Source organism: Protopterus annectens, chromosome 3.part0, assembly GCF_019279795.1.
Source record: "Protopterus annectens isolate FY-2018-M chromosome 3.part0, PAN1.0, whole genome shotgun sequence".
NCBI lineage: Eukaryota > Metazoa > Chordata > Ceratodontiformes > Protopteridae > Protopterus > Protopterus annectens.
In genome coordinates, this window is record NC_056731.1 from 802,638,766 (window position 1) to 802,782,944 (window position 144,179).

The following is a 144,179-nucleotide window of genomic DNA, read 5'->3' on the forward strand; positions in this document are numbered from 1 at the left end:
GGACTACATGAAAAGAGACATGGAGGAGCTGTCCGATCTTGTAGCCCAGGCAGGTATGACCCTAGCCCTGAGTAGCACCCTGCCATCATCCAGAATGATACCACAGTACAAGGACAAAATGATTGACGTCAACAATTGGCTAAGCTTCTGGTGTCATTCTAAGGGGATCCAGTATCTGTCTGCCTGGGATGACATGATTGACAGACCACGATGCTTTGCCAGAGATGGCCTGCACCTGTCGCCCTTGGGATTCCGGATACTGGCTAAGGCTTTTGCCACCCCTATAGTGCCTTTTTTAGGCAAGGTTCAAATGACAAAGTCACCACCTTAACAGATACAAGCAAGCAAAATCTGAGGGTAATGCTACTCAATGCTAGAAGTCTAAACCTCAGAATGCATTCACTCGAGGCACTCCTTAAAATGGAGAACATCGACATCTGTGCAGTGACAGAGATCTAGTTCAAGGCTCCAGAGAGTACCCTTGCATTACCAGGCTATAGTTCATACCACACATTTCGGCCACCTAACCTGGACCGAAACACTAAAGGCGAAGGCATGTCCATATTCATTAAGGATATCCACACCTCCAGGCTAGCTGCTCAGCATAATGCATCTGAGATTATCCAAGTGCACCTAACTCTGGACAAGACCGCAGTCCAAATTGTAACTTGCTACAGATACCCCACCATGCCCCAGGATTCCCACTCCTCATTTCTTGATACACTGGAAAATATTAGGGTACAAACAACACCCTAATAACGGGCGATTTCAACTACCCCACCATTAACTGGGAAAACTACTCATGTACCAACTCTTTTGCTCAACGTTTTCTGGAATTTATAAATTCCAATGCCTTGGATCAACCTATCCACACCCCCACCAGGGGCAGGAATATCCTAGACCTGGTCATTACCAACATGGACGACCGGTGTTTCACACCAGAGGTCAATTCCTCATTGGTCAGATCCGACCATAAGCTAATCAACCTAGACATCCACATCCCGCCCCCACCCTCCCATTAGGGAAGCCACCGTAAAAAATTTCTCCAAAGCCAACTTCACCCGTCTTAAGACAGAAGTGGCAAACTTCATGACACCCATGCAGACGGACAATAGAGGTACGACTGCTGAATCCTACACAAATGCACTTTATAAGCACTTACACGAGTGCATGGATCATGCTATCCCTAACAGAACCAAGATGCTATCCTCCAAAAAAGGAAGCCAATGTGGTGGTCCCCTGCGATAAACAAACTCTACAACAGAACAAAGAAACTGTTGCAAAAAAAAGAGTAAAATCCCATGATTGGAGGAACTCCCTGGTCAGCCTCAGTAAGAAGCTGAGATCCCTCATAAAATCCTGCAAAGCTAGTTACGAAAACAAAATCGCCACTGATTCTAAAGACAATCACAAAGCATTCTATAGCTATGCCAAGAATCTCAATGGCAACTCTCAGATCTGCTCTGAGTTACAGCACAATGGCACTAAATATACAGAACCAACTGATATTGCTAACATCCTGGCAGATAGGTTCAGTGCTAACTTTACCCCCCTCTCACCCTCTAAAGGGCCCATCTCTATACCGGAAGAATCCAAAGTTCCTGTAATCACGGCTGCACAGGTAAAAACCACACTCTCCAAAGACAAGAACACAGCATCCATTGGACCTGACAACATCTCAGGCTGCGTTCTACACGAACTGCAGAATTAACTGACACCCCACCTAAGCACCATGTTCATTCATAGCCTCACCTCAGGCTTTGTGCCCACTGAATGGCACACAGCAATGATTATCCCACTCCACAAAGGGGGAGTCACCAAGAACCCCGGGAACTAACACCCCATTAGCCTAATGAGCCTGGTCTGCAAGGCCATGGAATGTATCGTCATGGATCTTATACACAAAGACATTGGTAATCTCCAAACTCTGGACCCCACCCAGTTCGGGTTTGTAAAATGCAGATCATGTCTTCTAAACCTGATAGACTTCTTTGAAGCAGTCACCAAAGCCGTAGACGAGGGTAAGGTGGTTCACACAGCCTATCTAGATCTCGCCAACGCTTTTGACACCATCCCCCACTCTGGAATTATAGACAAACTCACTAAACTAGGTATAAATCCCTATGTCACAAGGTGGGTTGCCAACTGGCTCACTGACAGAACGCACACTGTGAAAATAGCAGACTCCAAATCTGACTTCAGACCAGTGACAAGTGGAGTACCACAGGGTTCAGTCCTGGGTCCTCTCCTGTTTGGTATCTACTTTTCTGAAGTACAGGCTAACACAAAGGGTCTATGGCTAAGAAGTTCGCAGATGACTGCAAACTAGGAGCCATAATCGAAACTCCTAACAATGTGGACATTCTACAAAAGGGCTTCACGGAGACAGATGCCTGGTGTCAAAGCCATGGCCTCAAGCGCAATGCCAAAAAGTGTATTGTCATCCCCTTTGGTAAAAACTCTGTACCCATGAGCTACCACATAGGTGGTAGTCTACTTAACACCAAAAGTCTGATAAGAGACCTTGGGACACAGGTGGACAGTAGTCTCTCCTTTGATAATCGCATCGCCACAGTAGTCAGGAAATCCTTCTACATGGCACACCTCATCACAAAAGGTTTCTCATCCAGGAAAAAAAGAGGTCATTGTTCCCCTCTACTCGTTACTCATTAGACCCATTATAGAGTACAATGCCCCTTTTGGTATGTACCTCACTGGACATCTACAACAACTGGAAAGCCCGCAGAAATACCTCACAAAGAGGATTACCAGCCTCAAACAGATGCCCTACGCGGACCGTCTGAAAAAACGCCAGCTTTACTCCATCGCATGTCGCCTACTCAGAGGCGATCTCTGCTTAACATACAAAGCTATGTCAAACCCAGTGCTGTTGGACATGCTCCACTTAAAGAAATCCCAATCCCTCCAAGTTACATGCTCTAGGGACCTAAACCTTGTCACTACAATAAACAGAACATGCTGGATGGATAGATTCCTGTCCCAGAGACTTCCCATAATCTGGAACAAACTACCTAGCTATATCAAACAAAGCTCCTCATTAGCGCTCTTCAAGAAAAATCTTGATGATTGGATGGGAAATAGGAAATTCACCCCAGGGATCACCTCTGTGGCTCTGCTTGACAGGAGCACAGGAAAATAATTTTCTTGGGTGGCGAAGGCCAGGGTACCTTTTTGGCTAGGCTTATATAGGCCTTAAGGCCAATAGCCTAGTACCTACCTATGATCCTATGAACTTCATATGAAAGAAAACACCAGTTTCAAAATTTCCTTTTCATATATTGCTGGGATCATATAAACATTTCACATATATACTATTTTCCCATTTCTACAGAATTGACCAGATAAACCTTTTTCCAGAACACTAATCTAAACATACTTTATAGAGGACATATTTCTTTTATTTCTTTTATCAAACGCTCCCATTCCATCATAATTGCATCATTTTTCCTCAAATTCTATCCTTAGCAAAGACAATTCATTCATTGAAAACTACACAACCCCCCAGTTTTAACCATCACCCAAATTCAAGGTAATCCCCATTTCCTTTAAACATCCATTCAGACAAACCAAAACTTCCCTCATCCATATTTTGTTCTTAGCAACTACCACTATATCATCTGCATATGTCAAAACTACTGGAATTGCCACCTCCTTTTGCATCACATGTCTAGTATATTTCATTTTGTAAGATACTTCACTGACTATCACATTCATGCCCAGTACAAACAATATTTTGCTCATGGGACATCCCTGTCTTATAGCAAACTTCATGCATATTTCTTTACTCAGCTGCCCATTCAATAACACTCTTATCCTATTATTTTGATATACTAGCATGCACACTTTCCCAATTCTGTTACCTATTCCATACTTCCCCATTGCATACCACAAAACATCACATACTACAGTATCAAATGCCTTGCTAATATTACCTCCCATAAATTTCACATCCTGCCTTTTACTGATATCATCCACAATGTCTCTAACAATTCTTGATATTCCTTCACTTTTATACCATATATACTTTCTTCTATAATATCCCTCATCCTTCCTTCCATTCTCCTCTGTATTATTCCCATAACAAAATTTATTTCATTCTTCTCATCTTTTTTCCATATAAATTTTAATATCCCTCTTCATAATTATTCATAAACAAACGCATTCTTCAATCATTCATTTGGTACATTTACAAAATACTTTGTTTGCCAAGCCATTAATTTTGTGTACATTTCATACCGTATACCGTCTGGGCCTGATACTGAATCAGCATTTACTTTCATCCATTTCATTAATAGTAATTTCTTTTCTTCCTTAACCTGTTCTGGATTTTTTTTTTACTTTCCATTCTCCCTTAATTTCCATCCTTTTACTCATACATATTTTAAACATGCTGTCATGATTTGCTTGCATTATTTTTACCTCTCCTTTTACAGTTTTCATTTCCCTCATTATGTTAATACCCTCCTTTACTATTTTACCCAAATATGCACATACAGCCTTCCTTCTCCCTTGTAAATAATATCTCTGCCTAAATGGTAATGCCTTTCTAAATTTCTTTTATATATGTATTTTTCCATATCATAATACTGTATTGTACTATTTTCTAAATTCTGTAATACATTTCTATACGTTTTCTCATACTTCACTTTATTTTTCTTTCTTTCTTACACCATCTTTCTATTTTAGTCTTCTATGTAAATTCAGTCCACTGTTCAGACTAGTTTTTATAGAAGTCCTTCATGGTTATATGATCATTCCATAACTGCCAAACTTCCCACTCACCAGTTTCATCCCATAATTTTTCATTTATTCTTTTTATTCCCTTTCGTATTTTAATATACTCCCTTTTTACCATCACTTCCATCCATGTTGCTAAAAAGACAGAAAAACCTCTCACAATGTTATCACCATCTGCTACCCTTGATTCTTCCAAAAATACAAAATAATCAGTTCCAGATTCAAGTGCCCCCTCCTTCTATAAGTCCATTGACTTAGATCCCTACAGCTAATTTACCATATTTTATCATGTCCTGTATTTTTTCCATCTTCCCTTTCTTTTTACAGTTTCCCCTTAAGTCATAATTAAAGTCCTCTCCAATTATAATTTTCATGTTAACTACCACATCATCTAATATCTGAAGAAACAGATTCTCTTTTTCCTTGTAAGTTATATATGCATATAATGCTATCATTCTATAAATATGTTTTCTCCACCTCACATCTACAACAGCTAACTTTCCCATCCTTACCAACATTACATCTAGTATTTTAACTATTTTTATATAGAACACGGCCACTCCAGAGCAACATTCATTTCCTAGGTTCCATATTATATCTCCAACCCACACATTTTCAGTTTGCAGACTTTTTTTTACTAGTCAGGAATCTAACTTACATCATCTAACAGAATAATATCCACATCAGATTTACTCACTTCATTTCAGTATCCCTATCCTTGTTATAGTGTTAATAATACTGTTCACTTTTACTGAAAGTACTCTAAAATTGTTGCTTTTCATTCTTTTTAAGTTTAGGGGAAATATTTTTAAATTTTCATTTTCTTATTTTTACTCTTGCTCCAATTGAATGTTTTTTCTGAATTTATGTACAAATAATCCTTGATCCTCAGAATCAGATTTTTCACTAGCTAGAACTTCAAAAAATGTATATACATATATATATATATATATATATATATATATATATATATATATATATATATATAAAATGTATGTATGCATGCATGCACTCTCAGACCTAACTTTTGACCAACATGTGTCTGTTGCTGAAAGAAAGTTCATATGTATTGCATAGCCTGTAAACAAAGGGATTATGTCTAGATGTATGGATGTCAGTCGCCCTTTAATCAGTCCAGTTATTGAATATCATGCCCCATTTGGCATGTATCTGTCCAGACACATGCAGCAACTGGAACATACACTGAAATACCTAAGGCTAAAACAACATGTTCTACATGGGCAGACTCAAATCTCTGTCAGTATATTTGTTATCCTACAGACTATTAAGAGGTGACCTGTGTCTGGCACACACAGCATTCTCAAACAATTACTGATAGATTTAATGCACATCAGCAAGTTAAATGGCATCAGAAATACTCTGTCTAGGGATATAAACCTCTTCTGCAACATCAACAGAACAGTTTGGAGGCACAGGATTATTTCACAGAGAATACTGCTGCTGTGGAACAGACTCCCCATCCACCTAAAACAAAGTTCATCCCTGTACATTTTCAGGTCCAACTTAGATCTGTGAATGGGGAACAGAAAATATACCCCAGACGTGCCCCCTGTACTACTAATGGACAGTTGCAGCTCCTAAATGCTTTATCCCATGCATACCCCCCTCAAATTATCTGTGGTATAATCCCAGTTATTCTCATTTGGGTTGATATATAATTATCAACCAAGTGATGGGTAACACAAATATATAACTAAATGGGACAGGTTATTTTGAACACAAAAAGGGAAACTGGCTAGGCTTAAAATGACTGGCAAGGACATCTAGCCTTGCACTTACCAATGAACCTACAATATAAGAAAATGCCACTGCTGGTGGTGGGTCTTGATTCAGAAAAAGCATTCAGTAGAGTAAACTGGGATTTTATGAGTAGGGTAATAGAACTATTTGGATTCCCTGATACAACAATAAGGCTAAATAGGAGAATATATGAAAAACTGGAGCCAAGAATTAAAGTGGGAGAGTTCCTCTTTGAACAGAGTAACCAGACAGGAATGTCCCCTTTCCCCTTTGTTACTTGCTTTATATTTAGGGTTACTGGCAAAGAAAATGAGGGACTCAGAAATTCAAGGACATAATTGGTCTGGCAATCAAGAAAAATTGGCCTTATTTGCAGATGATAACATTTTGTACTTCATAAATCCAGAAAAGGACATCTCAGTGTTGTGGAACATTTTGAGACATTTTCATGTCTCTTCAAGATATAAAATTAATAAAGATAAAACAAAGGCTATAGCCATACATTATGTACCCACACATGACTTGGTTCAGTAGTAGCTACATTTGTAGCGACACAATAAGATGAATTTAGGAGCATGTATTAAAAAGGCTTCTGTTATGGTAGCTAAGGATATGTGAGAAGAGACTAAAAAGAGAAACTAGAAGCTCTTGTTTATGGATATGGATAGTAAGATACAAGCAGTGAAAATGTTTTTAGTCCATTTAGTTTTATATACAGGTCAGGAATATTTTATCGATTAGAATAAATGTTGCGGGCAATTATTAATAAGAGTAGACGGAATTTACCTGGGAGGGAAATGACGGCAAGCGTTAAGTGGGATAAGTTGATCCTCCCAATAGAACAAGGTGCTTTAGAATTACCTAATTTGAAAAGATATTTTAGAACTACACAGTTAAGGCCTATTATGATTCAGTGTGGAAAGGGATGGTGATGAAGCAGGAGGGGAGTTCAAGAAATTATGAAAGAGTGGGACTTTGGATGTCAATCCTTAAGGAGAATAATAACAGGCATATAACATATATTCATAAAGTTGCAGAAAATATTCTAAGAAGTAAGCAAAGACATGAATGGAGAAAGGACATTTTACAGATAGGTATGACTGCAAATAGGGGTACAGAAAAAAGGCAAGATAGGAATTTACTGTGGAAAGCTGACAAATGAACCAATGTATTGGGAGAAAATAGCTAAAGCAATAAAGTTAATAGAGTGGAATGAGGCCAAGAAGAAGTTTGGACTGCAGGTTAAAGGCTGCCTTCTGTATCAGGGATTGATAATGGAGTATAAGCAAAGAGAAAGGGATAAGGGAGTCCCAAGTGAAAGATCTGCTCTAGTAAAGTTTAATCAAATTTAGAACAGAAGCCGCTATTAGAAAAGTGATAATTAAAATGGCATATAAAGTATTGCATGATAACTGTAAAAATCAATCAGAGGACTTTAGAAAAGATATGGAAGAGAGACTGGAAAAGCAATTTTAATGGAAGAATGGGATGACATATATATGGGCCCCAAGTATGTAACAGAGTCCAGAAGGTTTAGGATTTTAACTTGGCAGTTTTTGCACTACTAGTTCTACACCCCCAAGCAGATGTCAAAGAATTTTTGAACAGGTAGACAGCAAATGTTGGAGGTGAGATTGGGAAGAAAGAGACAACTGGGAGCATTTTTTTTTTTTTTTTTTGGGATTACAATGAGTTGGCAGATTCAAAAACACTTTCTGCTGAATACTCTGGCAGACGTAGTAGGGGAGCAAATGAATGTAACTAAGGAAATGATCCTTTTGAGCTGAGACACAGGACCTGAACTGCCTAGACATAGCTAAGTCCTTATTAACTTTAAATCTGTTCCCTGCAAAAAAAACAATTACTTGAAAATGGAAATCAAATTCTAAACCAATTATAGTTGAAGTATTGACTGTTAGAAAAGAGAGAAAAGAGGAATCTTTAGAAAAGGGAAGGACCAAATTACATAGACGTTAATGGAAATTGTGAGAATAATAGGTTCATAGGTTCATACTAGGCTATCTGCCCTAGGACATTTATAAGCCTAGCCAGAGTGTGTTTGGCTTTCGCCACCCATTTTAAATTAATTTTGCTATGCCCTTTTTCGAGGTTAATATACTGTGCCTCTGCCTAACAGTGACACAGAACTGATACCCGGGGTAAACCTACGATCTCCCATCCACTCATCAAGATTCCTCTTGAAGAGAGTCAATGAGGGACTCTGCCTAACCTGGACTGGGATTTTATTCCAGAGTGAAGGGAGCCTCTGGGTTATGAATCTGTCCCTCCAGCATGTCCTATTTATTTCAGTGCTGAGGTTCAAGTCTCTCGAGCACGTAGCTCGATGGGATTTGGATTTTCTGAGGTGCAGCATGTCCATTAATTCCGGGTTGGACATGGCTTTATATGTCAGGCACAGATCGCCTCTGAGCAGGCGGTATGCCACTGAGTAGAGCTGGAGTTTCTTTAACCGGGCAGCATATGGCATCTGTATGAGCCCTATGATCCTCTTGGTGAGGTACTTTTGGGGTCTTTCCAGTTGCTGCAGGTGTCTAGTAAGGTACATCCCAAAAGGGGCATTGTACTAAATTATGGGCCTGATGAGGGATGAGTAAAGAGGCACGATGACCTCCCCTGATCTAGATGTGAATCCCTTCATGATTAGGTGGGCTATATAAAATGTTTTTCTAACCACTTTGGCCACGTGGTTGTCAAATGAGAGATTGCTATCAACTTGGGTCCCCAGGTCCCTAATTACTTCTTCTGTACTTAATGGATTACCACCTATGTGGTAATTTGTGGGCACTTTGTTTTTGCCAGAGGGGATGACTATACACTTTTTGGCGTTTAGCTTGAGGCCATTGCTCTGGCACCAGTTGTCTGCTTCTATGAGGACCTTTTGGAGGATGCTTGTGTCGGCTGGAGAGTCGATTAGGGCGCCCAGTTTACAGTCATCTGCGAACTTAGTCAGCCATAGTCCTTCTGTGTTGGCCTGTACCTCCGAGAAATATATACCGAACAAGAGAGGTCCCAGGACTGAGCCTTGGGGGACGCCACTTGTAACTGGTTTGGAGTCTGACATGGCTCCAGCAATTCTAACCATGTGGGTTCTGTCCTTGAGCCAGTTTGCAACCCATCTAGTGACATAGGGGTTTATATTTAAGCTGGTGAGCTTATCTATAATGCCTGAGTGGGGTATTGTATCGAAGGCTTTTGCAAGGTCCAGGTAGGCTGTGTGGACCACCTTCCCCTCGTCAGTGGCCTTGGTGACTGTTTCAAAGAAATCAACCAGGTTTAAGAGGCAGGATCTGCCCTTAACAAAGCCGAACTGGGTAGGATCCAGTGTCTGTAGGTCCCCAATATCTTTATTTATGAAGTCCATGATGATCCTTTCCATAGCTTTGCAGACCAAGCTAGTCAGGCTTATGGGGCGATAGTTTCCAGGATCCGTTGAGGCACCACCTTTGTGGGGAGGGACCACTGTTGCTGTACGCCACTCTTTGGGTACATATCCTGTAGTAAGGCTGAGATTGAACAGTAGTTTTATGTTTGGGTTTAGCTCTTCTTGGAGTTCATGTAGGACGCAGCCTGGGACACCATCTGGTCCCATTGATGCTGTGTTTTTTGCTTTGGAGAGGGCAGCTCTTACCTGAGCATCTGAGATGTCAGGGGGGCAGCACTCTGCTGGGATAAATATTTGCCCTTTTGGTGGGGGGGGGAGAGAGGTTTGCGCTGAACCTGTCAGCTAGGATGTTGGCAATGTCTGTGGGTTCGGTGTATTTTTTGTCATTTTGGACTAATTCTGAGCATATCTGGGAATTCCCTCCCAGGTTCCTAACATAACAAAGAAAGCCTTGTGATTATCCTTAGTGTCCTGTGCAATTTTTCTCTTTAAGCTGGCCTTAGACGATTTTATGAGTGCCCGTAGTTTTTTGCTAATACTGATCAGAGATGCCTTCCCCTTTTGGGATTTTGCTCTATCATGTAGTAGCTTCCTCCTTCTCTTGTATAGTTTGTTTATGGCTGGGGTCCACCAGACAGGACATCTGCCTTTGGATGTTTGGATCTTGGTTTTATTTGGGATTGCATGATTCATGCATTCCTGAAGGTGTTCATAGAATGCGTTTATAAAGGATTCTGCGGTCTGGGCCATATTTGTCACAGGCCCGGGGGCTTTGAAGGATTCCACCTCGGTTTTGAGGAGTGTGAAATTTGCTTTAGAGAAGTTTTTCACTGTAGTTTTCAGGGCAAGGGGTGGAGTCAGGATGTGAATATCCATTGAGATTAGTTTATGGTCTGATCTTACCAGTGAGGGATACACTTCTGGTCTGGAGCATAGAGTCCCCATGTTGGTGATGATCAGGTCCAGTATGTTTTCCCCTCTTATGGGAGTGGTAACAAGTTGTTCCATAGCATCTGAGTTTATAAATTCTAGGAACCTTTAGGCTAGGGTGTTGGAGCTAGAATAATGCTCCCAGTCTATGTTTGGGTAATTGAAGTCGCCCAATATAATGGTGTTTGGAGAGATCTTCATATTTTCCAGTGTTCTCAGGAAGGCCGAGTGGGGTTCCTGGGTTTGGGAGGGTGGTCTGTAGCAGGCTATAAACTGGAAGGCAGTTTTACCCACTGTTAATTGCACATGGATAGTCTCTGATGCTTCGTGCTGTGCCACCAACCTGGAGGTGTGGGTATCTTTGACGAATATTGATACTCCCCCTCCTTTTGTAGCACGGTCCAAGTTTTGGGGCCGAAAAGCATGGTATGAGGTATAACCTGGTAGTGCTGGGGTGCTCTCGGGAGCCTTGAACTAGGTTTCTGTTACTGCACAGATATCAATGTTCTCCATGCTAAGGAGAGTTTCGAGTGCATGCATCTTGAGGTTTAGACTTCTGGCATTGAGTAGCATTAGTCTTAGTTTCTTATCCCTTGTGATACCTATGGAGGTGGGTTTGTCTTTTGAGCCTTGCCTAAAAATGGCACTATGGGGGTAGCAAGAGCCTTTGCCAATATCCGAAAGCCCAGGGGTGACAGGTGCAAGCCATCCCTAGCGAAGCATCGTGGCTTGTCGAGCATGTCATCCCAGGCTGACAGGCATTGGATCCCCTTTGAATAACACCAATACTTAAGCCAATTGTTGAAATTGATCATGTCTTCATATTGTGGCATCATTCTTGGTGAGGGTAAGATGCTACTCAAGGTCAGGGTCATACCGGCCTGGGCTACATGCTCAGAGAGCTCCTCTATGTCTCTTTTTATGTAGTCCAGGGAGGTACGTCTCAGGTCATTCACACCAGCATGGACAATGACTGAGTCTTATTTGTACTTGCCTTGGAGTGACCTGAGTGCTTGTGTTATGTGGCGGATCCTAGTGCCCGACAGGCAGCTCACCGTGACCTTCTCCTTGTTCAGCCTGGTGAGCGAGACGTTAGTGTGCCTGACGATAGAGTCACCTATTACAAGTGTATCAGGTGTGTTGTTTAGCCTTAAGGGCTGTGACTGTTCTGCACACTGGCTTTGTGAGCTATGTGTTGCACGAGTTTTGTTTTGGGGTAGCGGTTGCTTGGGTGTCTGCTTTGGAGGTCTCTGCTGCTTAGGCAGATTTTTATTTAGAGCCTCCAAGTATGTTTTTGTGTGTTTATGTGTTTGGTTTGCTGTCGTGGTAGGTCTGTGTGAGATTGGAATTGTAGTGAGTGTGGTTTCCTTCTCCTCCTGGCTGGTTTCGCCAGTAATGAGTTGAGAGAACTTAGCCTCCAGTATGGCTATATGGTTACATCTCTCACATGTGTTGGAATTTGTTGGGAGGAGGAGAGGGTTGTCTGTGTACATGAGGCAGTTGTAACATTGCCTCAAGATTCCGAGATTCACCAGCTGGACCGGAGAGGAGATTGACAACTGACCTTTGGACATGCTAGAGTAGTATTGGGAATTCCTTTATAATTAAAAAAAAAGGGCCAATGGGGAATGAGGTACTCAAGGGGAGTTTGTGAGGGTGTAGTGCTTTTAATATGTTAGTGCTGACTTATATAATTGCTTTAGTGAGCAAGTGCCAGGTAACTTAAACGCAATGTGTTTCAGGTAACTTAAATGCAGAAACGACAAACAGTAACTTTCTTTCAAGTGAAACAAAGAAGTAAGTACAGTAAGCAATGCAGATATCACTAGGGATCCACAGAAGCGCTGAAAAGCCGCGTTTAAGGTGGAATTAGTGTTTCAGGGAAATAACAAGCAAACAAACAAGCAGCATACAAATAAAGCCAGATTCAGCAGGCCTGGAGTAGTCTATGCTACAGCAAACAAGGTGTACCAATTTCAGTAAGAAACAGTTCAAATATGCAGGCACTATAAGCCCTTAACCAGAAATTCCCAGCTCAGAAGGGCAGAGTCCAGCCTGTCCTCCCACAAGAGTGCAGACCACGAACCTTCTTAATGTAAAATAACTGGCCTGAAGCCCAAGTGCTTAAACCAGAACTAATACACTTTTAGAATAACAGACACTGAGCCCTCAATCAGCAGTTCACAACTTAGAAGGATGTAAGCTATCTGTCCTGCCACCACAGTGCAGGCCACAAACCTTCCTAATGTAAAACAACTGGTCTGAAGCCGAAGTGCTTAATCCAAGAGACTTAGAATGATAGCTACACTTTAATCAAGTTACTTCTTCTTCTTCTTTTGGCTTTTTCCCAGTTAGGGGTCGCCACAGCGGATCACCTGTCCGCACATTGAATGGCAGTGGAGTTTTACGGTGTCGAGTTGCCAGCCCGGCGCCCAACCTTCCACAGAAGGCACACTCACACGCACACCTAGGGCCAATTTAGAGTGTCCAATCCACCTGCAGCATGTCTTTGGGATGTGGGAGGAAACCGGAGCACCCTGAGGAAACCCACGCGACCACAGGGAGGACATGCAGACTCCGCACAGAAGGCACCCCAGCCGAGGATCGAACCGGAGAACCTCTTGCTGTGAGGCGGCAATGCTAACCACTGCACCACCGTGGCCGCCCACTTTAATCAAGTTACTACCAAGCAGTAATAAATACAGTTGAATACTTTAAAGAATGCCTGGATTAGTGCTCAAGTTATACAAACAAAGCTAGATTCAGCAGGCCTGGATCTAGTCTATGCTACAGCAAACAAGGTGTACCAATTTCAGTAAGAAGCATTTCAAATATGCAGGCACTATAAGCCTTTAACCAGAAATTCCAAGCTCAGAAGGGCAGAGTCCAGCCTCTCCTCCCACAAGAGTGCAGACCACAAACCCTTTTAATGTAAAATAACTGGCCTGAAGCTCAAGTGCTTAAACCAGAATTAATACACTTTTAGAATAACAGACACTGAAACCTCAATCAGCAGTTCCCAACTTAGAAGGATGTAAGCTACCTGTTCTGCCACTACAGTGCAGACCACAAACCTTCTTAACGTAAAACAACTGGCGTGAAACCCAAGTGCTTAAACCAGAATTAATACACTTTTAGAATAACAGACACTGAGCCCTCAATCAGCAGTTCCCAACTTAGAAGGATGTAAGCTACCTGTCCTGCCACCACAGTGCAGGCCACAAACCTTCCTAATGTAAAACAACTGGTCTGAAGCCCAAGTGCTTAATCCAAAAGACTTAGAATGATAGCTACACTTTAATCAAGTTACTACCAAGCAGTAATAAATACAATTGAATATTTTAAAGAATGCCTGGAGTAGTGCTCAGGTTATACAAACAAAGCTAGATTCAGCAGGCCTGGATCTAGTCTATGCTACAGCAAACAAGGTGTACCAATTTCAGTAAGAAGCAGTTTAGATATGCAGGCACTATAAGCCTTTAACCAGAAATTCCCAGCTAGAAGGGCAGAGTCGAGCCTCTTTTCCCACAAGAGTGCAGACCATGAACCCTTTTAATGTAAAATAACTGGCCTGAAGCCCAAGTGCTTAAAACATAATTAATACACTTTTAGAATAACAGACACTGAGCCCTCAATAAGCAGTTCCCAACTTAGAAGGATGTAAGCTACCTGTCCTTCCACCACAGTGCAGACCACAAACCTTCCTAATGTAAAACAACTGGTCTGAAGCCCAAGTGCTTAAACTAAAAGGCTTAGAATGAGTTACACCAAGCATTAATAAATACAATTGAGTACTTCTAAGATGATGCAAAAGTAAAATAAAGTAGGAAGAAACACAAATACAGTAAAAGCAGATTTTTTTTTTTTTTTTTTGAGTGAGCAAATGAGATGGGCCCAGGAGTTACAGGACAGAAACAAGTGCAAATGCAGGCCTTCAAATCAGAAAGTTGAGAGAGATGGAAGACTGCCCAAACGGCCAATAACTACAAATTCTGGGCCAGAACCACTCCTTATGTGGTAGACAGGTTACCTAGTGCTTACCGCTCCCACTGATAGCTAGAAGGCTTCCTTCCAACACAGAAAGGCTTGGGGGCTCAGAAGCTTACAAATAGTCCTGGATACAGCAAATCTGTATCTGGAACACTAATTACAGGAAAGGTAGGAAACAGGCTTACAATTTTTTTTTTTTCAGAAAAGTAGCAAAAACAGTAGTAAAAACAATTCATATGCAGTGCAAGCTGGCACACTTGAGTATGTAGCAATATTAGTCCACACACAGTTTGAAAAATGTAATTAAATTAAAAAGGACTAAAAGCAAGTGCAGAAAGGGTTTATTAGGTAGAATGCGGTAAAGAGATGGGACTGGGGGAGTGTCCTAGATCAAATCTACAGTGGGGCGGGCACTGCAAAAGCCACCAAATTTAAACTACAACCAAGAACGGGGGGGGGGGGGGGGGCAGTTTCAACAGAGATGTGAGGAATCAGAGTGCAAATTGTAAAACGCAAAATATATATATACTGATCTCTGTATATTTGCAGAACACTAAGACAACAGATATCTAAGCAACAATTTAGCTCTATAATACAGAATAATGCAGAAAAATATACTCAGCTCTATATATCTGCAGAATGTCTTGTAAGGCTGTTCCACTTTAAATGCAGACTGCTGCTATTAATAGTTCAAATTAAGGGAACTACATGCAGAATAATGTTCAGGAGGAGCAGTGAGGTTTAAGGGAAGGCATTAATTGAATGATTTAGTGTAATATTGGACTGGAAGATAGTTGTTATAAAAAAGAGAATATGTAATGTATACTGTATATAATGTACAAATGAGAAAATGTTACTATAGTTTGTTTTCTTCTCTGTTAATGTATGTGACACTATATGTTAAGTGATATTTTAAAAATGTGTTTAAAAAGCTCAGATACTAAAGTGTTTCAATTGAAGTATGTTATAAGGGAAGTTGAATACTTTTTTCTATGTTAGAGTATATCTTGTTGGTGACAAGGTGCAGTGAGGTATAAATGTGTATAAATGCACATTGTTTGGGTGTTAAAATGTATCTCCTACTTAGGAATGAAATGTTTTTATATGATAGTGTTCCCACTAGTTTTTCAGTGGATGGTATGCTTGCAATAGGATTTTAGTGTTCTGGTGCAGTAGTGTTGGCTATTTTAGAGACTTTAATAATTGTGGAACTTTTCAACTTTTTGGAGGCAATGCCTGAAGTTAAGAAGATGTTAAATATATAGGTGCATTCATTAGTTCTGAAAGACTGAAAAGGGTAATAGATGCTTTTTACATATAAAATTGCTACATTTTAATAAATGTGGGGTGGAGGAAGCAGAATGTAGAGGAGTCTATTCATTTTGTAAGGAGTTCATAGACTGCATTTCTGGAGACATTGCTAAATTGAAATGGAGGGATCTGGGATTGGTTGGGTAGCATTTTATTGCTGGGTAGTTGTATAGAGAGAGTTTTGGAGAAGCTTTAGAGAAATGTAGCTTACTTAGGATGCATATGTGGTTTATTTTTAGCATCTCTGAGTTGGGGGGTGGGGGCATGTTATGATTTTGTTGACATAAATGTTTTTGACTTACGCCCAGTAATGTTTAGGGCTGCTTAAGAGCAATGTTGTTGAGATTAATGATGAGCTAATTTGGCTGCCTTTCTAACTATTCTAGACTGTTTTTTTTTTTTTTTTGAGATTTTAGAAAACAACATGAAGGCCAGTTTCTTAGGTAGATTTTCATTCAGACTAGGCAGTGTTGCTTTGACGCACTTGGTGTTTTAGTTCTGGGCTTAGCTGAGGATGGTGATTTCCTCAGGCTCCGAATGTTATTAGAGGACAGAGTTTTTGGTTAAGACGTAGTGAGAAGGCTTACTTCTATTATGAGTATTTATTCTAGAATAGAAGTATTGAAAGGCAGTATTAGGATTGCCTAAGCAATAAAGTTGGTCCCAGTTAGCAGAATGCAGAGAGTTTATGAGAGAGTTTTCTTTGGTATAGAGAACTGCTGACATTTGAGGATTATGGAGGAACTCTTAGGTTTCTTAAAAGACTGGTGAGAGATGAGACAGTATTGATCAGATAGAGAACTGGAAAGAACCATGGGGGGCTTGTGTGACTGGGTACATTCATTAGTTGGGAGGGAATGAAATGGGTAATAACCTGTTCAAGTTTAGGTTTTTGGAGTCTCAGACAGTTCAGATTGATGTCACCTATTGTATGTGTATCTAAGAGTTTGTGTTTTAATGGACTTAACTGTACTTTTAAATGGGAGAGTATTTTTTTTTCAGTTTAAAAGTTGTTTAAAATAGTTGAAAAACTTTTTTTCTGTGGAGAAATTATATTTATTTTACTTTTTGAGGCTGGCAAAGTGTAAAGTGCTTTTTTATGTTTTTCTGATAAAAAAGTGACTTTTAATATTTTTAAAATGTTGCCATCTTATATTGCCTGTTTTTCTTAGGGAAGAATCATGATTTTCAGCTTGACCATGGAACAAACTACTGGTCACAAGGTCGGTCCTTCTTCCAGCCACAAAAAGAAAAAGTTAAGCAAATAGCCTTTGTCACCATAGCAGGCTAGCAATATGCCTCAGTCACAGGTGTGTCTGTGCTGTGACCAGAGCTGGCTCCTCAAGCCACTCATCTTTTACCCCAGATCCCCCTGGTGTAGCACCTACAGCCATTATGGACTGGGGGTTAGTCACATCCCCTGGGGCAATTGGAGCCACTCAGTAGGCAGGGGAGATCCACACTTGTCAGTACTGGAAGTGGGAACAGGAAAGGCTTCCCTGTTTAGTCAGAATGTTGTGACCATCCCTGGGGAAGCTGATGCTGTCATTAACAACACTGCTGGACCCGTTTTTCCTGTCAAAAAGAAAGAGAAAACTAAACGTGCATCTACTTCTCAAATTTCTCTAGACAGAAGTGGTTTATTAGATTTGGCTCAGGGTTTAATTCATGTTATTGATCCTTCATATAAGGTGGCTTCTGGTAAAAGAAAGAGGGATGCCTCTTTTCCTAAGGAGATTCAAGAGTCTGAAAATGGACGGGAAGATCAAAATACAAATGCAGGGTTTTCTCTGTAGATTTCTGATTCAGACTCAGAGGAAAGCATAGCATCTGATTCTTCCTGTGGGAGTTTCTCTTTCACTGACTATTTCCAGAATATGCCAGTGTTTTCAGTTGGAGAACATTGAGGTTTCTGAGTCCCTCAGAAAATACAATGAACTGTTATAGATGGAATTTCTAGAACCTTCACTCATTTCTCAGACAGCCTGCTGCTGCTAAAAAAAGTTCCTCTGTCTTTTTTATACTCTCATCCCAAACCTGACCGAGCAGCTATAGCTTTAGTTAATCATACTGTAGTTAAACGTAGTTAATTCCAATTCTACACTTTTTGACAAGGATGGGAAAATTATTGAAAAGTATGGGGAAAAGTGTATACTTCTGCAACTTTGATTTTAAAAATTTGAATTGTCAGACTCACATGTTAAAGTTTTTTCAGTCTGATTGAAAGTATGAGGAACGTTTTGTCTACAGTTTCTGCTTGTGAGAAAAAAAATTGCGTTAAATTGTTTTATTTATTTATTTATTTTACATTAGTATACCGTGATACTCCGAATGGATACATGTCCATTTTCAGTGGAGGCCCGAGGAGAAAAGCTCCACATAGTCAAACATACAAACAAGAATTTAGAAAACAATTAGAAAATATAAAAAAGGTGGTAATATACCTTATGTACATTGGTTTAGAAGTGTTCCCTAGTAGGGACTCACAGTTCTCATGGACAGACATACAAAGGTTACACAAGAAGTTAGAAAACAATTAGAATATATAAAAACAAAAGTTGTAATATATCTTATGTACATTGGTTTAGTAATGTTCCCTAGTAGGGACTCACAGTTCTCATGAACAGACACAATTACAAGTAAGATTGTAACTCACAGTTAGTCCCTAGTAGGGACTCACAGTTCCATTTTGCAGGTTATAACTCATTATTTAAAGTTTGTGCATGACTCTTTGATACTTCTTCCAGGGCTATGGCCACTGGTACTGTTTTGAGGAGGTTTGCCTGGCGGCTTCCTCAGAATCTCCCAGATTATTTAAAAATGAGATTTTAAATTCTCTGTATAGACAGTTGTTTTTTGGTCCCTCTGCTACAGAGGCTATCAAAAAGTGTGTTGAGAGGGACAGACTAATTCAGGGAATCTTTAAGATTTTTCAGTCCTCCTTTTCCAAGCTTTCTAAGGAATTCTGTAACCTGTTGTCCAATTTTGGCAAATAACAAAATTAACTGTCTTAGCAAAATACTGGTAAACAGGATTCCAAAAAGAATTCAGGGACCCCCCCCCACCAAAAGCAAGAATAGTCCAACAAGTCAGGTTGACTAATTTAAGGGACCTGGTCCCCCACTCCCACCCTGGCAGTCCCTTTTCCCTTCCTGAAAGTCTGAATATCCACTTTCCTCTTTGGCAACAGATAATTTCAGACAAATGGATTCTGACGATCATTCATCAAGGTCAGATGGCAGTGGGAGGAATTTCCTCCTTTCCAGGAGGTAATTCCTCATTCATCAGATCAGATTTCAAGACAAGTTTTCTTGGGGAGTGCTAGAGCCATTTCCTCCTTCCCATGTTGGGAAATGTATTTATTCAAGGATAAGTGAAAGAAACACTGACTAGGAGTTATAAGATGGCAAGGCTCTCTTTGCAGTAGGGATCCACTTCTGCACCCCTCGGAGACCTTATTCTAGGAAACAGTGGGCTGGAAAGAGCTCTTATCAAGATACTCTTGGTGATAGATCTCCTGTTGCACAGGAGGAGGTAACAGCAAAGAAAATTGCCCTAGAGGCAGAGGTGAACTGCATAACCAATACTTTTACTGAAAAGCTCTTTCAGTGCTCCTGAATGGTTGCCTGACTGCTGCAATCTGGAAGCAGTCAGAGCAAATATCTCTGCACCCACAAGCCTGGCAAAACATAACTAGAGATTCTTGGGTGCTAAACATAATTACCAGAGACTTCTCCATACCATTTTTCCTTCCTCTGATCAAGAAAAAGAAAGTGCCCACTATTCCACTCAGTCAATGGGAACTTTCTGCAGCAGAAATTTCCAAGCTGCTAGAAAAAATATCATCCAGCCAGTCCCCAAAGACCAGTTAGAATCCGGAGTTTACTCAAGGGTTCTTTCTAGTACACAGGAAAATGGGGGACCTCAAACCAGTTCTAGGTATGAGCCATTTAAATAAGTATGTCAAACAGTTCCAGATGGTCACACTTCAGAACATTTTGCCATTGCTGAGGAAGGGCAATTGGATGTACTCCATAGATCTCAAGGATATTTACTATCATGTGAAGATAGAGAAGCATTCAGGGAGATGTCTCCATTTCCATTGGGAATGAATCATTATCAATTTAGAGACCATCTCACCACAGCTCGTAGGGTGTTCTCCAAGATGATGGCAGTGGTATTAGATTGTCTTCACCTGCTAGGAATCCATGTTTTCCAGTACCTCAATGATTCTCTCCTGACTGCTACCTCCAGCAACCTGCTGTCGAACCATCAGGACCTTTTGCTCCATCTGATGCAAGACATAGGGATCATGGTCAGTCTAACCAAAAGTAATCGTACCCCTACTCAACAGATAGAATTCAGTGGATGCCACCTGGATACAAGTTTGCATATTGCCTGGCTTTCCAACTCTAGTGTGCTGTCCCTGCATCTCACAGCCACTCAAGTTCTCCATCACCCCTCCCTGCCAGCAAGACTAATTCTTTGCATACTGGGTCTAATGGATTCCAAAATTCTCATAGTTTCATTAGCCAGATTTTACATGAGAGTGCTTCTGTGGACCCTAGTGATGTAATGGTCTCAATTTTATCATTCATTTCATACCAAGATTCGACTCACTGAAATTTACAGGAAACACATATCCTGGTGGATAATGACTCATTCAGTGACAGAAGGCTGTCCATTCCTTACAGACCCCCCTGTGGCAGTAGTGACAACAGATGCATCCTTCTAGTGTGGGGAGCGTTTAGAAGGGAATACAGTCCAAGGCACTGTAGGCTTTTCAGGATGTCCTCCCCAGGGGAGTGATATTGGTACAGACAAACAATATGTTAGCGGTTTGGCTCTTCAACAAACAGGGAGGAACACTTTCATATTCCTTGTGTTAAGAAGCCATGGAAGTCTGGCAATGGGCAATGTCTTCTCACCACTTTCTAATAGTAATGCATATCTCTGGGTCATCTAGGTACTGGCAGACAAACAAAACATATCTGTCTTAATGCATGGTCTCTCAATCCAACAGTGACAACTTTCATTTTTAGTCACCGGAGTCGACCTTGGTGCATCCTATTTGCATCCTACCTAAACAACAAATGCAACAGTTACTTTGTCCTGATCCCTTCACAGGAACAGTCACTGAGGGATGCTGTAGTCCAAAATTAGCCCCCAGATCTCCTCTATGCCTTTCTCCCATTGCCTTTGATAAACAGGTTCATACAGAAAGCAAGAATGTGCAAGGCCAAGGTGATCCACATTGCTCCTTTCTGACCTTGATAAATGTGGTTTCCCTTCCTTTGGCCTTTATGAAACTAATTTAAATCAGTCAATAAACATACCAGTCTTTTTTGTCAAGATTTTTAAACAAGGATGAATACATGCTGTATATGCTAAACATTCACTGCCAGCTTAGGTTCTATCTTCAGAGGGCCAAACCATTCAGGAAATCAGATCAATTGTTTGTGGCATTCTCAAAACCTAAATTGGGCAAAGCAGTATCTAAGGTTACTCTGTCTGTATGGTTATCTGAATGCATTTCCTTCATTTACAATAAAAAGGACTTGTCTTTACAATCTAAACCTAAGGCTAATTCCACAAGGGCAGTGGCCTCTTCAACAGCCTTCACATGTAGACTGCCTATTGATGATATTTGTGCAGCAGCTACTTGGTCAACCATTCATACAGTATCTCATTACAAGCTCGATGTGTTCATGTTCCTCCTTTGGTTCCATCATCCTCAGGAATGACCATCCTTGATACCACCCGAGTCTATATGGTTGTGAATTTGTCCCATAGTTGAATCATATGAAAACAGGCAACATTGGATTCAAAAGGTATGTACTTAGCAAAATGTTAGACCCAACTGTTTGATTTTCTTCCAATTCATTAGTCTAGATATGGATATACTATCTAATGGGGGGCAAATTCAATCTGAGGTACTAAGGTGGCGTTCAGGGAATTATGGATAGGGGAAGAGTCAGGGCTTTGGAATTAAAGAACTTCAGAATCAGTGCCAAGGTCAGATCTGACAACCCATAGTTGAACCAGATGAAAATCATGCAGCATGGATCTGTCATTATGGAAAGTATACAACTTTCATTTCTCTGTTTCAAGCTTTGGACTATTCAGTGCACCAAGATTGTTCACAAGATGTCTAGCTCCAATTATAGTTCAGTGCAGGCTACAGGGAATTCACATTTTTCCATATCTAGACAACTTGCTTATATTTGCAGAGACTTTTTCAAGGTGATTCTCTCTTTGGTGAGAGATCTCTTGTACAGACTGGAATTCAGTGAGAATCTTCAAAAGTTTTTTTTTACTCCCTCACACAGGACTGTGTTCCTGTCCTGAAATGTCAACTAGACACCTTAGGTCAAAGAGCTTTTCTTCCACAGGAAAAATAGATCTTTATCTAGATCTTTTTCTAAGGTTTTTCACTCATACTTCAGTCACTGCGAAGGAATACCTCAGCATATTGCATTGCATGGTATTGTGAGACTCCACATTAGAAAGATAAAGTGGTATCTGAAATCTTTTTGTCTCAGCATCAACACCCTTTATCTTTTCAGATCCCAGTGCTGGGACCTGTCAAAAGAGAAATCTTCTGGTGGAGACAACAGATATCCTTAAGTCCAGGTTTCCTGTTTTCCCTCCCTACTCCAAAGCAGTCAGCCACCACAGATACTTCAGACTTTGCTTGGAGACCAGTTTCTGGAGGAATAAAAATGCAAAGGGTGTGGGATATCAAGGACTGATGTAAGCTCATAAGTATCAAGGAAATGCTTGCCCTGATCAAGGTACTCAACTCTCTAACCATCTTTGGTCACCGGGACCTCATCAAGTGGTTACAGACAATACCATATCAATAAGCAAGGGGTATCCAGGTTGTATCTATTTGCAGACTAGCCATATTAGCTTGGGATATAGCTTTAAAGCACAATCTCACTCTACAAGCATCCTACATTCGGTCAGAGCAAAATTGTGTGGCAGACAAGCAGATCAGGACAAGGGAAGACCTTCACAAATGGAAACTATATCATGGGGTCTTCCAAGATTTGATCCGTCTGTGGGGAATTCCTCAAGCAGACCTCTTTGTTTCCTGTTAATCAACTGGCAAAATTCTGTTCTAAGACTCGATGCAAGAAGACCTGGAAGACAGATGCCTTTTCTTTTCTTTGGACAGGAATGTTCCTGTATGCCTTTAGATAATATACAGTGTACATCTGAAGATTCAGAAGGAATTTCCCAAGATCCTTGTGGTGACTCCATTATGGCCCAGGCATCTGTGGTTCTTCCTGCTTTTGAAAATGATCAGGGGTAACTACCAAAAGCTTCCTCACAGACTGGATCTACTCACACAAGACCAGGAAGGTTTGATACACCCCATCAATCATCTTCAACTGCCTGAGTGATAGGTTCTTCATTTGTTTTAGGTACCTGTTTTCTGAAGACGTGCAGTAGGTACTAATGGAGGCAAAAAAGTCTGCTACTAGAAAATCACATACTAGCAAATGTAGAAGGTTTTCTAGTTGGTGCCAACAACATAATGCGCACCCACTCAGGAATGATGTTCTCTGGTTTTACAATATCTATGTGAGTTACTATCCTATGGCATTTTTACTCCTCTATCCATTTCATTTTGGCATGTCTGCCCAAGGATCTTCCTCTTTTAATGTAGTCTCACATCAAAATGTTCTTGAAAGGGATTTTGCATAAGAAGCCTACTAGAAAATTGGCAGACCCAACCTTAGGATCTTAATTTTGTGTTTGAGAAGCTAAAACTTCCTCCATTTCAACCAGCTAATCTGGCTGACTTCAGGTTCTTAACATGGACAACAGTTTTACGGATTGCTCTAACTTCTGCCAGAAGGGTATCTGAGTTGCACACCCTTATTGTAAGTCAACCCTATCTCATTTTCCACAGGGGACAGTGTTTTTTGAGAACTAATCCTTCTTTATGCCAAAAGTGGTATCTCAGTTTACTCTGAGACACACTGTCTATCTCCCTGTTTTCTTTCCTAAATCTACAAATGAAGGAGAAAGGATACTCTGTACTTTCGATGTCCACAGACAACTCAGGTACTCTCTTGACAGAAATAAATCTTTCAGATGTTTGGATCACTTATTAATTTCTTGTGAAGTTAAGAAGGGACAACCTGTGTCAAGACAGTCTATTTCCAAATGGTTGTCTAAAGCTGTTACCTTTTGTTATACTCACCATAACAAATCTATTTCAGGTGGGGTCAAAGCCCATTCTACCAGGACCTTGGCTTCATCTGTGGCTTTTTGGAAAGGGTTGGATTCTAGAAGTATTCTGGAAGCTGCAACTTGGTCCTTTGTACATACTTTTACAAAGCACTATAAGCTTGATTCTTTCTCTAGGTCTTGATCAAACCTTGCTAAGACCACTCCTCAGGGGCTCCTGGACCCTTCTCTTTCCATCTCCCAAATATAGTTAGCTATAGAAGTCTACCCATTTAGTTAAGGCTACTAAAGTAGTTATCAATATGGAGAACATGTACAGTTGTGTAAGTTGAAATTAAGAACAGAATAAAAAACGAACCAAACCAAGAATAAACATAAAAATAAAATTGTCCAGCAGGAACAGGACCTGGAACTCACTCCACAGCCAAGAGTATGAATATGATGAACATTTTAATTGCAATCCACAAACATAAAAAACCAAGCGCTTTCACTCGGTCACTACCGAGCTTTTTCAAGATACAAAATCTCGGTAGTGACCGAGTGAAAGCGCTTGTTTTTTTATGTTTGTGGATTGCAATTAAAATTTTCATCATATTCATACTCTTGGCTGTGGAGTGAGTTCTGGGTCCTGTTCCTGCTGGACAATTTTATTTTTATTCAAAGTTGAAATTAACATCACGCTATATGTTTGAATGATCACTGCTTCAGTAGCCACTCCCCCTCCATCCCCTTGTTTCTTGGTTTGTTTTTTATGCCACGGTATAGACATTTATTTTTGTTGTTCCTAGCTTTTTCATTTCAGGGTTCAGCCTCCCTGTCTCTGCTGGCAGGAAATTCTGAAGGACTTTGTGCCCAAACTTGATTTTTAGTCATCTCAGCTCAAACTGCTTGACAGCTTTGGAAGCTGGCCAGCCATTATATCCTTGGTAGGATGTAACCTGCCAGCCATATAACAAATATAGCTAAGGCTACTGCAGCAGTGATCATTGGAACATCTTCTGTTACAGTAATTTCAACTTACACAACTTTACTTTTTAGCTCGTGTTATCACTTATATGTCTTACCCTTTAGTCAATTCACTGTGCCAAGGGTATTTACAAAGTAGCTGGATTCTCTGATTGCTTACTGCAAACTTCGAGGTAGACATGTTTACCAGTTGTCAGAATTCTTTCTCATGGGTCATAAAAGCTGTCTCAGTTTGAGGTTTCAAACAAACTTGCAGAAATCGTCTCTCATCCCTTCCCACTCAGTGGTTTTCTGAGATCCATCCATTCATCCACAACCCCTTTTTCCCATTTTTGCACATGGGGTTGGGATGTTCTATTTTCATCCCTAGAAAGAGCTTTTCTGCCATTAGACAATGTAGAACAGTACAAAGAAGTCTTTCTGGATTTCTCCAGACAGTTTTAGGCTTCTGACAGGGATTTTCTCAGTATTTTGGGATTCACGACCTCTGTGATTGTCAAGATTCCCTTTACAAGACTTCACATGCAAAGAATTTATTGAAACCTCAAATAAGTTTGTACAGAGCCCAGTTCTCAGGTTTGTCAGAATGGAGTTACTTTGGCGGGTAGGTCATTTATGCCCTTCTCCTTTAGCTTCTCTCACAGTCTGTCACAACAGATGCTTCAGACTTTGCTTGGGGAGTGGTACCAGAGTAAATCATTTACACCGAGAGCAAGTCTTTTGGAATGTGTTCCTGAATTGTCATTTTATGACTTACTTTCTATTCAATTAATGAGGTTAGATTGTTTTTCTCAGAGAAATGAAACTTTAAGATGTGAGACATTATAAAAACAGGCCATTTAGTTCTCAAGAACTGAGATCTAATGGCAGTGGTAGCCCTGTATTGTTTTTTTTTTGCAATGACCAGTGAAAGTGAAAAGGAAGAGCTTCATATAAGACATGATAGCATGTGTCCAAATTTCTGCTTATTTTTTTTTATTCTACTTTTTTAACACATAACTTATTCTTTTTGAAAATAAACTATACTATGAAAATGGATAAATGTGTGTGAATAAACATGGCCTGCGAGTGCCCTGACGAACCAGTCAATATGATTTTACTTGGTACTGCAATTTTACGGGTGTATTTGAAGAGAATTTATTGCATGTCAAACACAACCTTTCTTAAGCATATGCATTACTTTAGCTTTTGGTATCATGTAGAGAGACTGAGAGAGAGCGAGAGAGAGTGTGTGTGTGTGTGTGTGTGTGTGTGTGTGTGTGTGTGTGTGTGTGTGTGTGTGTGTGTGTGTGTGTGTGTGTGTGTGTGTGTGTGTGTCTGTAGTCTGTATCATCCATAACTATACCAGAAAAATAAATCAGAAAACCTACATTATTAACTCTTGAATATGAATAATTGTTGTTGTTCCTTATGTTCCTAGTTAGGTATGAGCGCTCATTTTTCATAGTGTAGTGTAGTGTAGTGAAACTGCAAAAATAAATAAGTAAATTTTAATTAATTTGATTTTTTGTTTATTGTGTAAGAAGAGAAAAAAACAATTGCTTATAGTCCAAAATAGTCACAGACTGTCAGTAAGGGTATGTTCAGCTAGAAAAATAATGATTTGCTTTAATCAATGGTTGTAAAAATTCCATGAGTATATTTTTATTTTTTATTTACTTATTTTGATGACTGGGTAGTCTGACTAGGCTAGTAGTCTCTGATCAGGGAAATCTGTGGTAGTGCTGATAATGCTTGTAGAAATCTGGCCTGGGCATCAGGCACAAGGAAATGTGACGTATAGAAGTCAGTCTCCCTGGTGCCGTCCCATGGCCCAAGTCCTTGTGATCGAGGCTCAGCCTGCAGATGGTATTTTCAGTAGGTACTGTGGGATCTCTTATCTACCTGAGCTGGCACCAATTCAAGCAGAAGCACTTCAGTTTAATTTCTCATCCAAAGGACGATGCACTCAGTAGTGCAGCACCCCCTTATGCATTCATGAGAAGCCAGTTTTGGTTGACAGATCATAAACACTTGCAGAGTATATTTACAAAATTCATGAAGATGCTGTACAAAGCACTGTGGCGACTGCAGAAAATGCTGTTTGGACTATAGAAGTATGACCTTGCTGAGAAGTATAAGCCAGGAAAAGGGCTGTATATAACATATATGCTGAGTTGTTCATGTTTGCCAGGGTAACACAAAAACTTGTTTGGCACAGAGCTACAAATAGATATGACTGAAAAGAAGCTTAAATAATTTCAGCTGTATACTGAGAATAACCTGAGAAAAGAATACTTTGAGATGTTGCAAAGACAGGATGGCCTGATCAAATATTTGCTGTAAGGAAAAAGAGATAGCTGTACCTTTCCTTTAAAGTAGAGACTGGCTATACATTTTTATTTTTTAAGTCAGATAACAATAAAACCTAATCCGTTAAATAAAGGAATGTTAGCAAAAGTAATTGGTTCAAACTTGGGAATGCTGAAGTGTGCTGAAAGAGCTCATGATGTGTTATGAGGATGTCCCCAGTACCTGCCCCCTTCCCCTAATATCTAGGGAACAGGTCATCACTGCTGTCTCAAAGGCAGAAAATACAGCCTCCATAGGACCCGATAACATCCCAGGCTGCATCCTATGTGAACTCAGGCAGGAACTTGCAGCACCATTAGGCACCCTATTCAACCAAAGCCTGAGTACTGGCTTTGTCCCAGCTGAGTGGAAGACAGCCACTGTCATCCTTTTACACAAAGGTCCACCAATATGGGAAATTATAGACGCATCAGCATAACTAGCCTGATCTGCAAGGCCATGGAATAGATTATCATGGACGTCATTAACAAGGACATTGGCAATCTCCAAACACTAGACCCCACACAGTGTGGCTTCATCAAGTGGAGGTCATGTCTGCTAAATTTGGTCAACTTCTTTGAGACAGTCACTAAAGCCATGGACGAGGGGAAGACTGTGCAGACTGCCTACCTTGACCTGGCCAAAGCCTTTGACACTATTTCCCACTCAGGCATAATAGATAAACTCTCTGAACTAAGCATCAATCCATATGTTACCAGATGGGTAGCAAACTGGCTCACTGATAGAACCCACCTAGTGAAAATAGGGGAAGCCACCTCTAGCAGTAGACTCGTAACAAGTGGCATACCCCAGGGTTCGATCTTGGGGTCTTTGTTATTTGGGATATACTTTTCTGAGGTGCAGGCCAAAATCAGTGGGCTGTGGCTGACCAAGTTTGCAGATGACTGAAAGCTGGGTGCAGTCATCAATTCCCCAAGTGATGTGGACATCCTCCCAGAGGGTCTCACTCAGACAAATGACTGGTATCAGAAACATGGCCTCAAGCTGAATACCAAAAAATGCATCATCATCCCCTTTGGGGAAAGTGACGATCCCACAAATTATCACATTAATAACAAGTTCCTAAGCACACAATCAGTCATGAGGGATTTGGGCACCCAGATTGATAGCAACCTGACCTTTGACCACAATGTTGCTTCCGTTGTATGGAAAGCCTTCTACATGGCCCACCTTATAAGTAAGGGTATCTGGTCCAGGGACAAGGAGGTCATAACATCCCTGTATTCTTCCATTATAAGGCCCATTATTGAGTACAGTGCCCCTTTTGGCATGTACCTGGCAAAGCATATGCAGCAGCTGGAGAGACCACAGAGGTTCCTCACCAGGAGAATGCAGGGCCTCAAACATCTACCATACACAGATAGGCGAAAAGCCCTATCCCTCTACTCAGTTTCATACAGACTCCTCAGAGGTGATCTCTGTCTGGCATACAAAGCAATCATGGACCCAACCTTGATGGGACTGCTGCATATCCAAAAGTCAAGTTTTACTCGAGTAACCCACATGTGTGGCCTCAACCTGGTCTGTGACATCAACAAGACTTGTTGGCAAGACAGATTTGTGTTCCAGAGACTCCCCCATCTATGGAATAGACTCCCTCTCCACATCAAGCAGAGTACGTCTTTACCCCTTTTTAAGTGCAACCTGGATAACTGGATGGAAAACAGAAAATATGCCCCTGGGATATCACCCATGTCCCTGCTGGACAGGGTCATCAGGTGCTGATTTGTCTAAACATGGGCTAAACTCTTGGCTAGGCTTATAAGGGCCTCAGGGCCAATAGCCTAGTATCCTACTATGATTCTATGATCTTATCTAATCTACGTCGGAGTTCAGGATGTACTTAATATGGTCTGTTGTCCTGTATGTATTGCACAACCTAAGTTAAATATTAAGGACTCAAGCCACTTGCAGTCTTTGTCTGTCTGCCTCATTTATTGTAAGCCATGCCTAATACGAAACATTCCAGAGCTAAATGTCAAATGGTCATTGTCAGAGAATGACTGATAAAGATGCATGGATATAAAAGATTCAGTTAATGTTTTCAAATGTAAATTTCCTTGCTTAAGGTGGAGGAAGATGTATTACATTCAGCTAAAACATAACATGGATAATGCGAAGACGTTTGTATAAGAGGTTTGCAAATAGATTTTATAGTCAGCTAATGTAACAACACAGTAGCAAGAATAAGCTGTGCTAGAAATAAACAGAAAGAGATTACTGAGTGCTCTAAACTTACATCATACCCCAAATGGCATTAAGTCATAGAGTTCAAAGATTGCAGATAGAAAAGTAGTCTAGAAACTGCGGCACAGCTGCAGAACCTGGTTAGTAGTGTATGCAAGAAGACATTTCATCATTCCTTGGCTGTCATAATGAGCAGAGTGGAATGGCAACCTTATGCTGCATAAATGCCCTCTTTCATTTCTTCAAAGCCTATAACCTCTGTCTTTCAAACAATCAGCAAAATTATTAGTAGCCCGTATACAATCTTCTTCCAAAGTATGCAACCTTGAAATCCTTACAAGTTGCCCTTTAATTAAATTATTGTGCATATATCCTGGGTGCATACCTGTTCTTTGTAAATATTTGTTCTTCCAACATTTTTTATGAAATATTTTAGTAGTAATGGCCCGTATAGCCAAACCAGATATGCACACATCTAAAAAATCAATACTGTTGGTAGACAAATGAGAAGGGAACTTCAAAAAGTCCACTGTCTGTTCTAAATACATATTAAATTGATAAAATTGCTCAACAGTGTTTCAGATGCTGATTGTTTGAAAGATAGAGGTTATAGGCCTAGAGATGTGGATGAGCCTTTGAATAGTAAGTTAGAGCTAAGGGTGAATAAGGGTGCACCATATTTTTCTGCATCCCACGGAATGAATCAAAGTAACAGGTCTTTGGCCAATAATAGACCCTGTCTTTATAAGCAAAGAGTGAAAGTCCCACTCACCTTTACTAGTGATGTTAATAGTATTTGTAATGTTATTAAGAACAACTGGAAGCTTCTCACTATAGATGACCATATTAAGAGACTTGTGGGTGATAAGCCTGCATTTCTTTTTAAGAACTCTAAGAATTTAAAACAAAGACTGTAATCTATCCTCAGCCACTAGGCAAATAGTAAATCAGAGAAAAGGCACTTTTTCATGTAAATCTCGTAAGGCATGTAAATATATTAAAAGGGATAATGTTTTCATCCATCCAGTTTTGGGGAATAAATATTCCCCAAGTTTATGTGCTGACTGCAGTACTCAACATTTAGTGTATTTAGCAGTTTGTAAATATTGTTCATGTTTTTATGTTGGTAAAACAGATAGGCACTTCAGAGACAGGATTTTGCAGCACAATTGAGATATTTTATTAAAAAGTAGTAATAATGCATTAGCAAAGCACATTGTATTGTTTCCTACACATACATTTGTTTTTATGGCTTTTCAGATCATTAATGCAAGTATTAGAGGTGGAGATGTTTTTAATGATACTGAATATGCTGAGCTTCACTGGATAGTTGAGCTACAAGCTGATAAACAGCCTGGGTAGAATGCTCAGCTTCCTATTAAACTTGCCTTAAAGAGATGTCATTTAGGATGTAAACTCTAACTGAAAAATCTTGATTGGTTGCTGCTAGTTTAAATGTACTTCAGAGACATAGTATATCTTTTTGCTTTTAATGTATGGTAATCCTTCATGAATTTGTTAATTTGTGTTGAACATGTACAATTGTAATGTTGCTGTATGTATGTTTGGAGCCTCCACTGAAAATGGACATGCATCCAGTCGGACTATCCCGGTCAACAAATGTAAAATAAAATAAAATAAAAATAAATACTGTTTGATGGAGTATTAAAACTTTCACTATGTTTGTATCTGATGAGGTCATCAGATAAGTATGCAGTCCCATAACTGCAGATCTATACATGTAATCAATTTCAAGGAGGTCCATACCACTTTCAGAACAAGAAATAAATATAATCTTGGTATACACTGATGTATATGTATCATTTGATAAGCATGAATCATTTCTCTTCATTTCCTGTCCAACTGATCCAACACTTTTTGGGGCCAGTCCGTCACATCAAAACTGTAAATTAGGACAGGAAGAGCAAATTTGTTTATAGCTTGGACTTCATTCCTAGATGTCAAGGCTGTTTCAATATTAGGTGCTGTCTTCTGAATTATTCCTTACTGTGTTTTATTCACATTTGTTCATATTTTATTGCTGATTCTTCATCAGTTCCCAGACATTTATACACTCCCTTCTGCTCAAGTTCCTTTATATCACATATACTGCAACTTTTCCTGCTTTAAACTTTGCTTTTGCACATTAAGACCAAATGACACTCATATCCTCTGAGAAAGTTTTAATCACCTGAAGTCGTGCTTTCAATTTCTTATCTGATGAACTGCACTGTTTTAAGTCATCCACAAAAAGTAGATGAGATGTCTTTAAACAAGTTTTTTTGGGGGGATTTTGGGAGACAAATTAACCATAGCCTCATCTTTTGGTGAAACAACTTAGTGAGATAAGGATAAGACAAAACAGCAGTGGTGATAAAGAACCACCCTTTGAATTTTTATTCATATGATAATTTGCCCTTTGTCATCTATCCATGCCATATTTAGATTATTCCCCTTTTTACAATTCTCTGTTATGTTTTTATTTTAACAATAAATGATCCTTTTGTTACCCTTTTATTCACTTACCATGATTTTTTTCCCAAATGACTATAAACGCTCTCTGCAGCATTTCCAGTATATCGTTTGTATTGTACATCATCGAAAGGCAGGTTATTGGTCTAGTTTTTAGAATGGCTTACAGGTTCACTCTTAAGGAGGAGTATCATTTTTCCTGTTGTTAACCAGGTTAGCGTCTGTTCTGGATGCACATATAAGTAATTCTTACCCAGGACTAAATCTTTGTATAATGATGTCAGTAGTTTTAGCCAGATGTTAGGCACTGCATCTGGGCTTGTGGATTTCCAGTTAGAGCTTTTCTTAATTTTGTTTTAATTTCTCTGGCAGTTACTTTGGCCCATTTTATATCCTCTGCATTTGGACTCTTCTTTTTCTTTTCATTTTTCTATTCATTCAGCATCTTTATGTTCCACATGTTCTCCAAGATGCACCTCTTTCTTCTTTCTTTAGTGGTGTTTCTATTCCTTTTGCTTTGTTTCCCAGTTATCTATAAAATTTTTTGGGGTCATCAATGAATTGCTTATTTTGTACTTTTATGTTTATCTGCATTTCAAGTTTTTTTTCTGCCTGTCTTATCTGTATTATTTGCAACAGTGTATGATAGAGCTTGGTCGGTTTTGATACTGTATGCTACTTTTACCATGTCTATCTTTCCTAGTATTTTAATTGATCTGTTCCATGTTTATTCTCCTGACTTTGATATCTTGTCTTAATTGCTTTATATTTTTTCTATTCAGTGCTTCCATGATGGCATTTTATGTCTTCCCTTCCTTTCCCTTATTGGTCCATGTTTTGTTGGAAGACTGTTATTAATTTAGCTGCACAGTAATAGTCTGTTATGTCACATGAAGTTTTCTTAGTAGTCTTGAGTACTGAGATGTGAAGATGTTCTATCTCGCCGTTCATTCTTACTGATGGGTTCGGAGCCGATCCTCGGCTCCGGCTTGGCCGACTGTAAATGCTCGAGGTCTTCAACCAGCTCGAGGCCAACTCCCTATCCCATGATGCACCCTGATCTTCCCTCAGATCTCATTTGCCGCTGCAACTAGATCGGACGTTCACCTGCTCTGGCCAGTGAATAACTTTATATTTTTGATAAATAACTGCTGAAAATAGCTTAGACTGTTAGTTTTTGATTTAGATAGTTAGTTTAGAATATATATTATATAGGTAGATACTAGTGACCATGTTTTTAGGCCTTTTTTCTCCCTATCTCTAGATTAGTTTGTTAAGTATTTAGTTAGATTAGTGAGATATTAGTGGCCGTATTTTTAGGCCTTTATTCTCTCTAAAATTATATTGAGTGTGTGCATCCTTTAACTTATCTTTCTTTTTCACAGGGTACATGGTTTAACTTAGTGTGAATTTATACTAATATTAATAGATAGATATTACTAGCCGTGTTTTTTAGGCCTTTTTTTCTCCCCCCATCTATATATAGCATTGTATTGTGTGTGTTTTATCTGTTAGAGTAGAGCCCTTCTTTGTTTTTTACAGGGCAGATAGTTTATATCTTAGGTTATAGTGATATTAATAACTAAATTTCCTCGGAGTTTTTTTTTTTACAAGGCTTTAATAGTTGGTTTGTGTCGGTATATTACTGTTAGAGCCCTCTTATTTACAGGGCAATACTTGCTGTGAAATATTACTGTTGTTATTCTTGTTGGTACCTCTGAATATGCATATATTGTTCATAGGTTCATAGGGAGGTACTAGGCTATCTGCCTGAAGGCATTTATAAGCCCAGCCAGAATGTGTTGGCTTTCGCCGCCCCCTTAGATTAGTTCCCTGTGCCTCTGTCCAGCAGAGCCACTGAAGTGATCCCTGAGGTAAACTTTCTGTTTCCCATCCACTCGTCAAGATTTCTTTAGAAGAGTGTTAGCGAGGAGCTCTGCCTAATGTAGATTGGGATATTGTTCCAAAGCATGGGAAGTCTCTGGGACAGGAATCTATCCATCCAGCACGTCCTATTTATTGTTGTGGTGAGGTTTAGATCCCTAGAGTGTGTGGCTCGTGGGGATAAGGTTTTCTTTAGGTGGAGCATGTCCATCAATTCTGGGTTGGACATGGCCTTGAATGTCAGGCAGAGATCACCTCTGAGTAGGCGGTATGCAACTGAGTACAGCTGTAATTTCTTCAGTCGAGCTGCATAGGGCATCTGTTTGAGGCCAGTGATCCTCTTGGTGAGGTACTTCTGTGGTCTTTCCAGCTGTTGCAGGTGTCTTGTAAGGTACATCCCAAATGGGGCATTGTACTCTATGATGGGTCTGATGAGTGATGAGTAGAGGAGCACAATAACCTGTTTTGATCTGGATGCGAACCCTTTTGTGATTAGGTGGGCCACGTAGAAGGATTTTCTAACCACTTTAGCAATGTGATTATCAGAGGTGAGATTACTATCTACTTGGGTCCCCATATCCCTTATTATGTCTTCCGTACTTAGGGGACTACCACCTATGTGGTAGTTTGTGGGTACTTTGTTTTTTCCAAAGGGGATGACTATGCACTTTTTGTCATTTAGCTTGAGGCCATGATTTTGACACCAGGTATCCGTCTCAGTGAGACCCTTTTGGAGGATGTCTGTGTCAGCCGGAGAGTCAGTTATAGCCCCTAGTTTGCAGTCGTCTGCGAACTTGGTCAGCCATAGTCCTCCTGTGCTTGCCTGTACCTCTGAGAAGTGTATGCCGAACAGGAGGGGTCCTAGGACTGAGCCCTGGGGAACTCCACTTTTAACCGATTTAGAGTCGGACCTAGCTCCCACAACTCTCACCATGTGGGTTCTGTCCATGAGCCAGTTGGCAACCCATCTTGTGACATAGGTGTTTATGTTTAGGCTGGTGAGCTTGTCTATAATACCAGAATGGGGAATGGTGTTGAAGGCCTTTGCGAGGTCTAGGTAGGCTGCGTGTACCACTTTTCCCTCATCTATAGCCTTGGTAACTGTCTCAAAGAAGTCCACCAGGTTTAGGAGGCATGATCTGCCCTTAACAAAGCCGAACTGGGTAGGGTCCAGTGTTTGGAGGTTCCCAATGTCTCTGTTAATGAGGTCCATGATGATGTGCTGCATAGCCTTGCAGACCAAGCTAGTCAGGCTTATAGGGCGATAATTCCCGGGGTCTGTTGTGGCTCCACCTTTGTGGAGCGGAATAACCGTTGCTGTGTGCCACTCTGTGGGTACGTAGCCTGTGGAGAGGCTGAGTCTGAACAGTGTGTTTAGGTGAGGGGTTAGTTCGTCTTTGAGCTGGTGTGGGATGCAGCCTGGGACACCATCTGGTCCTATTGATGCTGTGTTTTTCGCTTTGGAGAGGGCTGTTTTAACCTGCTTGTCTGTAATTTCAGGGACTCTACATTCTTCTGGTATGGTTATGGGCCCTTTTGGGGGTGAGAGGGTGGTGAAGTTTGCGCTGAACCTGTCTGCCAGGATGTTGGCGATATCGGTCGGTTCAGTGTATTTTGTGCCATTCTGCACTAACTCCGAGCAGATCTGAGCATTGCCACTTAGATTCTTGACATAGCTAAAGAATGCCTTGTGGTTATCTTTGGAGTCCTTGGCAATTTTTCTTTCAATGCTCGCCTTGGATGATTTTATGAGGGATCGTAGTTTCTTGCTGATACTGATCAGGGATGTCTTCCCTTCTTGTGATTTTACTCTTTTCTGTACTAGTTTCCTCCTTCTATTGTATAGCTTGTTTATGGCAGGAGTCCACCAGACTGGTTTCCTTTTCTTGGAGGAGTGAGACTTGGTTTTGCTTGGGATGGCATGATCCATGCATTCTTGTAGGTGCCAGTAGAATGCATTAGTAAAGGATTTTGCAGCTTGGACAGCATTATCCTTCAGCCTGAGGGCTTTGAAGCTTTCCACCTCGGTCTTAAGTAACGTGAGATTTGCTTTTGAAAAGTTTTTCATGGTGGATTTCTTGTCCGGGGGTGGGGGTGGAATGTGGATATCCAAAGTGATTTGTTTATGCTCAGACCTAACCAGCGAGGGGTTGATCTCCAGTGTGGAACACCAATCGCCCATGTTGGTGATGACCAGGTCCAATATGTTGTCACCTCTGGTAGGAGTGTTGACCAGTTGAACCAGGGCATTTGAGTTTATAAATTCTAGGAAATGTTGGGCAAGGGAGTTAGTACTTGAGTAGTTCTCCCAGTTAATGTTTGGGTAATTGAAATCACCCAATATTAGGGTATTTGGTAGGACCTTTATGTTTCCTAGTGTTTTCAGAAATGCGGAATGGGGGTCCTGGGACATGGTGGGTGATCTGTAGCAAGCTACAATTTGAATTGCAGTTTTGCTCATTGTTAGTTGCAAGTGGATGATCTCTGAAGCATCGTGCTGTGCCACTAACATGGAGGTGTCGGTATTCTTGCTGAATATGGATACACCCCCGCCCTTTGTATTTCGGTTTTGGTTCTGTGGCCGAAATGTATGGTATGAGTTGTAGCCTGGTAGTGCTAGGGTGCTCTCTGGAGCCTTAAACCAGGTTTCTGTTACTGCACATATATCGATTTTCTCCATACTGAGGAGTGCCTCGAGTGCATGCATTTTGAGGTTCAGACTTCTGGTATTGAGTAGCATTACCCTCAGCATTTTGTTACTTGTGCTATTTACGGCAGTGGGTTTGTCTTTTGAGCCTTGCCTAAAAAAGGCACTATGGGGGTGGCAAGAGCCTTGGCCAGTATTCGAATGCCTAAGGGTGATGGGTGCAGGCCGTCTCTAGCAAATCAGCGTGGTTTGTCGAGCATGTCATCCCAGGTGGACAGACACTGGATCCCCTTTGAATGACACCAGAAACCTAGCCAATTGTTAAAATTGAGAATTTTTATATACCGTGGTATCATTCTTGGTGAGGGCAGGATTCTACTCAGGGTCAGGGTCATACCGACCTGGGCTACATGATCAGAGAGCTCTTCCATGTCTCTTTTCATGTAGTCCAGAGAGGTATGGCTCAGGTCATTCACACCAACATGGACAATGACAGAAAAAGCTGGTTAACCTGTCCAACCAACCAACAATCATAGGTTCATAGATTAGTACTAGGCTAACTGCCTTTGTAGGCCATTTTAAGACTAGCCAATTACCCCATCTGAGAATCAAACCCTGCACTTTGTGTCTATAAGTGAATGCCTTTACCATTATACCAACCTGATTATGTCTTATCAGGAGAAGGAAAAAGCCAAGTCTGGCTTTAAAAAATGTCCAAGATGTGGGCAAAAGATGTCTATAAATGATGGAATATTGAATGTGTCTACTGTTTGGGTGAGGTACACCTTCAGGAAAGCTGTGCTATATGCCACTTCTTTAGCTCCAGATTGTTGCATGAAAGAAAAAGAAAACTCATGGATAAGGGTCTGTTAAAATCCTCTTTCCAAGAGTCACTGGATAAGTCTGACAAGCACTCCAAAAAGCCTTCAGAACCGATGAAGAGTCCATCGACTTCAAAATAAGCCTCTAGTAAAGTTTCGACATCTATTCCACAGCCATCGGAACTGACTGTTGTTATGGTTAGGAGCCGGTCTCCAACCTTGGAGCTGGTATCTCCTACACTAAAATCTCCCATTTTACAATCGGTGGCTTTGTCACATTCTTCACGGGCCTCAAGTAGACTGTCTGATTTTGATGTAGACCAGGTGGTGAAGAAGCTTGTACAGATACCGGTGCTGGCAAAAATTTTATCGGCACTGACCCTGGGGGCTTTGGAGCTGACTTTAGTACCCCCAACATTTACTGTTCCTCCTCTGATCTGCATGGAAGTTTTGGAGCCAGAGACTGCAGAACTGATGATTGTGGAACCTTCGGGGATTGACACCGACTGCCCTGATGTCTTCGGTGCCGACCAAAGGATCTCAGAGCTGACACTCATTGGTCAGGTCCGGGGAGGATTTTAGGACTGACTTGTCAGTGGCGACTTTACCTCTCGGGGCTTCGACTCTGGCTCGGAGCCCTCCATACCGGCAAAGACAGTTTCCATTGAATCTTCAGATCCGAGGGATTCCTCTTGTTGGGATCGAGGTGCCTTCAACACTATGAGGAGGGCCATGTCCACCCTGACGACCACTCCTTCAGTTCCGGCAGCTCCCTCCCTGAAAGCACTGGTGTCTCCCTCTTCATCACATTCTCCATTAAAGCGTAGACATCCTGAGCCTCAGGAAGCCCCATTGGGTGAGCCATGTTCTTCCGAGACCTCTCCAGAAGCTCCCACTGAAGAGGTGCCTAGGAAGAGACTTTGCAAGAGGAAGCATCTGGACTCCCCACAGGAGTCTGTCACTTCAGATACTGACTTGGATGAGTCAGAAGGGTCCCCACGGTCCCCCTTAGAAGATATCTCCTTTGCAGATATCTTAGAAATTCTTAAACAGAGGGGTGGCTGGAAATCCCTTAACCCTACTGATGATGAGTCAGTCCTCCTGAAGGCTTTTGGGTCTCAGCCCTCCACCTCTTGGGTGTCTCCACCCTTTGATGAGTTGCTCAAATTACTCACTTGAAGGGCATGGGAGTCCCCAGACACCATGGACCCTGTACCCAGGAGGCCTAATACATTTATATCTTGCCCTCAAGATAGAGCTTATCTTACTGAAAGAGTGCCTGTTGATGCTATGGTGGTGGCGTCAGCCACCAAGAAGGAATTATCAGAGACTTCTTCATCTGTTCATCCTCCTTATAGAGAATCCAGGATCATGGACCGATACGGGAAGCATATGTTTAGTTCAGCGGCCTTTGTCTTTCGATCGCTGAACTACCTCACACATTTCACTAGATTACAAAGGGATCTCCTGAAGGAGCTGGGAGACACCCTGCAGGGTTCAGTAGCTGTGGAGGTTTCGGACAAGGTAACTTCCCAGCTCTTCACTCTTAATTCAATTGTGAACTCTTCCATGCGTCTGTTATCATATGCAGCTGATGGTACGAGTAGAGCAGTGGGTACAGGAATCACTCTTAGGAGACATTCCTGGATGCGCTTATCTTCCTTTGCGGAACCCTTTAAGTCTTCCTTCATTAACTCATTAACCCCGAGTATCTTCTCATGGCACCTGTGTACTTAACACCGAGCGCGCCATGAGAAGATACTAATTTCAAGCTGTTACCCCAGAGTGCCTTCCTGAAGTGCGAGAAACTGTAGTGCACATTTGTAGTTGAAACTAATGTAAAACACACTGAAATCATAACTGAACATGTAAATTACACTATATAGTTATGATTCAGTGTGTTTTTACATTAATTTCACATTAAAGTTTTACTTCTAATTCCACTTAAAAAGTTGTTGATAAAGCAAGTGGTGGCAGCCAATCGGATTCTTGCAATCCGAGCAACCACTTGCGTACCAGCTCCACCACCAACCTAATTTTCTTTTGTTTTATCCAGATAAATAGAGGGTCCAGCAGCAGGTATTTCTTTTCTTTTTGATAATATTTGGAGACTTTACCTGCTACTGGATCCCTCTATTTTATTTGTGCTTTCACGGATTGCCAGAGATAGCCATTCATACTCACCGGCATTTGCTGCAAGGAGTTCCTGGTTTGACTGCCCAAAAGAACTGCTTTGGTTTCCCGTTCAGGTAAGCTGTGGTTTGAAGGTTAAACGTATTTATTTTTGTGTGTGTGTATATTCAGAGTCATAGCCCTTTACTGACCACTGGTGTATTTATTTAATTTATCTTGCTTCATACAGTGCTCCGTTTTGAAGTCCGGTGTTTTATCTTTTTTCTCCATGCTGGGCTGCTGCTGTGTATCATTCTGCTGCAATGTGTGTCCATTTGAGTGTGAGTCTTTGCTGGGCTGCTGCTCTGTATTTATTTCGGCTGCTCTGTTTAACAAACTAGGAAGTATGCGTGTTCTGGGGCTGTTGTGTGTGGTATATATTTTATTCTGTTAAGTGCACGTCTTTGCTGGGCATTTTAGTCTGTTGCAATGCTCCATTTGAAGTCCGTTTTTTGATGTTTTATCTTTCTGCTCCATGCTGGGCTGCTGCTGTGTATTATCCTGCTGCAATGCTCCATTTGACCAAACTAGGAACGAAGTATACTCCATTTCAACAAACTAGGAAGTGTGTGTGTGTCCGTTTGAGTTCTAGTCTTTGCCGGGCTGCTCCATTTGAGCGCTAGTCTTTGCTGCCATTGCTGGGCCATGTATTGTATTCTGCAAGTCTTTGCTGGGCTATGTATTGTATTCTACAAGTCTTTGCTGGGCTATGTATTGTATTCTGCAATTTTTGTTTGTAGGAACGAAGTAAGTATGCGCTGTTTGAACAAACTAGGAAGTGTCTGTTTCAGCGCGAGTCTTTGCTGGGCTATGTACAGTATTGTATTCTGCAAGGTGTGTGTGTGTGTGTGTGTGTGTGTGTGTGTGTGTGTGTGTGTGTGTGTGTGTGTGTGTGTGTGATGGGAATTTCTGCACAAAGTAATAGTTCTCAGATGAAACCTCCATTGCAACAGTGGCATTTAAGATTACGGCCAATAGTTTGTAGATGAAGCTCTGTGTGTGCATAGCACATTGACATATGCTGGACAGTCTAGGCTTTAAGGATTAAAGAATCTCTTATCACTAGTTCAGGCAGACAAAACCAGGAAAAGGGGTAGAACAAAACATTTCTTTCTGTTGTAGATGCAAACCACAGCATGATAGGCATTATACACAATCTATGCAACTGTGCACATTTGTTTTAGCAACTAAAGGTTTTTGAGATGATTCGATGATGTAATGACAATGCATTAATTAATTAATTATTTCCCTTTGAAGCTCTTGTATCTAAATATCTTTTCATCTATCTACAGCTGTATATTATGTAAGATATAAGCATAGCAGTAAATATTAACTAAAAAAAAAAAGACTGAAATACAGTATCAAACCTGTAAATGTGAGAAGGCAGGGCAAGGCCAGCTACTGATAAAATGGGAGGACTAGCTCTGAAGCTCTTATTTGAATTTTAGTTTTATAGTGTATATTCAGGCATGCCCCAAATAGAGATGGAGTCCAAAAACTTGCAGAAACTTGTTAAACAGTTTACACATTTGCACAGTCCTTTTTCATGTTCAGTTGTTTTAGTGGAAATGTATTTACAATGATGGGCTGATCTATGCAGGATGCATACAGTAGCTATTAATATAATAATAATTAATAAATATAATATGCCCCACGCTGACCACCTTAAAAAACTCCAGCTATACTCTGTCGCATGCCTTGTATGTTAAGCAAAGATCGCCTCTGAGTAGATGATATGCGACAGAGTATAGCTGGAGTTTTTTAAGGTGGTCAGCGTAGGGCATATTATATTTATTTATCCCTGGAGCGTGTGGCTCAAACCCAGAGCTGTTGGACATGCAACACTTAAAGAAATCCCAATCCCTCAGAGCCACACGCTCCAGGGATCTAAACCTTGTCATCACAATAAACAAAACATGCTGGAGGGATAGTTACCTGACCCAGAGACTCCCCAGACTCTGGAATAGATTGCCCATACATGTCAAGCAGAGTGCCTCTTTGGTCCTCTTCAAAAGGAACCTTGACAATTGGATGGGAGAAAGGAAATTCACCCCGGGGATCACGTCAGTCGCCCTGCTAGACAGGGGTCCAGGGAAGTAAATAGTGTGGGAAGAAATAGTCAGGGAATTGTTGTGGCTAGGCTTGTATAGGCCCTAGGGCTGATAGCCTAGTACCAAACTATGAACCTATGAACCTATATACATCTGAGTGTATGTCTAGAAACAATATGAAAAATAATGACAACTATTTTCATTTATATGTTATATTATAACTACCTTAGAAGTAGATAAATGAATGCAATTGATTTATGATACCAGCCATAATATCCACATCTGTATCTTGGATATTCAGCACAGCAGAGGTCAAAGGTAACTGCATGCAGCTGTATCAGTGGCATAGAATCATAAATACCTGATTACAGCCTATTCATCCCAAGTTCATGTAATGGTTTTGGGTGGGATAAGAGGCTTAGTGAGATGTATTTTATTGCTGATTTTAGGTGTTATTACTTGCAGACATGAATGTGGGAGGCAGCTGCTGATCCTGGGGGAGGAAATGTGTTTCTCAAATGGTATGAGCCATGTTCCAATGAGATGATTTTTATTTTTGCAGAGATTGTGGTTGGTGACTGATACTGGTGAATTGTAATGACAGATGTCAGAGTGGCCTTTTATGACTGAAATGTTCTGAAATGGATAGTTTTGTCATTATTGGTTCATAAGTTCGATTCATTGCTTACAGGGAATGTAATCTAATATAATCAGCAAGATATGTATAGTTTAGGTGACAGGAAGGGCTCAGGGGTATAAATATTATATACATTTTATTGCTGTTTTACAGTAGTTCTAGCATTTATCAACTCAGTATGTAGGGCAATATTTCTGACTTTTTGTATTTGTGTATTTACAGACATAACAGTATGCTACATTACAGTATTGAGCATGTAGTCAAAATATATTTGGGCGGGATAAGAGGCTTAGTGAGATGTATTTTATTGCTGATTTTAGGTGTTATGACTTGCAGACTAGTACCAGCATAGAGCTACTATATATTTTTGGCAATATTCCTGGCTCTGTCACTACTGTGTAAAATTTGGGTAGGAGGAATTGCTCAGTAATATGTGTTATACTATTTTTACTGAATTACTCCTGGTCTTCTCCTAACAAATGGTAATGAGTCTATCACACCTGCACCAGGTAATATAATGAATGCATACTCAGCAGGTTAGGTGCAGTAATTATCACCTATGTCTGAGCATGCAGAACTGTGCATCAATGACATGCAGGTAATTATCACATTAACAATAAGTGCAGTTACAGTACAACACTAACTCATTACCACTTTTCAGGTAAAACTCTCAGCAGCTGTCACTGTTATTCACACAAGTAGAATTCGTTATCACATTGATGAATGCCAAGCCAGATTTGGGTTTTTGTCTTCGTGCAGTCATTTCAAGCCACCACCCCCACCATGTTCTTTCTGTCATTTTTACAATTTATTTGATAGACAGTAAAGTCCCCATTGTGGTTATATGCTTCATATTTTTTGTGAACTACTGCAATTGAACATTGTATCACTGGGCTTCTTTCCTGGGTCAGTCTTGGTCTTTTCACATGTTGTCTTGGTCTGCTCTCCATTCAGTCTCCCTAGCTTCAGGTTTGTTTTGGACTTATGGTTATGGAAATTGATTTTGTTTCATAATTTGGTAAATAACTTTGCAAGGGAGCATCTGAATGTGCTATATAATACCTCATTTTGAAAAGATTATTTATAGTTCTAACATGGTAAAAGAATGGTGCCTGTATGTTGTACTCATAGGCATATATCAAAGTTTGTTTCGGACTTAGGTTATGGAAATTATGATTTTTTTCATATTTTGGTAAATAACTTTGCAAGGAAGCATCTCATTATGTGAAGTAATACCTCATTTTGAAGACAGTGTTACTCCTTACAACATGGTAAAAGAACTGTGTCTGTGCACTGTACACATGTACAGATATCACAGTTTATTTAGTCTTGTACGAATATGAAAATTATACATTTCCAATACTTATTATTATGCCCATATCTTTGCGAGGGAGCATGGTAATCACACAAATGATGCGTCATTTTGAAGCTGACATTCAGATGCACAACTTCTACACTGATATGTAGGCTCTGTCTGTTACAGGTGATGAGATATTATGCTTTGTTTATTTATCAATTATGAGAAATAATATATTAATCATATTTCTGTGAATATCTCATGAAAGGAGCGTCACACAGTAATGGTTAAGGTATCATTTTAAAGCTGACATTCATACTAATAAATTAAATTCAAATTGTATGTGTCTGCATGGTACATAGACCAAGATATTGTGCTTTGCTTTTCCAAAAAGGTAAAAAATTTGCACAATATCAGCATTCTTTGCCAAATATTTAATAATGACTTTGATATGCACTATCAACATTTACACTGTTGGAAAGGTCAGTGCCTGCTGAACAACTTTCGCGTTTACATTTTTAGTGTAGCTCTTACAGTTAAAGAGTTATGAATATTTGTTTTCTGTATAGTATTACAAATGGATTTTCTGAAAATGAGCTCAGGTTGCACTGTTGTTCCTATGGTGGAATTAAGCAGGCAGCTTTTTCTGAGCTGCTCCGGAGTGAATGAGTTAACACCCCATTTGACGCTTCGTCTCTTTTCAGACCAAAGATAAAGGAAACACTTACTAGGACTGAAAAAGACAGAAAGACCTTGTCTGTCATTGCAGTACATTTTTCTACCCCAAATAGACCTTATCCCAAAGGGGAGGGGGGGTGAAAAGATATGGTTCCGTAAATCTCAAAGATCTTTCCAGAACACTCGTGATGAAACTCCCTCTAGAGGCAGAGGAGGGGTAATAACAGAAGACATCGCCCACGAGGCAGAGGGGGGTCCGCAGAATCAGAGCGACAGAGATCAGTTCTTTTGCAAGCCCTATCAGCGCTCCTGAAAGAAGGCCCGACTGTTCATCTCTGAAGGCAGTCGGGGGATGCCTTTCTTTGTACCTAGATGCCTGGGTAAAAATAACAAAAGACAGCTGGGCACAAAGCATAATATCTAGAGGATATTCAATTCCCTTTGCCACTTCCCCACCTCTAGTAAACAAAATCCCAGATGTTCCACCCAGTCATAAGGGCCAAGCAGCCTTAGAGGTCCAAAGGTTGCTGGAGAAAAGAGTCATCTAGCCAGTCCCAGCAGACCAGAGAGGATCTGGAACTTACTCAAGGTTCTTTTTAGTTCCAAAGAAAACATGGGACTGGAGACCTATTCTGGACTTCAGCAGACTAAACAAGTCAGTAAAAAAGACGAAGTTCAGGATGGTCACGCTTCAGTCAATATCCCTTTTCTGGAGAAAGACAATTGGATGTGCTCTATAGATCTTCAGGATGGGTACTACCACATAAAGACAGACCATCCAGGGATCATCTACGCTTCTGGCTGGGAGCCAGCCATTATCAATTTTTGCACTCTGCCCTTTGGTCTCACTACAGCCCCCAGAGTGTTCACCAAATGCATGGCAATAGTCTCCACTCAGCTGAGATGTGTTTCCATATCTAGACAACTGGCTCCTCACTGCCACCACCAAGCATCAACTCATTCAGGCGAGGGACACAACCTTAAATCTCCGCAATCAAATGGGGATTACCATCAATTCAGAAAAATCTGCTTTATCGCCATCGCAACAGACCGTTTTTATAGGAGCAGAACTAGACACAGTTTCAATGACGTTAAGTCTGCCTCCAGAAAGAGTTTGTCTCTTACAAAAACAAATATTAGACTTGCTTTCAAGGACAAAAGACTCAGTCTCAATGGTACTCAAATTGCTAGGATCAATGGCGGCAGCGACCATAGCCATTCCCCTCACTCAAATGCACATGCGAGTTCTGCAATGGCTCCTATTCCCTCAATGGTCCTTTCAAGAACTCCCAATGTCACACCAAAGCATCATAATGAATACATGCAAGGAGGACCTTCTATGATGGCTGACATCTCAGCAGGTAACTTGGGGCCGTCCATTCATTCTACCCAATCCCATAGCCATGGTGACCACGGATGCTTCCTTGATAGGTTGGGGGGGCATTATTGGAAGAACAGCCCAAGGCATGTGGAAGACACACAAGGCTCATGTGCATATAAATGTTCTGGAGATGAGAATGGTACTTCTAGCGCTGCAGTCCTTTCAAGACTCTCTACCTCCGGGAACAATTGCAATTCAGATAGACAACATGTCAGCAGTCTAGTACATAAACAAACAAGGAGGAACCAAAACTTACCCCCTGTGTCGGGAGGCCCTAAGATTATGGCAGTGGGCAGTTTCCACACAGCGCTTTCTGATAGCAATGCACATCCCAGGGAGATCCAGTGTGACAGCAGACAAGCTAAGCAGGGCAATACTTTTGCCTCACGAGTGGTCCCTAAAGAAACAAATAGAGGATCTCTTTGCAACCCCAACAAACATGAAATGCAGCAGCTACTTTGCCCTGATTCCCCCACTGGGGGATGCCTCAAGGGATGCACTGGTGCACAATTGGCCACTGGGTCTCCTTTATGCCTTTCCCCCCTTCTCCCTGATACCCAAAGTATTACAGAAAGCAAAGTCTCTGGGAAGGACCATAATCTTAATAGCCCCTTACTGGCCTCTGCAATTTTGGTTTCCCTTCCTCCAGCCTCATCTATTGGAAGAACCCTGGATCCTGGACCCAGTTCTGGATCTGCTGACCCATTCATCGGGGGCTCTTCATCCTTCTCTTCATTCCCTCAAACTGACAGCTTGGTTGCTCTAATTCCAACAATAGCCAGGATTTACAACCTCTCAGCAGAGGCCCAACATATTATAACATCCTCTCATAAATCATCCACCAGAAAGTTATATCTTAGCAAATGGAAGAGATTTTCTCTACGGGCATCTCAGAGTGATGTTGATCCCTACCTAGCTCCAATCCCATCTATACTGGAATTTCTGACTAAACTTTTCAGAGAAGGAGCTGCTGCAGCTACCATCAGAGTTCAATTAGCAGCAATCTCAAACTTTCATATAGTCTTCCAGGGTTCTAATGTCATGTCACATTGACTCTCTAAAGCCTTTCTTAAAGATACCATTTATTTTAGACCACCAACCAGAAATCCAGCCATGCCATGGAATCCAAATTTTGTTCACTCCCAAATTATATTACTTCCCTTCGAACCAGCCTCGTCCTGTCAGTTGAAATTCCCCTCATGGAAGACTATATTTTTGATAGCTATTACTTCTGCTCGGAGGATTTCTGAGTTGCAGGCCTTGACCATCAAACCTCCTTATCTGATTTTCCATAATGACAGAGTTTCGCTCAGAACTAATCTATCCTTCTTACCAAATGTTTGTTCAGAGACAAATCTTAACCAATCAATTGAGTTGCCCATTTTCTTTCCAAAATATACAAATAATATGGAACACATGCTGCACAAACTTGATGTTTATAGACAACTCCGATTTTATCTAGATAGGACGAAACAATTCAGATCAACGGATCAGCTCTGTTTCCTTTTCGGAGTCAAAAAAAGGTGCCCCAGTGACAAAAGTAACCTTGTCAAGATGGCTATCAGATTGCATTTCCTGTATTTATAGTTCAGAGAATGCTCCCTTACAACAGAAAATAAAGGCCCATTCTTCTAGAGCTGTTTCATCCTCATTAGCCTTTTCTGCAAGTTTACCATGGGATTCTATTTGTGCAGCAACTACCTGGTCAACACCTCATACCTTTATCACTCATTACAAAGTAGACAAGGCCTCCAGGGACAGGACCTCCTTTGGTTTCACAGTTCTGAGGAAAATTCTTCCGTGAGCTGCCCGAGAAAGATGGTGCTTGGGGCACTACTCATCAGTAAGAATGAACAGCGAGATAGAACAACTTCACATAAAGAAGTTATGTACTCACCATAACATTCCATATGAGTTGTTCATCTCACCTTCATTCTTATGTCCCACCCTCCAACCCCCATCCAATCTACTTGAGGTCCGTCACCTTTGTTATATGGTGCATTGTCTGTTATCCATCTCTCGGAGTGGCATATTAATGGTAGTAGGTAGTCAGCTGGCAGCAAACAAGATCTGAGGGAGGATCAGGGTGCATCATGGGATAGGGAGTTGACCACGAGCTGGTTAAAGACTTCGAGCTTTTGCAGTCAGCCGAGTTAGAGCCAAGGATCGGCTCTGAACCCATCAGAAAGAATGAAGGCGAGATGAAAAACTCACATGGAACATTATGGTGAGTACATAACTTCTTTTTCATCTGTTTTATCAGACTTCTAACATTTTGGGTCTTATCTACTTTCTGTAATCTGTTTCTTTCCTCGATCTTAATGTCTGCCCATCTCTATTAAATCAAGCAGCTCTTCCCTTAGATCATTTTCTTCTAAATTAACAGCACATTCTTTGCTCTCCATTTCCTGTGGGCATTCTACAGAGAGTTCCAGAACATCTTCCTGTGACATGTCCTCTTCAGATGCATCATGTGTCATCTCCTGCATCTTCATTTGGGACCTCATTGACCCATCACTCCACAACATTGACTGTGTCAGAGTTGCCACCATTTTCTGCTCCTTCCCATGCTGTGCAGTTCCAACTGAACTTTTGTACCAGCTTCATACAGAAGGGTCCAGGGCATCATCATGTGGCAAGTCTTCAGATGCCTCCTGCTCCACCTGTTTGCTCTTAATTTGGGGAATCATTGTTCTATTGGACTGTGACACTATTTGTGGTGGATTTTCTACACCAAATCCCTCACTTTGCAGATAATCCATAACTTTAGTTCTATTTCTTTAACTTATTCATTACTAATCCTCTTTTCTACTTCCCTCCCTTTGTTTTCTTATTTTCTATATTGTGAAATTGTCCATATCCTGGTGCCTTTGCCTGTATTTCTCTTCAAATATATTTGATGCTCCTTTTTTTGTATTGATTTGCTTTGCTTTCTCCTTTGCATAAATATTGCACCATATCAGATCTCTTTTTCTTTCCCATGTTCATATTTCTTCAGATGCATCCTGCTCCAACTGTTTCTCCTTAAGTTGAGGACTTAAGGATCATGCTGTAGGTCCATCATGCTGTAACATTACCAGTTTTGAATTTTCTGCACTAAATCCTTCAATTCTCTGGTAATCTAGAACTTCAGATGTGAAGTTGTTAAATCTCGCCGTTTATTCTCACTGATGGGTTCGGAGCCGATCCTCGGCTCCGACACGGCTGATAGCAAAGCTCAAGGTTTGCCAGTAGCTCGAGACCAAGCCCCTTATCCCACGATGCACTGTTGGAATTACCTCAGATCTAGTTTGCCACGGCAAAAGTGATCGTGGTGATCCAGTTAGCTCAGACCATTTTGACAAATTGCATGTTTAAAAAACTCTTTTTGTAGTCTTTTTGTGATTGTTAGTGTTCAGTGTGTTTCTAGTTTATAATAATATAGTTAAGTAGGTTAGTTTTTGTAGAGAACTACCCTGTGTGTAGTTTTTGTTTTCTTGGTGTTAGGTCCTCTCATGGCCCTATTTAGTCTTACTATCTTTAATTGTTATTAGTGTTCTTAGTGTGGGCTTAGTTAGCCCTGTATTTAGCCTTTACAGGTATTTTTTGTGCTGTTCTGTTAAAAAAATGTCGGATGAGAGAGAGAAATCTCACCTCAAATCAGGGTTTAAAAAGTGTCCAGACTGTGGACAGAAAATGTCCGTTACAGACGGACATGTCTAATGTGTCTATTGTCTGGGGGCTAAACACCTCCAAGACTCCTACAGTATATGCCATTCCTTTTCATCTAGGGTTCTCTTAGAAAGGAGGAGAACACTAATAGATAGGGGGTTACTGCAGCATTTTTTTTCTGAAGTGTTGGGTAGCCAGGAAAGTGCCAGGACTTCGTCAAAATCTTCGAAGTCTTCTGATTCCAAACAGACCAAGAGGGCAAAGAGCTCAGAGGGTACAGGGTCATCGACTCCACAGCTCTCGGAACCGAGTGTCCCTTTGGTTCAGAGCCAGCTCCCAGTCTTGGAGCCGGTCTCCGAGGTCCCCTCATCTCCTCTGCTCCAGTCAGCACCTTCGGTGCATTCCTCTAAGTCTTCAGTCAGCCTCTCTGATTTGGATAGTGATCGGCTAGTGCAGAAGCTTTTAAGGGCACCAAGCTTTTAAGGGCACCAGGACTTGCTAAATTGTTGTTGGCACCGACCACTTCGTTGGAGCCGAAGACCATTGAACCAGATTTGACTACTCCTCCTCCGAGCTGTACTGGACCCTCGGAGCCGAAGGAGCCAGAACCGATGATTGTCGAACCCTTGGAACTGAGACCCACACCGGTGTTATTGGTTCCATCTACTCAGACGTCCTCGGCGCCGACCGAGGACACTAGGAGCTGACGCTCTCCTGTCGGGTCTGGGGAGGATAGTCGGACCGATATGTCGGTGCCGACTCTTCCTCTCGGGGCTTCAGCTTGGATGAGCTCGGCTCCTACCTCAGGCTCGGAGCGTATGGTTTCGGTGCGGGAGGATCAGACGGTACATTCGGGTCCATCTACTTCTTCTCGTCAGAGCCAATAGCACTTTCGATGCCATGAGGAGAGACATGTCTCCTAAGACATCGTCACCATCGGTTTGGCCTTCCCTCTCCCCTCAAGTTCCTGTGTCAGCTTCTTCTTCTACCGGTCCCCCTGCGAAGCGTAGAAACCCTGAGCCTCAAGTATCCCCACAGGGCATCCCCTGCTCTTCCGAGACCTCCCCAGATTCCCTCACTGAGGAAGTACCTAGGAAGAGATTGTGCAAGAGGAGGCACCTGGACTCCCCACATGAGTCTTTGACATCTGACACTGACCTGGATGAGTCAGAAGTGTCCCCTCGATCCCCCTCTGAGGATATCTCCTTTGCAGAGATATTAGAGATCCTGAGTCAGAGGGGCGGTTGGCAGTCCAAAACCCCTACTGAGGACAAGTCAGTGCTCTTAAAGGCTTTTGGATCTCAACCTTCCACTTCTTGGGTGTCTCTGCCTTATGATGAACTCATGGACCTGATCTCTTGTAAGGTGGGAGTCGCCGGAGACCATGGAACCTGTCCCTTGGCAGCCGAACAAGTTTATCTCTGCCCCAGTGGACAAAGCCTTTTTGACCAAGGGAGTGCCTGTTGATGCCATGGTGGTAGCTGCAGCCACCAAAAAGGAAGTGTCTGAAACATCCACATCTATCCATCCTCCTAATAGAGAGTCTAGGATCATGGATAGATATGGGAAATGCATGTTTAGTTCAGTGACCTTTTCTCTTCGATCGCTAAACTATTTAACCCATTTCACGAGACTCCAAAGAGATCTCCTGAAAGAGCTAGGAGATACTCTTCAGGGTATGGTAGCTGCAGGGGTGGCCAACAGAGTCAACACACAACTTGCTACCCTAAATTCGGTTGTGAACTCGTCCATGCGTCTCATATCATATGCAGCTGATGGTTCGAGTAGAGCCGCTAGTTCAGGCATTGCTCTGCGGAGACAAGCCTGGATGCATCTCTGTTCCTTTGCGGAACCCTTTAAGTCTTCCTTTATTAACACTCCGTTTGACGGCTCATCACTGTTTGGGCCTAAAGTAAAGGAAACATTAACCAGGTGTGAGCAGGAAGGCAAGACCCTATCTGCCGTTGGAGCCTGTTTTTCTACCCCCTACTTGGCCCTATCCCAAGGGCCCTAAGGAAGGAAAAATGTGGTTCTGAAAAGCACAGGGAACCTTCCATGACACATGTGGAGAAACCCCCTCTAGAGGCAGAGGAGGGGGTTATAATGGAAGATGCCATCCGCGTGGCAGAGGGGGTCCGCAGCAACAGGGTGACAGAAGACAGTTCTCTGGTCAGCCTTACCAGCGCCCCTGAAGGCAGGCCCGGCTGTCCGGCTCTGGAGGCAGTCAGTGGTCACTTATCTTTGTATCCAGAAGCCTGGCTAAAGATAACGTTGAATACTTGGGTACAAAGCATCATTTCCAGAGGATATTTCATACTGTTCTCTACCCCTTCCACTCCTGCATACAGAATCCCAGATGTTCCATCCAGTCTCAGGGAACAAGCAATCACAGAGGTCCACAAATTGCTAGAAAAAGAGTCATCCAACCAGTCCCAGCAGACCAAGTTGGATTCGGAACTTACTCAAGATTCTTTTTGGTACCAAAGAAAACAGGGGACTGGAGACCTATCTTGGACCTCAGCAGACTCAATCAGTTCATAAAGAAAGAGATGTTCTGAATGGTCACGCTTCAGTCCATTCTTCCCTTCCTAGAGAAAGGCGATTGGATGTGCTCCATAGATCTCAAGGATGCGTACTATCACATAAAGATGAACAGATGCTCCAGGGATCACCTGCATTTCCGGCTGGGAGACAATCATTACCAGTTTCGAGCCCTGGCCTTTGGTCTTACTACAGCCCCTAGAGTGTTCACCAAATGCATGGCAGTTGTCACGGCTCACCTGAGGCGTCTAGGATTCCAGGTGTTTCCATACCTAGACGATTGGCTCCTCACCGCTACCACCAGGCATCAATTGACTCAGGCAACACAATACACTCTGACACTCTGCCATCAATTAGGCATTACAGTCAACTTCGAAAAGTCTGCCTTATCGCCATTGCAGCATACTGTTTTTATATGAGCAGAGTTAGATACCTCAATCACCACTCTACGTCTTCCAATCGAAAGAGTCTCACTTCTCCGCCAACACATCAACTCACTGGTGTCAAAGAACAAAGCTACAGCAGCAGAGGTCTTGAAGGTGGTAGGTTTGATGGCAGCTGCAATCCTGGCCGTACCACTCGCAAGGATGCATATGCGAATCCTTCAATGGCTCCTCTTTGCTCAGTGGTCTTACCAGAAACTGCCAATGCACCACATAATTCTCATCACAGATACCTGCAAGAGAGACCTTCGGTGGTGGTTGACGTCTCTTCATGTCACAATCGGAAGGCCCTTTGTTCCCCCCCCCCATAGCCACTGAGACCATGGACGCTTCCCTGTTGGGTGGGGGTGGGGGGATTTTCAGGGAAAGACTGCCCAAGGCACATGGACGGATCAAGAGTCACATCTGCATATCAATGTTCTGAAGTTGAGAGCGGTACTTCTGGTGTTGCAGTACTTTCAGAACTCTCTTCCTCTAGGAACTATGGCAATTCAGACGAACAACATGTCAGCAGTCTGGTACTTGAACAAGCAAGGTGGAACCACGTCTTACCCCCTTTGTTGAGAAGCCCTCAGGATCTGGCAATGGGCTGTGTCATCCCAGCGTTTTCTGTTAGCAACGCACATCCTGGGGAAATCCAATGTGATAGCGGACAAGCTAAGCAGGGCGATATTGCTCCCTCATGAGTGGTCTCTCAAACAACAGGTTGCGGAGTTGATTTTCCACAAATGGGGCCAGCCTTGCTGTGACCTCTTTGCTAGCCACATCAGTTCAAAATGCAGAAGCTACTTTGCCCTAATACCACCTCCGGGACATCCCCCGAGAGATGCACTCGTACACGATTGGCCCCTGGGTCTCCATTATGCATTCCCACCCTTTCCATTGATACCCAGATTTTTACAGAAAGCAAAATCGCTGGGAAGGACTGTTATCCTCATAGTCCCCTACTGGCCTCGACAGATTTGGTTCCCATTTCTCCACCATCACCTGTTGGAAGATCCATGGATCCTGGACCCAGTTCCGAACCTTCTGACGCACCTGTCAGAGGACCTCCATCCTTCCCTGCAGTTCCTGAAACTGACTGCTTGGCTAATCCACTTCCCCTAATTGCCAGGCTTCATTCAATTTCAGAAGATACAAGACAAATTCTCTTGTCTTCTCACAAGCCATCCACCAGGAAATTATACTGCAGTAAGTGGAAAAGGTTCTCAATTTGGGCCAACACACAGAAAATTGACCCTTTCCGAGCTCCGCTATCGTCCATTTTAGAATTTTTGATAAAGATTTTTAAGGAAGGGGCAGCAGCTGCTACAGTTCGAGTCCAGTTAGCCGCCATCTCAAATTTCCACCTTGGATTCAATGGCTCAAACGTTATGGGCCATAAGTTATCTAAAACTTTTCTTAAAGGTGTTCTTCACATGAGACCTCCTGTCAAAATTCCTTATTCTCCCTGGAATTTGAACTTTATGGTGTCTCAAATTATTCTCCCCCCTTTTGAATCAGCATCTTCTTGTGATCTCAAATATTTATCCTGGAAAACTATTTTTCTAGTGGCCATTACTTCTGCCCACAGAGTATCAGAACTCCAGGCATTATCTGTCAGACCACCTTACATGATTTTCCATGCTGATAGAGTATCTCTCAGAACAAACCCCTCATTTTTGCCTAAAGTCTGTTCTGAATCCAATATCAATCAGGTCATTGAGCTGCTAGTCTTTTTTTCCCAACCACTCTAACAAATTGGAATACATGCTGCACAAACTTGATGTACACAGACAGCTCAGATTTTATCTTGACAGAACTAAGGATATTAAATCAGATCAACTTTTTGTATCCTTTTCAGAAGCCAGAAAAGGTAATCCAGTGGCTAAAACAACTTTATCTAAATGGTTATCAAATTGTATATCCTTTGTTTATGCGAATGCTAGCATGCCATTGACACACAAACCTAAGGCTCATTCTACCAGAGCAGTTTCTACGTCTTCTGCCTTTCAAGCTAAATTGCCCCTTGACAATATCTGTGCTGCAGCTACGTGGTCTAAGCCTCATACCTTTATCACACATTACAAAGTAGATAAGGCTTCCAGGGACAGGTCTTCCTTTGATTCCACTGTACTGAAAAACATACTTCCATGAGCCGCCCAAGATTAAGGGTGCTAGGGATGCTACCCATCAGTGAGAATAAATGGCGAGATTTAACAACTTCACATAAAGAAATTATGTACTTACCATAACATTCCATGTGAGTTGTTTATCTCACCTTTATTCTGACGTCCCTCCCTCCTTCCCCCTCCTGGCTGACTGTTGACTTAGAGGCTAGTACTATCCTGGCTCCTCAGTACTTCTTTCCTTTGGAAAGTGTTCCCCTTTTAGAGTAGGGTAAAGGTATAGGTATATATATATATATATATATATATATATATATATATATATATATATATATTTGACACAGTACACAACACCAAAACTTTAAAATGCAAATCAGGAACGCCAGGAAAAGGAAAACACAAGAGTCCAATATAAACTGATTTACGCATTTCGTTCAGTTTTAATCCACTTTGAACTTCATCAGAATGCCATTTAAGCCACATTCAGTTGCTTAAAAACCTTTTAGATGTAATCATGTGACTCTATACATCAAATCAGAATGTGTTCAATTAAATTATTGAATTCCATATTTAAAACAATATAGTGCCTATAAAAATAAAAATAAAAACAACAATAACGATATCTAATGACTCAATATCATTGTCAGGGTCTTTGTGCTTGTAGAAAACATTTTATATTAATCACGTCATTTAAACCAGGAGCCTCATCAGCTCTGAGCAAAATCTGCCACAGAGTTTCTCTACACTCCAACTTAATTTTGTAATTAAAAGAAAACAATTCATCATTAACTTTGTCCAAAACAGAAAATCTAAATTTCTTAAAATCAACACATGATGTAGCATGCCTAGCTAAAGCATTAGAAAGATCATTCTGAATGTGGTTTAAATGGCATTCTGATGAAGTTCAAAGTGGATTAAAACTGAACGAAACGCGTAAATCAATTTACATTGGTCTCTTGAGTTTTTCATTTCTTTTCCTGACGTTCCTGATTTGCATATATATATATATATATATATATATATATATATATATATATATATATATATATATATTTGCAGCAAACAAGATCTGAGGTAATTCCAGCAGTGCATTGTGGGATAAGGGGCTTGGTCTCGAGCTACTGGCAAACCTTGAGCTTTGCTATCGGCCGAGGCTCCGAACCCATCAGTGAGAATAAAGGCGAGATAACAACTCACATGGAACGTTATGGTAAGTACATAACTTCTTTTTTCTATTTGTTTAATTTCTACCCTACTAATCCTCTATTCTACTTTCCCCTTTTGTTTCTTTTGTTGTCTTGGTTTAATTTCTCCATGTCTTTTGGGTTTCTATTACCATGATGGAAATGGACCCCATTCCTATGTTAAAGTATGATTAAAGTTCATGAAATTAGTATTGTTTCATTTTTTGATGTTAGCCAGAACTGCTCTTTGTAGCACCCAAAATATGTCCACAACTAACTCCTTCTGCAGATTTACATGTATTGATATCATATCTAAATACGAATGTAAATTATTTTTTAAGAAACCCATTGCTTTTTCTACTATTGGAACTGTCTGGCTGTCATTTTTCCACATTGCCCTCATTTCTGACTGCAAATCCTGGTATTTTATGACTTTGTCTCTCTAAATGTAAGACACCATAATAACTGGGTGTAGCAATTTCAATGATCAGTGCTACTTTTTCGGTTTTTTTTTTTATTTCTCCAAGTCTTTTGGGTTTCTAATACCATGATGAAATGGACCCCATTCCTAAGTTCATGAAATTAGTATTGTTTCAGTCTTTGATGTTCGCCAGAAGTGGTCTTCGCAGCACCTGTAATGTGCCCAGTAATGACTCCTCCTGCAATTCATATGGCGTTACATGTACTGGTAACATATTTAATACGATTGTAGATTAATTTTTATAAGACCCGATGTTCTTCGTGTTCCACTGTTGCAGTCATCGCACTTGGGTTATCTGCCTGCAGGTAGCCCTCAGTTGGCCCGAATACCAGAGTCTTGGGATTTCTGCGTGGGATGCTGTCGCCTCATCCATGACGTCAGGTCTTCAGGGGTATAAAACATGCAGCCAATGCCATTACATCAGTTTTTCTTGCCCCAGATATCAGGAGTCCCCAAAATAGGAAGCAATCAAATGGTGTGGAACACCTCCAGTAAAATGTAAATACCATTTCCATAAGATATGACCAAAAAAGATGATAGGTAGAAAGTATGGAAAGACAGGGGGCTGAAGGGAGGGTAACCAGGACTGCAACAGTGAATACACTCGAACATCTACATTTATGGTAAGTGTACACAACTGTACTATGTTCTTCTTGTTTCACTGTTGCAGTCATCACACTTGGGTTGATTCCCAAAGCTGAGGAAGGGTGGAGGCAGTCAAGAAGTAGTAGGGATGGCTAGCAGGCCTTGTAAGACTGCTGAGGCAAATTCAGCTCTAGATTTGGAAAAGATAGCTAAGTGGTAATGCTTGGGGAAGGTGTGTACAGAACTCCAGGTTGCAGCATCCAGGATGTCCCTGGTAGGGATTTCCCTGAGAAAAGCTGTAGAGGTTGAGGTAGCACTAGTGGAATGAGGCTTGATCCCCTGTGGGGTAGGTTTTCCATGGTGTTTGTAGCAGAAATGAATGCAGTGTGCTATCCATTTAGAAATGGTTTGTTTCAAAATGAGTAGAATAAACAGTGCATGACTGAACTGTGGAATTGTCAAACCACTTATCTATTTATATGTGGATCCATGTGATGCAATCAGTTGTTGCATCTGTCAAGTGTCCCAAAGTGGGTAAATATGTCAAATGTGAGGACTGTCAAGTGCATTGTTGGTTGATCTGTGGATTTATCAAAGGGAGGAGTGTGCTGTTTTGCAGGTAAAGAGGTAACGAGTTGCTTGTTTTAATGTGCAACTTTTGGATTTATCGAAAGCTATGGCATTAGTGGTGAGTATATATGTAAATATGTGTGTGTGTGACTGTGTATGTGCATTCTGTTGTATGCAGGCTAGGGTAAGGATATTGAGTGTGTGTGTGTGTGTGTGTGTGTGTGTGTGTGTGTGTGTGTGTGTGTGTGTGTGTGTGCGTGTGTTTGGTGCGTGCAATGTTTCTGACCCCATCTTGTGTAATGATAGTGTGACAGAAACAGTTTTTCTAAGGAAAGGTGCTGAGTTAGAATTAAGATTAACAGGTATAGTAATACCTGCTAACTCTAACCCTAAATTTGCCCCTGTCCCCAACCTTAACCTTGCATGTTACCTTAGAAAAAAAACGTTCTGTACCATTATCACAATTCAGACAAATTTAGCCTGCCTGTAATGGACGGAAGTTTTCTGGTAAGATCACAAAAGAAAAGTTGGTAGTGGTGAATTGTCTGTCAGTGTTTTTGCAGTTACTGTAAACCCATGTATATTTAGAGAGAGTGTGTGTGTGTGTGTGTTTGTGGTTAGTTTTGAATAGCAAATGGGTTAAATATTTGAATGACTGTGAATGCATTACAAAATCTGGAGGTAAAAAGCATTAGAAAAATTAAAAGTTTTTTTAACAAAACTGGGAAGGTTGCTGTAATTCTTTAAAAGTTATATGTAGACTTCTTACAGTATAGCTGGTGCATCTTCCAATTCCCAGAGATAACTGATGGAAAGGGCAAAGAGAGCATTTAAACCTAAGATAAATAAAGAAATACCAAGTCCATTATTATTAGATGTCTGAAGTATTATTTGTACAAAAAGGAGCTTGAGAAACTGTGCAAAAGTAGAATTTTTGAATGAAGTGATTTAAATATTTAAAGCAACCTTGTTATTAATGCCATTAAAACAATACTTTCAGATCAATTAAGAGGAAGACAGGAGAAGTAAGTTTAAAATGGTTTACTTCATTTACTGTTAATCATAAAATATGGACAAAAATTCTAAAATATAAAAATTACTTAGCATTGTCAAAATAATTGCATAATTTGCTATTTGTTGCAATTATTTGTTTAAATCATGTAGTATCTGGATGGGAACCAAGTATTATTTTTAAGTAAGAGAATTCCTAAAATAGCTCTATATTGCTAAGCTCATTTCGGTTTACTATCATTTTGTCGAGGTCACTGTAGATGAATTATCGTTTCTACGAAACATAAAAATGAAATTCACTACAGCGAACGACAAAAATCTCGAACTCGGAAGTGGTGAATGTTCGAATTCGACATAATTCGAACATTCACCACACTTCCGGGAACAGCATTACTGTGCGTTCCATAGTAAAAAATGTGTTTGCAGGGGAGCAAGCCCCCCTGCAACCCCACACCCCCTGCTACTTAGTTATACAAACTCCGGGATCGCACTATAGTGAGGGAAAGGGTACATTTTCCGATTCCCACTATATATATGCGATCTGAATCAAAATGTAGAAATTCACAACAGTGAATGCTGTATTGCATTCGCTGTTGTAAATTTCTACATTCTGGCATTCATTTTTCCGATTCTACCAAATGGTAGTTTCACACTAATGTAAATCACACGAAGTATGATCAGAAACACAGTAGTAAACTGGTCATTTCATATATCCTGACATGTTTCATTTACCTTCTTCTTAATATGCATTAAAGTCAAGTACTAAGCTGTAACTGTTAATATTTATTGGAAATTTCAAGTATAGGATTGAGAACAAATCACTAACTAGATTGTTGTACAACACATTGCTGTCAGCTGATTATATCATTAAAATATTTAATGACTGAGGATATCTTCAGAATTATGCTATTGCACGTAGACCTGCTTCTAACTCTGAGAAAGAGAGAGGGAACGATAAATGCAATAATTGCTATTATTTTATAAGCTGTAAGCTTATGACATAATTTAGGCTTTATCTTTGCTCTAGTAGAATGGTGTTGCTGCCTATTTTTATTTCTACCTGAGAACTAAAATGTCTTTGAAGTATTTCCTTCAAATTATGATTGATTTGTAGTATGATGGATGGAAACATGACTACTCAACTTGAGAATGTAGTTACTGACTTTATAGATAGGGGATATAATAAGAACATAGTGGAAAAAATGTGAAGAAGGGAAGAGCCATTGAACAACTATGGGTAGACCAATTTTTTTCAGCAGAAAGGAATGATTCTCAGACTTCTACACATACCACAAATAAAATCAGATGTATGTTGACCTATAACAAAAACTCCAACAAGGTTAAAAATATAATCATTAAATACTGGCACATTTTACGGGATGTCCCAGAGTTGAATTTGTGTAACATAGATAGACCGGGTTCAGGCACCTAGGCAGCGAGACATTTCCCTGCAGTACATTTGACTGGGGACACATGGCTGAAGTGACATTCAGCTGCTGAGAAATATGGCTGTTTGCAAATTCCCTGTGGGCAAAGAGAAAAATATGTTGCCATGCCCACAACTTCAGTAACCAAATGCACAGGGGGAAAACAATGTCCATGGTCCCCAAGGGAACATGAGACAGCAGGCAGTATGGCAGGTATCAGCAGCAGGCTGGCCAGAGGGCATGTCAGTGGCAGTAAAATGCAGTGGACAATGGGCAGTGCCTTTACAGTTGGAGTGTGTGGACCACTACCCCCTTCACAGTGTCTAGGAAACATTACCTAAAACACATACTGGAGCATAAATGTGACTACAGTATCCTGCAGAATTTTCTTCATGCTGTAGCACACTTCTACATGTTGTAGTTACATAAGTATGTACTGTATACTGAGCAAAACACTCATTACTTCATCTGCTGCCATGCATTTGGTTAATAAAGCTGTGAGCATGGCAGTGTGTGCTTCTCTTTGCCCACAGGGAATTTGCAAACAGCCATATTTCTCTGCAGCTGGATGTCACTTCAGCCATATGTCCCCAGTCAAATGTACCACAGGGAAATGTCTCGCTGCCTAGGTGCCTGAACCCTTTTTATTGATTAGGCAGTATGAGGGAGACTTTAAAGTAATGTAAGGAGTATCTGGTTTGCAACTGTGGAAAGCAGTGCTTGTCACTGCAAACTAGCTGCCCTGTGTGCAAACAGGTGTTGGTGAAATTTCAAGGATGCTTTTACAGGGAAAATGCCAGCTTAAGGTGTCTGCATCTATACAGGGCACTGCCAAAAACTTAGGGGGAAACTAATAATTAGACCCTGATAATTTATGGATGAAGTATTTAGGGAGATAATCTGAAATAACTTAGGCAGCAGTAAATTAAGCACTGCTTACTGAAAAGAAACAATTAGTTTTGTCAAGAATGATGAAAAGAGGGGATTATCCTGAATAGCTACTGCCTTGCTGGTCTCACCACAGCTTCATGCTGCTGGGATACAATGCTCTTTTGCTTCTTCTCTCACTAGAAGCACCAATCCCAAGATGAGAAGCAGGTCAAAGGCTCTTTGGTGATCAACAGTCTTGTCCCAGATGATGCAAGGGCCTCTAGGCTTGTTGTAACCTTTTCCTGATAGCTGCTTTGAATAGCAATTAGACCAATCAGGAAGGTCAAACACAAATACTCCTTGACCAAACAGAAACAGTCAGAAATCAATGCTCTCTGCTCCTTCTCTCACCAGGAGCAAAATATGAGCACAAATTCCAAGCTGGCATGTATTAGGCTTTCCAGTGATAAGCAGTCTCCAGGAAATGATGTCCCTATGCTTCCTGTCTCACCAGGAGCAAAACAGAAGCAGTAATCCTACAGTGACTGAGAGGTACAATGTGGGCTCTCTAGTAATTGGTAGCCTTGGAGTAGATGTTGCAGATTTTAAAGGTAAGCTGAAAAATGGGATAATATCCTAAGAGTTGCAATGTGCACTAAGCAGTTAGCTATGAAAGAGAGAGTAACAAAATCTTTAGCCATCTAAGTTTAGAGCCGCTTATTTTATAAGAGCAAGATACATTGGAAAGGGTAAGCAATTTGTATTCTGGCTCTATGGAATACAGTGGGATGACCAATAAATTTAAACTGAAGAGGAGTGATTTCACAAAATGGTAATTTTGTGCTTACTCACAATTGCCAATGAAAAAGGAGAGGGAAAAATCATGTGGTCAGATTAGCATAAGGGGCAGGCAACTAGAAAGACCATTGAGTTTAAAAAAAAAGCAGACCAGTGTGGGAGGGTAGAGGAAAATTTAATTTCTGTGTGACTCGTCAGAGAAACAACTGTGGTCCTAGTTTAAATATCCAATTAAAAGAAGAATATAAGTAAAACAGTGTGAAGAAAATAAATTACAATATACAAAATAGAATAAGGCAGTGAAGCAATACAAAATATAACAAAAGAAAAACACACTAACCTTTCCCTCAGAGCAATGGTCCTAGTTTAAATATGCAATTAAAAAAAAGAATACAAGTAAAACAGTGTAAAGAAAATAAATCACAACATACAAAATAGAATAAAGCAATGACGCAATACGAAATTCAAGAAAGCAAAAACAAACTAACCTTTCCCTCAGAGCAAGATGGGACAGAGTCTGAGTGATCTTTTCCAGTAAAGCCTTGAATGTTTTATTTCACCCCTTTGATAGAAGGTTGAGTTCCTAGCTCCACCCTCATTTCACAGGTAATTAACCTTAATTGACATGTTCTAATTTCTGTGTGATTCACAAGAGACACAGCCGTGGTCTCTTTCCTAGTTTAATATGCAATTAAAAGCAGAATATAAGTAAAACACAGTGTAAAGAAAATAAATCACAATATATAAACAGAGGAAGGCAACAAAACAATACAAAGTACAAGAAAGAACATGTTGAGGAAAATCACAATCCTATTACATCTTTAAAGTTGTCTAAGGCTTTCTTAAAGAGAGCGTTTCTTCTCAGATCCCCTATCAAAGATCCCATTCCCCCTTAGGATATTGCACTTATGCTTCAGGCTTTGACCAAACCACCTTTGTTTTTGTCTTGAAAAACTATTTTTTGTGTGGTTATTACCCCTTCCAGAAGAATTTCTGAAATACAAGCCTTGTCATGCAAACCTCTCTTGATCTTTCAGAAGGATTGGGTGTCCTTTTGAACTAATCCTGATTTAATTCCCAAAGTGTCATCAGAAACTTTTCTGAATCAGACTATTAACTTACCGGTTTTATTTTCAAATTTTTCTAACAAAGGTGAATATATCTTGCACCTGATGGATGTGCACCATCAGTTGAGATTTTATTTACACCAGACCAAAGAATTCAAGAAAGATCAGCTTTTATTTCTTTTTCAAAGGAAAAATTGGGGCCCGGCAGGGTGTTTCTAAAATCACACTTTCCAGGTGGCTCTCTGCATTGTCTTTGTCATTGAAGAAAGAGGATTAGCACTTCCACATAAACCCAAGGCTCATTCAGCTACAGCAGTGGCAGCCTCTGCTGCCATCTTTGCTAGAGTCCCATAGACAAGATTTGTACTGCAGCTACTTGGTCTACTGTTCATACCTTTGTATCTCACTATAAGTTGAATATGCAATCGATATCCTGTGCATCTTTTGGCTCAACTATCCTTTGGAATATCCTTCCTTATGACCACCCTGGAGTTTGTAGTAGCTGAAGAATTTGTTCCAGTCATTGAGCTGGACAGATAAGACATCATTGGATACAAAAGTTATGCAGTTAACATGATGCTAGATCCATGTTGTCTTTATCCATCCATAGTCCAGTTCCACCCCCCCTTTGCCAAAATTGTCATGTACAGCTTTCAGCTGACTGATTGGACTTGTCCAGGGCCTTCTCATATTCTCAGCCCCTGAGCTGATTTCCCCATTATCACTATAGGCAGGATATAATATGGTATTCTTGGGTGGGCCTATATCACATGTTTGAACAGTCAGTTCAGCGAATGGCATTTTACATTGAAAATGCCATTCAGCGAACTGTTATAGTGAGATCGCCGTACAGTGAAGATCGGACAATTTGCCCTTTCCGCACTGTAGTGTGATCTCGGAGTTGGTATATATATATAATTATTTGGAAATGTGGGGGGAGCAGCCCCCCACAAGAGCAAGTTTGAATGGCATTTTTGATGTAAATGCCATTCGCTGAACTGACTTTTCAGGGTTATGATATAGTCACTTCTTGGGTATATTGACTGGCACATAGGTTCACAAGTTCATAGGTGTTTACTAGGCTAACAACCACAAGGGCCTTTTTAAGCGTAGACATGCATATCTCTGACAAGTTCTGGTACCCTTGATATGTGTATGCAGGGGCTTGGGAAATTAAACATTTACAAGCAGGGGCCTGGGAGATGAACCATTTGCAGATGAGATGTAATGGAGCAAACTTGATCTGAGATATTGCAGGAAACATGAGGGGATTACATAGAGGGGTGGAACCTGATGCCCAGATCCAAAAGCTTGGAAAATAATGCCAAGGTAGGATCTGGTAGGAGGCAATAATCCATTTGTTGAGCCAGAAGTACATAACTTATTTAATACCACATTCAAAGTTTTTTAAAAGTCAAAATGAATTGTTTAATAGTCTGAATATAGTATTTAACAGATTTTGTATACTTTTCTTTGATGCCTACTCTGTGTGGTAGCAGTATGGTGCAGCTTTTCAAGCTGCAAAATGTTTAGTGCTACTCCACTTTTTTTTCTCCAAGCTTTCTAGGACATGGAAGGAGGAAAACTCCATGCTCTGCAAGGAATTTTGACTGGGTCTATCCAATAATAACTAAGGTTATGTATTTTTGGCATGATAGAGATTCATTCTCAAGGTGAATTTCTTGACAGTCACGTTTCAAACATATTATACCCTGGTTATGATCAGAGACCTGATCATAATCCTCTGTATCTTCACAGATTATTTAGAAAAGATTACCAGTGATAGGAAGATAAAACATTTTAATAATGCATAATGGCACAAAGAAAGAGAGGGATAGTGAAGGTTAAAATGTTAAGCTGGTTGTGGAAGAAAAATACTTTAAAGAGAAAGCAGAGTTACTAAATGAATGGATTCTACATCCGTGGTCATGAAACAAGAAAAGGGCCATTTAGCAAAAACAGTGTTTGCTAACACCTGGGATGAGGGGTCTGACCCCACTTCTTTCACAGAAGAAAGGATCCATATTTATTTTTGTTGACTGGAAGGCCCCTTGGACAGAGCCTATTTGCATTGGAATCCCAGGTACAAAAGCTTCAGATATTCAAGATTTAATGACAAAAAAATGCATAGTATAAACATAATTCCTTCAAAGACAGAAATTGCTATGTACATAAACATAAACAGTGAGTACTATGAAAGTGATGAAGACCTATACTCATTAACTGCAATTATTCAAAAGTTGAAAAAGGTCATATATGCAGTATTTATGCAATCAACTGTTCTGTGACATTCATTGCACCATGTATGATAGTTGGTCTAAGAAAACGCAACAGCTGCAGTGCAATATCAATACTGTTACAAATTTGTCACAGCTACAAATCTATGACACATATATATATATATATATATATATATATATATATATATATATATATATATATATATATATATATATATATATATATATGTTGACTATTACATGTCAACAGTAAACATGGTGATCTGATGTTTTCATTTTCATTCATTCCTCAACAATTAGTTCAGATCCAATCCTCGGATGTGACTCAGCTGCTTCTTCCAGATTGTAGAACACTTGAACTCTCGAGCTCCTCCCTTTACCCACAATGCCTCAGGCACCTAACATACCTCAGGTCTTGTATGCCACCATAGAGTTCAGACATAGATTGAGAACTCTCGAGTTTTTGAATATATTTTCCCTTGATCTAATTATTGGAAGTCAGTGAGTTTCATTTTTTTTTTGTTATAGTTATTACACTTTCCTTCTGTTAAACATTTTCATACATTTAAGTTCCCTTTTCTCCTTGTGCTCTCTGAGTACTATTAATACTATTGCTGATATTTCCCTTTCTTTTTATTGTACTTCAGTAGTACTCCTAATTACCATAGCTGATAGTTCTTTCACCTTTCCTTTTCCTTCCTTCTTTATTTGTTAAAAAAAAAATAAAAAAATTGCTGTCCTTTTCTATTATAGTTTTTTTTTATCTTTTAAAATGTTTGATAAGCCCTCCGACTTTAAGAAACGTGTGGCATGTGGCCACAAAATATCTAATTCAGACGCATTCCCTGAGTGTGTTTATTGTTTAGGTCCTTGACATTTGTACATTGAATGTGACATTTGTAAGGGATTCAATTCCTGCGCCCTGATAGATAGGAAGAATAAGCTAATCCTTAGGGGTTTACTTCCCTCTAAATCTTCCTGAATGGGTGCTTGGGCTCAAACCCCCAAGAGACAAGAAAAAAGGGCAATTCTACTTTCAAAAGTCTCAAAAGAGATCCCCGGAATGCTCTTCAGCTTCGACATCAGCTCCATCCTTGGAGCCACCCATTAATGTAGCTAAAAGTTGGATCCAAATGTATCAGATTTGAAAAATCCTCTTGGATCCATTCTTCTCCTTTAATATCATAATCGATCACATCTAGGCTTCTGTCACCTTTTCTGGAGCAGTCTTCCCATCATCTCTCAACACCTTCTTCCTCTGCTTCCTCTCTTCAGTCTTCCAGAACCCTATCCAAAGCAGGTGTGGATAGGATGATCAGGAAGTTCCTCTTGATGCTAATTCAAATGGGAGTCCTTTTAGATCTGACCCCATTGGGTCCGAAGGCGCTCCTTAGAGCCACATCTCTGCTCGTAACTCCTTCTTCAATCTGTGCTTTGGTTTTGGAGCTGTTGGATTTTAAACCTTTTGAGTCATCTTCCTCGGATCCGAAGGTATTGGCTTCATTGACTCAGAGTGTCTCTGAGCTGTCCGACCCAGAGTACCCTGGAGTCGAATGACTCTCTGAGACAAAGCATCGGCACCAGCTGTAGGGTGTTGGATTGGATTCTGAAGTTGTTGGACCCGTCTCTTCCCTTCTGAGCATTAGTGTTAGATAGCCTGTATCTGACTCCTTCATCAGGTGGGTTGCCTGTGGGACAGTGGGAGCTGACGATCCACAAGCCTGCCTTATCTGATTCATCAGTTTCTGCTTCTCCCAGGCACTCTGCTTTTGAGGTAGTGGAGAGAGCATTCTCTATATCTAGAGTTCAGACAACTCTGTTCACTTCAGATCCGGCTTCCTTGTCGCATTCAATTTTGCGTCCATAGCCTTGTTCATCCTTTCCATGAGGACAGCCAGACTGATCTGGTCTCCGGCCACCCAGCAGAGTGTTGTTATCTCTTCCAATATCTCCCCTGAGCATCCCACCAAGGAGGTTCCTTGGAAGAGAAAGTGCAAAAGAAGGCACTTAGACTCTCTGCAAAAGTTTGTCACTGAGGACGCTGATTTTGATGAGGGGCATGGGTCCCCCAGATCACCCAGTGATGTCTCATTGGAGACATGTTAGACCTCCTGCAACAAAAGGATGGTTGGTCCCCTGATAACCCTTCCCAAGAAGGATCAGTGTTACTGGAGGCCTTCGAGTCTGGCCCATCTACCTCCTGAGTGACTCCACTGCCAATGAGCTTGTAGTGCATGGAGGGAACCAGACCCAGTTAAGCCTATACCCAAGAGATCAGACAGGATCCTTGTGCCACCTAAAGATTGACCACACTTGAGTAAAGGAGTTCCTGTTGATGCCATGATTGTAGCAGCGGCCACTAGAAAGGAGCTGGCAGAGCAGAGTTTTTCTGTCCATCCCCCTAACAGGGAGTCTAGGGTGCTGGACAGATTTGGGAAGTGTGTCTATCCTTCAGTGACCTTTGCTCTTAGGTCGCTGAATTATTTGGCACATTTCACAAGGCTTCAGACCAATTTGATCAAGGAGCTTAACAAATCTCTCTTTCTGGGACCATATCCTCTGAGGAATGGAATACCATTTCCTCACAGCTGGCTACCCTTCAGTCTATTTCTAATTTATTAAGAGGCTTATCTGTCATGCTGCTAAAAGTGCCTCACTGGCAGTGGGTTCAGGCATTTCCATTAGTACACATGCCTGGATGCACTTGTGTGATTTTGCAGAACCCTTTGACAGGACCTCATTGTTTGGCCCCATAGTGAAAGACAGACTCTCTAGGTGCAAACAGGAAGGGAAAACCCTGTATGCTGTGGGTGTACATTTTTCTACTCCTCAATGGTCCTTTTCTAGAAACCAACAAGGTGGTAGAAAAATGTGGTTCAAGAAATCCCAGGGTCTCGTTCAAGATACGCTTGGCGAAGGGGGAATTCACATGGATGATGCAGTCCCCACGGCAGAGGTGGTCCATATAATCAGGGATATAGAGATACCTTCTCAGACAGATCTGTCAGTGCTCCTGACAGGGAGCCTGAATGTCCATCTCTGGAGGCAGTTGGGGGTAATTTTTCCTTGCACCAGAGAGCCTGGCTAGATATGACAAAAGATTCATGGGTACAGAGGATTATATCCAGAGGTATTATCATACCATTTTCCCAACTCTCACCATCAATTTCAAAGAAAATCCCTGATGTTCCACCCAGTCAGAGGAAAGCAGCAGCACTAGCAATAAACAAGCTTCTAGAAAAGAGAGTCATCCAAGAGCCCCCCCCCCCCAAGACCAGAGAGAGTCCAGAACTTATTCAAGATTTTTTTTAGTGCCAAAATGACAGGTGACATGAGACCAATTTTGGATCTCAGCAAACTGCTGTTTCTGGATAAGGATGACTGGATATGCTCACTCGATCTTCAGGATGTGTACTATCATATCAAAATGAACAGGTGATCCAGAAGATATCTGCACTTCTGACTGGGAGACAGTCATTACCAATTCAGAGCACTGCTCTTTGGTATCACCAGAGCCCCCAGTGTGTTTACCAAGTGCATGGCAGTAGTAGCAGCGCACTTTAGACTGCTGGGATTCCGGGTGCTTCCATACTTAGATAACTGTCTCTTGACTGCTTCAACCAGGCATCAAGTAATTCAAGCAAGGGACTACTTCCTCCAGCTGTGCTCTCATTTGGAGACATCTGTCAGTTACAACAAATCTCAACTCAGTCTAACTCAAATTTTGGAATTCATTGGTGCTCATTTCAATACGGCCAATCAAATAGCTTCTCTCCCTCTATCTCATATTCAAGCCATTCAATTCAAGTCAAAAAGATTATTCAGAATTCTTCCCTATCAGCACATCTGACAATCCAAACCTTGGGATGCATGTTAATGGCAATTACTCTCGTATTGCTAGTGAGGTTCCAGATGAAAATCCTCTAATGCACACTTGCAACTCAATGGTCTATTCTCCAACACCCATTATCCAGCCCAGTCAAGATAACTCAAGCTTGCAAGAATGGCTTTCTCTGGTGATTCACTCCAGTCAAATTCAAGAAAGTCATCCCTTTGTTCTCGCTCAACCCATGGTCACAGTGACCACAGATGCATTTTATATCGGGTGGGGGAGCACTTCTTGAGAAAGACTGTCCAAGGCACATGGTCTGCCAAAGAGGCCAACATGCATATCAATGTTCAGGAAATGAGAGCTATCCTGCTAGCATTGCAGGCATTTCAAGATAATCTCCCAACTGGAATTATTTCAATTCAGATGGACAATATGTTGGTAGTCTGGGACATCAACAAACAAGGTGGAACCAGATCTTACCCTCCTTGTCAAGAAGCTATGAGAGTATGGCAATTGGGGATATCCTCCACTCACTTTCTGATAGCAACATACATCCCAGGGAAGTCCAGTATGATTTCAGACGAGTCAAGCAGGTCCATTTTAATGCTTCATGAGTAGTCTCTAAATATCAGTGTGGCAGAGATGATTTTCTGTCAATGGAGTCAACCATGCAGCAACCTATTTGCTTCTCCCCTCAACAACAAATGCAGCAGGTTCTTTGCCCTGATCCCCACAGTGTGGGAGTCCCTGAGGGATGCTGTACTTTAAGATTGGCCCTCCAGTCTCCTTTATACTTATCCCCCATTACCCCTCATGCCAAATTCTCTCCAGAAAGCATCTGGATTGAAGAGCACAGTTATTCTAATTGATTCTTAATGGCTTTGTTAGATCTTGTTTCCTTTCTTTGGTCTCATCTTCTACATCCTCCCTGGATTCTGAATCCAACCCCAGACCTCCTTTCTCAGCCGTCAGGCTTGACTCATTTGGGCATTTCAGGCTTCAGGTTGACACAGGCTCTCTTCTCTTGTCTGTCATATATTATCTTCCCATAAAGTTTCCACTAGGAACATGTATAAAAGTAAATGGGAAAGGTTTGTTTTTTTGGGCCCACCAACAGAATTTAGACCCTTTTATGGCACCAGTATCAAGGGTTCTCGACTTTCTAGCTATAATTTGCAGTGAAGGTGCCAGCTCCTTAGCTATCAGAGTACAATTGACAGCTATTTCCAATTTTCATATAGGAGTAAATAATTCTATTTTAACTTCCTCTAAGCTTTGTAAAACATTTCTCAGAGGAACTTACTTACCTAAGACCTCCTTTAAAAGATCCCACCCCTCCTCGAGATATAAATTTTGTTCTTCAGACCTTGACTCAACCCCACTTTGAATCATCAGCTTGGTTTGATCTGAAATTTTTGACCTAGAAAACTCTTTTCCTAGTTGCTATCACTTCTGCCAGAAGAGTGTTTAGCTTCAAGCACTGTCCTCTAAGCCCCCTTATTTAATTTTTCACAAAGACAGGGTTTCATTAAGGAAAAATCCTTCCTTTTTGCCAAAGGGGGTGTTGGAATCTAATATTAATCAGGTCATTGATTTCCCAGTCTTCTTTCCTAACTTTTCAAATGGGCCCATTCCACAAGGTCTGTGGTGACTTCCTCAGCCTTCTTTTCTAGAAATTCCTTAGATGATATTTCTGCAGCTGTAACATTGGCTAATCATCATATCTTTATTGCTCATTACAAGTTGGATCTGGTCTCCAGGGGAAGAGTAGGGTTCCTATTATGTAAGCGAACGCTATTTAATCAAATGTGTTTACCCGAAATGGCAAAATTCCGAAAGCACGGAACAGCGATTTTTTTTTTCCCAGGGGAAAAAATCACTGGGCCATTTTCAGGGCTTTGACATTTCCTCCACTGTGGGCGATCTCGGGTTGAAGCCCCCCACTTTTTTTTTTTTTTTTTTTTTTTTCTTAACGATCAGCTGATCTGTGTGTTCGGCATTTTGGATTTTCGAAGTGTTTGGGCCGATTATACAGCGTTCGCAATTTCAAGCGTTCGTTGATATAATATAGACCCGAAGAACAGCCTTTATTCAGCTGTGCTTTGAAATAGTCTTCCTTTTTGTCCTCCCGAGATTTAGGTAGCTGGAAACTCATTCCTAAATGTTGAGGAATCAATGAAAATGACAACATCAAATAAAAAAGTTATGCACTTGCCATAATGTTCCATCTGTGTTGTCCATTTTCATTCTTCCTCAACTTCCCACCCATCTACCCCCTCTTTGTAGAACTGCTGGATAGATCAAAGAATTTGTGGAGGAACCTATCTTCCTTGCTTGAGCTCCAGTTTCCATTCCTTTCTGAATTTCCACTGCTTTCTGTATCTCTCTCTCTCTCTCTCTCTATATATATATATATATATATATATATATATATATATATGTATGGGTCTGATTCATTTCGCCGAAAGCACATTTCGCCGAATTTCATGTCACCAAGACCAAATCTCCGAAAGCACATTTCACTGAAAACTCATTTTGCCAAAAGCACATTTCACTGAAAATAGTAGTGGCAGTGTAAATGCCCTTTTCCCCACTGTAGTGCGATCCTGGAGTTAGAATATATAGTAGGGGGGATGTGGAGGGCATAGCCCCCCATATACTTTGATTAAAAAGTACAAACTTACCCTTGTAACAGAAACTGCATAGTATAAAGCAAGTTAAATGGGAGGCTATGCCCACCACACCCCCATTGTGGGGGGCTGAACCCCCTACACCCCCTACTGTATATTCTAACTCCAGGATCGCACTACAGTTGGGAAAAGGGCATATACATTGCCGCTACTATTTTCGGTGAAATGTGCTTTCGGCGATTTGGTCTTGCTGAAATAACAGTTGGCAAAATGTGATTTCGGAGAAATTAACCAGATCCATCTATATATATATATATATATATATATATATATATACACATATATATATATATATATATATATATATATATATATATATTTATGGGCAGCAAACTAGACCTGAGATATGTTAGCTGGCTAAGGCATTATGGGTAAGGGGTGGACCTCAAGAGTTCAAGTATTCTAATCTGGAAGAAGCGGCCAAGTCAGATCTGAGGAGAACCAGCTGTTGAAGAAGAATGAAAATGGGCAACAAAGATGGAATGATATGGTGATTACATAACTTTTTTTTTAGTTGGAAAATCCAAGCAGATATGCAAAGCATACCAATGACAATCCAGCAAACATTTAAATCTACATTAAAGTAATATGCAATAGTTCAACTGTGGTACTTGTAATTTTTTTGCACAATTTTTATTTGAACTTTGTTGGCTGGATTAGTCTCACTAGGCCAATGGCCTCTTTTCAGGGGAAGGCCCAAAGTGTTATCATAATAATTAGAGGAAATTTGGCCAGGGGAACGAGGGGGCTTCCCCTACTGTTTTTGATAAATGATGTAGGGTCTTTGACATTCACCTGAGCTACCACCAACTCAGGCAAATGGGGCCTTGGTTTGACATTTCATCTGAAGGACAGACTCTTCCAAAATTATAGTCTTAGTAAGATGTTCTTCCTTAGATCACTGTTACTGTACTCCAATACTGATGGATTATCTTGCTGAGGTAAACTGACTTCCAGCTGGTGCACCAAAGGCAAAAACCTTCTATACGCTTGTATGCCCAATGCATGACCTAAGCCCATGGACATAAGGATACATAAGTGGAAGTAGGTGCATAAAATCTTCTAGATTGTTTTGCTGCCAGTGTGAATGCAGGATCTCTGCTCCTTTTAGTCTGTGAACCATGGTGTTGCTGTTTGTTGCTACCATTGCCTACACATATTCAGATAAGTGCACTATTGGGAAGCCTTTTTTCCTGTGGTTTTCTCAAAAATATTTGTTAATGTCAGCTAAGAGATGGAAGTGTGACTGTGATAGGCAGATGCATTTTAAGGACCTCCACTCCCATGTTTATTTTGTCTAGTGGCTGAACATGATTACAGAAACTGTCAGATCTGCCAGTTGTTCTTAAAACCCTCCCAATTTGACTTTCTTGTTTAAATATAAACTTTGTGGCTTAATTTCTGAAGTGCCTTGTGCAAACCAAAAAGGCAGAATCCTTAGACTCAGACATCTTACTTTTACCTAAAAAAAGATCCGATGTGGAGTTCATTTCTCTTCATGATAGAGTCTTGGATCTCAACTTCGGATCTAGCTCAGACACATTCTGCAGACTTGGATGCAACGCTTGAGCTCCTCCCTCTTACCCACAATGCACTACATCCACCTAAGCACCTCATATCTCGTTTACCGCTTCAGCATCTGGATGCAGATCTCTGCGCTATCGAGCAGTTCTTACCTTTCTCAGGAAAGTCAAGATAGTTTTCGATAGAGTTTGTTGTAAGTTCTCCCTCTTGTAGTTTTTCTTCTTAAATCCTTTGTGTGTGTGCATGTGAGTTTCTTTCTCCTTTCCTTCCTGTAACAAAAAAAAAAAAAAAGTTAAAGTTAGTTGCTGTAGTTAAAATTTATATGTAAAGTTAAGTTAAAAGTAGAATTAGTCTTAGTTGAAGTTTCTAGTCTAAGGTTACTTACCCTTCCATTTAGCCTTTTGTTTGCCGTCCATTGGTTTTTGGTGAGCTTTTTGTTATTGTCATGTCTGACAAACCTTCTCCCATCATCAAGTGTTGCACTTCTTGTGGGCATAAAATCCCTAATCAGGATGCCCACATGGAGTGCGTGTATTGCTTAGGTGCAGACCATTTGAAGGCAGTGTTCAGTTTGTGCATTGTTTAATCCTTGGGCTCTAGCTGACAGATGTAATAAGTTGATTTTGAGTGGCCTTCTACCTTCATTGGCTCCTGAGGCTCAGAGCCCCTCCTTGGCTTTCACTTTGTTGTCTTCTGCTAAAGAAGCAAAAACAAGGTCTCTCCCTGTCTTCCCAAGAGATCCTGTAGAGCTCAAAATCAAGTCTAGGAAAACTTTGGATATGACCCAAATAAAGTGTCTACCCCCTTGGATCCGTCAGCTTCCTCAGATCCAAGGGATATTATATCTTTATCACCTCCTCCACTGTCGGCTCCCATGTCGAATCCAGTCGGTCAGGATCTGAGAGTTTTGAACAAATCCCTCACTCATTCAATTAAATCCAAGCACTACCGATCCCCTCGTCGGCTTCATCCAGATCCTCTTGAAGCTCGTCCTAGGTGGACATGGACAGGTTGACGAGGAGATTCCTCAAGGCCCAGACCAGATGGAGGTAGTCTCGGCTACATCTCCTGTCGTCCATGAGATACCCAGGCCATACCATCAGAAATCCTTCTCCGATCCGACCTTTGGTTTTGATGTTGCAGGGTTCAGGACTCTCTTGTGTGTTGGGTTTGGTACAGGGGAAGCTCCCTTCCTTAACGCTGATGTTACCCTTGATTAGCCCTGTTCCGATTCTCTCTGAGCAGAGTGAATCTCAGAGCTGAGTTATCAGTGCTGGGTCTGGGGGACTGAGGATGGCTCCATCTTTGTTGGAACCATATCTTCCCTTAGGCGCCTCAGCACTTGACAGCTCAGGTCTGATCCTCACTGGAGGCCTTGGATCTGGTGTAGGTCCTAGTTGTATTGCCCTGTGGATTCGGCTTTGGGGGAGATGGGGAGGATCTTTCCCAGTCCGTTGGATTTTCAGGTAGTGGAGAGGGTTTTTTCCCAAGCTGGAGATCCATCACCACATGTCCTGCAATCCACCCCTGTATCCCCTTCAGGGTCTTGAGCCCATTCATCCTGCCCTGAGTCAGCCCATCCCAAGTGGCCTCCAGGATGTCTCTGCCCAGGAGGGATCACCTTCTTCTGACATTTTCCCAGAGTACCCCGCTAAGGATGCCCCCCAGAAGAAAACATGCAAAAGGAGGCACGTTGACTCCCCGTTTGAGTCCTTAACCGAAGACACTGACTTAGATGAGTGGGAAGGATCCCCCCTGAGGACATATTCTTTGGAGACATTCTAGAAATCATAAAGCAAAAAGGTGGGTGGCCTGACAAACCTCCTTCTTCTGAGGAGTCATTGCTGTTGGAGGAGTTTGGGGAGAGCCCATCTATGACCTGGGTGACCCCCCCCCCCAGCGAACAACCTCATTGATTTGGTTTCCTGCCTGGCATGGAAGGAACTAGACATACTGAGCCCATCTCCAGGTGCCCTGACAGGTTCCTGTTACCTCCAGCAGATAGAAAGCATTGGAGCAAAGGTCCCATAGTTGATGCCATTGTGGTTGTGGCAGCCACTAAGAAAGAACTGGCAGAAGAGACTGCCAATGTCCATCTGCCTAACAAGGAGTCTAGAGAGTTGGACAGGATTGGTAAGCATGTTTACTCCTCAGCCACCTTTGTGCTGCAGTCGTTAATTTACCTAAATCACTTTACCTTGTTGCAGATAGATCTGATAAAGGAGCTTTCCTCCTCTATCTCTAAGTCCATGCCTGCGGAGGAATTTAAGAAAGTTTTGCTAAGCTGACCACTCTGTCGTCCATTGCCAACTCCTTGATGAGGTTGCTCTTCCATACAACGGAAGGTACCTCACGAGTGGCTCGTTCAGGACTTTCCTTAAGGAGGCATGCCTGGATGAGGCTATGTGATTTTGTGGAGCCCTTTAAGGCATCTATTGTGAATGCCCCCTATGCTCTTCACTGTTTGGGCTGTTGGTTAGAGATACCCTCACCTGTAGAAAAAAGGATGAGAAGACCGTTTCTACTGTAGGAATCAAATTTTCAATGCCTCAGAGGTCCTTCTCCAGGAAACAACGTGGAGGCAAGAAAATGTGGTTTTGTAAATCCCAAGGGCCTTTCCAGGACCTGCCCAGGGAACCCTCCTTTAGAGGCATAGGAGGAGGGTTTAATGGTAGGCGCCGGCCTAGAGGCAGAGGCAGCCCACAAAACCAGGGCTTCAGAGACAATTTCTGGCAAGATCTATCAGCACTCCTGAAGCATTGCCTGACTGTACATCTCTGGAGACAGTCAGGGGTCGACTCACTTTGCACTCAGAAGCCTGGACCCATTTGACTCAAAACCCCTGGATGCTAAGCACAATATCCAGAGGCTACTACATTCCTTTTTCCTTTCTTCTTCCAAATTCCAAGAACCTCCCTCACACACCACCCAGTAAGAGGGAGCAGGCAGCACAGGAAATCCAACAATTTCTGCAAAACAGAGGCATCCAAGCGGTCCCAGCTGAACAAAGAGGATTCAGAATCTACTCTTGCTTCTTTTTGGTGCCAAAAAGGACTGGACTGAAGACCTATTTTCAATCAAAGCAAGTTAAATGGTTATGTAAAGAAGTCGTGGTACCAAATGGTTACGGTTCAGTCCATTCTTCCATTGTTGCACAAGGATGATTGGATGTACTCAACAGACCTCAAGGATGACCTACAACATCAAAATAGACCACTCCAGGAGATAGCTGCACTTTTGGCTGGGAGCCAATCATTTCCAGTTTAAAGCACTGCCCTTTGGGCTCACCGCAATGCCCGGCTGTTCACCAAATGCATGGCAGTGGTAGCAGCTCATATGAGACTCAAAGGATTCTGGGTGCTTCCATACCTAGACAATTGACTCCTTACCACACCCCTGAGGCATCAGCTTATCCAAGCCATAGATTACATAATCCTGCTTTCACACTCATTGGGCATTACTGTAAACCTAAATAAGTCCAGCCTGGCTCCTGTGCAGAACCTGAAATTCATAGGAATGCAGCTGAATATGAGAGATCTAATAGCTTCACTCCCTGCACCATGTGATAACATTGAGGAATCAATTCTGGGAGTTGTTATCTCACCAGTCCCCCTATTCACCTTGCCCGGAATGCTAGTCATGCAAGTTCTAGGATCCATGTCAGCAACAATTCTGTTAGTTCTTCTAGCAAGGTTCTTCATGCAGATTCTTCAGTGGGCATTGACAATATAGTGGTCCATTCTCTATTAGCCCCTGTCCAGTCTCATCAGCTTGACTCCAGTTTGCAGATGGCGCACCAGGTGGTGGCTTTTGTTGGACAATCTAATTCTAAGAAGACCGTTTTTTTTTTTACCCCCCTTCCAATAGAAACAGTGACCAGGGATGCTTCCCATTTTGGGTGGGGGGCATTACAATGGGAAGATGGTCCAAGGCACATTGTCCCCTATTGAGACCAGGTTGCAAATCAATATCTTAGAGATGAGAGCAGTTCTCCTAACATTGCAAACTTTTCAGGATGCTCTCCCCTTGGGAACTATAGAAGTTCACACCAACAACATGTCTGTTGTCTGGTACATCAGCAAGCAAGGAGGAACCCGTTCCTACCTCTTGTGCAGGGAAGGCATGATGGTGTGGGAATGGGCGATATCTTTAGACCACCTTCTAGTTGCAATGCACATCCTGGGAAAACCAATGACTTGGCAGATAGACTCAGCAGATCAATCCTAGTTCCGCACGAGTGGTCCCTCAATCAGTCAGTGGTGAGCATGATCTTCAGTCGCTGGGGTCAGCCTTCCTGCAACCTCTTTGCCTCTCCCCTCAACAACAAATGTAGCACATTCTTCGATCTTATCCCTCCTCAGGGGGAGTCCTGGTCCCTAATTGGCCCCGGGTCTCCTGTATGCTTACCCTCCTCTCCCTCTGATCCCGACGTTTCTTCAAAAGGCAAGCAGACTGAAAAGTTCATTCATCCTCATTGTCCCTTCTGGCCTTGACAGGTTTGGTTCTCCTTCTTCTGGTCTCATCAGAAATATCCTCCGTGGATACTGTAGCCAAGACTGGACCTCCTGTCTCACCCATCAGGGATGCAGCACCCGAACCTTCACCCCCTCAGGCTGACAGCTTGGTTTCTCCACTTCCAACCCTAGCAAGACAGTCGAGACTCGCTTCCCCAGTCTGTAAAATACTTCCAGCCGTGCAAAAGGCTCTCACTAAGAAAGTCTACACCAGTAAGTAGAAAAAGTTCATCATTTGGGCTACAAATAGGAATATTGATCCCTTTTCAGCACAAGTCTTGGATTTTCTGCTCTTTCTTAGTACTTTGTTTAAGACAGGAGCTAGCTTCTGTATCATCAAGCTTCAATTAGCTGCTATGTCTAATTTTCACATTGCAAGTCAATGACGTTCCCTGTTCATCTTTAGATTATGCAAATCCTTTAGGGATCTCACTGTCGTGTTGCAGGCTTTGACTCAGTGACCCTTCGATCTAGCTGCCAGTTGCGTTAAGAAGTTTTTGTCATAGAAGACAATCTTTTTGGTGTCTATAACTTCAGTTAAGAGAATTTCCAAACTACAAGCCTTATCCTCCAAACCTCCTTACATAATTGTTCATAAGGACAGGGTCTGTTTACATACCAGTCCCTTCTTTATGCCTAAAGTAGCCACAGAAAACAATATCAGTCAGTCCATCTACTTACCAGTGTTCCTTCTAAACTTCTCTAATAAAGGGGAGTATGTTCTACATGTTCTCATAGTTCATAGACAACTCCTTTTCTGTCTGCACAGGACTAAACAACACAGGAAGTCTGAACAACTGTTTTTAGCCTTCTTGGCTAATAAAGTAGGCCAAGCGGTTTCCAAAATTACCTTAGCAAAATGGATAACAGATTGAATTTCTTTCATTTACTCACAAAAGGGCCTAGAATTACCTCAAGCTCCTAGACGACATTCCATCAGAGCTATGGCTACTTCCTCTGCCTTTTCTTCTAGAACCTCCGTTGATGATATTTGTGCAGTAGCAACATGGTCTAACAGTCTCACCTTTGTGGGACACTACAACTTGATATCATTTCTAGGAGCAGGGCTTCCTTTGGCTCAATGGTGTCCGGCATATCCTTCCATGAGGGCCACCCAGGAATTACATATCTGGGGACTCTGACCCTATCGTGAGGAGGAAAGAAGAAGACAACATCAGATTAAAACGCTGTCTTACTGTAACTTGGCATCTGTGTTGTCTATCTTCATTCCTCCTCACTTTCCCACCCAGCCATCCCCCTGCCTCATTCTTCTAGAGGATCATGGAACATGACAGGGCACATAATAGGTCCCATGTTGGAGCCTCATCTGCTGTTCCTTTGCTGTCTGTGTGGGAATGTATGGAGTCAGCAAATTTGATCCGAGGTGCTTGAGTGGATGTAGTGCATTATGGGTAAGAGGAAGGAGCTCAAGAGTCGGATCCAGGTCTGGAGAATGTGGCCAAGCCGGATATGTAGGTTGGATCTGAGACCCTATTGTGAAGAAGAATGAAGATAGACAACACAGATGCCAAGTTATGGTAAGAAAAAAAAAAAAAAAACCTAGGCCTGAATGTTATGCTGTCCAGTCTAATTCAGATGCATCTGTTGAGATGCTGCAGGAATCTGTGGTATGCCTGACTGTTTATTGGGCACCCGCTACAGTGACTTTGCTGGATGCCAGTATGGTGTCTGACTCTCATACATCCAGCAAGATTTTTCATACTGATATGGTTAAGAAGAGGGAAGTGTAGGTGATCATTTCAGAGGGACTGGAGGGCATTCTTCAAATCCTTTGTGGGAAAGATTTGCCTGGCACCATCAGGGTTCCAACCTACTATGTTTCATGAGAACTGACATTATCCCTAAGAAGAAGAAACAAAATTCCCAGCATGTTTGTCCTTCAGACGTCTCAAGTAAAGGAATGCCCTGAATTTTCATATGACCTATACAAGGCCATTTTGTCTCTGAAACCTATTTCATTCCTTTCTACTCCTTTACTTCCCTAGCCCCTCCTCAGAAGAGTTAACATGAATTTTCATCTGAGGAGGAGGAAGAGGAAACTGATTCAGATGGAGATTGCTTTGCATACTCACCCCAAATCTATTCTCCTGGACAGCTTTCTTTTCACGATGAGGACACCTTGTCCTCTGACTCCCATATTGAGGAAATTTCTTTTGGAGAAACTATAACTAAACTGATTACTCTTGATTGGGAATCCAACCAGGTGACTTCAATGCAAAAGAGATACTTTGCTTGTCGAGTCTTGGAGGGCTTCCTAGATGCTTTTGCATACACCCCTAAGTCTCCAGATTTTCATTCTCCAGATCCCAACAAGTCTGATAGATTTTATAAGGTACCTGAGGTTTTAAAGTTTATAAAAACTCTATAGAAGATTTTACTGTTTTTTTTCCTAGGTCTGTTGATAAACCTACTAAGCTTCTAACAGTGGCTATTGTTTTTCCATATGACAGAGGAAGTAGGGTCATGGGCAGTTAAGAGGATTTATATCTCTGCCACGTTTACCTTTGGGGCCTTAAATTACCAAACACTAAGCAACAAGTGGTTTATATTCTTAGACAAGCTACACAAATTGCAAGGCATTTCATTAAATGTAGCTATGATGCTGCAGAGGCTCCTTGCAGGGCTGCTGCAACTGGATCTTTTATTAGAATATTTGCTTAGCTTTGCCTACATTCTCTCCTTGAAGATGTTAAGGCTATGCTTTTGGATTCTCCTCATCACAGGGAAGTCTTGTTTGGACCTTCTGTATCAGAACTTTTTTAGACTTTGCAAGAGAAAGGTAAAATTATGTTGGACTTCAAACAGATTTTTCAGTGCCTAGATATATAAAAACAATTACTCCACTAAGCCAACTTCTTTGGTACACAGGGATCAGAAGCCCTCTCAGAAGAGCAGGAAACAGCCCAGGAAAACATTTCACAACAAACATACTCTTCTTCTTTTTTCAGCTGCTCCCATTAAGGGTTGCCACAGCGGATCAACTGTTTCCATTTCTTCCTTTCCTCTGCATCTTGCTCTGTCACACCAACCACCTGCATGTCCTCTCTCACCACATCCATAAACCTTATCTTAGGCCTTCCTCTTTTCCTGTTACCTGGCAGCTTCATCCTTAGCATCTTTTTCCCAATATACTCTCCATTCCTCCTCAGCAAATGTCCAAACCAACGTAATCTTGCCTCTCTGACTTTGTCTCCAAACCTTCCAACCTGGGTTGACCCTCTAATATACTTATTCCTAATCCTGGCCATCCTCATCACACCCAGTGCAAATCTTAACATCTTCAACTCTGCCACGTCAAGCTCTGACTCCTGCCTTTTGTCAATGCCACTGTCTCCAACCCATATAACATAGCTGATGTCACTACCCTCTTGTAGACCTTCCCTTTCACTCATACTGGTACTCATCTGTCACAAATCACTCCTGACACTCTTCTCCACCCACTCCATCCTGCCTGTACTCTCTTCCACACTCACCATTACTCTGAAATGTTGATCCCAAGTATTTAAACTCATCCACCTTCGCCACCTCTACTCCCTGCATCCTCACCATTCCTCTATCCTCCCTCTCATTCACACATATATTCTGTCTTAGTCCTGCTGACCTTCATTCCTCTTCTCTCTAGAGCTTATCTCCACTTCTCTAAGGTCTCCTCCACCTGTTCCCTACTCTCACTACAGATCACAATGTCATCTGCAAACATCATAGTCCACGAGGATTCCTGTCTGATCTCGTCTGTCAACATGTCCATCACCATTGCAAATAAGAAAGGGCTCAGAGCTGATCCTTGATGTAATCCCACCTCCACCTTAAACGCATTCATCACTCCCACCGCAGACCTCACCTCTGTCACACTACCCTCGTACATATCCTGTACCACTCTTATATACTTCTCTGACACTCCTGACTTCCTCATACAATACCACAACTCCTCTCTAGGCACCCTGTCATATGCTTTCTCTAAGTCCACAAAGACACAATGCACCTTCTGACCTTCTCTGTACTTCTACATCAATACAACAAACATACTAAAGATTCCAAATCTGGAAAACAACCTTTTCCAGATAATTCAGCTTCAACCTGACTATCTGCTGCCCCCACCCTCCCTCCTCAGTCCAGGAAGTCCCATGTCAAAAATCCTAACTCTGTCCCCTTCCAGTCTGAAAATTTCCTCAGGTTCTCTGCTTTTTCATCACACTTTCAGTTATCTGCTTTACCCTTCAGTTTATCTACTACTTCCAGGGTTTTCACAAAGTGCCTTGCCCAGATCGTTGCCTTTTTCAGTCTCAAGTAATACAAATTTTCCCATAACTAGACAACCTTCTTATCCAGGCTCTCTCTTTGGACACCCTACAGTTGAATCTCAGCTTCACGGTCTCACTTCTGTAAAGACTGGGGTTCACCCTGAAACTCCACAGATTTTCTCAGACATCCTCTCAGGATCTGGTGTTCTTGGGTTGCAGACTACATACCCATCTGTGACAACCTTTCTTCCCCAGGAGAAAGTTTAGTCCCTCTCCACCTTCCTCCAGTCCCGATTCCCTCTTCATTCTACTCCTGCAAGGAAAATTCTAAGAACCCTGGGGTACATGGCAGCAACCATTCCTATGGTACCATTTGCCAGGTTACTCATGAGAAAGATCCAGTAGTATCTGAAAAATCTTCGGCCTCAGCAATGTCACCCACTGGACTTCCACATCCCCTCTTGTCCTTTCTAAAGAAAGAGTTAACAATGGTGGATGTTTCATATCTAACCAAATCCCGGCCTTCTCTTCCACCCACCCACACCTAACTAGGAACTGCACACAGGTGCATCAGATCTGGCTTGTTCAGGCTCTTCAACAGTTAAGGGTCAGTGGTCCCCCGAACACATGGGGAAGAGTATCATTGTCAAAGAAATGAAAGTTCTTATTCAAGTCTTCAGGTGTTTACTTACGTATGGTACTCTTTTAGCATTTTCGCAGACAATGCCACAGTAATGTAGTACATTAACAAATGGGAGGGAGACCAAGACCTACAAGCTGTGTTAGCTGGTCCTTCTGGCATGGGATCAAGATATAAAAACAAATCTACTCCTGCAGGTAGTTTACATTCTATCTGCAGACACTGTATTCATGTATTCTGTAAGCAGATCCATGGAAGACACTAACAAAAGGATGCTAAACAGAGATTTCTTCTTGGACATAGACCACAGTTTGGGAATTCCTCAAATAGATTTGTTTGCCTCCAATTGGAACATACAGTTGAAGATGTTTTGTTCCAGGATTCCTTGACCCCAGGCCTAGAGGATGGATGCCATGCCTTTGTGCTGGGAGGGGAAGTACAGTTATGCTTCTTCCTCCTCTCTCTAATTCCAAGGATTCTACTAAAGTTCCAGTGCGTCACACCAAAAATCTTGCAGGTGACTCCCTTTTTGCCCAGGCAGCACTGCTTCTCCATCTTATTTACCTTGCCAGCAGCCATCAGTACAAGTTACCACACAAAGTAGACTTACTCAGACAGAAAAAGAACTCTCTGCTCTATCCCAATTTATAGGCTGTCAACTTGACACTGTAGATGATAGAATTTGAATTCCTTTCAGGCACCAGTTTCATGAGGACTTGCTTCAAGAGACATTAAAACCTACATAAAGTCTTACATATCCGCATGGAAATGATTTTCTATCTGGTGTCTTAGTATAAAAAGAATATTAATATAATATATTTATATAAATATAAAATTAGGATGGGATCTTTACAATTTTTCCTTCTTGTGAGAGCTACTCAAAACAGAACTAGCCTATTCCTCCAACAAGGCACACTTGTCTGTCATTTCTGCCTGCATGTCACTTATAATTTCCAATGGGTGGAGCTTAGCTTTTTGATAGAATCAAATTATGTCCCCATATTTCAAACAAATGTTCAAATCTCTGAAACTATAGGGGTTACTAAACAAGTATAAATGGCAAACTCTTCATCACAAACTATTTTTATAGTAGCAGTATTCTTTAGGTTCTAGGTCTTAAAATGGATTTTATAGATCACAGTAAACAGTCACTATTAAGTTTGTAATATTGTGTAAACAATTTACAATTTTTTCAGCAACCACTCAGATTACTCACATACTATCATCAGCTTTCTATTCACCCAGCTGAGAGCTTTCATATTAGGCTGAGCAGTTCTGTCTGTACTACTTGGTTGCTGAAATATTTAGAAAAATGTGACATTTATGACAATAAAAATAAATATTATGTGAACAGCAATTAATTTATCTTTACCTGCACTAGACAGAGATCAAATATCAGTACAGTTGTGCTTGCCGTTGCTTAAGCTTTAAGATGAAATCTGTTAATACTTTGTAACATGGTTTTGGAACTGTTAGCGCAAATATGAACAAGAAATATTTGATGCCTAGAGGTGTCAGAAGAATGTAAATGCAGAAACACCTGAAGACTTCAGTCAGCTGTAAAGAGTTGCTCCTGCTCTCAGGAATTGAAGTTGGTTTCTAAATGGTGTCCTTCACTTGAATCCACCTAGCAGGGTATCCCCACCCCTTCCTGGATCTCAGCTTTATTTTGGAAAAAAATTACCTTGCCACCTTTTGAATGAGCAGCCTCTGTCTCCCTAAAATTTTGTACTTGGAAAATTGTTTTACTAGTGTCATATACTTCTGTCAGAAGGATCTTCATACCCTTATGGCCACCTCTCCTTTCCTTTTCTTCCATAAGGATAGGGACTTCCTTAGGGCTAACCCTTTCATGCTCAAGGTGATTGTCTGTCAATCAGGCTATTCATTTGCCTACTGTCTTTCCAAACCCATAGAACAGGGGTGAGAAGCTTCTTCACTCCCCAGATGTGCATAGACAATTCATATTCTACTTTGATAAGTTTAAAGACGTCAGGAAAATGGACTAGCTTGTTATTTCCTTCTAGGAAGACAAGTTGAGCAGCATGGTCAATAAACAGACAACCTTCAAGTGAATCCAAAAGTCCATTTCCTTTTGTTATTCCTACCATGGTGAGTCTGTGTCTTTACCTGTGAAAGCACACTCCACCAGAGCAGTATCCTCTTCTTGTGCCTTTTTCAAGGGTATTGACTGCAGAGCCATTCTGAAGCAGCAACCCGGTCCGTTGTACACACCTTCACAAAACACTATAGAGTGGATGCCTTTTCTAGATCAAGGACTTATTTTGCCAGATCCATACTCCTGAGATTAGTAGGCAGCTTCCCTATCTCCGGTCCATCCATCCTATCCAACTTCTTAGCTTTGGGGATTGCCCATCAGTATTGGAAATCTGGAACAGTGATCTAAGGCAGGATATAGTACAGTTGTCTAAGAACTTACCATAACAATAGATGTCCTAGTGATTAGAACTTTTCCCACCTTTAATGTGGCGTATAACCTGTGCAATTCAATTGAAAAACAAACAAACCTGTTAGGGGGAAAAAATATAAAAAAATAAAAAATGTACAATAAGCTGGTTGCATAAGTGTGCACACCCTTAACTTAATACTTTGTTGAAGCAACTTTTGATTTAATTAGGGATAGGGATGTCATGGGGCATGTGTGGTGGGAACAGGGGAGTGGAGCAGTGTCCACAGGCTCAGCATATGTGGTATCATTAACTACTAGTTCAGCACAAATCTGAGCCTTTACATTTACGTTATGGATATAACTAAAGAATGCCTTATGGTTGTCTTTAGTCGAGGAAGCTAATCTTGATTCATAGTTAGCTTTGGAGGACTTCACAAGAAGTCTTATTTGCTTGTTTAAGCTGAGGAATGAGTGTTTCCAATTTAGGGCTTGCTCTGTTAGTCTTAGACAGCAATTTCTTCCTCTTATTGTAAAGCCTGTTAATGGCAGTTATCCACCAGGCAGGTTTGCTCTTTATCCTATGAAAGTAAGAGGAAAGGGCAACCAGTATCAGCTTTACCTATTTCTTCATGGTTGTCTTGTAAAAAGAAGTTATGTCTTACCATAACGTTCCATCTGAGTTGTTGATCTTCTTCCAGTCATCACTGATGGGTTCGGTTCCGAGCCCTCGGAACCGAGTCGGCCTTATACCAAGCTTGCGTGCACCAAAAACTCTCAAGCTAAGCTGCTACCCACAATCCTCTTTTCTCAGTTCCCTCAGATCGAGTTTGCATGCAACATATAGAAGAAGAAATAAGTCAGAGGCCATCTCTTTGCAGAAACCCTAATATGGTGGAAGCTGAGGCCCCATTGTTGAACAGTTCAGCCAGATAATGAAGAATAGTGGTTAAGAGGGCTGAGAATGGGTCTAGCTTCTGATTACGTGACCAAATAGAGAATCTTTTCCATTTGTCCCTGTAAAGTTTTCTGGTGGATGGTTTATGAGAGGCCAAGATAATATCACGGACGGGTGAGGAGAGGGTTTTCTGCCTGACAACTAATGTAAGTGGAGAAACCAAGCTGTCAGCTTGAGAGTGGACAGATTCGGGGGAGTCAGCCCTTGTGGGTGAGATATGAGGTCCTGATGAGTGTCTAGGATCCAAGGAGGTTGTAACAGATGAGGTAGAAGGAAGGGAAACCACAATTGACACGGCTAGAATGGGGCAATGAGGATCACTATGCTTCTCAACCGAATAGCTTTCCTTGGAACAAGGGGAATTAGAGGAATCGGAGGATAAGCATAAAGGAGACCCGTGGGCCAATCATGGATCAAATAGTCTCTCGGTGACTCCCCAAGAGGGGGAAAGAAGGCAAAGTAGCTGCTGCACTTTGTGTTTGAGGGAGAGGTGAAAAGGTCGCAGCATGGCTGGCCCCAACGGCTGAAAATTTCCGCAGCCACACTCGGGTTGAGAGACCACTCATGAGGATGAAGAATGCATCTGCTCAGCCTGTCCACAATCAAGTTGGAGCTCCCCGGGATATGCGTTGTGATCAGAAGGCGGTTGGAAGCTATCGCCCACTGCAGATTCTCATGGCTTTGCGACATAGGGGGTAAGATTTGGTGCCTCCCTGTTTGTTTATGTACCAGACCATGGACATGTTGTCCAACTGGACAGCAATTATTCCAGACAGAAGGAGCAGATGAAAAGCTTGCAATGCCAATAGCACCGTAGCACCGGTCTTAACTCCAGAACATTGATATGCAAGTTGACCTCTACATCGGACCACGTGCCTTGGACTGACTTTCCCTGGAAGTGGCCTCCCCACCCCATCAGGGAAGCATCTGTGGTCACAGTGGCGCTGGGCTGGGGAGACTGAAAGGGGGGACACCAAAGATTTACGTCCCGTACTCATCCACCAGAGGAGATCTAGTTTGCAAGTGTTGGTGATGAGAATCTGTGAACTCAGGGGGTGAAGATTGGGTATCCACTGGGCCTGAAGGAGCCATTGTAGTAATCTCATGTGTAGTCTGGCTAAGGGAACTATAGGGATGGCTGCAGCCATACATCCCAAGGCTTGGAGGGCTTCCCTTGCAGACACCTTTGTTCGACAGAGTATCACTTGAACTTGTGCCCTTAGTCTCTGAAGCCTGTGGAGAGGAAATGAGATCAGGCTTGACTGGGTGTTGAATATTGCCCCTATGAATTCCAGTTGTTGTGAGGGTTGACGGTTGGATTTCTCCCAGTGTATACTGATGCCTAGTGACTCCACTAGAACCAGGGTGTAGAGGAGGGCCCTGACCAGAAGATGCTTTCTGGGGGCAGAGAGGAGCCAATCGTCTAGGTACGGAAACACTTGGAATGCCTGAAGTCTCAGATGAGCTGTTACCACTGCAAGGCATTTCGTGAACACTCTGGGGCTGTCGAGAGACCGAAAGGCAGGGCTCTGAATTGGTAGTGATTAGCTCCCAACCGGAAGCAAAGGAGGCTCCTGGAGCACTTGTCCATCTTGATATGGTAATATGAATCCTGGAGATCTAATGAGCACATCCACACACCCTCCCGCAGAAAGGGGAGGATGGTTTGACTCGTGACCATCCAGAATTTGTCTGAACTACCGATTTGTTTAGTTGGCTGAGATGCAGAATGGGCCTCCAGTCCCCTGTTTTCTTTGGCACCAAAAAGAATCTTGAGTAGAACCCTGATCCGCACTGATCTGGGGGGACCTGTTGGATGGCTCGTTTTTGACATAACTTTCGTATTTCAGAAGCTGTCTCCTCCCTTTGACTGGGTGGAACATCAGGAAGGGATTTCTGAGGTCTTGGATAAGCTATTAGAGGAATATGGTAGCCTCTGGTAATGATTTTCTGCACTCACTGATCATTTGTAATGGAGAGCAAGGCAGCTTGGTGCAGAGAAAAACGTGCCCTGACTGCTTCCAGAGGAAAGCAATCGGGCAGCACCTCAGGAGCACTGATACGGTCTACCCGAGAAAGAATCTCTTGAGCCCTGGTTCTGGGGACCCCCTCTGCCCCGATAAGGACGTCTTCCATTATTGGAACCCCCTCTGCCTCTGGAGGAGTCCTCACCACGTGCGTCTCAGAAAGGACCTTGAGACTTCTTGTGCCACATCTTCCCGCTCCTCTGATTTCTGGAGAAGGAACACTGAGGTTTGGAAAAGCATAAGCCAATGGCAGCCAAGGTCTTCCCATCTTGCTCGCACCTGGCTAATGTATCCTTGACCTTGGCACCGAACAGAGCTGATGGCTCGATAGGGACATTTAGAAAGTAAGACTTGAAGGAGTCCGCGAGGTCACAAATGCCATCCAGGCTTGGCATCTCATGACTATGCCTGCACCCGCAGTTCTAGTTGCTCCTTTGGTTGCGTGTGACAGCAACCTCATGGATGAATTAGATATTGATTCTAGGGTTGCAAGTTGGGAAGCAACTTTATCTCCATCCAATACTTGGCCCGCGAGGTTTCCGGAGAGTTCGGAGATAAGATCTCTCTGGAGCCACATAAAATGTGCCAAAAAGTTCAGAGACCTAACTGCAAAGGTCGCTGACACAAAAACTCGCTTCCCTAACCTGTCCACTGCCCGGGACTCTCAGTTGGGTGGGTGAACAGCAGGACTCTCTTCTGCAAGGTCCTTTTTCGTGGCTGCCACCACCACCATAGCTTCCACTGGCAAACCTCTAGACCAATGGTGTTGATCCTCTGGAAGGGAGAGTACCTTGTCTGATCTCCTGGGAATGGCCTCAATGGACAACGAAAAAGTTGAGGTAAAAAACACACACCTTTATCAAACACAAAGCTTTCAGGTACAAGACCCTTTCTCAATGATAGACACAGGTACATTAAAATCAGACATTAAATGCACGCCCAACACATCACGTGACCCGCAGCCATGGTCATGTGACTAATGCATTAAAATAATTACATTGCTTATAATTTCAAAACATAAACAAGTAAAATTAGATAAAATTCATACATACATATATTTGCTTACTTTTGTGTACTTATGTTTACATACACACATATATACGCAAATATATTACCTATGTTACTTTAACTTAGTGTGTTGTATTTTTATTAGAACAGGTTTTAAGGAAACATCAAAATTTAATCCAGGGGATGTATTAGCTGCTAGCTTTACTATCCACTCATATTCTTTATTATCTAAATGATTACATAAGTCCCCTCCCCTGATAGAGCTAACAACACATTCTATTACTCTAAACTTGAAACTGTGTGTAGAACCACAATTTAAAATATGCTTAGATAGAGCATTAGTCTCCACTCCCCTCCTTATACTTGATTTATGCTCTATGATGCGTTCCTTAAGTTTTCTAGTCGTCTTGCCGACATAGAAACAAGCGCATGCCTCACACGTTGCCAAATAGACAATGTTGCTTGTCATACAAGTTGCATGGCACCGAAAAGTAAATATCTTCTTAGTGACAGGATGAACAAAACTACTACCACATTCTGAAGAATCAGCTTTCTGTTTGTATATATCACTACAGCAACTACAATTATAACAACTAAAGGTACCATTACCTAGTCCATTAAGGGAAGTAGCATTCACATATTCAAAATCTTTGTAAGCTAGGACATTCTTAATAGTCCTCATATTTCTGTATGTAAACAAAGGAATTTCACCTACAACTAATCTAATATCTTCCTGAGCTAATAGCACCTTCCAGTATTTCCTTATTATAGTTCTGACTGCATATGAAAGAGAATTGTAAGACATAATAAATCTTACATTAACCCTTTTATTTAATTTGTCCATTGGGGCAACAACATCTGTACTTGTATTCAAAAATACAGATGAATACATGGTATACCTATTAGATACTACATGTTCTCTAGCTTCTACCAGCATACCTTCTGGATAGCCACTTCTTCTAAAGTCTCCACATGCCTCATCAATTTGTTGTAAACACTTGACATTGTCAGTGTTTAACCTACTAACTCTTGCCAGTTGCCCCCTTACTATACCCCTAAAATATGGGGTGCATGCATACTAGACGCATGCAAGTATCTTCCTGATGCAACTTCCTTCTTAAAAACAGAAGTGTTAATAGCATTGTTCTCCTTAGTTAAAGAAATATCCAGAAAATTAACGAATGTCTTAGAATAATCAGCCTTAAAGTGTAGAAAGGAAGTAGTATTATTCAAATATATAATATAGTCTTGTAACTCACTGGATGTTCCTTTCCATAAAAGAAAGCAATCATCTACGAATCTCTGATATAAAACTATATTTTCATTCAAAAAGGTAGTTCCATTACCAACATAAGATTTCTCCCATTCATAGAGAACAATATTTGCATATGTATTTGCTACCGGGGTTCCCATAGCCACCCCCGTTTGCTGCAAATAATATTCCTTATTGAATATAAAGATATTAGTTTTTAAAACTATATCCAACAACATGCAAATGTTCTCTGTGTGCCTAACAGTAAAAGTGGAAGAGTGACTTAAAAATTCCCTTATTGAATTGATGCCATATTCATTTGGTATGACAGTAAATAATGAAGTAATATCTAACACAACCATGTATATATTCTGACAATCCATGTTAGATTGCTTAACTTTTAAATACCATGTTCTAAGTTTAATAAGAAAATCAGTGCTGTCTTTAAGGACAGTTTCACATTTACCCAAAAGTGGTTGTAACTGCCTTTGTAAATACAGAGAGATAGGTTCTGTTATCCAACCATTTCCTGAGACAATGGGTCTCATAGGGGGATTTTCACATGATTTATGCACTTTCGGAATGCCATATAGTTGGGGAATGATAGGACTAGAAACAGTAAAAAAATGAAGAAGATCCAAAGAGATGTCACCTGACAACTGTAAGTCATATATACACATGTTAACATAACAAATACACTTTTTTGCATCAGCATATTGTATCAATTTGTATGCAGTAGCATCCCCAATCAAAGATAATACTGAGCTTATATACTTGTTCCTATCCATTAGAACTATGGAGCCCCCTTTATCAGCCTGCTTTATTACCACATTAGGTTCACTTTTTAATTCAGACAATGCTTTGTATTCATCATAAGAGAGATTGTAACATCCATTAGCTTTTCTATTACTATATACATGTCTTATTTCAGTTTCACATAAGTCATTAAATGCCAGTAAAACTGGAGCATACACTGGTACAAACGTACTACGTCTTTTACAAGCAGTGGAGTCAAAAGTATCACTTTTAAACATCACTTTTAGTGCTACAGATCTAATAAACAATTTTAAATCAGTTATAACTTTTACCATGTCTTCCACACTTGTAGGTATAAAATTCATACCTACCTAGCTACTGAATCTGCTTCTACATCCACTGTTTCAACAGCTACTAATGAAGGTGGGCCTGGGTTGTCTTTACGATCTTCACAACAAACTTTAAATAATTTTTTTAAACCTTTTCAACTGCAGCAAGCGGAACGTATCAAAGAATGCTCAAACAGCTCGAGGTCAACGTCGAGGGGAAGAAGTAAACATAGGAACAATATGGTAGGGCAGGACAATAAACGGAAGAATGAGAGCCCCCCAAAGCAACTGAAATTAGCCAGAAGGCAGTAGCAGGCATAGTAAATCTATCTTCCTTTGTTGTGAATGACCATCATCATTCTCTTTTGAGCAAAGCTATGAATTTTATACCTGGATAAATGAGCCTTGGAACTGAGGGATCCAAGGGAGGAGAATAAGTAGGGGTTGTTGGAGTAATAGACCCAAAGCCTGGAGTGGGATAGGGTCTAGGCAGATTTGAAATTCCCCTGGCGGTTAGCAGCTGGTCAAAAAAGGCGCACCACCTCCAATTCATAAAGGCTCTTGGTGGATATCACCGATGCCCCTGAGGAGGAATCAGGCTGGTCCAAAAAGGGGCTGCAGGCTTGTCTGGCAAACGGGTCCACAATCAATGAATATCAGGTCTGTGGTGTATCATAGAATGGCACCGATGATTCCAATTTTGAAACCGGCAACAACAGTATGGTTGGAGCCGTGAACGGGCTCAAAGCCGAGGTTACAACAGGGGTGAATGACAAAAACAGTTCCGAGGTAGTTGTCGGAACCGATATCAGAGCAGTGACATGGGCGATGTCGGTGCCAAGACAGAAACAGATAAGCTGATCAGAAACAAGGCAGTAGACAGGGCCGTAGTTGTCGGTGCCGGGGTGGGCGCCGACGAGGCGACCTCGGTAAGCTTTGCTGGAACTGACTTCGGAGCCGATGTAGTAGTCGGCACTGAGGAGGCAGAACGGTGCTCTGAGGAGGACTTATGGGCCTTGTGTTTATGACTTTTACCTCTGCCACCGGCCGGTGAAGAGGGGTCTGAGCGAGGACATTTCCTGTCCACAGAAGGAGGGGATGAGACCTCCGTCACAGAAATAGCCTCCGAAAAAGGCGAAGCAAGCAGGCCCTTCAAAATCAGTTTGTTACGACTTTCATTCAGCATCTGCTGACTGAAGCTAGCACAAATATCACACGGGGGTTTCGCCGACAAATGCGGAACCCACAAACAGTACACACACTCTTCATGGAGGTCACTGTTTGGCAGTTTACCAATGCAAGAAGAGCAGTGTTTAAACCCCGTAGTTCCCTTCTTTTCAGACATCCCAGAACACACTCTCATGCAAAAGGGAAAGAGTGAGGAAAGTGGAGGAAATGAAGAAGAAAGAGAGGAACTACCAACAATGGTAACAAGATACCACAAGGGTAGAAAGTTAGAAAATACCAACAATGGTAAGAAAGAGATACCTGTAGGTAGAGCTGAAACTATACAGATATCAATAACAGACTATAAACAAGAAAAAACTTTTACAAAATCTTGTAAATGTATCAGAAAAAAATCACTTAGTTGGAGAGCTCGATGAAATGCTGCTATATGGCTGTGCGGCAAACGAGATCTGAGGTAACTGAGCAAAGGGCATTGTGGGTAGAAGCTTAGCTCGAGAGTTTTTGGTGCACTCAAGCTTGGTATAAGGCCAACTCAGTTCCGAGGGTTCAGAACCGAACCCATCAGTGATGAATAGGAAGAAGATTAACAACTTCAGATTATTACTTTCTGTTATATTCACCACAACAAGCCACTTCCAGACAGGGTTACAGCCCATTCAACAAGAGCACTAGCCTCTTCTGTGGCTTTTTGGAAAGGGGTGGACTCTAGAAGCATTTTACAGGCAGCAATGTGGTCCTCAGTACATACCTTTACAAACCATTACAAATTGGATTCCTTTTCCAGATCTAGAACTGGCTCCTGGAGTCTTTGGTATTGGCCTGTTCCCTCTTTTACTAAGCTGGACTAAGTTATGGCATTCTACCTACATAGCTTAGGCTACTGCAGTGGTGATCTTTGTGAACATAGTGCAGTTATACAAGTAAACTTACCATGTCAGTATAAGTTCTGATGCATCACCATTACAGTATCTGTCCTTCCCTCCAACCCTCTTTTCCTTGCTTTCCCTGATTTGTTGCCAGGGTGTGGTACCTTTAACCCTTTTGTAAATAGTTATAAATACAATTTTATTTGTTTTGTAGCACATGTATTACCAGCTTTTGCCTTCTTTCTAGACAAAAAATACTCTGAAGCTTTTTGCCACTCATTCTGCCATTTATACAAGCACTTCATGCCCTTCTGGCAGGGAAAACACCCGGAAGGCACCCATAGCTTTCAGAAGATGGCCACTGCAGGTGGGTAGACCCACATAGCTTAGGCTGCTGCAGTAGTGATAGATTAGGTTATCTACTGTTATGATAAGTTTACTTGCACAACTGTAGTTTATAGTCATGTACATTTCTTTTGTTTTTCTCTGCAGATGCTATTACATATTTGAACACCCATATGGTAAGGATTTTTCGAGTTATTTATTTTTGTCATGTTATAGTGAAAGAGAGCAGTGGTGCTCTCATCTGATCAAAACTGATGAGTTGGTCAGATGACGAGTGCAATAATTGGAAACTGAAAAAAATGAACAAACATGCAGTTTGGGTGTTCTGGGAATATCCAGCAGATGCTTCTTTGTGGAAAGAATTCAGCTTTCACCCCCAGAAGAGCTTCATCCATATATAGGTGAAGGTTATGGAATAAAGTTTTGATTAGGACATCTGTTATGATAAGTTTACTTACAGAACTGCAGTCTATGATAAGTGAATTTCTTCTGTTTTTGCTTTTTTTTAATTTCTCCAGATCTTTTGGGTTTCTAATGCAATGATGGGAAATGGACCACATTCTTAAGTCAAAATATGATTAAAGTTCATGAAATTAGTATTGTTTCAATCTTTGATGTTAGCCAGAAGTGTTGTTCGCATCACACACAATGTGCCCAGTTCTGACGCCTTCTCGAATTCATATGGCATTACATGTATCGGTAACACATCTAAGTATGATTGTAAATTCTTTTTTATAAGATCTGTTGCTCCTACTACTATCGGAACTGCCTGGGTATCCTTCCACATTGCCCTCATTTCTGCCTATAAATCCAGGTATTTTTTTTATATTTTGTTGTTTTTTGGGAACCAAATTTTAGCCATGACCTAATCTGTTAAGTAGACAGCTTAATGGGTTAAGGGTTAGACAAAAGAGCAGCAGTGACAGAGTCACCCTGAAACATCCCCCTTTGAATTTGTATCCCTGGAATAATAATTTATCCTTTATCATGGCTTAACTGTAAAGTGGTTTGTCACTGTTCCATGGCTGCTGTAATGTAATCGATCAGTGTAGGTTGTATCTTATACATTTTAAGTACTGTTTTATCCATGAATTTGGGATAATGTCAAATGCTTTTTTGTAGTCTGTCCATGCTATACTTAGATTCTTCCCCTTTTTACAGTTCTCCATTATGACTTTAACAACAAAGGATCCTTTGTTCCATATGACTTTCATTTTTTATCCTTTTGTTCTTTTGCCATGATTGAGTTTTTTAACACATGGGTTCGGTTCTCATCCTTGGATCCAACGTGGCTGCATACTACAGACTTTGGATCCAAATCTCGAGCTCCTCCCTATACCCATAATGCACCATTCCATCTTGATTACCTCAGATCTCGTTTACCACCATCACTAGTAGATGCAGGTTCCTCTCTTGAGTTTTTCATCGTGATTATTTGTTGAGTTATTTGAAATTTTTTTCTCAGAAGATATTTCTCTTACTTTAGCCACCATTTCTCTTTGTTTTTTGAAAGTCAGTATGAATTTCTCAGTTCCCCTGTTTTCCTTACTATTCTATGTAGTATTTCTGCATACCATTGTTGGTATTTTCTTTTATCCGTTATTTACCCTTTTTAGCTTATAGAGTATTTTCTTTATTCAACCACTGTTGGTAGTAAACGTTTTACTGTTCTTTTTCTCTAAAAAAAAGAGAACTTTCTTTGTCTTAATTTCTTGCTGTATTTAACCATGTTGGATAATCCGATCAGGTTTAAAAAATGCACTTCTTGTGGGCACAAAATCCCTAATTCGGATGCCCACAAGGAGTCCATGTTATTACTTTGGTGATGGGCACTTGGACAATACATGTACAGGTTGCTCTTCTTTTAATCCAAGGGCCTTGGCAGATCAGCATAACAAATTTATTTTAAAGGGTTTGCTACCTGCTACTACTACTTCTTCTGGGGCTCAAACCCCCTCAAAACCTAGTAAATCAGCTTTATTGGAGCATAAGAAACGCTCTCCTCCGAAGTCCCCAAGGTCTTCGTTGGAGCCTCTGACCAAAACAAGAAAAATTTTGGATCCAGCATTGCCTGATCCAAAGATCCGACCCTCAGATCCCAACTCCTCAGATCTGAAGGCTTCAGCTCCCATTGTTATTTCAGCATCTCCTACTACACCACCTTCAGATCATAGATCTTTGGATCTGAAGACTGGTACATTTCACAGGAGTCGTGTGACAGAATTTCATATTAAACCCATATCGTCCACCATGCCTACTCAGTGGATTCAAACACTTTAGGCCCCCATCCACAACTTCTTCTAGGTCCTCCAGAAGTTTATTGAAAGCATATGTGGATAGGATGGTGAAAACATTTCTCAAAGCTCAGATCCAGATGGGGGTCTTACCAGCTCTATCCCCTGTTGGATCTGTGAGTATGCCTACTACATTCAGGACCATTTAATCTCCTTCTCTGATCCATCCAGTGGTTTTGGAGCCCTAGGATGTGAAATCCCTAAGAGGAAACTTGGGAACACATACACAAACTCACAAAGTTCTCCAATTCAGAATGGTGCTGGTAAGTTGACGCACACTGGTGAAAAATGGTAAATCCCGCTATGCAGCTCTGGAATAAATCAATCCTTTCTTATTCAAAGGTTATCCAAACAGTTGCCATGTTCAAGCATCCAAATGTAAATAGTGGACAAAAGGTAGAACTAAAACCAAACTGGACCAAACAGGGCCAGAAGTTTATTAAAACATTAAGTCAACAGAAAGCAGAGTTACTCATCATTATGTTGCAAATATGTTTCCCCTCCCCTCCCTCCCCCCCTTCCCCCCTCCCCCCCTCCTTATAACATAATGACATAATGTTCAAATGTTTTAATGTGTATGTTTGGACTTGTTATTCTCATAGTCCATATTACCCATACTTGTTTAGTGAGTTTATACTTGAAATGGGGATTTACTTTTGTGTATTTTTACCCATTGCACTTTCACTCATTTTAATATTTTAATGTTTTAACCTTATTTTTGTTCTTGCAAGTGAATTGTGTATACTACTGAATGGGTGTATAACTAGGAAGAGGAAATGACAAATGCTTTGTGATCAGGAAATGAGGTCATTCGGATTGTACCAGGGGAGGGGCACAATTTGAATTTGAAATTGCCTTTATAACACAGGCTGGTTTCTTGTGTAGAACCATTTGTCTGAAGAAGTCTTTGTATGGTGAAAGGACGAAAAGCAGTATTTTTGTACCGTGTTGCTTAATGTTTTAATAAACTTCTGGCCCTGTTTGGTCCAGTTTGGTTTTAGTTCTACCTTTTGTCCACTATTTACATTTGGATGCTTGAACATGGCAACTGTTTGGATAACCTTTGAATAAGAAAGGATTGATTTATTCCAGAGCTGCATAGCGGGATTTACCATTTTTCACCAGTGTGCGTCAACTTACCAGCACCATTCTGAATTGGAGAACTTTGTAAATCCCTAAGAGGTCCAGTGTTGATCTTCTTCGACTCTGACAGTATCCTTGACTATTTCTGCTCTGATACCCTCGGATCCAAATGGGTCCCAGAGCCAAAGTGTCAGTGTTGGATCTGATGGGATATGTTCGGCTACAATTTTGTGGGATCCAACACTTAAACTTGCAGCCTCAGCCCTGGATAGTTCAGATCTGGTTCCATCCTCGAGGCATGAATCCCAGAGTTCCAGAAGTACCTTCATTGGGAGTTTCGGCTCCAAGCATCAGTTAATTAGTGGGGTGAGCTGAGAAACAGCATTGCTGTTTTATTTAGAAATATCTATTTTTAGCTGAAGTGTGTGTGGTCTGCACACTGAATATCAGTCATCACTGACTGCATTCTTCCCTCTCCCACCCAGCCAGTCCTTGCTGTGTTCTTAAATTTGGTGGCTTTTGATTTGCCCATCCCTACTATAAATCTTACTTTGGACACTCCCCCCAGTCCCATCTCATCAGCTGATTCTACTGAGGAGAGAGGGATCATTTGGGAAGGCCCATCCCCTTAGTTTTTCAACCTTGAATTATCTTGTTTCATCCCTTCCCACTTAACCTAAAAAAAAATTGCACTTTATTCATCTGCTTTTACTGTATTTGTGTTTCTTCCTGCTTTATTACTTTATATTGTTTTTGCTGCTTGTTCTTAAAAGTACTGAATTGCATTTATTCTGCTGCATTTATTACTGCTTGTTAGTAGCCTGATTAAATTGTAACTGTTATTCTAAGACTTTTGGTTTAAGCATTGGACTTCAGGACACTTGTTTTACATTAAGAAGGTTTGTGGTCTACACTCTTGTGGCAGGAGAGGTAGCTTCCATCCGTCTATGTTGGGAATTGCTGGTTGAAGGCTTAGTGGCTGTTATTCTGAAAGTGTCTTAGTTCTGGTTTAAGCACTTGGGCTTCAAGCCAGTTATTTTACATTAAGAAAGCTTGTGGTGTACACTCTTGTGGGAGGAGAGGGCAGATTCTGCCCTTCTGATTTGGGAATTGCTCGTTGATGGCTTATTGTGCCTGCTTATTTGAACTGTTTCTTTCTGAAATCAGTGCACCTTGTTTGCTGTAGCATAGACTAGATTCAGACCTACAGAATCTAGCTTTGTATAACTTGAGCACTAATCCAGGCAATCTTTTTTTGGAGAGCGATCCCCTGTACCCTAGTGACAGGAGTGGGCAGTTAGAACTAGTCTAATTGAAGACTGCTGGAACGGGGCTCAGTTTTGAGCTTTTTTATTGGTTAATTTGGTTAATTTATTTAAATCAGTTTGCTCTTGTTTGCTACTGTTATATTTAAGTGTGTATCTGTTCTCCTGTGTTAAATCAACCTAAACAGAGTTTAAATATCTTTAGCATAGTCTGATTACAGGTTTTGCTGTATCCAGATCTATTTATGTGATGTCTGTGTTTCCTGCTATGCCATCTTGTGTTGACTGGGGCCTGCCTGCACTTAGTGGGAGCAAGTGAACTGGTTGGAACTGGTCTGGCATAGTGTGTTGAGCTAAGAGCTCAGGGACAAGGGTTGATTGGTCAATTCCAGTGTTTCTATTTTCCTTTCGTTTTTGTGGAATTTAAACCCAGCATTTGCATGGGTTTGTATTTGTTTGCCTGTTGCACACCACCTCTGTGCTGTTTTAACCCTTTGCAAGGTAATCCCAGTTGCATTTTTTCCCTTACCAGGACTCCTGTGTAAGTGAGCCCCATCGCCTGCAGCTACTGTATTGATTTTATCCAGCCCTAATCACACGTATAGGTACTCTCCTCTCCTCAGATTGTACCCACTCTACTACCCCTGACCTCTCTCCCACAGATTCTGATAATCTTGGACGGACACTTTCGTATGGTTTCTCCTGCTAGTCTGGTTGATATGCGCATCCTGAGACAGTGTAGCAATTGCCTTATGTACACGGACAACCCTCAACTACTACCACCTAGGAACACAATATGTGAGAGATGCAATTACATTAAGAACCTAGAATCCTTGCCATCTCAGTCACAAGCCAGTACATCTGGCACTGAGAAGGTTATCTGCACAAACACTACAAATACCATACCTCTAACACCACCCACATCTGTACAACACACTCCTACATATGCATGGGTTTTCAACAAAAACATACCTAAACAAAAGAGACCTCCGAAGCAAAAACACACACGCACATCACAACCCACAGCACCAAGCATCACACATAGTACACACTTCTGTGTCTCACAGCCTCTAAGGCAAAGCCACAAACCCAACATACTAGTCATAGGAGACTATTGTGAGAGACACAGATGTGCCCCTCACCAGGATAGACAAGGAGAAAGTCACAGTAAGTTGCTTGTCAGGTGTTAGAACCCTCCATATCTCACACGCACTCAAGTCTCTTAACAACAGGTACTGTTATGACTCTGTCATAGTCCATGTTGGTGTGAATGACTTGAAACGTCCCTCTCTGGACTATATGAAGAGAGACATGATTGAGCTTGCTGAATATGTGTCGTAATCAGGTATGTGCCTAGCCTTAAGTAGCATTCTACTATCACCCAGCGTGATGCCTCAATACAAACAGAAAGTGATTGACTTTAAAAATTGGCTTAGTTTCTTGTGTCATTCCAAGGGGATCCAGTACTTGACAGCCTGGGAGGACATGATTGACAGACCATGATGCTTTGCCAGAGATGGCCTTCATCTGTCTTCACTGGGCGTCAGGCTTCTGGCAATGGCTCTTGCCTCCCCCATAGTGTCTTTTTTAGGCAAAGTCATGAGGACAAAATTACCAACATGAAAAATTCTTCTGAACGAAATTTAAAGGTCATGCTGCTAAATGCTAGGAGTCTTAGCATGAAACTGCACTCATTGCAAGCATTCCTGGCCCTGGTGGATGCTGACATTTATACAGTCACTGAAACATGGTTCAAAGCTGTAGAGAGCACCCCAGCCTTACCAGGTTACCCATCCTACCATACTTTCAGATCCCAAACTGAGGGCTACAAAGCCAAAGGAGGTGGAGTTTCAATATTTATCAATGACATACACACCTCCAGGCTGGTCAAACGGTATGATGCACAGGAGACACTCCAAGTTCAGTTAACTGTTGACAAAACACCTATTCAAATCATAGCCAACTACAGACCATCGACCATGACTCAAGACGCCCACTCCACCTATCTGGACTTACTTAAATTCATCAAGATTCAACCCTCTACTGTGATCCTGGGTGACTTTAACTACCCAACCATAAAGCGGAAGACCTATTCTAGCCCAAACATGAACACCCAGAGATTCCTCGACTTCATCAATGCCAATGCATTGGATCAGCTGGTCAACACCCCTACTAGAGGTGAAAATATCCTGGACCCTGTTCAAACCAATATGAGTAGCCACTGTAGACCCCTACAATGTCATCCTCCTTGGTAAGATCCTTGTCAGGGTCAAACAAAACATTTTTTCTAAAGCTGACTACAGTCTCCTCAGAGCAGGTATAAGCAGCTTCACAGCCACCGTCCTTTCAGTTGGAACTAGCACTAATGTCCAAGCCTACACCAAAAAACTATATTAGCACCTACATAGCTGTATGGACTCAGCAATACCTGTCAGGACCAAATCATCTTCCTCAAGGAAGAATAAACCTGTCTGGTGGACATCAGCAATAAACAAATTCTAATAAAAGGAAAAAAATTGTTGTCCAGGACTAAGAAGGAGCAGGTGCCAAGTTGGAAGCAATCTCTTCTTTGTCTGAATAAGCAAATAGGGTCACTGGTGAAATTCTCTAAGGCTAACTTTGAGTCCAAATTAGCCACATCCACTAAGGACAATCACAAGGCCTTCTTCACATATGTCCACAATCTCAAAGGTAACACCCAAATCTGCTCTGAACTGGTGGTCAATAACACCACATACACAAATGCCATAGATATAGCCAACCTGCTGGCAGACAGGTTCAGTGAAAACTTCACCCTCATGCCCCCCCCCATCAGTAAACCAGGACATCCCCAGCACCTGCCCCCCTCCCCTCATCACCAGGGAGCAGGTCTTTAATGCCCTCTCAAAGGCAAAAACTACAGTCTCCATAGGACCTGATAACATCCCTGGCCGTATCCTACATGAACTCAGGCATGAGCCCTCAGCTCCATTAGGCACCCTATTCAACCAAAGCCTGAGCACCGGCTTCATCCCAACTGAATGGAGGACAGCCACTGTCATTCCTCTACACAAAGGTGGTGCGTCCACTGACTCAGGCAATTATAGGCTCATCAGCCTAACTAGCCTGATCTGCAAGGCCATGGAATGCATTATCATGGACCTTATAAACAAAGATATTGGCAACCTCCAAATGCTTGACCCACCACAGTTTGGTTTTGTCAAAGGGAGATCATGCTTGTTAAACCTGGTCGACTTCTTCAAAACAGTCACCAAAGCCATGGATGAGGGGAAGATTGCGCACACCACCTACCTTGACCTAGCCAAAACCTTCTACAATATTCCCCACTCAAGCATAATAGATAAACTCTCCCAGCTAGGCATCAACCCATATGTTACCAGATGGGTAGCTAACTGGCTCACTGATAGAACCCACTCAGCCAAAAATTGGGTAAGTCACCTCTAGTAGTAGACCTGTAATGAGTGGTGTACCCCAAGGATCGGTCTTGGGGCCTCTCCTGTTGGAGATATACTTTTCTAGGGTGGAAACCAAAACCAGTGGTCTGTGGACTGTCTCACTGAAAACATCACGTCAGTTGTGCTGCATCCTGATCTGAATCCGAACTGCTCATTTCCCATCTTGCATTCTACTACTCTGCATATTCGTTTATCAGTCACCTGCCCTTTGGACTCACTACAGCCCCCAGGGTGCTTACCAAATGTATGGCAGTGGTGACAGCTCACTTGAAACTATAAGGATTCCAAGTGTTTCCATACCTAGATGACTAGCTCCTCACTGCCCCCTCCAAGCATCTCCTTATGCATGCCAGGGACTGTTTGCTCCAGATTTGCAAGTCATTGGGTATAAGAGTAACCTATACCAAATCAAACTTAATGCCAGTCCAGAGCCTGGAGTTCAGTGGTACCTTCTAGATACAACACAGGTAGCATCATTACCTCCTCACTGCATTTCCATTTCCACTATCAGAAGTCAGGTTTATTACTTTCTTTGGCATGTTTCTGTATATGTGTAGTGGACTCTAGCTGTTTAGTGGTCAGTTGTGCATCAATCCCTATCTTTTCCAGTCAAGCTTACTCCAATTTGCAAACAAAATACCCAGTGGTGGATACAACTGGAGGATATTCATCTAGGTTCACCCTTTGTCCTACCACTCCCAATGGCCACAGTGACCACGAGAGGTGGAGCCAAAGTCTGTAGTATGTGGCCAAGTTGGATCCAAGGATAGGATCCGAACTCATGGGTTGAGAAAGAATGAAAATGGACAACACAAATGCCTAGTTATGGTGAGTACATAACTTTCAAATTTGAACTTCTTATTTAGTATCTTTGTTATGTTCCACAGGATCTTCATAAACAGTTTTCCAAAATGTATATATTTCTTCTTTTTTTGGTTGTATTTCAATTTCTTTTGCCTCATTTCCCAGTTCTCTATAAAACTTTTTTGGATTATGAATGAATTGCTTATTTTGTACTTTTCCTTTATATTTAGCTGCATATCTTCTAAGTTTTTCAAATTGTGCTAATATTTTTAGTTTATTATTTGTGATAGATCCTGATCTTTTCTGATACAGTGCAGTGCTTTTATCACGTCTATCTTTCTGAGTATTATTGTTCATCTGTTCCCCCTTCTATACTTTTCTAACAATGACACTTCTTGTCTTAATTGTTTTGTAGTTTTCTCTATTCAATACTTCTGTGATGGCATTTGATTTCTCTGCTTCCTTTACCATACTGCCCTGTGTTTTTGTGGTAAGACTTTATCTGTTATTAATTTAGCTGCACAGTAATGTGTCCTGTTTACTTCTGTTATATCACATGAATCTCTATGAACAGTCCTATTTACTGTGTTCATTTGTTTCATCAAAAGTCTAACTTTTTGGGTTTTATTGACTTTCTGTAGTCTATTTATTTCATTGATCTTAATATGTCTGTCCATCTCTATTAAATCAAGCAACACTTCTCTTTGATCGTTTTCTTCTAAACTGAGGGCACATTCTTTTTTTGTCCATTTCCTGTGGGCATTCTACAGAAAGTTCCAGAGCATCTTCTTGTGCCACATTCTCTTCAGTTTTATCCTGTGTCATCCATTGCTCTTTCACATGTGAACTTACTGGGCTATCACTCCACAACACTGACTGAATCAGTGTTACCACTGTTTCCTGTTCCTTCTCTTGCTGTGCAACTCCAACTGAACTTTTGTACTGGTTTTCTATGGAAGGCTCCAGAGTATTTTCATATGGCAACTGATCAGATGTTTCCCTCTCCACTTGCTTCTCCTTAATTTTGGGATCCATTGCTCTATCCTGCTGTGATGTTATCAGAGATTTTCTGTACTAAATCTTTAACTTCACAGGTTATCCATAACCTCGGTTTCTATTTCTTTAACTTCTCCATTACTTATCCTCTTTTCTAGTTTTCCTCTTTGTTTTCTTATTTTTTGTATTGTAAACTTTTCCATGTCAGGATGCTTTTGCCTGTACTTCTCTTCAAATATCTTTGGTGCTGCTCTTTTTGTATTGATTAGTTTTACTTTCTCCTTCGCATAAATATTGCACCATATTAGATCTTTTTCTTTCCCATGTCCATATTTCTTCTTCAGATGTCTCCTGCTTCCCCTTATTTGCAGGACTCGTTGTTCCATCATGCTGTGATATAACCTGTGTTAGACTTTCTATACTAAATCCTTCACTCCTCAGGTGTTCCATAACTTAAGCTTCCATTTTTTTTTAACGTCTACTTTGCCAATTTTCTGTTAAACGTTCCCTCTTTGTGTTCTTATTTTTTGTATTTTGAAATTTTCCACATCTGGATGCTTTTGCCTGTATTTCTCTTTGAAAATCTTTGGGACTGCTTTTTTGTATTGATTAATTTGGCTTTCTCCTTTGCATAAATCTTGCACCATATCAGATCTCTTTCCCATGTCCATATTTATTTTTGTACTTTTCAAAAATCTCAGGATTTGGTTCTTTATATTTTCACACTTCAGTTGCTTCTTGTTGCTCTGTCTATATAATGCTTTTCATAAATCTGTTGTATTAATGAACACACATTTTTATTTGAAGCTTCTGACCTTTTTTTGTGCAAGTATTTTTCTTTCCTCCAATTTCTCCCTTAATCTTTTGTATATTTTCTGTCTAGAAATTCTGGACTTCTTGCATAATAGTGACAATATATAATTTCTTTCTTATCCTCAATAGTCCACTCTGATCTCTTTTTGACTCTTTTTTATCAGTTTTTGTGATTTTTGTGGCCTACTACTTATTTCTACAACAGGGGGCTATCCTCCCAAGGGCCTGGCCTAGCACCATTGTAGGAATGTTTCTGTGTCTTGAGGAATCTACACTGTCATTTTTTTCCAGTTCTGGCACCAGTGCACCTGCCAGGATTGGGCACTTTTTTAATCCTGGGTCTTGTGTACCCAGCTATCTTTTTTTTTTACTTTTTAACCGACTTCTGTCTGTGATATATGCTTTGTAAAATACAGTCTATATATCAGTGTTGTCTTGGTGAGATTTTGTGAAAAACAGGGTCCACCTCATGAAGGTACTCACCAAGACTTGAGTATGAATTCATTTCCAGCAATACTGCTGTCCTTTGCTTGCTGACTTATCATCTCTCCATTTGGACCCATCTGTTTTCTATGCAGATGCTATTATGAGTATTTAGACTTGTTAGGGACAGTGGAATCAGTGTGCATTAGGGTAACACCCAATGACTCATCAGTTTTACTGGGAGATGTCATCACTCACATAAGTGAATGAAAGTATCTGGAAGAGCACATTTGGGAGGAACAGCTTACCTAATCTAAACCTAAATAGAGAATTTTTGGGGACTTTTTGCAAGTCATTGACTGTCCAATATGGACATTATAATGTTTGTTATTATGTGCTTATAAGTTTACTTAGTAAGAGAGCACTTTAGGGCAAAGGTCATTAAATGATTTTTGGAGTTGTGTGATAAGGTGTGAGAAAATATGCCCTTGGAGTTGTGTGATGAGGTATGCGAATATATGTTCTTGGCACTTTGATAAAGGGAGGACTGTTTCCTCAAAAATGCATTTGTTGTGCCAAAGTGCTATGGGTGATAAAATACACATTTGAATTTCCATATGGTGCGGATTTTTGATTTATTTATTTCTGTCATGCTATAGTGAAAGAGAGAGGTAGTGCTGTCAACTGACCACAATTTGGTGATGAGTTGCTTCAGATGACCAGTGGAACATTTAGAAACACCTGAAAAAAGTGAACTAACATGTAGTTTCGGTGTTCTGGGAATATCTGGCAGCTGCTTCTTTATGGAAAAAATTCAGTTCTCACCTCCAGTATAGCTTCATCCATATACAAGTGAAGATTAGGAAATAAAGTTTGAGTGGATTGTGTTCAGGACTTAGTAGTTGAGACTACAAAGGAACAGTGGCCAAATGTTGTTTTTTATTATAGCAGTAGCCCTAGGAAGCACTATTATGCAGCAGCTTTGAGGAAAACCGTCTGATTAATGAATGAGGCTTTCTGTGCAATGTTAGCAGGAGAGTTTCCAGACCTGACTAATGAGAATTGATAGGCCAGTGATGTGTAATAGCTGCAAAAATAGCCAAAGTGTAGGTTTATGTGTGAAGAAGTTTGGTAAGAACATATAGAATGATTTTAGATGGCCTTACAGGGATTCTGACAAACCTTGTGGTGACATGGGGTAGTTGGAAGGGAGAATTTTACCAGCAGAGGTGAAGAAATGCTGATCTCATCTGAGGTCAGTGATCTAAGGTGGAAGGCACACTTTTACAGGTGCCCTCCTTTGAGGAGATAGTGCCAGAAACATCTTTTGAGAAGATGTTGATTTCTGTGTATGCTGCATAGTGGCAAGGTTACAGAAGTAGGTGGCATCTGGCTGGAAATGCTAAAAGTGCTTGTTATTTTTGGAATGTGATGGTTGATATGCTTTTCAGTATTGTGTGGAATGTCAGTTATTTCTTCTACATTGGCAGTCTGGGTGGTGATCCCCATTTCAGAGAGAAACAGTAAAAAGGTAGCTAAAATCACTTTAGCTAGCAGTTCTAGGAGACACTCTCTCTTTGGTTCCCTCCCTGTGGGAGGAATAAATATGCCTTGTTGAAGTTTCTAGTAGCTTATCCAGTTACATAGGTAGATGAATGGGTGTTCTGAGTGTTCTTTTCCTAAATTAGAACAGGAAGAAGTAAATTATATTGAGTAGGCGGGGGGACTACCCCAAGTGGTGAATTTAACTATCTTTAGTCTTTACAAGAGAGATGGAGGGAATCAGAAGGTTAACCAGCAGGTGGGTGCATTGGTTGCACTGGACTTTGGTGGTGAAGCATGAAAAGATTAATATAATAAAACACAATTTACTTTGACAGTCTGTGTCCCCTCCTAACCTCTGGTCACAAAGTTTGGTAAGTGGCTGATGGGATGAACTCTTGGATACAAGATGCGGAAATAAAATTTCCTTGCATTAGTTTCTGGGCTTGTTGTCCATTGTGGAAGGAGCAGCTTAGTAGTCTGAGAGGATGGGGGAGTGTTCCCTTTGCTTCTCTCTGTTGAGAACAGTCAGTTAAGGGGGAGTGGAAGGTGTACCAGTCACAACCTACTTGGTCTAGAGCCCAAGGCTGAGTACTGTCAAGAAATGCTCAACCTATACGTTTTAAAATTAGTGTTGCTGCACGCAGTGACTTGGTTGGTCCATGTAACAACATCAGTGCATATGCTGTGGTCTAGCTTCATAAATCATCCTTGGATTTGATTACATGGGTAAAAAAACAGAGCCTTCATCTGTTTCTTTACTATGCATAGCTAGATAACAGAATTTGGTGAGCTTATGTCTTAAAATGAGGGTCTGTGCAGACTGTGCCTATATTTCTCTGAAAGTCGCACCTTCTATGTTCCATACAGCTGCAGTATTTCATTTTTAGTTTTATTTTGACTGTAGTAGGATTTCAGTACCAAATCTACAAATACAGATATGCCAGAAATTATTAAAGTCTAATTTTGATAAAATCAGACAAGTGATAGTCAAGCAGGCCATAAACCCACACCTTTCAGCATGTTGTAAAGATCAGAAATAAGACTTTCTCAAACTACTTTTGCTGAATTTACAAAAACACTGTTCTGAAACATCACAAGACACAGCTGTAAACACATTTTTGGATAAACCTGTACTACAAAATTCATACATGAGTGTAATTCAAATGTTACCACTCGCAGAGTTATCCAAAGAAGTCTGGTGATACATCCCATAATGCACTGTGGCATCTGAGAAAGCTGCTTTATGTGCAGTACTTTATGCATCAGAACTGTGTACTGCAGTTATTCCATACTGATGTGTCAAAATGTTATATGTCTGACGAGACTTCATCACTAAAGGATGAAACACAAGGAGGATACTATATGATGTGTTGTTGTCCTATACCTTTTTATGCAAGCTCGAGGTCTTCCACTAGTTTGTGGCTAAACCCTATCCCAGCATGCACTAGGTAAACTTCCTAGATCTTGTTTGCAGTTATAATAACAGTAAGAAAAATAAATACAGTTTAATAATTCAGAGTGCAATAAAGAAGGCCAGGGAATATTGATATCCAATTGTACCAACTCAGTCTTCCAGGAGTAAAAATGGCTGGGGGAAAGGAGAGTGGTATGTAAGAACAAAGGCAAAGATGGGCAACACACATGGAACATTATGGTGAGTACATAACTTCTTTATGTGTTGTTGTCCTATCTCGCCTTTATTCTTACCAGGTTGGGACAGCATCCCTAGCACCATCTTTCTTGGGTGGCCCAAGGGAGAATATTCTTCAGAATCATGGAACCAAAAGAGGCCCTGTTCCTGGAGGCCAATTCGACTTTGTAATGAGTGATAAATGTTTGTGGTCTTTCCCACGTTGCAGCAGCACAAATGGTATCAATTGGTAATTTAGCCAGAAAAGTGAAGAGGTTGCAATGGTTCTTGTAGAGTGGGCTTTAACTCTATGGGGAAGATCTCTGTTCTGGGACTTATAGATGAAGGTTATGCAATCTGAAAGCCATTTTGAAAGTGTCACCTTAGAGACTGAAGTACCTTTCTTTGAAGCTGAAAAAGATATAAAAAGCTGGTCAGATTTTCTGAAGTTCTTTGTCCTGTGTAAATAGAAATGTAATTGTCTATGCACATCCAATTGATATAACATGTAGTCTGCCTTAGTCCCATAATTTGGGTAAAAGACTGGTGGCTGTATAGATTGGTTCACATTAGACTCTGAACATACTTTTGGCAAAAAGAAAGGGTTTGTTCATAAGGATACCCTGTCTCTGTGGAAAAGCAAGTAGGGGGGCTTTATTGACAAGGCTTGCAGCTCTAACACCCTCCTAGCAGAGGCAATTGCTATCAAGAGAATAGTTTTCTATGTTAAAAACTTCGGTTCGCAAGATGATGCTAGCTCAAAAGGGGAAAAAAATTAAACGAGATGGGATAAAATTTAAGTCCCATGGTGCTAGGGGGGTCTCTGATAGGTGGTTGTAGTAATAAAGTACCTTTAAAAAATCCCTTGCATAGCCTATGAGACATAACGTTGAGGCCAGACTCACCTATATGAAAACTAGATATCACTGCTAGTTGAACTCTAATGGTAGTCGCAGCTGCACCCTCGTTGGATAATTTTGCTAAGAATTCTAGAATGGAATTGACTGGGGCAGTAAAGGGATCAATGTGGTTACAAGGAGCCCATAATGAGAATCTTTTCCATTTGCTTCTATATATTTTTCTTGCTTGAAGCCTTATGAGAAGAAATTAGGATGTGTTTAACTGATGAAGAGAGGTTAGGAAACCAGGCTATGGTTGGAATTGGAGCAGCCAAGCTGTCAAGTTGATGGTCTGAAGGGAAGGATGGAGCGTTCCTGATGCATGAGTCAACAGGTCTGGAACTGGGTCCAGAATCCAAGGCTCCTCCCAAAGATGAGGTCACAGGAAGAAGAACCAGATTTGACAAGGCCAGTATGGGGTGATGAGTATCAAGTCCCTTCCCAATGAATTGGCTCACTGAAGAACTATGGGTATTAATGGAAAGGGAGGAAAAGCACAGAGGAGACCCAAGGTCCAATCATGAACAAGTGCATCCCTTGGTGACTCCCCCAGGGGGGAGATAAGGGCAAAATAGCTGCTGCATTTGGCATTCATAGATGTCACAAAAAGGTCGCAGCAATGCTGGCCCCATTTGTGGAAAATATTTTCCGCTACATCCTGTTTTAGAGACCAGTCATGAGGCATCAGAATTGCTCTGCTGAGTCTGTCTGCTATCACGCTGGATTTCCGCAGGATGTGCATTGCTATCAGAAAGCATTGGGTGGAGGTCGCCCACTGCCATACTCTCAGGGCCTCTCGACAAAGGGGTAAGATCTGGTTCCTCCTTGTTTATGTACCATACAACTGACATGTTAGGCCTCTCAACAAAGGGGGTAAGATCTGGTTCCTCCTTGTTTGTTTATGTACCATACAACTGACGTTGTCTGTCTGTATTGCTATAGTTCCCAGCAGAAGAATGTCCTGGAATGCTTGCAGTGCTAGAAGCATTGCTCTTATCTCTAGGACACTGATGTGCAAATGGGCCTCATGATCCTGCCAGGTGCCTTCAACTGTCTTTCCCAGATAATGCCCCCCCCCCCCTCCCACACACACACACACACACATCTGAGAGGCTTCCGTGGTCACTGTGTACAATGATTGGGGAAGTACAAATGGTCATCCTAGCATCACATGAGTGGAGAAAAACCACCAATGAAAGTCTTTTTTGCAAGTTTCTGTTATCGTTATTTTGTGGGACATCAGCAATTCCTGCATTGACCACTGAGTGGACAGTAGCCACTGGAAAATTCTCATGTGTAGACGTGCTAAGGGGATCAGGGGTATTCCTGCTGCCATGATCCCCAAGACTTTTAGGACTATCCTTGCTTGAGCTTTTTTCTTTGTAAGAAGATTTAAAACCTGACATTGTAGAACTTGAACTCTTTCTGGAGGAAGTCTGGCCATCATGTTTGTTGAATCCAATTCGGCTCCTATAAATATGATATGCTGAGAAGGCAGCAAGACAGATTTCTCGTAGTTTATTATAATTCCTAGGTGAGAGCAGAGCTGCAAGGTGTTGTCTCTTGCTTTTATTAATAGATGCTTGGTGGCAGCGGCTAGGAACAGTCATCTATATATGGAGACACCTGGAATCCTAGGCATCTCAAGTGAGCCATGACTACTGCCATACATTTGGTGAAAACTCTGGGGGCTGTAGTGAGGCCAAAGGATAGAGCTCAAAACTGGTAGTGACTGGCTCCTAGTCAAATGCACTGTTGTCTCCTGGATCACCTGTCCATTTTATGTGGTGGTATGCATTCTGAATGTCTATTGAGTACATCCAATCATCTTTTCCCAGAAAAGGGAGTATTGACTGCAGTGTTACCATCCGGAACTTGGACTTTCTTACTGATTTGTTTAGATTGCTGAGATCCAGAATTGGTCTCCAGTCCCCTGTTTTCTTTGGAACTAAAAAGAATCTTGAGTAAGTTCCAGATCCTATTTGGTCTGTGGGGACTGTTTGGATGACTCTTTTTTTCTAGCAACTTTTGAATTTCTAACATTGCCTGTTCCCTTTGACTGGGTGGAATGTCTGGGATCTTTTTTACATTTGGGACAGGGAATGAAAAGTATATGGAGTAACCTCCGGATATGATGCTTTGTACCCATTTGTCTTTGGTTATTTGTTGCCAGGCCTCTGGGTACAAAGATAAGCGGTTCTGACTGCCTCCAGAGATGGACAGGCGGGCCTCCTTTCAGGAGCTTTGAAAGGGCTTACCAAAGAAAGATTCTCTGTTGCCTTGATTCTGTGGACCCCCTTTGCCATGTGGCCAGTGCCTTCCATTGCTACTTCCGCCTCTGCCCCTGGGGGAAGATTCACCACATGTGTCCTGGAAAGCTCTCAGAGATTTTCTGAACCACATTTTTCCACTTCATTTCTGACCTTTGGGATAAGGCCTGGTAGGTAGGGATAAATGGACTCCTATGGCAGACATAGTCTTTCCTTCTTGCTCACACCTGGTTAGTGTGTCCTCGATTTGGCCCCGAACAGTGATGACCCATCAAATGGGGCATTCACAAAGGAAGATTTAAAGGGCTCCGTGAAGTTACACAAGCACATTCAAGAATGTCTCCTTAAGGAAATTCCTGAACCCATGGCTCTATTTGCTCCATCCGCTGCATAAGAAAGCCTCATGGAGGAGTTGACAGCTGAGTTTAAGGTAGAAAGCTGAGAGGAAACTTTATCTGAAACCCCTTCAGCTACTGAACCTTGGAGAGTATATTCTAGCTGTTTCAGAAGGTCTATCTGTAATCTAGTAAAATGGGTAAGGTAATTCAGCGATCTGAGGGCAAAAGTTGCTGAAGAAAAAATGTGGTTTCCATATCTGTCCATTGTGCGAGACTCCTTGCTCAGTGGATGAACAGAAGAAGATGTCACTGAGAGTCCCTTCTTGGTGGCTGCTGCCACCACCACAGCATCTACTGAGACACCCTTAGTTAAAAAGGTTTTGTCTGGTGGGGATGTTATAAACTTGTTTGGCCTCTTAGAAACAGGTTCTACTGAATCTGGAAACTCCTACACCTTCTGAGAAACTAGGTCCATAAGTTCGTCAAAAGGTGGAGACACACAAGTGGAGGAAGGGTGAGATCCGAAGGCCTTCATGTATACGGACTCCTGTGATGAAGGATTAGTGAACATCCAACCACCTCTCTGTTTCAGGATTTCTAAGATGCCTCTGAAGGAGACATCATCAGGAGATGACCGTGGGGACCCTTCAGCTTCATCGAGGTTGATATCAGAAGTGATGGACTCCTCCAGGGAGTCTAAATGCTTCCTCTTGCATAATCTCTTCCGAGGGACCTCTTCAGAGGGGTACTCTGGAGAGGTTACAGAAGAGTGGGGTGATACTCTGTGGAACATTCTGAGACCTAGGATCTCCGCATCCCTGTGGATGCAAAGATACAGAGGCAGACACCAGTGCGTTTGAGGGTAGAATGTCTGGCAATGACAGCAGAACTGTCTCTGGAGACAGTACTGTCCTCATCACCTCAAAAGCACCCCCGTCCCTGATCCAAGGATATCCCTGGATCCAAAGAAGTCGAGGGAAACCCTGGAATCAAGGACGATGGGCCCGAGACTGAGGTAGAAGCTGAGTTCACCCAAGCCGATGCCCCAAGAAGCAAGGTCAGATTCAACAACTGTCCGATCCGACTTGCTTCCCCGGACCCAACTAGAGAGCATTGGATCCTAGACTCCTCGAGCTCTGATGGAGCTGAGGACATCGGAGCAATGGTTGGATCCAACGATCCCATTATTGGTCTCAGGTTTGATGGTTTCCACTAATATCAGCTCAGGACATTCCAACTCCAAAGTCCGTGGTTGGATCAGAGGAGGAATCGGGGCAGAAGGGGAGGATGAGCTCAAATCCAAAGCCCTTGGGGTTGGATCCGATAACAGCTTGGCCAGCACCAGTGTCCTTAATAGCCTCTGTACCACTCAATCCACATTGTTGTCAGATAGGGTCCTGGAGGACTGAGTGGAGGGGGCTGGAGTCTTGGAATGTTGAAGTATTGGTGATCTTAGAGTAGGGGAGAACAGCTCCAAGACAGGGGACCGGCTCCACAACTCAAACTCTACCTGCACCAAGACCAGTGGTGTCAGAGCTGTATATTTTTTCAGATGCTACAGACTTAGGATCCAGTGTCGAAATTTTGGCAACTTTTTTGAAGGCTCAGATAGAGCACTAGAAGAGGAAGATCTCTTCCCAGACTTGTCTAATTTTGAAGTTGGAGATTGGTCAGTTTTTGATAAACCCAGACCTTCTTGTATTGCTTCTGAGAAGGGGGTTTTCAAGGATCCTCTCAGCATCAATTTGTTTTTCCTCTCGAGGAGAGCCCTGGGATTAAAAGAATGACAAATGGAGCAAGACTCCTGGAGATGGACAGCTCCTAGGCAATAGACACAGTTGTCTGTCTATCAGTTAAGGACATTTTCTGTCCACATCTTTCACATTTTTTTGAACCCCGATGGTTTTGAATCTTTAGAAGACATCCTGAAAAAGGGATAGTAACAAAGGAAATTGGCTAGAGCCAGTAGAATGAGCACCCAATCTTGTTTAGTGACAAATGAGATCGGGGGGGGGGGTTTATCTAGTGCATGCTGAGATAGGGTTTAGCCATGAGCTAGTGGAAGAAATTGAACTTGCATATAAAGGCTGCGTCGGATCAGAGGATTGGATCCGAACCCAACCTGGTAAGAATGAAGGCGAAGATGGAGAAAACACATGGAACATTATGGTGAGTACATAACTTATTTTTTTATTGATTTAATTATTTATTTGAATTTGGTAACTGAGGTAGGGCATTAATCAACTGCTGTCTCAGTCTGGGATCTATAAAGAAAATTAGTTACAATGGTTAACAAGCCAGCAATGGTACAATTACATAATACAGTAAGTAAACACAAAATGTACATTATCTATATGGATTATAACAAGAAAGCTGATCTTCTGGTTTATATTGAACTTCAAAGGGTATAGAGGAGACAGGTTGACAGGAAAAATTAAGTGGTGCATTCCCTTCAACATCTTTAGTGCAAAAAACCTGAACAAAGTCTGACAAAATGTGGGGGAAAGGCCCAAAAATATGGGCAGATTTTAAATATTGCTCTTATAAACTTAAAATGTTGCTAGAGTAACAGAGTTTGTGTTAACATACATATTCTGAAGGCTATGAATCCTGAAACTGAAATGTATTTCATTATTTAGTGGCTTCAGTCCTCAGATCGTCACAGTGATTTGCCAGAAAACGACATATTTTATGAAAAATAACCCAAAAATATGAGGCAAAAATCTGGACAGCTGAGAGGTAGTGTAGTTAGGTTATATGATTGCTTTGGATGCATGTACACTTGGCTTGGATTTTAACATGGTATTTTAACAATGCATAGAATTTGGGGTAAGAAGAGGTGTTTCTAAGATTGGAAGGAGAGATTCTCAGAGGTTGGGGCCTAGTATTGAGAACGAGAGGTCAGAAATATGTTGTTTGGATTGAAGGATATGTGAAAGAGGATCTGAATGATTTTGTTTTTTGAAGTTATAGGGGGGGTTGTCTTATTAGTTTTTAAGTTAGAGGAGGGAGAGAGAGACTGTTCAAGTTGAAGTCTGAACAACCACGAGCCAAGAAACAGGTCTCTTTGTTTAGCAGGAAGCCGTTTGGCTTTTTTCAACGTTAAACTGTAGTGCTCATATCTAGGAGAGTGGGTGATAAAGCAGCAAATTTTGTTGAGATAGATTGTATGATTGTATTGTTTTTTAGAGGTAATAATGACAAGTGAGTAGCTATATTCAAGCTGAGGTAGTAGAATACCTGTATATATGGCTGATCTGGAGAAGCAGGAGAGAAAAGGGAAAATGAGATTTTTTTTGGCCCAAAACAGGAGAAGATTAATCGTTTTATATGTGCTGTCAAGATATATATTGAAACTGAGTGAGGGGAGGTCTAAACATAGTCCAAAATATTCGAAAAAGGGAACACATTCTAGCAGAATGTTGCTGTGATCATGAATTATAAGGGAGTTATGAATTCTAAGGAATTTTCATTTGGTGCCAAATAGCATAGGATTTGTTTCTGAAGAGTTAAATATGAGGCTTTTAGTCTCAGTCCAGTGGATAAGGGAGTGAAAGTGTGATTGAAGGTCACGCTGTGGTAAAGGACACTATTATGTGCATATAATAGGAGAGGAAGGTAAGGAAGATCAAGAGGAAATTTGCTAATGTAGAAAGAGAATGGGGGGGGCAGGAATGGATCCTTGTTGGACACCTTAATTTTAAGGGGAAGTGTCAGAGGTGGAGGAGTTAATGCTGACAGCGAAGTGATTGCTAAAACAGATGAGGAACCAGGGGATGGTATCCAAACCGATATCTATTAACGTTTTTTTTTTCACACATTCATCGGAGTAGGAGAAATTTAATTCAGTACAGTGTAACCATGCAAAATTTTTGTGCGGTACCAGAAAATTAGCAGCATCAGGATGACAGCTACCTTTTTTTTAAATTGTGAATATTTTGTAAAAAAACATAAAGCAAAAACATTGGTTTAGTCCTGTATGAAGACTGCAGATGGGATTCATGAAAACATGCAGAATTTCTGTATATTTGATAACAGAAGTTTTGAAGCAACAGAATATATGACATGTAAGGCACTTGAAAATCAGCAGCCTCAGGATGACACCTACCCTTACCCTTACTCAAAATTGTGAATATTCTATAAAAAAGTCCCATATAAGGACTGTAGATGGGATTTATGAAAAAACATTTATGTAAAGTAAATTAACATGAAATTCCTTATGCCACACTACACTATGAAATATTATTGGCTGTCTGAAAGTACATTTCATAGAAATGACATCAACATTAGTGCTGCATAGTAAAAATTCAGCACAAATGTCTTACACTGACTAGTACTATATAGCAAAATGTAGTACAACAAATAGAAATATGCATTCTGCTGCATCACACCAGCCCTGCTCCTGACTTACATAATAAGGAGCTGTATATCGTTATGCCTGGATACAAGATAATACTGTGGCAGATGGGCAGGTGGTGTGGCCCCAGCAGGTAAGCAGTCTCATTCCTGCTTCTTGTAGCAGTGTGTTTTGTTGGTGGCTAGTGTTACAGATTGCATAAAACGGATTAGCTGTGCCTCTGAATGCTTCTTTTGCATCTTCATCTTTCTTTTGCTTTCCGGCATTTTTCTTTTATAATGCTGGGTTGCAAAGGCACTTGACACTGTGCCAACCTAATAGAATGGAATGAGATAGATACATTGGGTGTCAGCAATACTGTGCTACAGTTAAACTGAGTTTGTGTGGTGTAATGGGTTAATCTGATGTTGTTTTCATTCTTCCTCACTTATGGGTTATGGATTCGGTCGAATCTAACTCGGCAACATAATTCAAACTTTGGATGCAACCCTCAAGCCCCTCCCTTTACCCATAATGCCCCACACCATCCCATTGCCTCAGATCTCGTTTGCTGCCTTCACAAACAGATGTAGGTTCCACTCCTGTGTGCATTTATTGGTATTGTGAGTTTCTTTATTCTCTATTAAGAGATTTTTTGATTATCTTTTTTTTTCTTCCTCATTCTAGTTTTTGATTGTCATTAGGGTTGTTTGTCTCTGTTACCTTTTTTTCTGTACTGTTTTATAGTACTCTCTGTCTCTACCATTGCTGGTAGAATTCTCTCTATTATCCTCCTTTTTTGAGTAGTCTTTTCTACCATAGTTGGTTGTTTCTTTTCTTTGCTTTTCAAAAAAAAAATCTTGTTTGACTTGTTGGTTTCTTCTCATTTTCCTCTGTATCTACAATATGTGAGAAAAACACAAAGGTTTAAAAAAATGCTCTTCTTGTGGGCATAAGATCCCAAATTCAACTGCCCACAAGGAGTGTGTTTGTTGCCTCGGAGCTAGGCACTTGAACATGTTGTGCAGTATATGCACCACGTTTAATTCGAGAGCCCTGGCCGACGGATGAAATAAACTTATTTTAAGGGGTCATCTTCCCTCTTCTTCCACTCAGGGGCTCACACCCCCTCCAAACTTACTAAATCTGCTTCTTTGGAGCACCAAAAGTTTTCTCCCTCAAAGGCTCCCAGGTCTTTGTCAGAGCCGCTGAAAAACTCTAGAAGAATCTCGGATCTGAATCCTCTGAATCCGAAGACTTTTCAACTTTCAGATCCAAAGCTTTTGGATACTGAGACTTCAATTCCTACAATTCCCACTATCAGTTCAACAGCTCCCCCTTGTATCCTAAGACTTGTGATCTGAAGTCAAGTATTTCTTTTCGGAGTACTTCAAATATATTATGAAGCCAATTTTGCCTACCCTGCTATCACTGCTACTCCAGACACCAAAGAAGCATTCCATGTCCCATTCCACCTCTTTCTTCAAATGCTTGAAGAAAGTTTGTCAGAAGTAGACATGGATAGGATTATGCAAAACCTTCTCAGAGCTCAGCTCCAGATGGGGTCTTACAAGCTCCGTCCGCTGCTAGATCTGTGAGCATGCTTGTTACATCTCAGACTATTATTTCTCTTTCTTCATTCCTTCTAGTGGTTTTAGAGTGTAAGGATCTGGTGTCCCCAACAGACTTGACATTGGAGCAGAGGAAAGTTTCTTCCTCACTCAGACTGTTTCTCTGACTGGTTCTGCCCTGGTACCCTTAGTCCAGAATGGGTCTCAGAGATGAAGTACCAGTGTCGGATCTGAGGAGTAGGTTCATTTCCAGTTTTATTGGATCCATCTCTTCCCCTCAGAGGTTCATCCCTGGACAGTTTTGATTCAATTCTCTCCTTGAAGCTCGGATTCAGAGGTGGCCCAGAGCTGCATTCTTTGGGAACTTTGGCTCCAAGGGGGTGGGCAGGGGTTTATTCTGGGCCCCTGGCCTTTGGGGTGGTGGATAGAACTAAAAAGAATCTTGAGTAAGTTCCAGATCCTATTTGGTCTGTGGGGACTGTTTGGATGACTCTTTTTTCTAGCAACTTTTGAATTTCTAACATTGCCTGTTCCCTTTGACTGGGTGGAATGTCTGGGATCTTTTTTAAATTTGGGACAGGGAATGAAAAGTATATGGAGTAACCTCCGGATATGATGCTTTGTACCCATTTGTCTTTGGTTATTTGTTGCCAGGCCTCTGGGTACAAAGATAAACGGTTCTGACTGCCTCCAGAGATGGACAGGCGGGCCTCCTTTCAGGAGCATTAAAAGGGCTTACCAAAGAAAGATTCTCTGTTGACTTGATTCTATGGACCCCCTTTGCCATGTGGCCAGTGTCTTCCATTGCTACTTCCGCCTCTGCCCCTGGGGGAAGATTCACCACATGTGTCCTGGAAAGCTCTCGGAGATTTTCTGAACCACATTTTTCCACTTCATTTCTGACCTTTGGGATAAGGCCTGGTATGTAGGGATAAATGGACTCCTATGGCAGACATAGTCTTTCCTTCTTGCTCACACCTGGTTAGTGTGTCCTCGACTTTGGCCCCGAACAGTGATGACCCATCAAATAGGGCATTCACAAAGGAAGATTTAAAGGGCTCCGTGAAGTCGCACAAGCGCATTCAAGAATGTCTCCTTAAGGAAATTCCTGAACCCGTGGCTCTATTTGCTCCATCCGCTGCATATGAAAGCCTCATGGAGGAGCTGACAACTGAGTTTAAGGTAGAGAGCTGAGAGGAAACTTTATCTGAAACCCCTTCAGCTACTGAACCTTGGAGAGTATCTTCTAGCTCTTTCAGCAGGTCTGTCTGTAATCTAGTAAAATGGGTAAGGTAATTCAGCGATCTGAGGGCAAAAGTCACTGAAGAAAAAAGAGGTTTCCATATCTGTCCATTGTGCAACCCTTGCTCAGTGGATGAACAGAAGAAGATATCTCTGAGAGTTCCTTCTTGGTGACTGCCGCCACCACCACAGGATCTACTGAGACACCCTTAGTTAAAAAGGTTTTGTCTGGTGGGGATGTTATAAACTTGTTTGGCCTCCTAAGAACAGGTTCTACTGAATCTGGAGACTCCCACACCTTCTGAGAAACTAGGTCCATAAGTTCTTCGAAAGGTGGAGACACCCAAGTGGAGGAAGGGTGAGATCCGAAGGCCTTCAGGTATATGGACTCCTTTGCTGAAGGATTAGTGGACATCCAGCCACCTCCCTGTTTCAGGATTTCTAAGATGCCTCTGAAGGAGACATCATCAGGAGGCGACCGTGGGGTCCCTTCAGCTTCATCGAGGTCCATATCAGAAGTGATGGACTCCTCCAGGGAGTCTAAATGCTTCCTCTTGCATAATCTCTTCTGAGGGACCTCTTCAGAGGGGTACTCTAGAGAGGTTTCAGAAGAGCGGTGGGATACCCTGTGGGGCATTCTGAGACCTAGGATCTCCGCATCCCTGTGGATGCAAGGATATAGAGGCAGACACCAGTGCTTTTGGGGGTAGAACATCAAGCAATGACAGTGGAACTGTCTGTAGAGACAGTACTGTCCTCATCACCTCAAAAGCCCCCTGTCCCTAATACAAGGATATCCCTTGATCCAAAGAGGTTGAGGGAAACCCTGGAATCAAGGATGATGGGCCCAAGATGAGGTAGAAGCCGAGCTCACCCAAGCCGATGCCCCAAGAAGCAAGGTTGGATTCAACAACTGTCTGATCCGACTTGCCTCCCCGGACCCGACTAGAGATCATTGGATCCTAGACTCCTCGAGCTCTGATGGAGCTGAGGACATCGGAGCAATGGTTGGATCCAACAATCCCGTTACAGGTCTCAGGTTTGATGGTTCCACTAATATCAGCTCAGGACATTCCAACTCCAAAATCCATGGTTGGATCAGAGGAGGAATCGGGGCAGAAGGGGAGGATGCGCTCAAATCCAAAGCCCTTGGGGTTGGATCCGATAACAGCTTGGCCAGCGCCGGTGTCCTTAATAGCCTCTGTATCACTCGATCCACATTGTTGTCAGATAAAGTCCTGGAGGACTGAGTGGAGGGGGCTGGAGACTTGGAATGTTGAAGTATTGGTGACCTTAGAGTAGGGGAGAACAGCTCCAAGACGGGACCGGCTCCGCAACTGAAACTCTACCTGCACCAAGACCAGTGGTGTCAGAGCTGGATGCTACAGACTTAGGATCCAGTGTTGAAATTTTGGCAACTTTTTTGAAGGCTCAGATAGAGCACTAGAAGAGGAAGATCTCTTCTCAGACTTGCCTAATTTTGAAGTTGAAGATTGGTCAGTCTTTGATAAACCCGGACCTTCTTGTATTGCTTCTGAGAAGGGGGTTTTCAAGGGTCCTCTCAGCATCAATTTATTTTTCCTCTCCAGGAGAGCCCTGGGATTAAAAGAATGACAAATGGAGCAAGACTCCTGGAGATGGACAGTTCCTATGCAATAGACACAAGTTGTCTGTCTATCAGTTAAGGACATTTTCTGTCCACATTTTTTGAACCCTGATGGTTTTGAATCTTTAGAAGACATCCTGAAAAAGGGATAGTGATAAAGGAAATTGGCTAGAGCCAGTAGAATGAGCACCCGATCTTGTTTAGTGACAAATGAGATCTGGGGGGTTTATCTAGTGCATGCTGAGATAGGGTTTATCCATGAGCTAGTGGAAGAAATTGAGCTTGCATATAAAGGCCGCGTCGGATCATAGGATTGGATCCAAACCCAACCTGGTAAGAATGAAGGCGAAGATGGAGAAAACACATGGAACATTATGGTGAGTACATAACTTGTTTTTTTATTGATTTAATTATTTATTTGAATTTGTAACCGAGGTAGGGCATTAATCAACTGCTGTCTCAGTCTGGGATCTATAAAGAAAATTAGTTACAATGGTTAACAAGCCAGCAATGGTACAATTACATAATACAGTAAGTAAACACAAAATGTACATTATCTATATGGATTATAACAAGAAAGCTGATCTTCTGGTTTATATTGAACTTCAAAGGGTATAGAGGAGAGAGGTTGACAGGAAAAAATTAAGTGGTGCATTCCTTTCAACCTCTTAGTGCAAGAAACCTGAACAAATTCTGACAAAATGGGGGGGGGGGGGGCAAAGGCCCAAAAATACGGGCAGATTTTAAATATTGCTCTTATAAACTTAAAATGTTGCTATAGTAACGGAGTTTTTGTTAACATACATATTCTGAAGGATATGAATCCTGAAACTCAAATGAATTTCATTATTTAGTGGCTTCAGTCCTCAGATCGTCACAGTGATTTGCCAGAAAACCACATATTTTATGAGAAATAGCCCAAAAATATGAGTCAAAAATCTGGCAGCTGAGAGGTATGAAGTGGTGTACTTAGGTTATATGACTGCTTTGGATGCATGTACACTTGACTTTAATTTTAACATGGTATTTTAACAATGCATAGAATTTGGGGTAAGAAGAGGTGTTTCTAAGATTGGAAGAAGAGATTCTCAGAGGTTGGGGCCTAGTATTGAGAACGAGAGGTCAGAAATATGTTGTTTGGATTGAAGGAGATGTGAAAGAGGATCTGAATGATTTTGTTTTTTGAAGTTGTAGGGGGGGTTGTCTTATTAGTTTTTAAGTTAGAGGAGGGGGAGAGAGAGAGACTGTTCAAGTTGAAGTCTGAACAACCACGAGCCAAGAAACAGGTCTCTTTGTTTAGCAGGAAGCCGTTTGGCTTTTTTCAACATTAAACTGTAGTGCTCATATCTAGGAGAGTGGGTGATAAAGCAGCAAATTTTGTTGAGATAGATTGTATGATTGTATTGTTTTTTAGAGGTAGTAATGACAAGTGAGTAGCTATATTCAAGCTGAGGGAGTAGAATACCTGTATATATGGCTGATCTGGAGAAGCAGGAGAGAAAAGGGGAAATGAGATTTTTTTTGGCCCAAAACAGGAGAAAATTAATCGTTTTATATGTGCTGTCAAGATATATATTGAAACTGAGTGAGGGGAGGTCTAAACATAGTCCAAAATATTCGAAAAAGGGAACACATTCTAGCAGAATGTTGCTGTGATCATGAATTATAAGGGAGTTATGAATTCTAAGGAATTTTCATTTGGTGCCAAATAGCATAGGATTTGTTTCTGAAGAGTTAAATATGAGGCTTTTAGTCTCAGTCCAGTGGATAAGGGAGTGAAAGTGTGATTGAAGGTCACGCTGTGGTAAAGGACCCTATTATGTGCATATAATAGGAGAGGAAGGTAAGGAAGATCAAGAGGAAATTTGCTAATGTAGAAAGAGAATAAAGGGGGGACAGGAGTGGATCCTTGTTGGACACCTTAATTTTAAGGGGAAGTGTCAGAGGTGGAGGAGTTAATGCTGACAGCGAAGTGATTGCTAAAACAGATGAGGAACCAGGGGATGGTATCCAAACCGACATCTATTAACGTTTTTTTTTTTCACACATTCATCGGAGTAGGAGAAATTTAATTCAGTACAGTGTAACCATGCGGAATTTTTGTGTGGTACCAGAAAATTAGCAGCATCAGGATGACAGCTACCTTTTTTTTAAATTGTGAATATTTTGTAAAAAAAAACATAAAACAAAAACATTGGTTTAGTCCTGTATGAAGACTGCAGATGGGATTCATGAAAACATGCAGAATTTCTGTATATTTGATAACAGAAGTTTTGAAGCAACAGAATATATGACATGTACGGCACTTGAAAATCAGCAGCCTCAGGATGACACCTACCCTTACCCTTACTCAAAATTGTGAATATTCTATAAAAAAGTCCCATATAAGGACTGTAGATGGGATTTATGAAAAAACATTTACGTAAAGCAAATTAACATGAAATTCCTTATGCCACACTACACTATGAAATATTATTGGCGGTCTGAAAATACATTTCATAGAAATGACATCAACATTAGTGCTGCATAGTAAAAATTCAGCACAAATGTCTTACACTGACTAGTACTATATAGCAAAATGTAGTACAACAAATAGAAATATGCATTCTGCTGCATCACACCAGCCCTGCTCCTGACTTACAGAATAAGGAGCTGTATATTGTTATGCCTGGATACAAGATAATACTGTGGTAGATGGGCAGGTGGTGTGGCCCCAGCAGGTAAGCAGTCTCATTCCTGCTTCTTGTAGCAGTGTGTTTTGTTGGTGGCTAGTGTTACAGATTGCATAAAACGGATTAGCTGTGCCTCTGAATGCTTCTTTTGCATCTTCATCTTTCTTTTGCTTTCCGACATTTTTCTTTTATAATGCTGGGTTGCAAAGGCACTTGACACTGTGCCAACCTAATAGGATGCAATGAGATAGATACATTGGGTGTCAGCAATACTGTGCTACAGTTAAACTGAGTTTGTGTGGTGTAATGGGTTAATCTGATGTTGTTTTCATTCTTCCTCACTTATGGGTTATGGATTCGGTCAAATCTAACTCGGCAACATAATTTAAACTTTGGATGCAACCCTCAAGCCCCTCCCTTTACCCATAATGCCCCACACCATCCCATTGCCTCAGATCTTGTTTGCTGCCTTCACAAACAGATGTAGGTTCCACTCCTGTGTGCATTTATTGGCATTGTGAGTTTCTTTATTCTCTATTAAGAGATTTTTTGATTATCTTTTTTTTCTTCCTCGTTCTAGTTTTTGGTTGTCATTAAGGTTGTTTGTCTCTGTTACCTTTTTTCTGTACTGTTTTATAGTACTCTCTGTCTCTACCATTGCTGGTAGGATTCTCTCTATTATCCTCCTTTTTTGAGTAGTCTTTTCTACCATAGTTGGTTGTTTCTTTTCTTTGCTTTTCAAAAAAAAATCTTGTTTGACTTGTTGGTCTCTTCTCATTTTCCTCTCTATCTACAATATGTGAGACAAACACAAAGGTTTAAAAAAATGCTCTTCTTGTGGGCATAAGATCCCAAATTCAACTGCCCACAAGGAGTGTGTTTGTTGCCTCGGATCTAGGCACTTGGACATGTTGTGCAGTATATGCACCACGTTTAATTCGAGAGCCCTGGCCGACGGATGAAATAAACTTATTTTAAGGGGTCTCCTTCCCTCTTCTTCCACTCAGGGGTCACACCCCCTCCAAACTTAGTAAATCTGCTTTTTTGGAGCACCAAAAGCATTCTCCCTCAAAGTCCCCCAGGTCTTTGTCGGAGCCGCTGAAAAACTCTAGAAGAATCTCGAATCTGAACCCTCTGAATCCGAAGACTTTTCAACTTTCAGATCCAAAGCTTTTGGATACTAAGACTTCAATTCCTACAATTCCCACTATCATTTCAACAGCTCCCCCTTGTATCCTAAGACCTGTGATCTGAAGTCAAGTATTTCTTTTCGGAGTACCTCAAATATATTATGAAGCCAATTTTGATACCCTGCTATCACTGCTACTCCAGACACCAAAGAAGCATTCCAGGTCCCATTCCACCTCTTTCTTCAAATGCTTGAAGAAAGCTTGTCAGAAGTAGACATGGATAGGATGATGCAAAAGTTTCTCAGAGCTCAGATCCAGATGGGGTCTTACAAGCTCCGTCCGCTGCTAGATCTGTGAGCATGCTTGTTACATCTCAGACTATTATTTCTCTTTCTTCATTCCTTCCAGTGGTTTTAGAGTGTAAGGATCTGGTGTCCCCAACAGACTTGACACTGGAGCAGAGGAAAGTTTCTTCCTTACTCAGACTGTTTCTCTGACTGGTTCTGCCCTGGTACCCTTAGTCCAGAATGGGTCTCAGAGCTGAAGTACCAGTGTCGGATCTGAGGAGTAGGTTCATTTCCAGTTTTATTGGATCCATCTCTTCCCCTCAGAGGTTCATCCCTGGACAGTTTTGATTCGATTCTCTCCTTGAAGCTTGGATTCAGAGGTGGCCCAGAGCTGCATTCTTTGGGAACTTTGGCTCCAAGGGGGTGGGCAGGGGTTTCTTCTGGGCCCTTGGCCTTTGAGATGGCGGACGGGGCTTTTACTCTCCAGAGAGAGCCGTCTCCTCATTTTTCCTGATCCTACCCCCTTATTTTCATTGGTCCAGGCTCTGACTTGGTCAGACCTATTCCACAGGGACAGCCAGTTCTAAGAAGTCTCCATTCAGATCTAGTAGTGGAACTTCCCCTCTCTTCTAACACCTCTCCAGAACCTCCAGTGAAAAGGTACCCCGGAAGAGGACGTGTAAGAGGAGACACACAGACTCCCACATGGAGTCTCTCATAGAAGACACTGATTTTGATGAAGGAGAGGGATCCACAAGATCACCACCAGATGACTTATCCTTTGGAGATATTCTAGAGCTCCTGAAGCAGAAGGGTGGTTGGTCATCCAAAACCCCCTCTCCTGAAGAACTGGTATTCCTGGAAGCGTCTGGCCCATCTATGTCTTAGGTATCCCCCGACAGATGAACTTATTGATCTGGTTTCCTGACAGTCATAGAAAGAGCCACATACTATCGAGCCTATCCCCAAGCACCCTGACAAGTTTTTGGCCCCTCCTGCAGAGAGACCTCACTGGAGCAAAGGAGTCCTGGTTGATACTATGGTGGTGGCGGCAGTCACTAAGAAAGAGCTAGCAGAACAGAGGTCTTCTGTCTATCCACATTGTCATGTCCCTTTTCTGGGCTAGTTATCAAGGAGTCTCAATTTTCACCATGGGCACAGTTGAGGGACATTCACTTGGAATGAAAATAGATATACACAGTATTTCCAGATTCAGCTCTCTGCACCAAGCAAAGTTTCCCTTAAGAGCACACAGGAAACACACTCCTGTCCTGAATGGGTTTCCCTCTCTCTCACTAGGCCCCAAGTAGGACTCCACAGTGACCACAGCTGTAGAGCCGCATCCTCCGCTAAGTGTTCCAAGCCAAGTCATCTATACCCTCTCTTGAAACCAGTGCTCTGTGTCCCTGCTTCAAGTAGCTGATGCACATACTCTTTGAGATTTGATTTTAACCACACACACACACACACACACACGCATGCACGCACACACACACACGCACACACACACACACACACACACACACACACACACACACACACACACACACACACACACACACAAATTTAGTTATATGACCCTCTGATCAGACAAGAAGGTAGATATTCCCAGCAGAACACTCCAAAGCAAGCTACACTAAGCTCTTACAAGGGTACCTGATTATACTGAGTAAAGTTAACACTAATACAAATGGTAGTGTTTGACCAATGCAACAAGGCTTTCAGAATTGGCCAGTGTCACCAAATAAATGCAAGTACTGTCAAAGATTAAAATATTCCCTAAACGACCAGGCAGAATGAAAAATTTAAATACATTTTATAATAAATAACAAAAAGAACATGAAAATACTGAATATCTATTTACAATAAACACCAGAGTTTCAGATATGGGGAATATTAAAAATAACACAGATGAAAGGTTCAAGCAGATAAAGCAAAACAATACTTAACTAATCTCACTATATGTTCCTGACTGATCTAAACAATTACTGTCCCCTAGTTCACTTACTAGACTAAGGCAAGATGATGTAGGTGAGTGGTCCTTCTTTGTCATACTGCCTTGAGACTTATGTCTCATCTAGTATTAAAACATGATTTTAGTGCTATCTTACAGAATGACATCACACACATCTGGTCGTCTGACTTCTGGTTTCTACACTACCCCTTTTACTGCAACTGAACCAGAATCTAGCACATATATGTCATAATACATACACAGAACTTTGCTAAGATGTGTTATAGCATCTGGAAACTATAAAACCATTTCAAAAACTTCAACTCTTCCATGGTAGCAATTAGTTCACCCCTAAGGACAATACAGTAGCATTCCTAGTCCTGGTTTCCACAGACATTTCATCTCCGGCTGCAGTCAGAACTGTAAGATACAGACTTTATGGCCTAAACTAGGTATTTTAATTTCAGACTATTTTTCAAAGTTAACTGGACTGATATTAACCTCTTCTCTTCCAGTATTGGCTGTTACAATATATTCATTTCAACAGTTACAATACAGTCTGACATACAGGTGTATTTCTTTTCTGCCCAGCAGGACCCATTGTTGGTAAATTTTTTTAACACAAGCAACTTTACAAATACATTTTCAACACAAGCACTTATACAAATCAGTTTGATATACAAATGACATATAATTCTTTACAAAAATCCAGCAACCTATGCTGGCATATGTTACACATCCACTGCCCAACTTCTTCTGGCATAGCTGGCAATACCTTACATCATCAAATCTCTCCCCGTTTGAAGACTCACGCTAGTTTTTCAAGTGACCCTTGTGGAACGTTGCTTGAGAGAAATGAGGCTGTTTGGAAAGACATTAACCCATACCCTGTCTTGAGATTCCATCTGCATTGGCATTGCTGACCTCACTATGGTACTGCACTATGTGGGTGCATCCAGGTTTCCCAGTGAACATGTCCCCAAACTTCTGTAACACTGCTCAGATTTCTCGAACCTATGAAAGGGATAGCTGCTGAGACATTGCTACCCCTTCCACTGAGGTGTCATTCTGAGCCTCCCTGAGAAGATCAGTCACCAGATCCTCCTCAGCCTCCTCCTGCCATCCACTGCAGATAATCAGCACCAGGGCCTCCCTATCATGGTAAGGTTTCATCATGTTAACATGGTCGAATTTGTGCCCCTGTCTCCTGCCTGACAAGTTTACCATGTACCAAAAGTAGATGTCAGTGAATAAAAGCAACTTAAAACCAAAAGCACAATTCACTGAAAGCAACCAAATGGAGAAAAAGCCGAAGTAGAATGTTTATTCAATCCACAAAAGTAACAAGTGATGTGTGATTAACGCTATAAATAAAAAATGCGTTTTCGTAAAAAACTTTATCAGATACACACACTTGAATGCCTTACACTTATTTAAATAATAAACTGGTAATGGTGAAACAGAGCACTATTGGTGAAGCAATTAATTAATTAATTAAATAGCATCGATGAAAGTAACTTGAACTGTTTTAAAAAATAAAATAAAAACTATTAAAATCCATGAATGAATATTAACCTGACATACAGTATAAAACATAAATATACTCATACTTGAAAACATATACAATTGATTATACAATGTTTAGCATAAAAAGAATTGATTTGTACGAACTAAAAATAAGTAAATACATAGTCAGTGACGTGACATGTTGTATGCTGCCCTCTGGGGGGTTAGAACTTTTTACAATTTGGCAGCTCTTAGTTTCAAAACAGGCAAAATAGAAAGCATATCGTTTAGCCCTGGCTGTTTAGTGGCTTCCAACACTATTTGCTATTAGTGCTCACGATATTCTGACTTAGCTTCCCACATACCCCCTCTTATTTCCTTAGGCACAACTTCCAAAACAAAGAATAAAAATGATGCTTCATGACATACTGTCTTATGGCGAAAAAGCGCATTATTTAAATTTGCCTTACTTATCTCGTAAAGATGTTCATATATACAGATTTTGAGTTTTCTCTCTGTCTTGCCAATGTAAAAGGATTTGCACTCCTTGCACAGGGCAAGATAAACCAGTCCACTTGTATTACAGTTTGAATAACAATTGCTCCTAATATTTCTGTTCCTACTCGGAATAGATGCATTAAAAATATAGGTGCACTGCGAACATTCACCACATTTGAAAGTGCCGGTCCTTGTGCCATTAAATGGAACTCCAGAACCATGTCCAAACTCAAAAAAATGTTTAAAATTCATGTCCCTTCTATAGGTAAATTTTAACTGGCTTGTACACAATTGATCTAGATCAGAAATGTCTTTGAATTTATCCCATTCTCTACTAATAACTTTTCTTATAACACCTGAGTCTCCATTAAAGTCCAAAATGTATGCATCTTCCCAATCATTGTTCGTATTAATTTGTTGAGAAAATTAGTTGCTTTCAGTGAATTGTGCTTCTGGTTTTAAGTTTACCATGTAGTCAACATCACTAATCTTCCTTACCACTTTGAAGAGTCCTTACCAAGCTGCTTTCAGCTTATTGTGTCTGACAGGAATGAGCACCATCACTTGTTGTCCCACAGCATACTCTCTGCTTCAAGCATTCCTGTCATACCAGACCTTTTTCTGCTGTTGGGCTCCTGCCAGGTTCTACTGGGCCAAGCCCATGAGCTCCTTAATCCTTTCCCTGAGGTTTAGGACATATGCCACAACAAACTCCTTGTGTGATTCACACCCTCCCACTAAACCACAAATCAAATCTAAAGGCCCCCCCCTCACCCTATGCCCATACAGCAACTTAAAGGGTGAAAAACTTCTGGATTCCTGGGGTATCTCTCTGTATGCAAACAGCAGATGGGATGAATATTTGCCTCACTCTATTTTAAACTGGTCTACAAATACTTGTAGCATGCTCTTTAGTGTAGGGTTTAACCTCTCCACAAGACCATTAGTCTGGGGTTGGTAAGGGGTGGTCTTTAGGTACTTCACCCCACAACACTTCCACAGACAAGCCAGCAGGTCTGACATGAAATTGGCACCTCTGTCAGTTAGTATTTCTTTTGGGAAACCTACCCTCCTGAAAATCTCTAACAAAACATTTGCCACTTTCTCTGCTTCAGTGACAGAGCCAGTGCACCAGGGTATCTAGTAGCATAATCTACTACCACCAGGATATACTTCTTCCCTTTGGGACTTGGAGTACTCAGAAGCCTGACAATATCCATAGCTACCCTCTGAAATGGCTCCTCAATCACAGGCAAAGGCATTAAAGGAACATTGACCTTGTCTCCTGCCTTGCCTACCTTTTGGCACTACTCCCAGGTCCTGCAGTACCCTGTTGCATCCCTTGCAATCCCAGGCCAATAAAGTTTTGCATAATATGTCTCTTTGTATGCTTTATGCCCATATGATCTGCAAAAGGAATGTCATGGGCTATGGCTAGAAATGCCAGATGGTAGGCTCTGGGCACTACCAACTGCTTTATTACCTCACCCTCTAGCTTTCCCTCAGGGGTCCTCCCTCTGTACAGTAACTCTTTGTTCCAGTATACAAACTCCCCTTTTCCTTGAGAATCACATGGCTCCCTATCTACCTCTCTCAAGCCATGTAATGTAGGGTCCGAGAACTGAGCCTATCTCAACTCTATCTTTGTGATTCTTCCTAGCTCCCCTTCCACAGGAAGTCTAGTGTCCTCTGACAGCAGTGCCTCACTGTCAGCCTGGGTGCTACAACTCATCTCTGCCCTTGCAGTCACTCTGTCCAAGGGAACATCAGTACCTTCAAGCAACTGTGACTCACCTTCAGGCTGTCTGCTATAGGGTAGCTCCCTCCCTAAAATAGCCACCTAATCAGCCCTGGCTTCAGATGTGGGGTCTATCTGGGTCTACCCAAGGCTACCAGACCCACATGCCTGTCTTCAAGCCTGACTGCATGTAACTGCATGCACAGAAGGTACTGCATTATCACGATCATCCCCTCTCAAGACATCTGCAGGGCTAGCTTCAAACACACAACACACCTACTTGCTTGTTTCCTTTTCCACCCTCCCAGTCAAGGTGAACCCTGGCCAGAATCATTTGGAAAGGCATCCTTCCTAAAGCTCTAACTGGAGTAGACTGCCCAAGCAAGTAATGATCCTCTCTAACTACTACAGGCTTCACAGTGGTTATGTCACAGGCTGTGTGTCTGTTGGCAGTGGCCTGTTTTCCATCCACCAAAATAGGATATAAACTCTGGTGGTAGTCTGGTACCCCTATTGTCTCCCGTCAACTTACCACTGGCATACTGTTATTCCCATTTGCTGGCTCCCCCACCTTTTTTCCCCACCTTGCTTCTGTGGACATCTGTATGGTACATGACCCCACTGGTTCCATTTAAAACATTTAAACCTTAATCCTGGCTATATACCTGAACTAATGGCTTGCCCAGTTACTGGTGGACTCTGTTGGGGTGGTTTAGGCTGCCCTCCATGGGTTTCCTTATGTCCATGTGCAGCACTGGGTATCCCCTTCGTGTGCAGTGATATCCAGCTTGCTAAGTAGAGATCCCCCTTTTTCCCCAGCTCATCTGCAGAGTTATACTCCTGGTCTGCCAACCAGGTTCTCCTCCTCAGGCAAAGTGCTAAGGGGTTGTTCCCTCACCAAAAGGTCTGCCAGCCTTTCAAAAGTAGTGACCTGGCACCCACTCAGATACCTATAAAAATAAGTGCTTGAGTCAGCAATATACTCACATACACTTTCATCTGTCTTGCGTCTATGCTCACAAAACTTTTTTTCTGTAAGCTTCAGGTGTTAACTTAAAACATTCTAATAAAAATTGTTTAACTTTGTCATAGTTTAAGCAGTCAGTGTCAGACAATTTAGAAACAGCAGTTACAGCTTTACCATAGATTAAGGGGCTCAGAAACCGTACCCAGAGCCCTTGGTCAGTATTATACTATTTTACATATGCTTTCAAATATGTGAATAAAATTATCAAAATTCTACCCTCTGTAAACCGTGGAAAACATTTACTGACTTTTATTGCTTCTGGGGTTTGGTTATTCCCTTCCCCATTACCTCCATGACCCTGCCAAAGAGTCAGCATCTCCCTGTCATGTTGACACTGTTTCCCATTTTCTTCAGCCTCCACATGCCACAGTCTCTCTGCTGATTCTAATTATATATGTTTTGCCTGCTGCAGTCTCTCATTTTCTTCAACCTCCAAACACCACAGTCTCTCATTTTCTTCAGCCTCCAAATGTCGCAGTCTCGCTGCTGATTCTAATTTCAAACGTTTGGCCTCCAGTTCAAGTCTCTTTAAATCCAGCCAGGTTTTTAAGTCCTCTGAGGAAAAGGGGAACTGTCCTGTTTCGGAGAGCTGCATAACTCCATCGACAGACAGGTTGTCTTCCTTGTTGCTGGTGTGGGCTACAGCTGTGATTAAGGCTGAAATCCTCTCCTCTTTAGTCAGGTTGGCATGTACCAGTCATTTGGCTTCACAAATCTTGGCCAACTGGTTCCTTGTCAGCTTGCCATAATCCTCTGCTGACATATTTGCCTACTTTCTCTGACTAAACTAAACTAACAAAAAATAAATAAAACTGTTGTGAAAATGACACTCTGTATTTTTACCTTGTGGCTGCTGAGAGAAGGCACACCTTCAGTAACAACTGCTTACAGGCTACAGAAATTCAATTAATACCCCACCACTGCCACCAATATGTGATGTCCCTCCTCTGGGCCAGTGATCAAGGAGTTTCAATCCTCACCACAGACACAGATGAGGGATATTCATTTGGAAAAAAAATAGATTCACACAGTATTTCCAGATGCAGCTGTCTGCACCAAGCACAATTTCCTTTAAGAGCACATAGGGATCACACTCCCTTCCTGGGGCTGGGTTTCCCTTTCTCTTACCAGGCCCCAAATAAGACTCCACACTGACTACAGCTGTTGAGTTGAGTCCTCAGCTGAGTGTTCGGCCATGTCTTCCATCACCTTCTCTATGAAACCAGTGTTCTTTCCCCTCATCCAAGTAGCTGACAGGCACAATCTTTGAGATCTCATTTTCACACACAGCTGGGAAAGACTGTCACAGATTTACCAGCTATGTCCCCTATGCTCAGACTATAAGGTAGATACTGCCACCAGAACACTCCACAACCAGGTAATATAAGGCTCTTACACGGGTACCCAATTATACTGAGTAAAATAAACACTAATACAAATGGTAGTGTTTGACCAATGCAGCAAGGCTTTCAGGAGCTGCCACAGTGCCACCAAATAAATATAAGTACTCTCAAAGGTTAAAATATTCTCTAAAAGGCCAGTCAGAATGAAAATTTTAAATAAATTTAATAAAAAATAAGAACATGAAAATACTGAATATCTATTTACAGTAAACAATAGAGTTTCAATCACAGGAAATATTAAAAATATCATAGATGGAAAGTTTCACAGAGATATAGAAAAACAATACTTAACTAATCTCACTATATTTTCCAGACTGATCTAAAGAATTACTGTCTCCTCACTTACTGAGCAAGGCAAAATGATGTGGGTGAGTGGTTCTTCTTTGTCAGGTTTCAAAACCAGACTGCCCTGAGAGTTATGTCTCATCTAGTATTAAAACATCATTTCAGTGCTGGCTTACAGAATGACATCACACACACATCTGGTCATCTGATTTCTGGGTCCCACACCGCCCCCTATACTAGCAACTGAACCAGAATCTAGAACATATGTGTCATAATACACACACACATAGAGCTTTACTAATATGTGTTATAGCATCTGGAAGCTATAAAACCACTTTAGAAACTTCCTCCCTTCCAGGCTAGCAATTAGTTCACCCCTAAGGACAATACAGCATTATTCCTAGTACTGGTTTTCACAAGCATTTTGTTTCCATATGCAGTCAGAACTGTAAGGTACTATCTTTATGGCCTAAACCAGGTAATTTAATTTCTGTCAGATGCTCTGACTTGACAGTAAAATACCCAGTGATCCCCCAGATGTTCGGTGTTCCGAAGACACATAAAGACCCCCATGATTCACCCTTTAGACCGATAATGGCAGCTACTGGATCTAAGACTGAGACCTTGGCAGCATGGGTGGACAGGAATATCAATATGGTTGTGAAGGAGACCGAACATATACTGAGAGATTCTTGGCACTGTCTAGAGAGGTTAAAAAGTTTTCGTAAGGACAAAAATTTTCATTTCTTATGATTGACATTATTAACTTATTTTCAGTAATTCCTCACACTGAGGGTCTAGAAATGTTCCAAGAGAGTTTATTGAAAAGCAATAAAATTGGCAGGGACAAGACTAACAGAAATGTTGGAAATGGTTCTTAAGAACAATTTTTTAGGATCTGAAGATAAATTGTTCCATCAAGTTTCAGGTGTGGCTATGGGGGCCAAGTGTGCCCCAGTGTATGCCAACCTGGTACTACTGGAATGGGAAAGGAAATTTATTTTCCAGTCACCTCACATAAATAAAATCAAGTCCTGCAATTGGTTCCTGGATGACATACTCATCCTGTGGGAAGGTGATGAGAATGAAGCAGTAGCTTTTGTTAAATATTTAAATTCCACTACAAACTTCTTAAAGTTTACACACAAATGGAAGGTAGATGAAATGGAATTTTTGGATATATTATTAACTAAAAGCAATGGAAGTGAGGAAGTTAACAGTACAAATTTCAGGAAGCCAACTTTTTCGAACAGTCTGCTTCACTTCAATAGCTGTCATCCCTTCCATCAAAGGAAAAGTATCATAAAGGGTCAGATGGTGAGGTTGTCTTGGTTAGTGAGTAGTGATGCCACCTTTGAGAAAGAATTGTTTAAGCTGATAGGATTGTTTATTGAGAGGGGCTATCCTCTAAAGTTACTAGTTAAAATCAAGAGGAAAATAATGTTTAAAAGGGACACAGTGTTTGAAGATGACTGGGTGTCAAATGCAAGCAGTAGTTAGTGACAAGAGTGGTGATATGATGGTTCTGAGATACAACGGTCAATCTACTGTTATCAGTACAATTTTGAATGACTGTTGGCACAAATGCATTGAGCAAGGAACAAAGGAAACACTGGGTGACAAACCACAAATAGTTTTCAGCTGGGGTAAGAACATAAAGAACATCATTGAGGCACCTGCAGGGAAGGGTACAAACATAAGACATAGGTCAATCATGAGTAAATGGGGCAGTTATAAATACTGCAAATATATTAATGATGGACATTATGTCACAGTCAGTCATTACAAGTTTACCATGAAATGCCTGGGGAGATGCAATTGCAACTCTCAGAAATTGGTGTACCTTGCCACGTGTACGTCATGCCCAACGTTTTACATTGGGAAGATGACACATAGATTAAGGGACAGAATAGGTGAACACATCAGGTCCATCAAGAACAAGGACCTGCACAATGCTTTGTACATTCATAGTGCCAAGTGCCCTAACTTTAGGATATTCATCTTTTTGTTATTGAGAGGGTACAAAAAAATGAAAGAGGAGGTGACTTCAACCTGAAAGTAGAGGCAAGGGAAACAAAATGACAATTAAGGCTAAATGCTACTACAATGCCAGGTATGAATGACAGCATTAGTATGGTACCTATTCTGAAACAGCGGGCTAATCATATTTAAAATGTGAAAAATAAAAGTTTGTGTTTTAAAACACAACAAAATGTATAGAAATTTTTAAAGTTATGGACACATTTTTGTTCAGTAACTTTGGAAAGTATGCAAGTTTTTTTCAGCTGGGAAACTGTGGTGTATACAATACATATTATTTATGTCATGTCTTTTTAAATGTTGATTTAATTTGTATTAGGAAAGAATTTTGATTGCTTACATGTAACCTTTACACTTATTTTAAACAAGGAAAATTGTTTGCTCACAATGACTCTGAAAAAGCCTATGTGATGAAGGTGAAAGTGCTCAGTCTTGTGGATGTATTAAACAGTGTTTCGTTTACATTCATGGCAGTGATCGTTTTTTATTTTTCTTATTTTGTTCTTTGTTTGTGGCCTGTTGGCTTGGATAAGTGACGTTTTACAGGTAATTTAATTTCAGACTATTTTTCAAAGATAGCTGAACTGAGATTAACTTCTTATCTTCCAATATCATCTGTTACAATATATCAATTTCAGCAGTTACAATACAGTCTGACATACAGATGTATTTCTTTTCTGTCCAGCAGGACCCACTGTTCATACATTTTTTTAACACAAGCAACTTTACAAATACATTTTCAACACAAGCACCTGTACAAATCAATTTGATATACAAATGACATATAATTCTTTACAAAACTCCAGCAACCTATGCTGGCATATATTACACATCCACTGCTCTACTTCTCCTGGCATAGCTGGCAATACCTCACATCCTCACATGCCTAACAGGGAGTCCAGAGTGTTGGACAGATTTGGAAATTGAGTGTTCATCTCAGCTACTTTCTCTCTAAGGTCATTTAAAAACACAGATAGCATCTGTACCCCTCTACTGAGTTACTTCCATCAGAAACGGGTTCAGGCTATCTTTTCACATCCATCTCCTCTAGCATGGTTACTACTGCAAGTACTTGGGTCGATGTGAACTGCCATAGTACTACTCCATCTTGCATGATTCTTTATGTGGGTCCTCCAATGGGCTCTAGCTGTACAATGGTCTATTCTAGATCAGCCCCTGTCCTTTCAAGTCAAACTCTGCCCAATTTGCAGACAACGCATTCACTGGTGGATACAATCCAATGATCTTTTTCTGGGCAGACCCTTTGTTCCACTGAACTTAGTAGCTACAGTGACCACAGATGCTTCTCAACTGGGGTGGGGGTGGGGTTATTTCCTGGGAATAACTGTGTAAAGCATGTGGTCCCACAAAAGACTGACTTGCATATCAATGTCCTAGAGATGAGAGCAGTCCTTTTAGCACTGCAGACATTTCAAGATGTTCTTCCCTTGGCGACTATTGCCATTCAGACCTACAACATGTCTGTAGTCTGGTAGATCATCAAACATGGACAGACAGGCCATGACAGTTTGGGAATGAGCGATCTCATTAGACCACTTTCTAACTGTGACTCACATTCCGGGGAAAACTATTGTGCTTGTGGGCAAGCTAAGCAGATCCATTCTGATGCCTGACCATTGGTCTGTCAATCATTCAGTAGCAAATATGATCTTAAAGCATTGGAGCCAACCTTGCTGTGACCTGTTTGCCACCCCTCTCAACAACAAATGCAACAAGTACACCACCTCTGGAAGAGTCAATGAGAGATGCTGATCTTTACACTTGGCCCTCGGGGCTCCTGTATGCTTATCCTCCTCTTCCCCTGATTCCAAGATTTTTGCAGAAAGCAAGCAGTCTGAAGAGCTGAGTTATCCTCATTGCCACCTTCTTGCCTCAACAGGTATGGTTCCCTTTTCTGCAGGCTCATCTTCATTATCCTCCATGGATACTGGAGCCTACTCAGGATCTCCTCTCTCACCTGTTGGGAATTCAGCACTCCAACATCCAGGCCCTCAAGTTGACCTTATGGTGTATCTACTTTTAGTAATACTTAGACAGTCCAGGCTCTTTCAACAGTTCATGACATTATTTTGACTTCTGAAAAGGGCTCTACCAAAAAAGTTTATAAAAGGAAATGGAAAAGGTTCCCTATCTGGGTGTCAGATAAACAGATTGATCCTTTTTCTGCACCAGTTTCAGCTATTCTTCATTTTTTGATGACTTTTCAAAGAGGGGGTTAGTTTCTTTACAATGAAACTTCAATTGATAGCAATTTCAAATTTCCACATGGGGAATAAATCCCTTCCCTTGGCTTCTTCTAGATTGTGTAAGGCCTTTATGAAAGGCATTTTTCTTCTGAGACCACCAACGAAAGATCCCTCACCACCTTGGGATCTTACTGCAGTACTTGAAGGCTTAACACAAAAACCCTTTGAACTGTCAGACAAATCTGACCTCAAATTTCTGTCATGGAAAACAGTTTTCTTGGTAGCTGTTACTTCAGGAAAAGGAATATCTGAACTCCAGTCTCTTTTGGTAAAGATCCCTTACATTGTTTTTCATAAAGATAGGGTTTCTTTGTGGTCTAACCCTTCTTTTTTACCTAAAGTGGCTTCTGAAAATGACATAAACCAGTCCTTTCACTTGCCAGATTTTTTTCCTAATTTTTCCAATAAAGGAGAGTACATGCAAAACCTCCTTGATATGCACAGACAATTATGTTTTTACTTGCATAGGATAAGACACTTTGGAAAGTCAGACCATCTTTTCGTATCTTTTTCTCCAAATCACCTAAGCCAACCAGTTTCCAAAGTTACCCTAGCTAAATGGATTACAGACTGTATTTCATGGATTTACTCCAAGAAGGGTATGACATTACTGAAACCTCCCCAAACTCCTTCAACTAGATCCATGGCTATTTCAACTGCCTTTTTTTAAAAAACGTCTGTTGATGACATTTGTGCAGCAGCTACATGGTACAAGACTCATACCTTTGTTTCACATTACAAATTGGACATCATATCTAGAAATAGGGCCTCCTTTGGTTTGGCAATACTCCGGAATATCCTTCCATGAGGGCCACCCAAGGTCAGCATAGCTGGGGACTCTACCCCATAAGTGAGGAAGAATGAAAAGGACAGCATCAGAATTATAAGTTATGTACTCACCATAACTAGGCATCTGTTTTGCCCATTTTCATTCTTCCTCATCTCCCCTCCCATCCATCCCCATCCTTTTTTCATTTGGAAGGACCTATTGGACTGTGTTTTGGAACCTACCATTCCAAGTTTGAGCCCTGTCTATTCTGGCTCTATTCTATCTGGATATATCAGTTTCTCTTCAGCTGTTGGGAAATAGAGCAGCAAACTCGATCCCAGGCAATAGGGATGGACTGGAGCATTATGGGTAGAAGGTGGAGCTTAAGAGTTGGATCCAAAGTCTGAAGTATGCAGCTGAGTTGGATCCGAGGATCGGATCTGTAACCCATAAGTGAGGAAGAATGAAAGTGGACAGCACAGATGCCTAGTTATGGTGAGTACATAACCTATAATTCATTATACCTCATCTATATCAGGTCTATAATATTTAGTGCAGCCTGGTGCTAAGCTATCTTTCTTCATTAATATTATCAAGAAGGCCAAATACATTCAAAACTCCACTCATTGCACGAAAGGATAACAGTATTTTTTTTTTGTATACAAAGTGTTTCATCAGTCAGTGCAGGGAGAGACAGTCAATTCTTTAGGTCAGTTTGTCGTAATTTAAAGTCATATAGGAATTCAGTCAAATAATAAGCTAATGTGTAATTGCTCTAGATTAAAAAAAAGGCTTGACACTGTTTCATTTAGCTCTTGATAAGCATCAGCTGTAAGCAGTTGTTTGCCAACAGTACTCCTGAATTTCAGGTAATTTTTCAATATTTCCATCTTCCCTTAATGTATGGCAGTTCCAGTTTATGTTACACAAAACCAACAAAATGTATATAAACATCACGACTCTTACGAGGGCAGTGTGGAAGAAGGATCCCCAGATAGTTCCAACAGTTGTAGGAGCAATGGATCTCATAAAAAAATCTACAGTCGTATTTAGATACGTTACCAATACATGTAACTCCATATGAATTGCAGGAGTCAGTTCTGGGCACACTGTGGGTGCTGCAAAGAGCACTCTTGGCTAACATCAAAAATTGAAACCATACTAATTTCACAAACGTCAATCATACTTCGACTTAGGAATGGGGTCCATTCTTGTCATGGTATTAGAAACCCCAAAAAACTTGGAGAAATTAAACCAAGGACATTCTGTTTTACATATTTTGAAAGCATAAGCAAGGGGGCCAAATGGAAAGATGATCAAATCAGCAAGAAATGAAGAGTTGTATTGCTGGAACTGAATTCATCCTCAACTCTTGGTCTGTATCTTCATGTGGTGGACCCAGTTTTCACGAAATCTCACCAAGACAATACTGATATTTGATATATGACTGTATTTTATATAGCATATATCATGGAGAGGGGTAGGGTAAAAATATAAAAAAGACAGTTGTATGCACAATTCCCAGGATAAAAAAATGCCAAATTCTGTTATGTGTACTGGTGCCAGGACTGGAAAAAATTACGGTGTAGAATCCTCAAGACACAGAAATACTCTTACAATGGAGTTAGATCGGGCTCAGGGGGAGGATGCCCCCCACCCCATTGTACAAGGAAGTAGTAGTCTACAAAAACCACAAAAATTGACAGGTCAAAAAGAGCAATAAAGATGACAGAGTGGACTACTTAGAATAAGAAAGAAATTATGTTCCAGTCCAGAATTTCTAGATTGAGAGAGAAGTTATAGGAAAGATAGAAAAATACAGTGCAAGCAGACCTCCCAACCGTTCCGAATTACTTGGTTTTTACTGATTTATGGGGTCCAAATGAAGGGGTGCCACGATTCCCAAGTGGCACCCCTTCATTTCCGATTTTTCTTTGAATTTTTTAAAATTTTCGCGCTGTCGGAGCTGACGTCATCACGTGTGAAATGACGTCAGCTCCGCCAGGCTACCAGCCAGTCAGAATTGAGCTCCTGAGCTCACATCATCATTTCCAGCTGGCTGAAACGGCGGGAATTCGAACCGGGATTAATGGCGGGCCTTGGCGGCGGCCGGGCAGCAACACTAGCTAGGAGGAAGCTGAGCAGTTCGCCTGAAACGGCAGGATTAATGGCCGGGCAGCAACACTAGGAGGAAGCTGAGCAGTTCGCCTGAAACGGCGGGATTAATGGCGGTGGCCGGGCAGCCAGGAGGAAGCTTGAGCAGTTCGCCGGCCAGGATTAATGGAGCAAGCTGGTGGGCCGAACGAACAGAAGAAGAGCTTGGAATAGGCAGGTAAGGAACTTGGAAGTGTGTGTGTGTGTGTGTGTGTGTGTGTGTGTGTGTGTGTGTGTGTGTGTGTGTGTGTGTGTGTGACGCTGTTCACAACTTACTATAGTTTTATTTAATTTTTCGCTTTTCTGAGTGACAGTAATTTTATTTCCAGCTTAGTAGCTAGAAACATCTAAATTTGTATTACTAGCCTTCAGTGCCCTGCCCCGTAGCCCCCCTCCAAAAAAAAAAATCAAACAGAAAAAAACAATGGAGACACTTACCTCTCATCTATCTCTACTTTAACATAACATAGCTGATTTCTCAGCGTGTCCCATGTCCCCCATAAAATCCTACGTATTTTCTGGAAAGTTACTGAAAACTGCACGCATTAAAGAATGCTGGACTTCTGAATTACAGACCGCTTATGCATCAGAAAGTACACGTCGATGCAGATCACAGTAATCTATTAACTTGCTAAGTTAATAACAGTTATATTAAAATGAAGTGTTTTTGATTTAGGGACTGCCCATCGTTATTATATCCTACTGAATAGTAGGGAAACTCATTCCTAGAAGCCCCTCAGGATCTATCTGGACCCTCTACAGTCAGCCTCCCAGTCTTCTAAGTCCTGTGTGGAGACATAACCGGTCCCTCTAGTTGAAACCCTGTAAGGCTAATGATATCCTACTGAATAGTAGGGAAACTCATTCCTACAAGCCCCTCAGGATCTATCTGGACCCTCTACAGTCAGCCTCCCAGTCTTCTAAGTCCTGTGTGGAGACATAGCCGGTCCCTCTAGTTGAAACCCTGTAAGGCTAATGATATCCTACTGAATAGTAGGGAAACTCATTCCTAGAAGCCCCTCAGGATCTGTCTGGACCCTCTACAGTCAGCCTCCCAGTCTTCTAAGTCCTGTGTGGAGACATAGCCAGTCCCTCTAGTTGAAATCCTGTAAGGCTAATGATATCCTACTGAATAGTAGGGAAACTCATTCCTAGAAGCCCCTCAGGATCTATCTGGACCCTCTACAGTCAGCCTCCCAGTGTAGTAGTTATCCTACAGTATATGTATTGATTTACCTTTAACCTTGTGAGTGAGATAACTTGGAATTACTAGGGACTGCATTAAATTTTATTCTATTTTGTAAGGGCCTGCACACCCGTGGACCTACCCCTCCTACCATCTCTTTTTTAACTTATCTCCCTTTTACCTACTATCCTAGTGGAATCTGTGTTTTCCCTATGTCATCCACTAGGGGGCAGCATATCTTAGGCTTTGGAATACCATCTCTCACTGGTTGTAGAAACCAACGAGCTCTGTAGACCAGCTAAACTCGGATATCAGTGCTTGTACCCTCTATTTATGTACTTACCCCCCACCCCATGTTTCCTTCACAATAGGAATCATCCCAGGTAAGTCTGGAAGTTTTTTGTTTTTTTTTACTAAATAGACACCTTTGACTATCACCTCTTTTGTTTTTCCTACTGGCACCTCTGATTATCCCTCTGTATAAACTTCCTTTCCTGCCTTTTGGCACTCTTTATAAAAGTCTCTCTCTCTGTTGTACAACTATTTTACTTAACCATCCCCCCAGCACAGCTATACCTTTGTTCTCCTGTTTTCTCTGCTACTTAGTAACAGCTTATGTCTCTTACCTTTCTCATGCCTGTATTTCATTTTAATGAATTTTAATATACATACAGTCCCTCTCCATAACTGATTGCCTCCCAGCCTCTCTCAGCTGAAACCCGCTCCGTTCGTTCCGTACGGGCTCACTCCGCTCCCCATACCCTACCCCCAATTCTCACCCACCCCCAGGGGTCCTACACTTATACTTCCCTAACCACACCCTCTCTCCCTTCCAATCACTCCCATAATTCACCCCACCCCACATACTTTAGCCACACCCCTACCCTCTAACACTCACTCACAATTAAGCCATTCATTAGAGTACCTCTACCATATCCTCCTACTTTTAACTTGTATATCTTAGTACCCTCTCTTTTCTCTTCTTGTATCCTCTTATCTTCCTCTCTTCCACATCTTACTCCATCTTTTATCCATTCACTAAAGTTCTTATTTTATTATTTCCTCAAAGATGCCTCTCCCTAATCTAGCCATTTTAACACTTACAATTATACTTTTAACTACCCTCTTCTCAGCCTACCTTCTTACCTCCTTTGAAAAAACGCACTTTTATCAGCTTAACCATTCCCACAAACAAACTACAATATATACACACATATCCCTACATAGACATTCTAACATAACTTCCACTCCCAGATACCTACTACCTAAATACCACAGACTCTCCCATATTAAACATAACCTACCCTCAGACAAAAAATTTAAACTTCTAACTTACCTTAGAAATAATCCTGCAACAAATACAAATAACCCCTCCTTAATAGATGGCGGCATCCACCCCAACCCTGGCCCTACCAGCCCTACTATCCAAACAACTCACCCTAAACTCAATAATTCTCTCCTTATAGGGCATCTGAATATCCAAAGCATCAATAATAAAGTACCTCACCTTCATGCCCTCCTAGCTATTCACTCCTTTGATATCTTCTGCCTCACTGAGACCTGGTTAAAACCTGAAACAAAAGATAATGAAATTATTCCCCAAGGATATAATATAGTAAGACTAGACCGAACAAAACGTAAAGGTGGTGGAGTAGCAATTCTATTTAAAAATGGGCTTCACATCTCTACCCTACCATCTTATGCAACCCAGGATAGCAACGCAGAAGTCCTCATAACTAAGCTCCAAATTAATGCTAACAAATCTTTATACATTATCTGTATTTACATACCACCTGGCAATAATATAACTACATTAGAGGCTTTTCTTAGCTGGGTGTCTTCTACTTACCCCCAAGAAATAATAATACTAGGCGACTTTAACATTGACTGGAAAAGTGTTAGTGCTGAAAATCCTACCTTTCATATCAACCTCCATGGCTTTACCCAAACCATAACATCTACAACAAGAATTAACAAACCTAATAAGAAAGAGAGTACCTTAGACTGGATACTCATAAACAAAGTAAAACAAACTTACAAAGTAGGAACCCTACCAGATGATGTAAGTGATCATTCTTTGACCTACATCACAAGAGAAAAGAAAGACTTTCCAAACCCCCCCACCTTTAGGATAGCACGCTCTACCAAACACTTTAACGCAGAATTATTTCAAACTGAGCTCAGAGCATGCAACTGGAATCCTTTAAAATCCCTTTCACGTGAAGAGGCAGTAAAGTATTTTAACACTACTTTCTTATCTATTCTTGATCAGCATGCTCCTATACGTTCCATCAGAATGAAGTCCAACCCAGCCCCTTGGCTCTCAAATGAAACTAGAAATCAAATTCTACTTAGGAACAAAGTTTGGGCCAAATGGAGATCTAACAGAAATAGCTCTGATCATCTCCATTTTAGGCAGCTTAGAAATATTACAAAAAAGGCAATACTTACAGACAAAAAGAACTACTACTGTAAACTTCAACAAACTCATCAAAATAATCCTCAAAAGTTCTGGTCTTGCATAAATAAGCTCCTTTCCCCAGGTAACTCCCGAACACCCACCCCACTTGATGCGGATCCAAACACTCCACATCAAACTGCCAGTACCTTTAACTCTTTCTTCACTGAGACTATACAATCTCTAGCTAGGCAACTTATCTCTGAAAACTCTAACCTTCCCATCAACTTACCATACTCTTACTCTAACTTCAAACTACAACCCATCTCTACTTCTCTCATCTATAAATTTATTCATAAACTCAAGCCATGTACTCCATCCGCCGACAAACTTCCATCCCAATATCTCCAAAAAGCAGCTAAAGTAATTGCCTACCCTATATCTATACTTATAAATAGGACAATCCAAGAAGGAACCGTCCCAGATATTTGGAAAATCTCCCATATTATCCCCTTACATAAAGGTGGGAACTCTAATGAGTACTCTAACTATCGGCCAATTGCTCTCTTATCACTCTTAGCGAAAATTCTGGAGAAATGCATTCACCAACAACTTTTACATCATCTCTCTACACATAACTTAATAGCAAGCTGTCGGCATGGCTTTAGGCCATCACATAGTACCACTACTGCCCTCCTATCCTTCACAGATACCATCAATAGAAACCGCAACAAAAACATACTCTCATCTGTACTCTTCATCGACCTCTCTAAAGCTTTCGACATGGTTAACCATACCCTCCTTATCAATATTCTTGAATC